We start from the raw sequence: 144,179 nt of genomic DNA on the forward strand, positions 1-144,179 counted from the left end.
CAAAAGCACTATTCCTACTAGAACTACGTTCACTTAACCTACTATTACTATTTTCTCTTGGATGGAAAATTTTGAAATATCAAATTAAACACTTTAATTAAAAAGAAAAATGTACCTAATCCTATTATTCACACAAAAATTACGTGATTTAATTTTTATGTAACGAATAAATCTACCTAATCATATAATTAACACAAAAATTAAACGATTTAATGTCTGTAAAAAGAGTAAATCTACCTAATTCTAAAATTCACACAAAAATTATGCAATATAATTTTTATGGTATAAGGAATACTTATATTTAATAGGAAACTTATGGATAGGTTTGGTAAGGAACTTGAAAGATTCAAGGTACTTACATTTGCATTTTTCTCAGCCGAATCGATGTCTGGATTGCCCGTAGGCTGCAACCGTAGGTTCTTCTACCACACGGGTGGTACGCGTCGCGATGATGATTATCCCGAATTTCGCGAACCGGCCCGCGAATAGATCCACAAGACTGCGCCAGTAACGATAGCTGCAGCCGTGGGTGCCAAAAAAAAGCAAATTTTAAATAATAGTTTATTAATTATAACTTTTTCATTAATTAAAATGAAAATTACTAATTACGAGTTACAAATTAAGAGTGATTCCCTACTGAAGTGAAGTAAAAGAATGAGGTCCTCTGCTGGTCTCACGATGGTGGTGGCCGCTTCTGCTGAGTTGAGTATTCCCTCGAATTGATGTCGAAATCTTGCACCGTGTGCGGTACAGCGCGGTAAAGCTGTGTGCACACTTGGGTTTCTGAATATTAAAATAAAGGTGCGGATACACTTATGTTGAGGTGTATCGTAGTTAGGATGGTGTAACATAGGTAATCCTTATGTTTACGTAAACAATGAACTGTCAAAGAAATCTATCATATTATAACGCGCCTAACAATGATTGATACTTTGACTTAGGTGCTTTGCGTAATTATGTATCTTAGATGTATATAAAATTCTCGTGTCACAGTGTATGTGCTTAACTCCTTTAACACTTTTATGCAGCGTTATATAATATTATAATTATTACGTTTTATGTTTACAGGTAGCAGAAAAAGCGTTAAACGAAATAACCGAAATGACTGGGAGAATTTATGCTATAATTTTGAAAGAAAACACTGAAAATAAATACAAGGAGTGGGAATTAACCCTTTATTAGGATATTGAAGAGCTGATTATTGAAGATGAAAGTGCCTCTTCACTGTGACACCACTGCTGTAACTACATGGACCTTGAAAGTGGCGATGATTCTGTTTCCGGCTGCATTGTAGAATATTATTTGGATGATCATATTTTATAAAAATAACAAAACCCTGTTTTTCATTTATTCATTTTTTTGTATTTTCTTAAATAAGTAGTTCCTTAATAAGAAAGGAGTGAGCTTCTCTCAGCTCTCACTGGTCATCAAAGTAGCTCTGCAGCTCTCAGGGAGAGGGTACTTAAATAACAGGTGTTATAAATTCATAATATGTCTCACTAGTGACTAGATGTCCCGGTGAACTTCGTGTCACTTGTAAACCTTCCCTGGACTTCCAGGAACATTTAAAGACTAAAATTAGCCACATCGGTTCAACCGTTTAATCGAGTTATTACATTTTATATAGTCCATCAAGAAAGTGAAGAAATTAAAAAGTGGCAACATCGTAGTGTCATCCCTTTTTAGGGTTCCGTAGCCAAATGGCAAAAAACGGAACCCTTATAGATTCGTCATGTCTGTCTGTCTGTCTGTCCGTCCGTAAGTCACAGCCACTTTTCTCCGAAACTATAAGAGCTATACTATTGAAACTCGGTAAGTAGATATAGTCTGTGAACCGCTTTAAGATTTTGATACAAAAATTGAAAAATTATGAAAAATTTTAGGGGTCCCTATAGATACAACTGTTAGAGAATAGTAAAAGTCTTGAATAATTATACATTGAGCGGTATTTATTCGAGCAGAGTTTCACCTTACATGTCTCAAAGTTAATTACAGAATGAATCAATCAATGCAATATGGCTGGCTTTTATATCATTTTACACAAAAGAAACGAACTTCCGTTGACAATTCAAATATAGTAAAATAATTAAAAGTGGCTAAGAATTAGTTATAACGGAAGTAAATAATCCTCCCGCCATTTATAACTAATTATTTGTCAAAATCAAGTACCTTACTTATTACTATTTAAAATATGATAATTACTTATTAAAATTATATATAGCGACTAACATATTATACCGATTTAAATAAATAAATATAATATCATATAGCTTGTCCATTGACATCCGCTAACACAACTGAAACAAAAAAAAAATTTCATCTAACCTATGCGTGTTGGGTATCTATGAATAGGTCTTTAAAAATCATATTGAGGTTTCTAATATTATTTTTTTCTAACCTGAACAGTTTGCGAGAGAAACTCTTCCAAAGTGGTAAAATGTGTGTCCCCCTCTAACTTCTAAAGTAGGGGCATGATAAGTCTAAAAAAGTATATGATGTACATTACTACAAAATTTATTTAAACTTTTGCTGAATGTTCGATGAAACAGATTGCAGAAACACATATTGAAAAAAAAAAAAAAACATTACTACAAAAACTACCAACGAAAATTGGTTCGAACGAGATCTAGCCAGTAGTTTTTTTATACGTCATAAATGGTAAACCTTAATTTAACTTTCATTAAATCAACTGAAATATGAAAATAAATCAAAAACCTATTAATTTCATAGAAATATACCTTATTGCTGCTGCGGAACCCTTCATGGGCGAGTCCAACTCGCACTTGGTCGGTTTTTCTTAGATTGATTTGAAAGGGATGATACCACTTTTTTATTTCTTCACTTTCTTGACAGAGACAGACTATGACATATACAAAGATTATAATACTTTACATAGAATTGTTTCTTGTAATGTCGTAAATTAAACACACACTACAACTACATCATAATTATTTCAAATTTTTTTAACTACATAATATATTATATAAATCATATTTGCAACGTGTTTTTTAAACTGTATTTAATATAAAGTATTAACATTTTTTACAATGACTGGATACAGTGTGGCCATAAGAGGCCACACCGGAAACAAGTGGCGACTCTATTAATGTCGTGACTTTTTTATATATGTGTGATATTGATCACATACACATCTCTGAAGTCTGAATATATGACGTTTCGTCCGGTATCAAACCTATTGAGGTTTAATACCGGAAGTGATCACGGACTGGTAAGAGGCAGCCTGAGTATAAACGTCAGTTTAGAGCGAGCACATTTAGTGAGGTCAACTCTAAGACCTGCACGGCCCCAGGTCAAAGCTGGTTGCGAGAGCTTCCAGCTAGAACTGCAAAATCGATTCGCCATGTTGGAAACCACAAAGGACATAGACACAGTATAGCAATATGACATATCCCTAGCCGCCAACAGTCTGACTCGTGTCATCTGCGAGGTGGGTCGTAAATACTTTCCCCCGAAGACCCATAAACGTAAGTCTATGTTCACCAGCGAGACTCTGGAACTAATGAGGAAAAGACGAGAAAACACCATAGCCACACAATCTGAGTGTCATCAGGTTCTCAACCGGGAGATTAAAAAAAGTATTAGGCGTGACATCCGTCGCCTCCGTCGGGCGAATACCCAAGCCACCGAGCAAGCTATTGCGCGTAATAAAAGCTATGAGAAAACATTTGATAGCGTCGAGACCTGGGCTGTACTGGAATCCATGCAGAGATGCCTAGTAGACCTACTGCTATGTCGAGGTATTAAAATATCTGTACAAGGCCGCAACAATGACCATCCAAGTGCAAGTAAAGAGCACAAGTCCTATCCAATTACGCCGAGGAGTAAGACAGGGAGATGTTATTTCTCCGAAACTGTTTAATAACGTGTTGGAGGACGTTTTTAAGAAGCTTGATTAGCACGGACGGGGTCTAAACATTAACGGCCAGCATATCTCACTTTTGCGGTTTGCAGACGACATAGTCATTATTTCAGAATCTCTGCAAGACCTGGAAGAGATGCTGAAAAGCCTAAGCAATTTTTCCGGATGGGTGGGACTCGGGATGAACCTAAAGAAAATCAAAGTCATGTTTAATAAACATGTTCTCCCGAGACCTGTCGTCGTTAATGGCGCTAGTCTCGAAGTTCTGCAATAATACGTATATCTTGGCCATACAATTCAACTAGGGCGGCACAACTTTGAGAAGCAGGCGAATAGAAGAATACGCTTAGGCTGGGCTGCATTTGGGAAGCTCCGAGATATCTTTGAATCGTCGATCCCACTATGGGTTTTTAATCAATGCGTTCTACGGGCAATGACATTCGGAGCTGAAATGTGGACACTCACCGTAAGACTAGTTCACAAGTTTAAGGTTGCTCAGCGTAAAGAGCTATGTTGGGAGTATTTCAGGTAGACAAAAATCCTAATATAGTCATTCGCCAGAGAACTAAAGTCACCGACATCGCTTATAGAATTAGCACGCTGGAGTGGAAGTGGGCTGGTCATGTCTGCAGACGAGAAGACGGTAGATGGAGCAGACAAGTTTTAGAGTGGAGACCACGCTTAGGCAAACGTAGTGTAGGACGTCCCGCAGCACGGTGGACCGACGATTTGAAGAAAGTGGCTAGCTGCGATTGGATGAGGGCTGCCCAAGATCGGGATGGTTGGCGCTCATTGGGGGAGGCCTACGTTCAGCAGTGGACGGCAATAGGCTGATGATGATGATGATGATGATGAATGTCTACTTTAAGATTACCTTGGTTTGCGGGCTCACAAATGGCCGGAAATGTTCGTGTATACTCGTATATGTAACTTTAAAGTTTATTGACTCTGAACTCGTTTTCAATAAAGTTTAGTCAATAAATATAATCTAGATTCTAGAATAATAATTTATGTTTTTGTAAAATTACTATTGTTTCATGATGATTTAAACTTTACATTCAACTTCAATCAATACTTTTTTTTAGATAAAATAACTTTTTTTTTAAATACGCAAACCAATTTTTTTCCTGAAAGGTAAAGAAATTTTCTATTAAATACACTTTAGGCAAACCAGTGCACATGGTGACGGTAAAACATTTTTTGGCAAAGGTCTCCCCCAGGGTCTTCCATTTTTCTCGCTCCTGCGCCACCGTTGGCTAGCCGGGCTGGTATTATGCCTCCAGCTCATCGCGCCATCTCTTTCTTGGCCGGCCACGGTTGCGTCGTCCGTCTTCGGGTACCCATTCAGTTGTTAACTTTGCCCAGCGCAGCGGTCGGGGTGCATTAGGCTAACATGGCCAGCCTAATCCCATTTTAGTTTTGCCGTCTTGGCTCCTACATCCTTGATACCTGTTTGGGAGCGCAGTGTGATGTTTCTTATTTTGTCGACTAGTTTTATTAACGATCAAACGAACTTACCTGTACGTGAAGTTCGATCGTAATTATATGAGTGTTTCGTCCGAAGAGATTAGTATAATTAGAATATGAACACACAGTAGTAGTAGCTAGTGTCTCCGCTTCAATCACTATGTTTAGAGGTTATAACTCTAAAAAAAAAATATTTAAAAAAAACTTACAGTTGGTCTCTGGTATATACTCTATGGTTTGCTCGCTTTTCCTGTTCCGGTGGACTCCATTTTCCTCCTTCGGCCAACGGCGTTGATTCGACTTCATTTCTTGAGAGAGATTTGTGATATTTTATCTATGGGTACCTACACCTGTTAGGGAGGGTGGGATATACTAATCTCTTCGGACGAAACACTCATATAATTACGATCGAACTTCACGTACAGGTAAGTTCGTTTGATCGTTAATTATACTCGTGTTTCGTCCTCGAGATTAGTATAATTAGAATATGAACACACAGTAGATGTTTAGAGTAATAAATATCACAAATCATGTACAATACTTTATATTTGAAATATATATAAAACCATAAAACAACACTGTAATACATAATATGTAATAAATGAACATAAACAAATAGATAATTTAGTACTATTATTTATATAACCTTATAAGGAACACAGCGTATTTGCCAAAGCCAGGTTGTCTTTGTCAATAATAGGTCTATCATAGAACCTAGCAAAGGTAGAGGAATTGCCGCTCCATCCAGCAGCTTGTCTGATATTATCTATATTAATGCCCATTTTCTTGGCCATAGAAGTTGCTGCATGTCTTGTACTGTGAGACTTAAATATGGAAACGTCAATCCCACTATCCTGTAATGTAATTTTAATCCAACGAGAGAGCGTCTGAGGAGATACATTTTTATATGGTTTTCTAAAGCTGACAAAAAGATAATTTTCTGGTCTTATAATATCTTTAGACCTGTCTATGTAAGCTCTTAATGTACTAGCAGGACAAATCTCAGGACGTTCACAATAATAAGGTAGGTATAATAATGGTTGTTTCATACCTGGTCTTGAAGTTTTGATTAAATCACAGATTTTAATCATTATTTTATCATTACAATAGACTATTTCATTTAATTTAATTTTCGACAATGTTTGCACTCTGTGTGCAGTGACTAGGGCCAACAGAGTAACACACTTCTTAGTTAACTGTTCAAGTGTCAAATTTTCATTTGGAAATAATGTTGCTAAATAGTTAATTGTGACACCTGCATCCCAAGTAAAGGTATAACGTGGTAATGACGGTCTTAATTTAAACACACCCTTACAAAACCTGGAAATCCTATCATCATCAGGTAATTTTTTAATGATAAAAGAAAGAGCAGATCTATATGAATTGATAGTCCCATATTGGGCACCATCTACAAAAATCTTGGTAAGAAATTGTATAATCATAGGAACTGAAGGTTCAAACATATTTATCATATTAGTAACACAAAAATCATACCATTTTTTGTAGCATACATCATATTGTTTTAAGGTACTTTCTGATATAGAAGCTAAAATTATATCAGCTGAAGCACTTGGGATTTCTCGTTGTAACAACGCTGTCCTGACAAAATCCCTGCAACCAGGGTAATGTTTCTGTGGATGTTCCGATGGCTGGAATCAGGAATATAGAAGTTATTACAATCAATATATACTAATTTAGAAGCTAGCAAGCGTAAGAACATAGGGTACCAGGGTTGTGTAGGCCACAGTGGAACAACCACAATACCCTCAGCCTTGTCTACAATAATTTTTCTTAATACTTTAGGAATAATTGCTACTGGAGGAAACGCATAAAAAATACCAATTTTGGACCAATCTAATGTAAAAGCATCTATTGTAAAAGCATCTGGATCATTAAACCAAGAAACAAATTTTACACACTTTTTGTTTACTCGTGTAGCAAATAAATCTATGACTGGTATTACTGAAAGATTTTTTAGTAATATTTCATAGCCTTGTAAAGACAACTCCCATTCTACATCTGGATGGGTCCTTCTTGACTCTTGATCTGCAATAATATTATCAGAGGACTTAATATATGAAGCAAAAACAAATAATTTACGTACTTCACACCACTGCCAAATGTCCCTTGCTACCTTTGAAAGATGAGGATATTGTATACCTCCCATACGATTGATGTAGCTAATAGCTGTTGTATTATCAACCCTCATTAAAATATTACAGTTACTGTAATTTTTTGAGAATATCTTTAGGGCAAAATATGCTGCAAGAAGTTCCAATTGATTTATATGAAAGTGAATTTCCTCTTGTGACCATCTGCCGCTATCCCTTTGGTCTCCACAGCTGGCACCCCACCCCGTAGTTGAGGCGTCAGAGAATATTTCTAGACAATAGTTATTGTCATCTTTGATACTGTTATTTGAATACATTATGGAGCTAAGCCACCAATTCAAATCCGGCAAAAGTGAACTAGGTAATGTCATGTACTCATTATAATCATTATTTTCCATTAAATTAAGATATTTACACCTCTCTAACTGTTTTAAATATAACCAACCATATTCTATGGCTGGACATGCTGAAACTAATAACCCAATTAACCTTGCAAATTTTCTTATTCTACATCTTTTTAATTGCATAATGTATAAAAGTTCATTTTTAATTTTAATTCTTTTTTCACACGGTAAACTTAAAGTCCAATTGTGTGTGTCAATAACATAGCCTAAATATCTTACTGTCTTTGATGGATACATAACACTTTTTTCTTGGTTTATAATAAACCCTAGGTTCACTAGTAACCTTTTCGTAATATCTATGTTTCTTGCACATTCATCATAACTAGCCCCAATCAGTAATAAGTCATCGAGATAAATTGAAGACAGTAACCCATTAGATCTTAAGATATTCACAATTGGCTTCATTATTTTTGTGAAAATATAAGGGGCTGTACATAATCCAAATGGTAAAACATTGAACTCATACAGTTGGTGACCAATATAGAAACGAAGATATTTCCTAGAAGAAGGATGAACATTAATTAAAAAATAAGCATCCTTCAAGTCGAGTGTTGCCAGATAAGAATCTTTGGTAATGAGATTTAACACCGTTCGAATATCCTCCAATTTAAAATGTTGCTTATTAACATATTTATTAAATTCTTTTAGGTTCAAAATAAATCTTTTTTTACCATTTGGTTTAGGAACTAGAAAAACCCGGGATACAAATTGATCGACACAAGGAGTACATGGTGATACAGCACCAATTGATATTAGACTGTTAACATGTTCTTCTAATTCCTTTACATCTAACATAGATAAATTGGAGGAACTTTGAGGAAAATTTTGTTGTATAGACTTATTTAATTTAATTTTGTAGCCTTTTATCCAAGATAAAATAGTACTGCTAGAAGTGATTAAACTCCACTGTTTATAAAAGTAAGAAAGTCTACCTGCATAACACACCTCGTCTACTGACGGCGGTTTTGTTTGGATGACCTCGAGTAAGGTTGACCGTTCCTTCTCTGTGTCACAGGTCTGGTCCGTGCCGCAGCAGGCTGTTGTTGGCGTGGCGTTTGGCCCGTCTGCTGCCTGCGAGTAGTGGGCCTCGCCTTGGAGTTTAAATTACCTCTTGAGGAGCTTGCTGAAAAAAATTGCCTACGTGCTTCTGGTTTAAGATCAGAGCTTGATTTAGAAACTGCCTTTGCAGTTTTTATAGTTTCAATAAAATTTTGTCCAAAGAGGTTTTCCTCTATATTAGTTGAAGAAAGATGGTCTCTTAATTCCTTCCTTACATGACCTAAAATAAGGCTTCTTCTGCATAAGGACTGGTTATATTGAATATCACATAGTAGTCGACCCATGTCCATCAGACTTTGTATAAGCTCTTTATCCGAGCCCGACTTGATTTCATTAGAGATAATAGTCCCCAGCGAAGAGATAGCTGCTGCTATCTCGCATTGTTTGATTTCAATAGACTTGTCACGTTTTACAGCCGTGTCGATTATGGCAGCTTTTAGTTCAGCATTAAGCTTTGGTGCAGCTATGAATTTAGAATTATTGGGTATTTGAAACTTTTCTACTAGATTTTTTCGTGCTTCTTTATCTAGCCCTTTAGTGGCTATGTAGGTGAATCTAGAAGCTACTTCTTTGTGGATATCTGGGCCATATGCAACAGAAGTAGACGGATCTTCGCCCAAGATTTCTGAAAAATCATCATTTGTGCCCTGGTTTTCACCAGTTTCATTAATATTGCTTGTACTTGGAAGCAAATTTACATCAGAATTGATTTGAACCTCTAATTGAGGCTCTACAGCAGCGTAACACGTCTGGGGAAGCACATTTTGGCTAGGCTCATTAGCCATATTACCTGAAATAAGATACAAACCGTCGTAAATCACCACGTCTATCCAAGCTAATGCAGCTGTTGTGACGTGAGAAAACGGTTATAGCCATATTATATTCTGAAAACCGTCGTGAACGGAAGATCACCGCGTCTTTACAAGCAAAGATTGTTGAGACGCGAGAAACCGGTTAAAGGCATGTTATTATCTGAAAACCGTCGTTAACGGACACACCGCGCCTACAGCTCAAGCGATAGCTGTTGTGACGCGAGAAACCGGTTAAAGGCTATAGCGTATGCATGCCTTTGCCGTCGGGTAGACCGACCACGTGCTCCATTGTATTTCATGCCATTTAAAAAGCGCTGCATAGCAAGACTCCGTTATAAATCACTGTCTCGCGTCTGTGACGCGAGAAGGCGGATCTTTCATAATTATGCCCAATATATTGTTATATTTATGCATGCTGAAAAACTTTCCACGTGTCGAGGCAACACGTGGGTGCTGGAAAAAATTTGAAGTCCCGAGGGACGTTATTAATATTATGAGTTATCTGCATACCATATGATGGTCCTGGTGTTTCTTCCATCGGAGAATCTGATTTAGATGAAGAGCTGGAACTAGAGCTAGAACACTGACTAGAAGAATCTTCCTGTTCAACATGGCGATCGCGCTTAAAATGTTTTTCCAACTTACGTAATTTTTTAAAAACTAGATCCAATTTATCTTGGTTACGCCTTTTTGGCATTTTTTTAACAGATTTTAGCACGAACGCGGAATTTAGTGTAGCGGACGAGCACTAAATACTTTATGGAGTCGAATCAACGCCGTTGGCCGAAGGAGGAAAATGGAGTCCACCGGAACAGGAAAAGCGAGCAAACCATAGAGTATATACCAGAGACCAACTGTAAGTTTTTTTTTAAATATTTTTTTTTTAGAGTTATAACCTCTAAACATAGTGATTGAAGCGGAGACACTAGCTACTACTACTGTGTGTTCATATTCTAATTATACTAATCTCGAGGACGAAACACGAGTATAACTCCCAACATACTGCGCTCCATCGCTCTTTGACATACCCCGAGTTGGGACTTTTGCGAATCGGTCAATGACCATGTTTATGTACCGTAGGTTAGGACGGGCAGAAGACACATGTCGACGAGTCTGCGTTTCAGGGAGATTGGTAAATCTCCCTTCATCAGCGTCTTCATGGACCAGTAGCTCTTCTAGGAGTTTTCGATTCGTCGATCGACTTCCTTCCCTTGTCTGTTATGAAAAGAAACTAACTGGCCCAAGTAGACTCGTCGACATAGTGTATGTCTTGCTCGTCTACCTCAACCCTACGTCTCATGCTGTTGGTCATTAATTGAGTTTTGGACCTGTTCATTGTAAGTAAAACATTTATTCACTATTTTTTTCTTACATTTTTTAAGTTTGCAAATCAATCTAAACTATATATTTTCATCAAAAAAATCCATGCACGCTATGAGGGCACTTTTAAGATTGACAGCTCCCAGACCATGACTTGCACACTATCCTGTTTAGTAATCCAGTCTTATAACTACCAAATCTATTAATTTTTTTTAACAACCTCACCATAAAAAAGATTTACCTATTCTTATATCAATACACTTTCTTACCTCTATTTTTATTCATATTCATTTCGAAATCTTTCTATATTTCGATGGAGTGGCGACACTATAATATTCTTGGGTATCGTTTGAAAATTAACATCCTGCTTGACTTTAAGGCCCTTCCCCTACGGAGATTCCATAATTTACCGTATTTAGAGCCTTATAAACTCATAAATTGAAAGCTACAAAGCTATAATAAAAATACAGCAATAATCTTCAGTATATCAACATTCCTTTCCACGTTTTAAATTTTCTATTTTTGTTTATTATACTTATGATATGATTCGCTTGCTTCCAAAGTAAAACCAATTTATTGAAATTCAAGCATAAAACATTCAGCATCTCCGTAGTTTTTACAAATGACTTTTATTTGAAACACACGCCAATAGATCGACAATAATAAATAGGAAGTCGGGACGGTTGTGAGGTCACGGAATGGGTCAAGCGGAAGACCGGCGTTGGATACCTGCTAGGTGTGCCAACACTGCCGAGCTTGGTCCAATTTGCGGCTGATTTGTTTAGGAATTTTATTGACATTATTTTGTTTTAATATTATCATAATTTAAGTTATTTTTTATTGTATCTTAGTGTAATAGTAAGTAATAGCTGCAAATAAATCATTATTCATTCATTCATTCATTCATTCATTCATTCATACAATATCATAAACTACATATTTCACGTTTTAATTTTTTTAGGTCAATTTTGAACTAAGATAAGTAAAAAATAGGGTTTTTTGGGCGACCTCGGCAACGCGGCAAATGTATGGTCAAGGTCGTTTGCTCGGGGGACGGCTGTAATCTTAGGAAATAATAAATTCAACTAAAAAGCTAGTTTTTAAAAGGAATGGGTGAGGATTGTGGTGTGTGTGAGTGGGCGGGGCGAGCGATATCGCGAACGGTTCTAACCGGTATTTTGAGCAGTGAGCGATTTTATTTTGCTCTTAGAACAAAACCAGAAATAATTTCGGTCCGTTCAGAGCAGAATCGAAATGAAAACGCTCTTTTGAAAATGTATGGCGCTTCTCACGAACAGGATCGCGACAATTAACTAGGTTTCCGAACCCTGCCAATCCGGCTGTAGCATAACAATAATTGAAAATCTATTGTGTCTGCGATTCCCACGATCGACGTAATAAGGTATTTAATTTTACAAACGTTGCCGTGCTTTGGGTCAGGTTTGACCCAAGTAGTATAATTATAGTGAAAAATTTGCCAAAAATAAAAATTTATTAGTTAATTATTAGGATTTCTTTCACATGTAATATATTTATTTTTATAAAAATACTTATAATTAAAAAAATATATAATTTATTATACATAATAATATATACTTTGTTTTATAAATCTGAAGAGTTTGTTTGTTTGAACACGCTTATCTCACGAAACACTAGTCCGATTTTTATGTAATTTAGCTTCAATATAGAGTAGACCATGGGGAATGACATAAACTATTTTTTTGTGGGAAAATGTACGGTTCTCGTTTTCCAGTTCCTATGAAATTGCGGATGATTAATGCCGACGGAGCCGAGCGAAATATATAATATTATAATTTAAAAGGCAATTTCATTATATTAGATATTTTTATAAAATGGAACAAAGCAGTAATTGAAAAGAAAAGCAAAATAAAATTATATCTTATTGGGTACATTACAATTACTGTATACAACTGTATTAGATGAACAACTGTATCTTTACATACGAATTTCTCAGTACTGAGTACAATCTATACAGCAAATGACGTGTTTTATTTACAGTTTTAGCACTGTATACTTGACAACTAATTATTTGGGAGCCTTCTAAGCTATGTCGTTTATCTCTTGTTAGGAGTAAGTTGATGGAATTTTCAAAGTAGTGTCGCTGTTTTGATAGGCACTGTTTCCTTCTAGCTGCTGTTGATAGCTGTGAACAGTATGAAAGCATTGTAAGCTAAAGCCAAAGTATTGTTTTTCTTTTGCATCTTTATCCAGTGTATCTACGCCACCTTTATATTTGTTGTAGTCTAATATAGATATTTATATTAGATTATATCTAATTTATCAGGTTTTCTGCCAGATCTATAAATTACTTCTAGGTTGTGAATTGATATGAATCGTAATGAATAAAATTATTCACCGACTTATTTTTTTGGTAATGTTGTGTGAAGAATAAAACATTTTTTTATTTTTTTTATTTATTTATTTGGGTATGCAAGAGACAAGTGTAGTATCTTTGGTAAAACATGATGAATATAAAGGTCGTTTATTAGTTTTTACTATTTTTGGAGGTAATCCAGGTCTATTCTAACGTATAGAGTTCCAACTACAGTGGTCTGTTTTTTATTCAAGTAGATGTGATTCAAAAAATTATCCACCGTAAGATCAGGTGGATTTATTTGCCTATGTAGGGTTGAATATTCCAAACTTCAAACATAGGTGGCAGAATCACATAGACCACAAAATTTGATTTGATATTGTCGAAACAGAAATATTTTTTTGAACGCAACTAGCTGCACATGTATTGTAATGTATTTTATTTTTATTAGTCCTGTCATAAATTATGATTCTAAGACTTGTATGGGTAGAACAAAAGAACGTCTCACACAAAATGTTATACGATACATAAACTATAAGGACGATAACAGATGCGCTGTGCTTTTATTATTAGCTGCGGATAATTCTGACCCGAGGACCGTTAGAGTAAAAAAGCCATACGTGGAATGTTTTAATTATTTTTAACAAAATACGCGAGTAATAAGTAATCTGGAGCAAATAATTAAAAGTCATAAAATATCAAACTTCTTGAGCGCTTACTTTCTGAGAAAATTCCATTTTTATCTCAAGATGGGTCAAAATTGACCCGAAGACCGTATGAAGGTTAACTACGAGTAGAGACAAAAATTTGCAGTCAGCATGATGATAACAATAATTCGAAAGTATTTTGTCACTGTAATACATAATATATTTAAATATCGAGCTAGCTGAACTTTTCAGGTCAAACAGTTGAGTATGTATGAGAATTTTTGATGACGTTGGTAACTTAACATTTATTATTTTTAAGTCATATAAAGAAAACAACGTAATGTTTGTTGTGATAGATTAACTTACTTCGGTACATGAAAAGAACAAGGGGTGCTATTATCGAGCCCTGCTTGATCCTCAAGTTTACGATTTTTCATAGTTACTGGTATGTATGACTACTTAATAATAAGGGAAAAGTAAAAGTATTGCTTATATCAAACTGTCTTTTAAAATATAAATGAATTATCTAAACATTGTAAAGTAGTTACGTGATGTAATACATTTATTATGTCAATAATCAAAAGGGATTCAAGTTTTAGGAAATATTAAAATATGATGGTCAACAACTTGAATGTCAATTTTAAACATATTTTTATTGTTATTTTTGTTATTTTTGTTTTTGTTAGTTTTGTTTAGTTATTTTTGTTATTTTTGTTGTAATATTAAAAAGAAGCTTCAGGATGCTCAGGAATATATTAAGTCCCTAGAGTGTGAACTTAATTCAAAAAAATTTGAAAAAACACAAAGTTTATATGATGAACTTCTGGGAAGTGTAAAGGACCTTTCAAAAAATAACTTAACTACCATTGACTTGACTGGTGATGACACAATAACGACTTGTCACACCATGAACAGTAAAAGGAAGATAAAAAAATATGTTAAAGTTAAAAAATGTATTAGAAAAACTGAAGAATTGCTACAAAAAAACCGAAAAATTATGAAGCAGCTTAAAAATTTATCAAAAAATAAACAAATAGTTAAAGATCAATTATTAAGCTGCTGTGAAGAGTTGGAACATACTAGGCTTAGCTACGAGGCTGATGTATGTAGCCTTCAGTCTGAAATTACAGAACTACATACTTCCCTAACACAAATAAAAATTAAATATGAATTAGCGCAAAAAGAAATTGTCTGTCATATATCGGCTATGGATGGTTTAATAGAAATGGGACGCTACAATGAGGAACGAGTAAACTCTTTGCTCAATAACTGTCAGTGTCTCAGAAATGTAAATCATTCACAGCATGATCTTGACATTTCAGTTACCTGTTCAGAGGTAAAGGCTCATACTGAACCCTCAAAAAATAATTATAATAGGACCAATGCCCCAGTTAATATATACTGTGATGAAATAGGACATAGCGTTAGTGTACTTATTAATAAATTAAGTGTGGGTCAGCAAGTAATTAGCACTTGTTTGCCCGGGGCATCATTTGAACAAGTAATTAGCAGGGCAATAAATTCTGCTTGCTGTCCCAACACAACCATAGTTATCTTAGTCGGGAGAAGGGGAAAGATAAACAAAAAACAAATGACAGATTATATTAATACATTAAGTAGAAAAGAAAACGTTAGTCGACTTATTTTGTTTACCTTTCCTTATATAAAGAAATTGCCACACGAGAGTAAGGAAAATTATATTAGGTTTAAGCTGAACAGCCTACTATGTAGTGCAACAAATCAAAATTGTTTGGTATTAAGTAATACCTTACCACAAATAGATGTGGTGGACATTAATAATATTTTCAATTCTAGATTAGGTAATTTGACATATGATAAGTATTTCTTATCTAATTTTTTAACTCGACATTTAGCTAAATGGCTATACAATTTTATAGTTTTAAGACAAGCCAAAAAATTGGCTAAGCCGACCACTGCTTTTATTGAGCAGTGTTCTTATTCTAATCAATATATAACTGAGAGCTTGGAATATGTTCCAAATAATTTAAATTAGATTCTAGGACAACAGAGGCACACTCTAGCAGTATATTATTAAACAAAAATAATAATACTAATGCCTACCACCAACAACCTAGTAAGATTTCTAGACAAAATTGTAATTTTAATATAAACTTGGTGCATCAGAACTTACAGGGAAAAATAGGAAAAGAATTAGAAATTGAGTTATTTTTAAATGAATGTAACATTGACATTTTGTGTGTATCAGAACATTGGTTAAAAAATTATGAATTGTCATTTAATTATTCTGATCATCAGCTAGCAAGTTCGTTCAGTCGAGAGAATGCTATTAGGGGTGGCTCCTTAATATTGATTAAGAAAAAACTTAAATTTAAAGAACGTAAGGATATTGTTAGACTGTCAACTGAACGAATTGCTGAGTTAGCCTGTATCGAGCTGAGCCACCTTATTATTGTAAGCGTATACAGACCTCCATCCGGCTTATATGATTCTTTTGAACAAATAATGGAGCAAGTGTTAACAAAAGTGTGTGCATCTAACAAAAAGATTATAGTATGTGGTGATTTCAATATTAATTTACTAGACCTTAACTCCACCACTGTTAGATTCACATCATTGTTCAAATCGTATAACCTTATTAATTTATTCAACGAGCCGACAAGAATTTGTGATACAACTGCGACTTGCATAGATAATATTTTCACCAACATAACTCCCTATAGGAAGGAAATAAATAATGTATTAAGCTCTGATCACTGTGGACAGCTAGCTTCATTTAATATAAATTGTGATACTAATTTAAAAGAAAAAATTGAATATATACCTATAAATACAAAACGTATTGAGAAATTTAGAAGTAAATTATCATCAAGTTTTGAGAAGTTGAATGTATCAAATGATCCAGATAAAGCGTTTAACAATTTATTCAATAGAGTAATTCAGCAATATAACGCTGTATTTACTTCTAAAACGGTCAGTTTGAATAATAAAAGAAATAATTTCAAAAAATGGGCAACTGCAGGTATTATTGTAAGTAGACAAAAATTATATGATTTGTATAACGAGAAAACTATAAACCGGAGTGAAGTTTTTAAATTGTACGTCAAGAAATACTCAAAAACTTTTAAAAAGGCCTGTCAAGCAGCGAAGGCACTTCAAATTAAAGAGAAAATTAGAGACTCTAAAAATAAAGTGAAAACCACCTGGAAAATAATTGCGGATGAGACTGGAAAAGTCGCTGTCGTAACTCTAAATTTGAACTTTTAATTAATAATAAAAAAATCAATTCTGATCTTGAGGTTGCGACAGTCTTTGAGAAGTTTTTTGCAGACATTCCAATTTCAACTACAAAGAACTTAAATTCATCACCTACAGTTGCAGAAAAAATACTTAGAGAACATGTCAAGGAATGTGATGTCAATTTTATTTTTAGAGATATTGACTCCAGAGATATTATCAAGACTTTCAAATCAATCAATATTAAAAGTACCACTGATCTCTGGGGTATGTCCACAAAAATTATAAAATCAGTAATTGACATCATTGCCCCTTACCTAGCTTTAGTTTTTAATAATTGTATCGAAAGTGGTGTGTTCCCAGACTTAATGAAGCACAGCAAGGTGATGCCTCTATTTAAAGCTGGGAAGAAATCAGACCCAGCCAACTATAGACCAATATCCATATTGCCGACTTTAAGTAAAGTCTTTGAAAAAATAATTCTAAATCAATTACTTGCTCATTTTAACTCAAATAATTAATTACATAATAATCAATTTGGTTTTACTAAAGGTCGGTCTACAACAGATGCAGGCATTAGTCTTCTGTGTAGTATTTTTGAAGCTTGGGAGGAGTCGCAGGATGCACTTGGTATTTTCTGCGATCTCTCTAAAGCATTTGACTGTGTGGAGTATGATACTCTAATAAGAAAACTACACCATTATGGTGTAAGGGGCACGGCACTTAAACTTCTAAAATCTTACCTTACAAATAGAACGCAGAGGGTGGAAGTTAACTCCATAAGGTCTAATGGAACCAAAATAAAACTAGGTGTGCCACAAGGGTCCATTTTAGGGCCTTTTCTTTTTCTCATCTATATAAATGATTTACCTTATCTTGTTAAAGATAAGCATGAGATAGTACTTTTTGCTGATGACACTTCACTAATTTTTAATGTGAAGAGGCGACAATTTAATTATGACGAGGTAAATAGTGCTCTCTCAAAAATAGTACATTGGTTTAATGCTAATAATTTACTTTTGAACTCTAATAAAACAAAATGTTTAAAATTTATCTTGCCAAATGTTAGGCAAGTACAAACCAATGTACTATTAAATGATGAGAAAATGAATTTAGTAGACACCACCGTATTCCTAGGCATAACGCTGGATTGTAAGTTACAATGGGGTCCACATATTGCGAAACTGGCAGATAAGCTTAGTTCTGCAGCATATGCTGTTAAAAAAATTCGTGAAATCACTGATGTAGAGACCGCGCGATTAGTTTACTTTAGCTACTTTCATAGCATAATGTCTTACGGCATCCTCTTGCGGGGAAACGCGGCGGACATTAATACAATATTTGTGCTGCAGAAGCGAGCTATTCGTTCTATTTATAAGATGTCGTCTTTGGAATCTCTAAGAGAAAAATTTAAAGAAATAAGAATTCTGACCGTCACATCTCAATACATTTTGGAAAATCTCTTATATGTTAGAAAGAACATAAATATTTTCAAAAAGAAAAGTGATAATCATAATGTAAATACTAGAAATAAGAACAAGTTAGCATACCAATGTTCAGACTAGCCAAAATAAGCAAATCCTTTAAAGGCCAATGTATACGCCTATACAATAAAATCCCAGAAAATGTTCAAAATCTACCTTTAAACAAATTTAAAAAAGCAGTTAAAGAACGTTTGTGTGCTAAAGCGTATTATAAAGTCAATGATTTCTTCGAGGACAGCACACCTTGGGAATAGGGTGGCTCCATGCAGGTTACTTTTCTTTTAATTTTGTTACATAGCTGTAAGCCATAACATTGTAATTTTCCATTTTTTTTTTGCAAAAGATGGCCCCGTGCGAGTTTCTTACGCCGGTTCTTCTCGGCGGGGTAGTTCCCGAACCGGTGGTAGGCAACGTAGTTTCTTCGTTCAACTTTCAAAAAGTGTATCATGATACCCATTTTGAATAAAAAGATATTTTATTTATTTATATTTATTTTATTTATTATCTTATACCGGTATAAATATAACACAGTTACTCAGCTAACATACATAGTTCTCTTACATAATAAAATAAATAATTAAAAACAGTTTTCTTAGATACCTTGATTGAAAAAAAAAAATGTTGTAGTATGAATGAAAAAAGTAACATAATTTATTATAAATTCATGGTGCATTAAGTTTCTTGTTAACATTTGATTTCTTTGTTCTCAATAAACAAAATTTTCTTATCACAGAGATTAATTTAATTTAAATCTCTCATTCTTCATTTCTTCTTTGCATTTGGTGATGTTTTGTAGGTTTTCCTGTAGAAGTCGGCGAATAGGATGAACACGAGGGATACGTTAGCCAGCATGTGGATGAACAGCGTGCTCGGCAACTTGCATGGGGTCATCGTATTCTCGTATATGACGTACACTATTATCATAGCGAATTGGATCTGAGAAAAAATATTATATTGATGAATGGAACATTAAAGAGAGATTTATGTAGTAACTCAATTTTAATTTCTAAATTATTAATTAACTGTTAATAAATAATTTAGAAATTAAAATTTAGATGTCTATTGACGTAAATACTAAATGCGCAATAATTGTGAATGTGTTCAAACTTCAAACAATTAAATAGGTACACGGTTAATTGTTGTAAGTTTATAATTATAGAATTAATTTGATTTTTTTTTTAAACAAATATCATTTTTCCTTTATTCTTATAATATTTGCATAAAAACTAACAATTTTTCCAAACTTCAAGGACTTAAAAGGCTTTACGGACTTTAATAAATATGTCAAAATACACAATGAGTGGTTACTATTTAATTGGATTAAATAAATGAAAACGAAAACGAAAGATCAGAAGACTTACCATCTGCATTTTCGTGATATACTTCTTCCACCACAGGAATTTTTCTAAGCTCGGAAATACTGAAAGTGCGTAGTACGAGTACATGACCAGATGGACGAAGGAGTTTAGGAAGCCAACGACCGTAACGGACAAGAAAGCCTGCCTGTTGTAGGACATAAGAGCCCAGGAGTAGAAGAAGACGGCGGAGTGGTGGTAGACATGGAGGAAGGAGACCTGGCGATCCTTCTTACGGAGCACGAAGAAGATGGTATCCAGAAGCTCGGATAGCTTAGCGAGCGTATACACGTGTAGGGCGTAGAAATACTGAAAATAACAAAGATGTTAATATTTCATGATTCTAAGATATGATTTAGATACTAAAAATGTAATTATTCTGAGGTTATATCAATGATTTTAAAGTTATATTAAATAACAGATTTTCCCTGATTGTTGCTTAGACTTATATAATATCATTAGTGGTTTTTATTAGTTTAAATTCCTTTAGCGTTAGCTCCTAATACTAATTGTACTAACCTTGTACTGCAGCTTATCGGATTCGTAGATGCATTTCTCTTCAGTTATCGTGTTATATATTATACCAAAGGCCTATAAAACAAATAGTCAATTAATGTTACTTCATTTTTGAGTATAAATCTCATTTTATTATATTTTTTAGTGTTGGTATTTGATAATTGATTTGCTCTACTATACGACTGGTGCAAAGTAATTTACGGATGTATATAAGAAGTGCATAAGTTATATTATAGTAGTTTAAGTATACCATAATATAAATTAATTTGCCACTGATTCTGAAGTGATAAACTTTATATAATATTTTTATGATAAACTAAATCGTATGATATTATTATTGTTGATGCTAATAAATGGAAATAGACCAATGAAATGCCTAATGAAAAATTTACACACAAATCGTAGAGTGTAGACAAAGGTTAAGTACTTACCAATTTGAAAATGTATGCTGAAACCGCCACCTGCACTATGTTGTACGCCAGTAAAATGTTTGTTAATTTAAAGGGTGCTCTATCTTTCATTAAAGAGGGTCCGACTTTCAACACAAACACCAGGTAGGCAGAGAGAATGAGGAAGAATTGCGAGTTTGATCCAACGAGGAACCATTCATCTGCGTAAGAATCTGCAATAGAAAACAAATATTATAAATAAAGATAAAGAGAGAGAACAAAGTTTGTTAACAAATTAATAGAAGCGTTTTATGTTATAGACTACGAATAATAAATAGTTTTTATTATTCGTAGGCTATAGACGATTTAAAAAAAAATTAGTTGATATAGCTCTATTTAAAGTTAAATTTATTAATAGTTTGTAAGTTTAGAAATTCTAACAGCTGTCACATTTATTATCACATTTTTAACCGACTTCCGAAAAGGAGGAGGTTATATGTTGGGCTGTGGATATATTTTTTTATTTTTATTTGTGTATGTTCAACGATTACTCCGCCGTTTGTGAACCGATTTTCGAAATTTTTGTTTTGTTGTATAAGGTTTCACTCCAATTTGGTCCCATTTTCACAAAAGTGGTGACTTGATGATGGGAACCATGAGTAATCGAGGGAACTCCTCGAAATTTATATGGAAACATATTATGGTGATTTTGGTTTTGATCAGAAGCATCCTAAGTATATGCTACCAAAACGCAAGATTTTGCACCGAGGTATACTATGGTTCCGAAGATACTAAGTGAACTCCGGATTCCTTATAGATACAAGTTTGGGGGCTTAGGCGCTGTTTTAAGAACTGAAAGCATATGCTACTATGCAAATTACTTTCATCATCATCATCATCATCATTACCACGACAGGGTCACCAATGTGTTAACTTTGATTTTTTTTAATGTAAGTATTGTTTAAAATGATCTGCAGCTGATATTATATATATATATATATATATATATATATATATATATATATATATATATATATATATATATATATATATATATATATATATATATATATATTATATATTATAAAAAAAAATATATATATAAATAAATTTAAAGTTAAAAGTGACATTCACTGTAGAAATACTAGAAATAAGCACAAGCTGGACATGCCAGTGATCAGACTTAGTAAAGTCAGTAAATCTTTTAAAGGTCAATGTATACGCCTTTACAATAAAATCCCAGAAAACGTTCAAAATCTTTCCATTAATAAATTTAAAAAAGTAGTCAAAGAGCGTTTGTGTGCCAAAGCTTATTATAAGGTCAATGATTTCATAGAAGATGGCACATCTTGGGAGTAGGATGGCTTCTTGCAAGGCTACTTCTACATTATTATATTATGACTTACAATTATGTATGTTGACATTGTATATAATATTAAGTTACAAAATTGTAAACTTTATTTAAAAAAAAAAAAAATTTCTCTCACTTTTTTGGTAAAAAGTGGAACCCGTGCGAGTTTCTTACGCCGGTTCTTCTCGCCGGGGTAGTTCCCGAACCGGTGGTAGGCATCAGGTAGACATTCTGAAAAAATTTGATTCAAATTTACTCAGAAATAAAACATTTTTTATTTTATTTTTATTTTATTTTATCGCTGGCCCCGGGCATTAAAGGCGTAATATCAAAACTCGTTTTGTTCAGGAGAGACAATATAATCTATTTTGTTTATAGTGCAGCGTACAGTGGTCCAAAACAAATGTGTGATGTCTCATATGAAAGTTAATTTTTTTACCTATTTAACCATATCAAAATAATTGTAATAGTATAAAAAATTATTGAAATAATTGAAAAAAGTATAATACAACTAATAAACGATATTGTTTCAATTGTAACATTGTTTATTGACTTTATAAAAACACCAAACCGCTTGAGATTTACGGCTGTAAGAACATAGTACGACGTATTTTTCGCTTTAGATTTCGAGCGTACCAGCCGATTACTCCGTTCTTCTGGGGTATCTTACAGCGAAAGCTTAGTTGTATCGTATCTTCACCGGTTTTTTTAGTTATGTTTCATAGAGTAATGCAAGAATACAGTTTAAGTCGTAAGAGAATTTTCGATTCAATAAAGCTTTTGTCATTTATTATACCCAAAATATTATTTTAAAAATATGAAATAAATAGGGGTGATAGACTAATACTCAGAGAAGCCAAAAATCAAATAACATTAAAAAGTTTACCGCTTTGTTGCCCGGGGCCAGCGATATATTGAAACTTTTGGAACTGGTACCGACTTCAAAATGATGAAGATTGAGTACAGAAATAGTTGATTTTTAGCCGAATTCGGAAAAAGGCACTATTAGATAGGAAAAATTATTTAATACTTTTTAGTTCATATAATATGGATGCTATTATTGTTTTTACCTTGGAAGTCGGTTTTGATTTTTTGTTAAAAATAATAATTTTAAAGAACTTACAGTTTTTGTGTTCCCAAAAGGGTTTTTCACTGATCGTCGATACGTTCTCCATCCTGCTGTATTCTCCTGTTCCACTCAAACTATGACCCTGCGCATCTTCTGTCCGCCGAAATCGTACTAAACCTAATCACGACGCTACACCTAAATTTATATTCCACTTGCCAACTTTTTCATTTACATTCATTATTCCACGATTTTCATTGCTGATTTTTATAGAAACGAATTAATTAATATCTTTACGTCAATCGAAGGTGGTGTTTATTGGAAACTTATAATTTCTAATAAATAAACAAATAGTACAAACCTAACTTAAAGCGGGACCGAATAACGTGCGAATAACTAATGAGACGTAAATCTTTAAACTTAATTCTTTAAAATCGACCTTAACAAAATTTTTAATGTTAAATAGGTTAAGAAAGGTTGGTTGGTAGTGGTGGTTCCATTAAACATAAACTAAATGTAAACTATTAGATGTCCTATTTTACTTAAACTCTCGAATGATTTTTGTGTGTATCAGAATTAAGAATAAATATGCCATTTGCTTGCTGGAGTATTCCGAGACTAAAAATAATTATTTTCAATACCTGGGTTGAGAATGAATTTATTTGTGAAATTAATAAAAAAATTCTGACTATTGAAATTCCTGTAATTGTTTATACGTCTAGGCAAATGAGAAACAGTAAATTACAAAAGTGACTCATTAATAATCCTCAAAGATATTATATCTGTCAAAGAAATATTTGATCGAAGGTAAAATCTTATCTTTTGGCAAATCTTAGATTTTCTCTATCCCTGTATTTGGCCAATCTTGAATTGATCAAATCAAATCATTTTTATTTCGGGCATCAGAGGCCCATATAGCCATTTGAAATCTAACATACATATTAATAATATAATAAATACCTTCAAACTGATAATAATTATAATATAATAAAAAAACCGCCAAGACGAGCCAAGCGAAGCGCAAGGCCGGTGCAATACCTACCTTTTCTCGAAACGTTTCGTCGTATTTTTGAACCCTCGTAACTTTGGTCACAGAATATATATTAGTTGCTTTGGTTTTGATAACGCCAGATTGTTCAAATTTTAAGGTATACTGATATGAGTAAAATTATTAAATGCGCAAAGTTTGAATATCAAAAAGAAAAGTGATAATCATAATGTAAATACTAGAAATAAGAACAAGTTAGCAATACCAATGTTCAGACTAGCCAAAATAAGCAAATCCTTTAAAGGCCAATGTATACGCCTATACAATAAAATCCCAGAAAATGTTCAAAATCTACCTTTAAACAAATTTAAAAAAGCAGTTAAAGAACGTTTGTGTGCTAAAGCGTATTATAAAGTCAATGATTTCTTCGAGGACAGCACACCTTGGGAATAGGGTGGCTCCATGCAGGTTACTTTTCTTTTAATTTTGTTACATAGCTGTAAGCCATAACATTGTAATTTTCCATTTTTTTTTTTGCAAAAGATGGCCCCGTGCGAGTTTCTTACGCCGGTTCTTCTCGGCGGGGTAGTTCCCGAACCGGTGGTAGGCAACGTAGTTTCTTCGTTCGACTTTCAAAAAGTGTATCATGATACCCATTTTGAATAAAAAGATATTTTATTTATTTATATTTATTTTATTTATTATCTTATACCGGTATAAATATAACACAGTTACTCAGCTAACATACATAGTTCTCTTACATAATAAAATAAATAATTAAAAACAGTTTTCTTAGATACCTTGATTGAAAAAAAAATCTGTTGTAGTATGAATGAAAAAAGTAACATAATTTATTATAAATTCATGGTGCATTAAGTTTCTTGTTAACATTTGATTTCTTTGTTCTCAATAAACAAAATTTTCTTATCACAGAGATTAATTTAATTTAAATCTCTCATTCTTCATTTCTTCTTTGCATTTGGTGATGTTTTGTAGGTTTTCCTGTAGAAGTCGGCGAATAGGATGAACACGAGGGATACGTTAGCCAGCATGTGGATGAACAGCGTGCTTGGCAACTTGCATGGGGTCATCGTATTCTCGTATATGACGTACACTATTATCATAGCGAATTGGATCTGAGAAAAAATATTATATTGATGAATGGAACATTAAAGAGAGATTTATGTAGTAACTCAATTTTAATTTCTAAATTATTAATTAACTGTTAATAAATAATTTAGAAATTAAAATTTAGATGTCTATTGACGTAAATACTAAATGCGCAATAATTGTGAATGTGTTCAAACTTCAAACAATTAAATAGGTACACGGTTAATTGTTGTAAGTTTATAATTATAGAATTAATTTGATTTTTTTTTTAAAACAAATGTCATTTTTCCTTTATTCTTATAATATTTGCATAAAAACTAACAATTTTTCCAAACTTCAAGGACTTAAAAGGCTTTACGGACTTTAATAAATATGTCAAAATACACAATGAGTGGTTACTATTTAATTGGATTAAATAAATGAAAACGAAAACGAAAGATCAGAAGACTTACCATCTGCATTTTCGTGATATACTTCTTCCACCACAGGAATTTTTCTAAGCTCGGAAATACTGAAAGTGCGTAGTACGAGTACATGACCAGATGGACGAAGGAGTTTAGGAAGCCAACGACCGTAACGGACAAGAAAGCCTGCCTGTTGTAGGACATAAGAGCCCAGGAGTAGAAGAAGACGGCGGAGTGGTGGTAGACATGGAGGAAGGAGACCTGGCGATCCTTCTTACGGAGCACGAAGAAGATGGTATCCAGAAGCTCGGATAGCTTAGCGAGCGTATACACGTGTAGGGCGTAGAAATACTGAAAATAACAAAGATGTTAATATTTCATGATTCTAAGATATGATTTAGATACTAAAAATGTAATTATTCTGAGGTTATATCAATGATTTTAAAGTTGTATTAAATAACAGATTTTCCCTGATTGTTGCTTAGACTTATATAATATCATTAGTGGTTTTTATAAGTTTAAATTCCTTTAGCGTTAGCTCCTAATACTAATTGTACTAACCTTGTACTGCAGCTTATCGGATTCGTAGATGCATTTCTCTTCAGTTATCGTGTTATATATTATACCAAAGGCCTATAAAACAAATAGTCAATTAATGTTACTTCATTTTTGAGTATAAATCTCATTTTATTATATTTTTTAGTGTTGGTATTTGATAATTGATTTGCTCTACTATACGACTGGTGCAAAGTAATTTACGGATGTATATAAGAAGTGCATAAGTTATATTATAGTAGTTTAAGTATACCATAATATAAATTAATTTGCCACTGATTCTGAAGTGATAAACTTTATATAATATTTTTATGATAAACTTAATCGTATGATATTATTATTGTTGATGCTAATAAATGGAAATAGACCAATGAAATGCCTAATGAAAAATTTACACACAAATCGTAGAGTGTAGACAAAGGTTAAGTACTTACCAATTTAAAAATGTATGCTGAAACCGCCACCTGCACTATGTTGTACGCCAGTAAAATGTTTGTTAATTTAAAGGGTGCTCTATCTTTCATTAAAGAGGGTCCGACTTTCAATACAAACACCAGGTAGGCAGAGAGAATGAGGAAGAATTGCGAGTTTGATCCAACGAGGAACCATTCATCTGCGTAAGAATCTGCAATAGAAAACAAATATTATAAATAAAGATAAAGAGAGAGAACAAAGTTTGTTAACAAATTAATAGAAGCGTTTTATGTTATAGACTACGAATAATAAATAGTTTTTATTATTCGTAGGCTATAGACGATTTAAAAAAAAAATTAGTTGATATAGCTCTATTTAAAGTTAAATTTATTAATAGTTTGTAAGTTTAGAAATTCTAACAGCTGTCACGTTTATTATCACATTTTTAACCGACTTCCGAAAAGGAGGAGGTTATATGTTGGGCTGTGGATATATTTTTTTATTTTTATTTGTGTATGTTCAACGATTACTCCGCCGTTTGTGAACCGATTTTCGAAATTTTTGTTTTGTTGTATAAGGTTTCACTCCAATTTGGTCCCATTTTCACAAAAGTGGTGACTTGATGATGGGAACCATGAGTAATCGAGGGAACTCCTCGAAATTTATATGGAAACATATTATGGTGATTTTGGTTTTGATCAGAAGCATCCTAAGTATATGCTACCAAAACGCAAGATTTTGCACCGAGGTATACTATGGTTCCGAAGATACTAAGTGAACTCCGGATTCCTTATAGATACAAGTTTGGGGGCTTAGGCGCTGTTTTAAGAACTGAAAGCATATGCTACTATGCAAATTACTTTCATCATCATCATCATCATCATTACCACGACAGGGTCACCAATGTGTTAACTTTGATTTTTTTAAATGTAAGTATTGTTTAAAATGATCTGCAGCTGATATTATATATATATATATATATATTATATATTATAAAAAAAAATTTGCGGCATAAACGGCTGTATCTTTTGATTGCGTTGGCTTAGAAGTTTGATTTTTTCACAGCTTCAAGGGACAGTAGACCTGAGTAATTGATATAAATTTCAGCTTCATACCTCCACGCGTTCCTGAGAAAAAGGGTCTTGACAGACGGACGGACGGACAGACGGACAACAAAGTGATCCTATAAGGGTTCCGTTTTTTCCTTTTGAGGTACGGAACCCTAAAAATATATATATATATAAATAAATTTAAAGTTAAAAGTGACATTCACTGTAGAAATACTAGAAATAAGCACAAGCTGGACATGCCAGTGATCAGACTTAGTAAAGTCAGTAAATCTTTTAAAGGTCAATGTATACGCCTTTACAATAAAATCCCAGAAAACGTTCAAAATCTTTCCATTAATAAATTTAAAAAAGTAGTCAAAGAGCGTTTGTGTGCCAAAGCTTATTATAAGGTCAATGATTTCATAGAAGATGGCACATCTTGGGAGTAGGATGGCTTCTTGCAAGGCTACTTCTACATTATTATATTATGACTTACAATTATGTATGTTGACATTGTATATAATATTAAGTTACAAAATTGTAAACTTTATTTTAAAAAAAATAATTTTTCTCTCACTTTTTTGGTAAAAAGTGGAACCCGTGCGAGTTTCTTACGCCGGTTCTTCTCGCCGGGGTAGTTCCCGAACCGGTGGTAGGCATCAGGTAGACATTCTGAAAAAATTTGATTCAAATTTACTCAGAAATAAAACATTTTTTATTTTATTTTTATTTTATTTTATCGCTGGCCCCGGGCAATAAAGGCGTAATATCAAAACTCGTTTTGTTCAGGAGAGACAATATAATCTATTTTGTTTATAGTGCAGCGTACAGTGGTCCAAAACAAATGTGTGATGTCTCATATGAAAGTTAATTTTTTTACCTATTTAATCATATCAAAATAATTGTAATAGTATAAAAAATTATTGAAATAATTGAAAAAAGTATAATACAACTAATAAACGATATTGTTTCAATTGTAACATTGTTTATTGACTTTATAAAAACACCAAACCGCTTGAGATTTACGGCTGTAAGAACATAGTACGACGTATTTTTCGCTTTAGATTTCGAGCGTACCAGCCGATTACTCCGTTCTTCTGGGGTATCTTACAGCGAAAGCTTAGTTGTATCGTATCTTCACCGGTTTTTTTAGTTATGTTTCATAGAGTAATGCAAGAATACAGTTTAAGTCGTAAGAGAATTTTCGATTCAATAAAGCTTTTGTCATTTATTATACCCAAAATATTATTTTAAAAATATGAAATAAATAGGGGTGATAGACTAATACTCAGAGAAGCCAAAAATCAAATAACATTAAAAAGTTTACCGCTTTGTTGCCCGGGGCCAGCGATATATTGAAACTTTTGGAACTGGTACCGACTTCAAAATGATGAAGATTGAGTACAGAAATAGTTGATTTTTAGCCGAATTCGGAAAAAGGCACTATTAGATAGGAAAAATTATTTAATACTTTTTAGTTCATATAATATGGATGCTATTATTGTTTTTACCTTGGAAGTCGGTTTTGATTTTTTGTTAAAAATAATAATTTTAAAGAACTTACAGTTTTTGTGTTCCCAAAAGGGTTTTTCACTGATCGTCGATACGTTCTCCATCCTGCTGTATTCTCCTGTTCCACTCAAACTATGACCCTGCGCATCTTCTGTCCGCCGAAATCGTACTAAACCTAATCACGACGCTACACCTAAATTTATATTCCACTTGCCAACTTTTTCATTTACATTCATTATTCCACGATTTTCATTGCTGATTTTTATAGAAACGAATTAATTAATATCTTTACGTCAATCGAAGGTGGTGTTTATTGGAAACTTATAATTTCTAATAAATAAACAAATAGTACAAACCTAACTTAAAGCGGGACCGAATAACGTGCGAATAACTAATGAGACGTAAATCTTTAAACTTAATTCTTTAAAATCGACCTTAACAAAATTTTTAATGTTAAATAGGTTAAGAAAGGTTGGTTGGTAGTGGTGGTTCCATTAAACATAAACTAAATGTAAACTATTAGATGTCCTATTTTACTTAAACTCTCGAATGATTTTTGTGTGTATCAGAATTAAGAATAAATATGCCATTTGCTTGCTGGAGTATTCCGAGACTAAAAATAATTATTTTCAATACCTGGGTTGAGAATGAATTTATTTGTGAAATTAATAAAAAAATTCTGACTATTGAAATTCCTGTAATTGTTTATACGTCTAGGCAAATGAGAAACAGTAAATTACAAAATTGACTCATTAATAATCCTCAAAGATATTATATCTGTCAAAGAAATATTTGATCGAAGGTAAAATCTTATCTTTTGGCAAATTTTAGATTTTCACTATCCCTGTATTTGGCCAATCTTGAATTGATCAAATCAAATCATTTTTATTTCGGGCATCAGAGGCCCATATAGCCATTTGAAATCTAACATACATATTAATAATATAATAAATACCTTCAAACTAATAATAATTATAATATAATAAAAAAACCGCCAAGACAAGCCAAGCGAAGCGCAAGGCCGGTGCAATACCTACCTTTTCTCGAAACGTTTCGTCGTATTTTTGAACCCTCGTAACTTTGGTCACAGAATATATATTAGTTGCTTTGGTTTGGATAACGCCAGATTGTTCAAATTTTTAAGGTATACTGATATGAGTAAAATTATTAAATGCGCAAAGTTTGAATATCGTAGCTATTATACTTTAGATTTTATAGGTGTCCAAAAACCCACAATTTTGTCACTGACTCACCGATCACCAAAACTGTTAGGGTACTTCCTGAAGTCTTAGAAAGCTGAAATTTGGTATGTAACATAATATTAGAACCACAGAAATAAAATATCAGGATAGAACGGCGACGCGCGTGCGTTGCTAAGGAATAGGGAATATATTTGCATGCATGATTTTTTTTACGACTTTAATTAGTCCTTTATATCTTTATAAATGAGAATAAAACATAAATAGGCTTCAAAATATTCAAATTATTCTTTAAATTGAAATTTAAAACACTAACTAGCTGTTGCCCGCGACTTCGTCCGCGTGGACTTTATAGCGCGCGGTGTCAACAAAATTTGTGTCAAATTTAAAAACTTTTTAAAACCCTGGTAACTGGTACCCCTCTTAGGGCCGCGCTACACTGGAATGGCAGCGCTGAAAGTGCTCGCCTCGCCGCTGCCATTCCGGTGTAGCGCGGCCCTTAATTAATCAAAATACCCAAAAACAGCTGTGCAGTGTGCACATAATCTATACTAATATTATAAATGCGAAAGTATCTCTGTCTGTCTGTCTGTCTGTCAGTCTCGCTTTCACGCCAAACGCCAAAACTACCGAACCGATTGTAATGAAATTTTGTATACAGATAGTCTAAAGCCTGAGAAAGGACATAGGCTACTTTTTTATTGAAAAAAAGGGGTGTAAGGGGGTGAAAATGCTTAAATTTGTTCAAATTAAGTTAGTTCAAAAATTCATAATAGATGGCGCCGTGCGTCTTCTACATCGCGCTGACGCTTGCTCAATAGTCTTTCTATAAGAGGTGGTATCATCTTCCATCTAAGTTTCGATTTTTTTCGATTGTTGATCTATTCTACGGTAGGTATTAAATAACTCAGTACTTTATCTGTGCAGTGACGTAACCTTAAACCTATCAATGATAAATAGTTTATGGGTAAAGTTGTGTAATTGGGGGCTAAATAAGCTTTAAAATTTGGCATAAAATATAAAGTTTAATATAAAAAAATGAAATACTTATTATGTGCACACTGGACAGCTGTATTGATTTAAGGGGTACCAGGATTTTTTTATAAAAGCATTTGACACCAATTTTGTTGACATCGCGCGCTATAAACTGAAGTCCACGCGGACGAAGTCGCGGGCAACAGCTAGTAACTAATTATAAGTATGATTAGTTCTATGTTACAATGAAGTAAAAAATAAAACGCCATCTGTTGAATCGTATTAGAAATAAAATGTTCATTGCATCGATATATTTCTGGATTTTTTATAATATTATACATAAAATATATTTAAGATTTTTGAAATATTATTTTAATACACATCCAAGACCCAGGAACATTGAAAACTTTTTGTTCCGCCTGCGGGACTCGAACCCAGGACCCCCGGGATGAGCGCTGGCCACGCGCAATGCGAATTAATTTTCATCGATATTTTCATGGAAATAAGATATTTTCCCACATCAAAATGTAGCCTATGTCCTTTCTCAGACTCTAGAATAACTGTGTACAAAATTTCATTGCAATCGGTTCAGTAGTTTTGGCGTGAAAGCGAGACAGACAGACAGACAGACAGACAGAGATACTTTCGCATTTATAATATTAGTATGGATTAAATTAGTACCGTTCAAACGCCGGCATTTAGCGCGCCATGTTGATGACGTCAGATGTTATGTCCCGTGTTTGTTTCCTTTAGTGATTAAGATACTTCGTACTTATTTTCGGGTTTATTTGCAATTGAGATCATGGAAGAGGCTAAAAAACCTTCTTACAAGTATTGTGTGATACTGAAGTGCAAAAGCATTACTAGAAACACACCAGCTGACAAAGTATTTTTCGTATTCCAAACGATGTAAAAATACGAGAACCATGGTGTAAGATGATGAAAAGGGATAATGTATCTCCATTATCGTGTTTATTACTATTGTGATTATCATTTCAACGTAAGTATGCTGAGTATATAGCATACTTATATGTTACTTTTATACATCTTCATGCAATTTAGTCAAAAGTAAATTAATTTTGCAATAGAAGATCTGAAACAAACAAGTAGCTACTTACGTAGGTACTCAACGTAAATTGTTCATAATGATTGGAATATCTAATATATATAAAAATATAAAAATTCTCGTGTCACTGTTTGTGCGCGAACTCCTCCAAAACGGCTAAGCCGATTTTGTTGAAATTTTGTATACTTATTGTTAGGTCTGAGAATAGGTTTTTATTCACTTTTTAAATTTATACTAGAAATAATTTATAAGGCAAAACAACGTTTGCCGGGTCAGCTAGTCTAATTAAATAAAATCGTAAAATCAAGGTTTGATGCAAAATATTCTAACATCATAAATGCATTTATTCTCGGTAGATAGTCCGATTGTGCTTTGATAAAACCTAATATACTCATTTATAAAACCTAATATTATACTCATATAGATGCACTGTAAATATAGATTCACTAGAAATCACCAGTTTTAAACTATTTTCTAACAAATACTATAACCACAGTAAAAATATTGACGCCGATATGTAACATCTGACGTCACATTTCGTTTCGACCAATAGTGGCGCGTTTAGTAAGTTTGAATTTCCCTCCGTTAATTTTCATTTTTTAAACAACATTTCATGGGTTTAAATGATAACTAATTAAAAAAAATACCTTTTGATTATAATGTGAGGATGATAAAGATTACAGAAAAATATATTTGAGATGGAATTATTTTTTTTGCATATTCCCTATTGATCGCGTCAATTTTTGCTTTGCTTTTAGTTAAAATAAATAACTTACCCGTGGCAAGAAATACCACCTTTTGACCGATTCACTTTCGTACTTCTGTTTTTAAAATTAGACACTACACAATGAGGCATTTTTGCACAACCGCTCCGGTGTGATCAAGTCTTGCACGACAGAGCAAGATTGAAACACGCGTACTCCACCCGCTTAGCCGTTCTATCTTGATTTATTTCTGTGATTAGAACAGTCACAACATAAAAATTATCAATCTCAACCTTACCTCTGTACCATTACAGAGCCGAATTAGGCCAAAAATTGTGTTTTTTGTATGGGAGCCCCTCTTAATTTTCTATTTTAAAGTATTAAAATATATTAAAGTAGACATAACATAACTAAGGACTTTGAGAAAAAATCAAGTACCTACCTATTGCCATTATTGATATAGAGCAAAAAAGGCAAAAAAATCACGTTTGTTGAATGGGGTTAAATATTAATTTTATTTTGTTTTTAGTACTTATTTGTTATTATAGCGGCAAGAGATAATATATTATATATACATTATCATTATTATTATTTCAATTCTCTAGTTATTAAAGTTCTTGAGTTACAGCCTGGAGACAGACAGACAGACGGACAGACGGAAAGACAACGAAGTCTTATAATAAATTGGGTCCCGTATTTAGGTTTCCGTACCCAAAGCGAATAGAATGTGTATCGGACAATCTTTTTCTAATTTTTGTATGCCCGGAGCTTCTTACACTGAAATTTTAAAAAGGGCTTTAACTATGACGTATTGTCCGAATACTACATTAATACTTTTAGTTGGGAGGAGAGGAAAATTAAACAAAAAACAGATGACTGAATATTTGGACAAATTATTTAATATAAAAAATGTTACAAAAGTCATCTTGTTTACTTTTCCCTACATTCAAATGTTGCCAAAGAGATATAATAAAGAAAACATTTCCAGGTATCAGCTGAATAGCCTAATGTATACAGCTGTAAATAATAATTGTATTATTTTAAATGACTCGCATACACAATGTCAGGTTGTAGATATTAATAATTTAGATTTGAAATTATCTACTATGAAAAGAGATAAGTACTTCTTATCTCATTTTTATAAAAGACGTATAGCCAAGTTGCTATTTAACTTTTTGTTTATAAAATCAGCCAAGTATTTGGCTTCCTCGACTACTGCTTTTATTGAGCAGAATATTAGTCATATTTTGAACGAATTGGAATATGTTCCAAATATTTCTTTAAATTAGATAATAAGACAATGGAAAAAAACTCTTGCAGAAATAAATTACCTTTAAATAGTCAAAATCCTACCAATTTAATAGATTCAAATATAGTAAGTGAAAATAATTGTAATTTAATTAATCTGGTGCATCAGAATTTACAAGGTATGGTAGGTAAAGAACTTGAAATTGAGTAATTTTTGAAGGAATTTAACATTGATATTATGTGTATATCTGAACATTGGTTTAGATCACATGAACTCATTTTCAACTTCAATGATCACCAGATAGTAAGTTCGTTCAGTAGAGAAAATGCCATTAGAGGTGGCTCTTTAATTTTAATCAGAAACAATTTTAAATTTAAGGAACGTAAGGATATTGTGAATCTCTCTACTGAACGAATAATAGAAGTGGCCTGCATAGAGCTGAGCCATCTAATAATTGTAGGCGTATACAGGCCTCCATCAGGGTTATACGAATCTTTTGAAGTAACTATGGAACACATTTTGTCAAAAATATGTGCATCTAAGAAAAATGTTATTATATGTGGCGATTTTAACATTAATTTATTAGATTTAACCTCAACTACTGTTAGATTCACATCTTTATTTCAATCGTATAACCTTTACAGTTTGTTTCAGGAACCTACAAGGGTCTGTGAGACTACAGCCACTTGTATTGACAATATATTTACTAATCTTATTCCAGACAAAAAAGAAATAATTAATAAGCTAAGTTCTGATCACTGTGGACAAATAGCCTCTTTTAATATCAAATGTGACAATGATGCGAAGAAAAATCTTGTGTTTATTCCTGTGACCACAAAACGTATTGAGCAATTTAGAAGTAAATTAAATTCAAATATCCATTTATTGGACAGCTCACATAGCTCTGATGAAGCTTTTAATAAATTATTTAGGGTGATAAGAACTCAATTTAATTCAATATTTACTTCTAAAACGGTTAGAAACAGTAATAAAAAAACTAAATTTATTAATTGGGCAACAAAAGGAATAAAAATAAGTAGGAAAAGATTATATGACTTATATGATGAAAGGTGTATTAACAATAGTGAAGTATTTAAAGCATATGTTAAAAACTACTCAAAAACCTTCAGAAAAGTTTGTAAAGCTGCTAAAGCCCTATATATAAAAAATAAAATTAAAAACTCTAAAAATAAAATCAAAACAACATGGCAGGTAATAGCGGGTGAGACTGGAAATGTCACCTGTCGTAGCTCTGATTTTGAACTATACTTTGAAAATAAAAAGATTACTAATGATCAAGAAGTTGCGACGGTCTTTGAAAAGTTTTTTTAGCAATGATTTTTAATGACTGTATAAAAAATGGTGTTTTTCCTGACTTAATGAAGCATAGCAAGATTGTTCCTTTATTCAAAGCCGGAACTAAATCGGATCCCACGAATTTCAGGCCTATATAAATTCTACCGACCTTTAGTAAAATATTTGAAAAAAATATTTTAAAACAATTACTAGTACATTTTAATTCTTATAATTTATTACATGATAATCAATACGGATTTACTAAGGGTCGATCCACAATGGATGCTGGTATAGAACTTCTTTGCAGTATTTTTGAGTCTTGGGAGGAGTCGCAGGATGCCTTAGGTGTGTTTTGCGATCTCTCCAAAGCCTTCGATTGTGTTGAGCATGCTACATTGATCAGGAAATTGCGCCACTACGGAATTAAAGACTCTGCTCTCAGCCTTTTGACTTCTTACCTTAAAAATAGGACTCAAAGGGTTGAGGTAAATAGTAAAAGGTCCAAAGGAACCAAAATAGAATTAGGTGTCCCACAGGGATCTATATTAGGCCCATTTCTTTTTCTCATCTATATAAATGACTTACCTTATCTAGTTAAGGATAATAATAATGAGATAGGTAGTGCTTTTTGCTGATGACACTTCACTTATTTTTAAAGTGAAGCGACAACAGTCGAACTACGACGAGGTAAACAGTGCTCTCTCAAAAATAGTACATTGGTTTAATGTTAATAACTTACTTTTAAATTCTAGTTCTAAAACAATGGTTCCTTATGACACTATTTCTATCTTATGCCTTATTGAAAACTCAACATAAAAAAAAATGATTTTGCTTGGTTTTCATCGGAAAACTGATATTATAAACGGATTTTCTTTTTAATACTGGTTTCGCATAACAAGAAAGGGTAGGACTTACAAGAGACATTACAATTATTGTCCGGGACAAGACGGCAATATGTAAGAGCGGCTCAGCATTATAACATGTACCGCTTCGAAATGATTGTCGCGGTGGTCTGAATTTTTAGGGGTATTTTCCTGAGGATCTTTTGACTCTTTAATTTTTTAAATTTATTGTCCGATTTACATTAAATCGAAATGATGGATCTTGTGTAACATTTAGTCCATCCAATAAAATGTTAAATTCAATGTCAACATGTACCTATAATTAAAAAAATCTGAATCTTTAGATGAAGACGAAATAATTTTATATTTTAATTTATATTTATATATATTTTTAGGGAGAAAATATATAAGTAAATATAAATTCACGCCTCAAGACGGCTCACATGTCGTGGCATGTCAAACGTACTGCTACGATTCAAACGCCTCGCCTCTTTTGAAGTGGTACACTGTACCGGCTCAGTGCGAAAAAGTGGCACCTCTTACATCCTCGTATAAAATTCATGTCCTACCCGGGCCTATCTTATTCATATTTATGTACGTAATATTTTGCTTTTGGTTTTTATTTTTTTTTAAGCTATTGCATAGCTTTTCCCAAACTTATAAGTTATATATCGTGGGAGAGCCATGCTTCGGCACGAATAGGCCGGCTCTTTTTTTTTTTTTTTTTTTATTGAAATACGGGGGGCAAACGAGCAAACGGGTCACCTGATGGAAAGCAACTTCCATCGCCCATTGACACTCGCAGCATCAGAAGAGCTGCAAGTGCGTTGCCGGCCTTTTAAGAGGGAATAGGGGAGGGTGGGGAAGGGAATAGGGGAAGGTAGGGAAGGGAATAGGGGAGTGTAGGGAAGGGAAGAGGGTAGGGGATTGGGCCTCCGGTAAACTCACTCACTCGGCGAAACACAGCCTAAGCGCTGTTTCACGCCGGTTTTCTGTGAGAACGTGGTATTTCTCCGGTCGAGCCGGCCCATTCGTGCCAAAGCATGGCTCCCCCACGTATACACTGTCTGTTTTTTACCTTCCTTCACGTCTCAACCACTGAAGGAATGCGAAAAAATGCCTTGAATGTTTTTATATTGCTCATTCATAATAATCAAGTTTTGAATAAAAACGAAGTATTTTATTTTTATCGATGTACCACTTAGCCATCACTAGATTTATCATTAGTTAACCTTCACTTACGTGCGTTATGAGGTTTTTCAACCCCACAAATATTTTCTGCATTTTCACAGCTATCTGTTATCAGATCCTGGGGCGAACTTAAATTTAATTTAAGTCATTCTTTAGAATTAAGGTCCATTGGGGTAATTCCGATATAAATTTTGACGAGTTACAATTGTGGTGACCTTTGAATGAAATATTTCAATTATTATTACATTTACTCTTAATGTTATTTTTTAAATAATTGTCATTATTTTTGTCTGTAAAATACATATGCAGAGTAGACAGAATGATAGAGTATGCCGACTTAGAACTGATGTTGAAATTTTTAAATTTGACGTATTATGACTAAAATCGTCGCTAGGGTTGTTAACTTGTTACCTACGAATTTAAAACTATGACATATTCGCTGGACGTGTTCCTCTTTGGTCGTATTGTTGTTTGTGTTTTGGCACATGCGATTAAAATTGTCAGAATCCAATTTTGAAATCTTTATTTTAAATATTTAAAAATAAATTATATCAGCCAGCGCGAGGCATATTCCGTTTACAATCCTAGTGAAACCCGACGAATTTGACAGATATTGAAACCTGTCCGTCTCTTTGCAGTCGAACTACTGGTCCTTATGTCTATTGTGACATATGCATCTGATTGAAAGATATACGATTATATTAATTAATTCTCTATGTCAAATTTTACGTTTGTAATTTTTTTGAGTTTGGCGCAATCACGAAATATACTGGGGTAATTTCGAAGTTGTTCAAATTTCAACTCTTTCGCATATTATAGATTGAAGGTATATTTTTCATTTTCATTCGTATTTACCCCTCATTAGTTATTTTGCCATTTTTGCTACTAGTTTCTGTTGTACATGTTTTTTTTTTACTTTTAATTCGTAATTACCCCAACTTAAAGTAAGCGGTTCTCAATATTTTGTTTCTTCTACTAGTAGAAGGGATCGGAATTTAAACTATTGCAACTTAAACTGTGGTAAGGTGCATTGGGGTAACTTCGGAAGAAAAAAAAAATGGGGATATTCCGAAAATGGCAAATAATTACCAAACAGAAAGTAATTTTGAGCTCTGGCTACATTAACCGAGACGCCAATTTAATCACCTCCCCCACTTCCTTTCCCTCGAGCCGTCAGCCGGCAGTGTATGTGCGCTAAGTTCATTTTTTCGCGCCAAGTGCAATTTTATGATTTTTTTGGGATTATCAAAATTATCGAAATTACCCCGTATTTTTTTACACAGAAATTAGGTAAGTTACGTAATATTTTGTTTGTTTTAAAGAAGCTTTGACGTTTTTTGCTTTCCTAAGAATAGGTTATGTTGCTCTAGCTATGATTTTTAATAAACATTCGAAATAACCCCAGTGGGGTAAATTTGTTAACGAAATTTCCCCAAAAATTTTTTCATAGTCTTTTGCAGGGGTGTGCAACATAATAATATTCCGATTTGATGGTCCTAAAATATGGATTGTTCTATTTGTAGGACAAGGTTACTCTTGAATTATATAACTATAATAACCTATCATTATACAAAAAAACAGCTTATTAGGGTACCGTTTTAGTCGTTTTAGTTCACTAATCAACAAAACTTAGTTGACTACGGAACCCTAAAACGCACCCCTAACCAGCAGATTTTCTGTATATTGATAGGTTAATAGTTCTATCTCTGTTAGCTACCACTTTCGTTGGCTTTTTTATTGTTCTTATTCTATTTATTTCTTTGCTCCAAATGTTGAGGACATCTGCATCCCCGATGGGGTAATTTCGAAAATTTTTCGGTACAAAACTTAGTTTGGTGTCTTCTATGGCTTGTATGCACAATGTTTTTGTATGGGGTAAAATAGAATAAAAATAAATATGTGCCTTAAATGTATTTTTACATTAGGTCGTGTTTCGGCTGTTATTCGAAATTACACCTTGAGTATTCGAAATTACCCATGAAAAGTAGAAATAGGGTTATATTTTAAAGGGGTAGTTATATCAGAATCCGTAAATACTTTTGAACTAAAAAATATACAATTCACATGGAAATATGTTTATTATAACTAAAATGTTACAGTTATAGGTAACAATATATACAAATTCGTCTTCTAAACTTGAAACAATGACACAATATACTCACTCTTCCAAAAACTTTACGATATTGCCCCAATGCACCTTATATGTATCTAATGTAGTTGTAGGGTTTTGTAAAAATAAATAAATTAAATAAAATAGTAACATTTTTATTTTATTTAAATACTTAAATTAAGTAGGTTTCATACATCAATATTACTCCAAAGGTGTAAAACCGAAATAAAATTAAACATGCTAAAATTGAATAATATTCGATACAGATAGTTGTAAATAACGTTAATCTATCGAAAATACTACGAAATTCTAGCATAACTTAACAGAATCCCGAGAAAACGTCCTTGGGGTAGTTACGAAGAGGACTTGAGGACAAAATGGCACGAAAATGACAAGTTTTGTGATGTTGCACACAGCACACGTTTTATCGACATTAGTGACTTGGGGCGACTGATGCAACGAGGTAAGTTAACGTAGCGTCTAGGCCACCGTTGCTATTATGAAAATATCAATGCATTTGATTTATTTGTGGAAGTTTCGGAATTACACTATTTTCGAAATTACTCCAAACGACCTTATTATGATGATAATCATGATATATATAAATTTTAACCGATAATGTATATTTGGCTTTAGTATTAGTTAGCTTCTAAAGATGAACACATACCATGAGGTTGATACGCCTTATATCGCACCACTGAAACTATACACTCTGAAATGTTTATGCCTCATAACGCACATTTCGTTAGGTATGCCATATTTACTTAAGCAGCGAACGTGTTAAGAAGTTCTGTAGGAGTAGTGACCTCAGAATTCTGAAGATTTAGAATTATGAAGGTGTATCCTGGATGCAGAGTCACTAAGCACACGTTAGTCTTTAAGCCTTATCGATATCTAAAAAGAGTGAAATAATAATAAAATGTTATTTTAGGTAAGTAGCCAGAATTTCTAAACCTTAAGCCAAAACTTTGTCCTAATTACTTATATTACTATGAGAGTTTTTGTTCAACAGAGTTTTTGATTGGCGTCAGTCCACGAATAATAAAAACTAGAGATCGCCCAGTGATCGAAATTCGACCTTAGTTTCAACCACATTAGGAATACTACCTATATTTTGTAAAAAATATTGACTTTATCAATTTTTTTTCAACTCTTGCATCTGGGACTTAGCTGATCTCAGACTGGCCGTGTAATCATTGTCTAATAGTATCTAAGATTCAATAAAAAAAACTATAATCCATTTTCAATTTGTCAACTTGTTGTCAAGTGTCAACAGACTTCAACAATAAATAAAATAGTATAATTCGTATGTATAGGAAAAATCTGTAATTTCTCATGTGTGTGTGTCGTAGTGTGTGTAATGTTTTATTTGTTAAAAAAATGTATGTTAGAAGCATAATTTCAAAATAATATTAGCTCGATGCACTCCTTCACCATATGAACTATAACTGTGCAAAATTTCATGCACCTACGTTTCCCCATTTTTCGTAAAAAGGGTTACAAAGTTTTTCGTTCACGTATTAATATTATGATGATGTCAGTAGTCAGTACGGATATTGAAAGCGGCAATGAGTAGATAATATTAATTAGTATAAGCTTCGGTAGAAATTTTTCAGATACCGGTCTTTTCAATGAGTACCCAATCAAAACCAGAAGTAATAAATATTATGTATTACGGAAAATCCAAACTAATATTATAAACTAGACGTTCCGCGCGGTTTCGCCCGCGTAAATTAGGAATTTCACGGAAACCGTAAATTTTTTCGCAAATCATAGTCTATGTCCATCCAAGTGGTCTACTCCATATCTGTACTAAATAACATAAAAATTGCTCCAGTAGTTCGTGAGATAAGCCCTTTCAAATATTTTTTCCCGTTTTTTCCACATTTTCCTCTGTTTCTTCGCTCCTATTAGTCTTAGCGTGATAATATAATATATCCTCTAGCCTTTCTCGATAAATGAGCTATCTAACACTGAAATAATTTTTCATATCGGACCAGTAGTTCCTGAGATTAACTCGTTCAAACAAACAAACTCTTCAGCTTTATAATATTAAGTTTAGATGCAAAAGTGTGTCTGTATGTCTATCTGTCACCTCTTCACGTCCATACCACTGAACTTTTGCTGAAATTTGGTTCGGTCTTAAGTTTCACTAATATAATAATATATGAGTTACCTTTGTTCAGACAATAAGTGCACAGTAAAAAACAATTTTCATACGTATTATTTATTATGATTTCTTTAAATTTTGTGACGATTTGTATGTCTGTATGTAGAAATTAACGAATAAGGCGAGCACTAGCGAGATGTTGAATAACAAATGTATTGCCACTGACTTAGGCACCTTGCAGGGCGATGTCATATACTCATAAAGTATGTACGCTATCAGCAGAGAAAACTGGATCTGTAAATAAAGAATTAGCATTATCACTCCCTTTTTCTTCATTTAATTTATCCAAATCATTAATAATAGCCTCACCATCTGAATTTTCGTGATATACTTCTTCCACCACAGGTATTTTGATATGCTTGGGAACACTGACAGGGCGTAGTACGAGTACATGATCAGATGTACGAAGGAGTTCATGAATCCGATCACTGGGACGGAAACGAAAGCGTCCTTGTAGGACATCAGAGCCCAAGAGTAGAAGAAGACAAGGGAGTGGTGGTAGACGTGGAGGAAGGAGACCTGGCGATCCTTCTTACGGAGCACGAAGAAGATGGTATCCAGAAGTTCGGATAGCTTAGCGAGCATATACACGTGCAGGCCGTAGTAATACTAAAAATAACAAAGACGTTAATATTTTTAGATTCTATGATATGATTTAGACTTAAAAATAATATTATTATTTAGCGTGTGACTTCATTCCGAAGATGGCAAGTGACCTTGAGTCACGGATGTCACGTGGAAGGTCATTCCACAAGTGCGTAGCTCTTACAGCAAAGGAGTCGGCAATGTATCTAGACTTAGCAATTGGCACAACAAGCTTATTAGCGTAGGTACGCTGATCTCAACGCACAGCTTTGTTCAGTACTACAAAGACACTCCTTAAGGTAAGAGGGGGTACGTGGGTCAAACAGGATATTTTATAGGAACACAAGGACATGTTTTTCCCTACGGAGCCTGATGGGCAGCCTACCAAGCCGCTGACGATACTCAGAGACATTATCAAACTTGCGCAGCCCATAAACGAACCTAATGCCGACGTTTTGCAACCTTTCAAGTTTATTTAGGTACTAGGTGTCCCGCGCGACTTCGCCCGAGATAATTAGGAATTTTACGGAAACCGTATATTTTCCCATAAAAATAGCTACACTCCCTTCACGTGATCTACTCTATATCTGTGCCCAATATTGCCATAAAAATTGCTCCAGTAGTTCGTTAGATAAACCCTTTCTAATATTTCCCCGGTTTTTCCCACATTTTCCTGATTTTCTTCGGTCGTATAAATCGTATTAGTCTTAGCGTAATAAAATATAGCCTATAGCCTTACTCGATAAATGGGCTATCTAACACTGAAATAAGTTTTTAAATCGGACCTGTAGTTCCTGAGATTAGCGCGTTCAAGCAAGGTTTAGGTTTATAATATTAAGTATAGATTTTTTAAAATTATCGCTTGAAACTCGAGTCTCGATCTAAAAGACTATGAAAAGTACCAATAACAGGGTCATAATAGGCTCATAATCATGGGACGATGCATAGTATAATATGGTAGTGATGATGATGATGATGGTGAATGTAATTTGCATAGTAGCAAGTATAATATGCTTACCGTTCTTAAAACAACGCCGAAACTCCCAAACTTGTATCTATAAAGAATCAGGAGTTCTCTCAGCACCTTCCGAACCACGGTATACCAGGTATACCTCGGTGCAAAATCTTACTTGTTGGTAGCATATGCTTAGAATACTTCTCACGAAACCGAAGTCACCACATGTTTTCCTATAAATTTTGAGGAGTTCCCTCGATTACTTATGCATCCTTCATCAGATCTCCACTTTTGTGAATATACTTAATACCAAATTGAGATGATACCCTAATCCCTATATACCAAAAGAAAAATTTTGAAAATCGGTTAACAAACGGCGGAGTAATCGTTGAACATAAAAAACGAACATAACACCTCCCCCATTTTGAAAGTCGGTTAAAATTGTAGCGTGTGTGTTATTCTGATGTATAAGCTATATTATCGTAAAGTTTCATTAAAATCAGTTCAGTACTTTTGGCGTTAAAGAGTAACAAACATCCATACATCCAAACAAACTTTCGCCTTTATTAAAATATATATATATATATATATATATATATATATATATATATATATATATATATATATATATATATATATATATATATATATATATATATATATATATATATAAGTAGGATTTCTCATTAAGATCTATATAGAACAAACGTCTGCATAGTCTAAAATTGGTAGAAGTAAAGACTGAGCAAGCTCGACCTTAGTCTTAACGGGCAGTAAATTCATCCACCACCGTAGCAAAGAGCTTACGACTAACCTGTAAAATTTGGTGAGACCACTTAAGGGCCGTGTCGAAATAAATAACCAAGTTCTTAACAACCCCACTGCAAGGCAATCTTTTGACACATTGTCAAAAAATATGGTAGGCAAAGAATTGTAATCTGGCCGGATAATTTGGTTTTGTGATAGATGCTGGGCCATGAGAATGACTCCAATGTAGGATTGTTGTAAGGTCCTTATTAATTGCTTCAATGGCAGACTTAAGATCATTGGTTCCTGCCAATGATCTTAAGTCTGCCATTGAATTTACTATTTATTATAAGTCTGCCATTACGCTCCTGCGTAGGTGTAAATTTGGAGATCACCCGCATAAACATGGAAGAAGCAGGATAGGAGGGGAGTGATTAAATTAATAAATATGGAAAAGGGAGAGGACAAGATAGCACCTTGAGGCACGCTTGCAGATATACTGCAGAAACTAGACATCCGATCATTGATCCTTATACATTGAGTCCTACCAAAAAGAGAGCTGCGGAACCATTTAAGAACAGATCATTAAAGTGAAGCGCGCCTAGCATTGCTATTAATATGTCAAGGTCTACGGTATTAAAAGCATTGGTAAAGTCCAGTAGACCTAGCATTATATGTTACTGATTTGACATGGCCAGGCGCACGTCCTCGGAGACTTTAGTTAAAGCAGTACTGTGCCCGGGTCTAAAACCGGATTGGAGAGGACTGAGCAGACCATTGTTATTAAGGAGCTAAGTTGTTGATAAACAAGGGGCTCAAGGACTTTGGATAAGAAAGGAAGAATGGATATGGGCCGGAAGTCAGAAGGAGACGTAGCTGACTGAACTTTGGGTATAGGGATGACTGCAGCTTTTCGCCAACAGCTTGAAAATGTGCTAGAACTAAAGGAAAAATTAAAAATGTGACCGAGGACAGGAAGTGTAACGGGGAGGGTAAGGGTAATAATTTGCCGGCTTATACTATGAACACCCTGAGCGTTAGACAATGATTTTAAAGTTGCATTAAATAACTCCTAATAGTAATTGTACTGACCTTGTACTGCAGCTTATCGGATTCGTAGATGCATTTCTCTTCAGCTATCGTGTTACATATGCAATCAAAGGTCTATAAAATAAATAGTCAATTAATGTTACTTCATTTTTGTGTATAAATCTCATTTTATTATATTTTTTTGTGTTGGTATTTGGTAATTTATTTGCTCTACTATAAGTGCAAAGTAATTTATGGATATAATATAATAAGTGTAGTTGTTATACATTTGGCGTAAAACCCTATACAACAAAAGAAAAAATTTCAAAATCGGTTCACAAACGGCGGAGTAATCGTTAAAGGGTGCAATTAAACCTAGCAGGCAATTTTTTTTTAGGGCTTAGGTATCATTAGGAGAGTCCATTTAACAAAAAAATAGGGTGTTAATTTCTTTACAACAACATATTTTATCCCACTTAAAACCGTTGCAGAACGGTCACTTCGCGGCGGTGGGTAGAGCGGGGGTGACGCGGGAGGTAACACCAGGGGGGCTGGTGACGCGTAGTGTCCATTAATTGTAGTGTTTTTTAGAAAAACTTTCGGAAGCTATCCTCAACATTTTAGTGCTGAGTGATTAAAAAAGAAGAAATACGTCTATTTTTATTTTTAACGAGGATCAATATAACGAAATTTGGCCGGAAGGTTTAATTGCACCCTGTATAGTTTAAGTAAAGCATAACAATTTAATTTGCCACTGATTCTGGAATGATAAACATTACGTATTTTTAATCTTAATTTTTTTGTGAAAAGAATGAGAAAGTATACCCAGTCGTATAATTATTATTGTTGACTAGCTGTTGCCCGCGACTTCGTCCGCGTTAGCATAGATCACGTCCCAAGTATTATTTATTGTATGTAAGTACAAAAATATTCAATGTACAGAATTGACTTTCCTACGATTTTATCTATAATATAAAAATGAGTCGCTGAATGTGTTGCTAAGCGCAAAACTCGAGAACGGTTGGACCGATTTCGCTAATTCTTTTTTTAAATATTCCTTGAAGTACGAGGATGGTTCTTACGGAGAGAAAAATTCTAAAAAAAAAAAACAATAAGTCGGGTTTTCCTTCCTGACGCTATAACTCCAGAACGCACGAACCGATTTCCATGGGTTTGCAAGGTCTCGGGCTCCGTGAGGTTTATAGAAAAAAAAATTCAGAAAAAACTTCAAGAGAAAGGTAGGAAAACTGGGAAAACAGGCAAAACAACGTTTGCCGGGACAGCTAGTTATATATAGATAGACGTTCCGCGGGGCTTCGCCCGCGTTAATTAGGTATTTCACAGAAAAATTAGTCCATAAAAAAAAGCCTATGATCCTTTACGTAGTATACTTCCTATCTGATCCAAATAACAGAAAAAATGCTCTAGTAGTTCGTGAGATAAGCTCTTTCATATAATTTCCCCCGTTTTTTCCACATTTTCCTTTATTTCTTTGCTCCCATTAGTTTTAGCGTAAAAAATATAACCTTTGCCGACAACTGGGCTGTCTAATACTAAAAGAATTTTTCAAATCGGACCAGTAGTTCCTGAGATTAACGCGTTCAAATAAGCCCTTTCAAATAATTTCCCCCCGTTTTTTCCACATTTTCCTCTATTTCTTCGCTTCTATCAGTTTAGTTTAGTATAGCCTATAGCCTTCCTCGATAAATGGACTATCAAACAGTGAAAGAATTTTTCAAATCGGACCAGTAGTTCCTGAGATTAGCGCGTTCAAACAAACAAGCAAACTAACAAACTCTTCCGCTTTATAATATTAGTATAGATGCTATTAAATGGAAATAGACCAATGAAATGCCGAATGAAAAACTTACATACAAATCGTAGAGTGTAGACAAAGGTTAAGTAGGTACTTACTAATTTGCAAATGTATGCTGAAACCGCCACCTGCGCTATGTTGTACGCCAGTAAAATGTTTGTTAATTTAAAGGGTGCTCTATATTTCATTAAAGAGGGTCCGACTTTCAACACAAACGCCAGGTAGGCGGAGAGAATGAAGAAGAATTGCGAGTTTGATCCTACGAGGAACCATCCATCTGCGTAAGAAGCTGCAATAGAAAACAAATATTATAAAATAATATAAAGATAAAGAGAGAGAATAAAGTTTTTTAACAAATTAATAGAAGCGTTTTATGTTATAGACTACGAATAATAAATAGTTTTTATTATTCGTAGTCTAGTGAAGCTGCAAGAGAAACCAAAGATTATAAAAGACTCCACCAAAAACATGAAATGTAAAAAGGAGCCAAGCAAAATATTGCTTAGTAATGCAATATTTCTATCGTAAAAAGTTTTCAGATCACATTCGAGCCAAGCCTTCAACTTATTTTTATCAATAGTTTTCTTTTATAATTATTATAGCGACTCGGCAATGAGCACAAGTATTCTGAAATCCTGCTTCTAAGTAAAATATTATAATGATCGTCGATTAATCGTCACTGTTATATTTTTATTACCCGTTTTTATTACCCATTATTTAGCGTACGAAATTATAAATAATTACACCCTCGATGAATCTACATCGCCAAAGTGCTAGACAAAATGTGTAACATTTTATATAATGTTTACAAATGCGAGCTCGCTAAACAATAGGTTAGGTATTATTTTTAACAAAAAATTAAAACCGACTTCCAAGGTAAAAACAATAATAGTATCCTTATAATATGAACTACTAAAAAGTATTAAATAATTTTTCCTTAGATCTCATAGTGCCTTTTTCCGAATTCGGCTAAACCTCAACTAATTCTGCAAGTACTCAATCTTCATCATTTTGAAGTCGGTTTTAATTTTTTGTTAAAAATAATAATTTCACTCTTTTTAGTTACCTAGTAAACTCTCGCGTATATTCTACGTATCTTATTACAATTTGATAAGAGTCATACCATACTAATATATATTCTGTGGTCATACTCCAAATATCAGGTAGGTACGTAATTTTAAACCATACATTAAAAAAATCAAAGTGAAACTTGGAAAGTCTCGCGGCCGCCCGTAAGCGATACTATGTATTAAAATAATAAAGATAAAGTTTAAAATCATAATATGACACTCGAAATGCTCGCAGCGCCCTAAAATTCCGGTGTGATTCAGCCCTTGGACACTTGTCCCACCAATGCAACGGCGAGAAAACGACTAATTATCGGCTATTTTCTCGCTCAAGAAACGTACAATAGATTATATATAATATTATGTATATTCCGTGTAAACAAAAGAGATGCACATATACAATCAGTTGGTCGCTGACTGTTCACACTGCCGGCGAGCACTCGCTTCACTAGTTTGTCGCTGAGCGACAAGAGCTACGTGTTATGGCAAAGCTCCAGGGGCGCTGGTGGTCTCCGCCAGAAATAAAAGACGTCTTCGATGAGAATAGACTGTATTGTGTATACTGGTTCGAGGTCTAGCCGCGGTGCGTGCGTCGCGTAGGCCGGTGGTCAAGCGAAGTGAAAGGGACTCGCGGCCGCGACGCGCTCCTCGCTGGCAACTACGAAACATTAGCTCAGCGATACTCGCCAAGCGATTAGAACTTACGCCGAGAGATCAACCAGTCACGTTTGTAATGTGTAATGTGTGCCTTACGATCTGGAGTTAAGGTTAAATTTGTTATGTTCAAGTTTGTGGTACATAAGTCGCTTAGAACTTGAATCAATTGAAAAGTACCAATATAATAAGGACATAACGTGATGATATAATTGTGGTGTTGTGGAGGCATAATTTTAATAAATATTTAAAACGTCTCGGTCTCGCTCTCGCGTCGCGTCTCGATCCGAATGCTAACTTCTAACTTCTTTAGGAATGTATCTTGTAAATAAATAATGGTTTAAATTATTATACTAGCGTAATATCGAAGCAACTTAATATTTCTTTCAAATCTCAGAAGTATTGGAAAATGTGCGCCTTATGCTCTGAAGTAAATGTTGAATTTGTTTTGTTCAATTTTGTGGTATGTACCTAAGTCGCTTAGAACTTGAATACGATATATTTTACGCACGCGGCACGCGCCGCGTGGCGCACGGCGGCGACGCCGTCGCCTCTGTGGCGCCGACCGCCGTGTATAAACAGCCTATTGATGTTGTTATGTTATATGTACATAATTATTATTATTGTATCCATACCTATGCCTTGTACTGTTATCTATTCTGTGAGACATTGGTGACCTTAACACGACGTGGTAATGATGATGATGACGATGATGATGATGAATATGAATTGCATAGTAGCATATTATGCTTTCTGTTCTTAAAACAACGCTGAAACTCCCAAACGTGTATCTATAAGGAGTCAGGAGTTCTCTGAGCATCTTCGAAACTATGGTATACCTTGACCCAATATTTGACTTTTTGGTAGCATATTCTTAGTACACATCACACAAAATATTTTTTAATGCAAGTTTTTTGAGCATCTTTTTTACCGACTTCCAAACTTTTTTACCGGCTTTTCTTGTTCGGCTGTGGATATATTTTTTTTGTATGTTCAACGATTACTCCGCCGTTTGTGAACCGATTTTCGAAATTTTTGTTTTGTTGTATTAGGTTTCACTCCAATTTGGTATCATGTTCACAAAAGTGACCTGATGATGGGATCCATGAGTAATCGAGGGAAGTCCTCGAAATTTATATGGAAACATATGGTGATTTTGGTTTTATGTGATGTGTACTAAGAATATGCTACCAAAAAGTCAAATATTGGGTCAAGGTATACCATAGTTTCGAAGATGCTCAGAGAACTCCTGACTCCTTATAGATACACGTTTGGGAGTTTCAGCGTTGTTTTAAGAACAGAAAGCATAATAGGCTGGGTGCCATCGAAATTCTCATACATACGTAATACCAAAATCATTTTCTCATACGAAAATGTTTAACATGTTTGAGTTATTTTTCAGCTTAAAATTGTAATTACACAGGTTCCTGCACAAAAATTTACTACAAAATATTTAAACACTAAAAAATATAGCAAAACATTAAAAAATATACTTATAAATAAATAGTAAATTTACTACAAAATATTTAAAAACAAAAAATATATTTTTTAGAGTTTAAATATTTCGTAGTAAATTTACTATTTATTTATATATTTTTTTGTGTTTTACTAAATTTTTAGTGTTTAAATATTTAGTAGGTAGTAAATTTACTAAAAAAAATTTAACCACTAAAAAATATTTTTTAGTGTTTAAATATTTTGTAGTAAATTTTTGTGCAGAAACCTAGGTTTTATTAACTAATTACTATTTTAAGCTGACAAATAACTCACTAATGAAAATGATTTTGGTATTACGTATGTATGAGAATTTCGATGGCACCCGGCCCCTTAAGCTTTTATACTGTAAGGGCTGCACTGATGTAAGTGTTTTCACGTTCCTTGCAGGAGTAAAATTCTATTCACCCCAATTCACGACTACCTAAAATTGACTAGAGCGGTGCTATTCTCTAAGAGCATATATCAAAACAGCCGTAATCCCATCTAGTCCATTGAAATGTTACAATTTTAGGACCGAATATTACATTTATTAGAGGACGCAATTTTATTTTTGGTTATGTTAGGGGGGGGGGGTCAATAGAAGCTTAATCTCAAGATTGTGGGGTCGCTACCCTTGTCCCTCGGCCGCCATCTGGAAAAAAAGGGTGACAACACTATTTTCGCGATATCTCGGAAACTATTATACGTCTTACAAAAAAAAATTGAAATATGTTCCACGAAATATTAAGTACACTACTCTTATCGAGTAATAGAAATTCTTTAATTTAAAACTAAACTTTTATTTAAATCCATCCCATGTCCTTTGCTTTGTAATTTTTGTTTACATTCTTTATATTTTGTTTACATACGTAAGTATAGAACTTAGATTAAGGCCAAGCAAGTTTTTTTTTTATTTGACTAGATACGAGGTTCATGCTATACCGAAAACAAAATAATTTGTGTTTTTGGTATAGCTTATAGAATCGCGGTATAAGTCTATTGCCGCGATTCTACATCGCGGTATATACGAGATACTTAGTTTAGACTCTGTATCTGTTTAACGTACAATGCCTTTTGTACGTTAAACACAGTATAAACTAAGTATCTCGATAACCGCTATAGCTATTATATGAATTTTAAAAAAATAATCTATTTCTGTTGCCGCTATAAAAACAAATAGCAAACTTTAAACAAAATTAATTATTAATCTCATAAAACAAATACGTTTTTTTGCCCTTTTTTGCTCTATCTCCATAACGGCATATTCCATAACTCCATAAGGCCCTTGAAGTTTTGAGAATATACTTAATTGTATTTTAACTTTCATAATAAATAATAAAAACGAAATTAACTATTTATTTAAGGGGGGCTCCCATACAAATTTACGGTACGGCACTTGGCCGGTTTCATAATTTTTCCTTTATTGTGGCTAACGACCTATCTTAGTGCCGAATCTCAAGGTTTTATATCTGCTAAATTCTAAAAGTACCTTAGAATTTTTATGATCTGTCAGTCAGTGAGTGACAACATGTAGTAACTTTGACCATCCGTAACTAGTAAACTATTTATCAGAATGTCATGTAATTTGTAGGCTTAGCTAGTTTCAATACTTGCTCCTAGTCCTCTCCGTCCTCTGAATCCCTAGTTTTGTTAACTTTAAAGATAAAGGGGGTGTGAAATAGCCGCGAACCGCTTCGAGAAAAGTATGGTACGGCCGTGCCTTTGCCTTAAAGCTTGGCTGGGGCACTGCCGTGCCCCCAGATAAATAGAGAGAACAAAGTTTTTGATTAAATTAATAGAAGTGCTTTATGATATAGATGATTTAGTTAATATAGCTCTATTGAAAGTTATATATTTTAAGAGTTAATAAGGTGCAATTCTAACAGCTGTCACATTATTTTCACATTCCTTTAAATAACTTACTGTCTTTGTATTCCCAAAAGGGCCTTTCACTGATCGTCGTTACGTTCTCCATCCTGCTGTATTCTCCTGTTCCACTCAAACTAAGACCCTGCGCATCTTCTGCCCACCGAAATCGTACTAAACCTAATCACGAGTCACGACGCTACACCTAAATATATTCCACTTGTCCACTTTTTCATTTACATTAATTATTCCACGATTTTCGTTGCTGATTTTATAAGAAACGATAAATAAATAGTACAAAGCCCGACTTAAAACGGGACCGAATAACTAATGAGACGTAAATCTTTAAACTTAATTCTTTAAAATCGACCTTACCAAAATTTTAATTACTCTTATGTTAAGTAGGTTAAGAAAGGTTAGTGGTTCCATCTATACTAATATTATAAATGCGAAAGTATCTCTGTCTGTCTGTCTGTCTGTCTGTCTCGCTTTCACGCCAAAACTACTGAACCGATTGTAATGAAATTTTGTACACAGATAGTCTAAAGCCTGAGAAAGGACATAGGCTACTTTTTAACTGGAAAAAGGGGTTGTAAGGGGGTGAAAATGCGTAAATTTGGTCAAATTAAGTAAGTTCCGAAAACTCAAAATAGATGGCGCCAAGAGTCCCCTAGATCGCGCTATCGCTTGCTCATGAGTATTTCTTTAAGAGGTGGTACCCTGTAGAGATACGTTTTTCGATTCTTTCGATTGTTATAAGTACACGTTATTAACTAATAAGTAATAACTCACCTACCAACTTAGATATCAAATTCAAAAACAATAGCGCCAAAACTACTGAACCGATTGTAATGAAATTTTGTACACAGATAGTTTAAAGCCTGAGAAAGGACATAGGCTACTTCTTACTGGAAAAAGGGGTTGCAAGGGGGTGTTTATGCGTAAATTTGTTCAAATTAAGTTAGTTCCAAAAACTGGAACAGATGGCGCCAAGAGTCGCCTAGATCGCGCTATCGCTTGCTCATATTATGTATTTCTATAAGAGGTGGTACCATCTTGAGTTAATATTTGCGATTCTTTCGATTGTTATACATGTTATTAAATAACTCACCTACCAACATAGATATCAGAAACAGTCTGTCTACCAATAATAAATAGTTTATGGGCATTGGACAAAGCTAAGGTTGTGTAACGCTAAATAAGCTTTAAAATTTGGTATAAAAAAGTTTAATTAAGTAAAAAAAAAAACATATTATGTGCACACTACACGGCTGTTTTGGGTATTTTGATTTAAGAGGTACCAGGGTTTTAAAAAGCTTTTGACACCAATTTTGTTGACACCGCGCGCTATAAACTGAAGTCCACGCGGACGAAGTCGCGGGCAACAGCTAGTTAAAAATAAAGTAAACGTAAATCAGATGTCCTATTTTACTTAAACTCTCGAATGATTTTTGTGTGTAGCAGAATTAAGAATAAATATGCCATTTGCTTGCTAGGCATTCCAAAATCTAAAATATTTTAATGCCTGGGTTGAGAACGAATTTATTTGTGAAATAAATTAATTTTGTCTGACTGTTATGTCTGAGATATTGAAATTCTTGTAAAATATTTTTTATACTAGTCAAATGAAAATAATAATTAATAACAAAGTAATAACATTAATTAAAAAGTGACACATTAATAATACTCAGAGATCAGTGAAAATATTTGAAAAATTAAATTTTTATCCAATTTTAAATTTTCTATATCCCTTTATTCGGGCAATCTTGAATTTACCGACCTTATCTAGTAATTACTAGTCCCTTTATTCGGCCAATCTTGAATTTAATGACCTAATCTAGTAATTACTAGTCCCTTTATTCGGGCAATCTTGAATTTACCGACCTTATTTAGTAATTACTAGTCCCTTTATTCGGCCAATCTTGAATTTAATGACCTAATCTAGTAATTACTAGTCCCTTAATTCGGCCAATCTTGAATTTACCGACCTAATCTGGCTGCTGTTCAGCATTAGTGTTTCATTCCACATAAAATCGGATTTTGAGTTAATAATGCAGTTTTGTTCTTTATAACAAAAGGTTTACGACAGTGAAATCCATTTTTTTGAAAACCAACTGTAGCATATTCTAGAGTACAAAAATGGTTAATGTTTATTCCTGTAAGTGAGGTTTCTATATAGCATTTATGTACTATGTTTCTAAAATGATTTGCGCTTAAACCGCTGAACCGATTTTGATAAAATTTTGTATGCAGATACTTTGAATCAATTAAAATGACATTAGATACTTTTTGTCCCGGAAAATGTACGGTTCCCGCGCAGTCAACAAAAATTAATTTGGCTTATGATATCGATATTGAGTACATGTAGATATTACGTAAGGTTTGGAGAAGGATATCCATACTTCCATACTAATATTATAAATGCGAAAGTGTGTCTGTCTGTCTATCTGTCCGTCTGTCTGTCTGTCTGTCTGTTTGTCATTTACCTCTTCACGCTCAAACCGCTGAACCGATTTGGCTGAAATTTGGCATTGGGATACTTTGAGTCCCGGGAAAGGACATAGAATACTTTTCATCCCAGAAAAATGCACGGTAGCCGCGCGATAAACGAGTTTTGGCGCAACGGAGTTGCGGGCGTCATCTAGTAGGATAATATTTTTTATCATGGAAAATGTTCGGTTTTCACGCAATAAGCTTTATTAATTTGCGTTTAAGCTGCTGAACCGATTTTGATTAAATTTAGTTAATGTAGAAATAATTAGTTTATCACGTGCAGAGTTGGGCAAAAAGTAATTAGTAATTTTAATCAGATTACAAATTAATCAGATTGATGAAGTACCGTAATTATTGTGCATCTGAAATTACCCGTAAGTTGATTAATTAATAATATGTATAAAATGTATTCTAATTTTAGTTTGCAATTAGATTAATAATTTAATTAGACTAACAAGTATTTCAATAATTATGCCCAATGTCCAATGCTGGTAATTATAATACTTAAATAAAAAACTCCCACACCGATTTCGGTGGCGGTGGCCGGTTTCAATAAAACCAGGCCAGTTACGCTGCAGTAATATCATAGTGCCCAAGTGTGTGCGCAATACACAAGAGCACTCTGGGTTCAATGAAACCAGGCCAGCTAAGCAGGAGTAATTTTATAGTGCCCAAGTGTGTGTGAAATACACAAGAGCACTCTGGTTTCAATTAAAACAGGCCAGTTAAGAAGGAGTAATTTTATAGTGCCCAAGTGTGTGTGCAATACACAAGAGCACTCTGGTTTCAATGAAAACAGGCCAGTTAAGAAGGAGTAATTTTATAGTGCCCAAGTTTGTGTGCAATACACAAGAGCACTCTGGGTTCAATGAAACCAGGCCAGCTAAGCAGTAGTAATTTTATAGTGCCCAAGTGTGTGTGCAATACACAAGAGCACTCTGGTTTCAATGAAAGCAGGCCAGTTAAGAAGGAGTATTTTTATAGTGCCCAAGTATGTGCGCAATATACAAGAGCACTCTGGTTTCAATGAAAACAGGCCAGTTATGTAGGAGTAATTTCATAGTGCCCAAGTGTGTGCGCAATACACAAGAGTACTCTGCGGGAAGTGCGGGAAGGGAAGAAGAAGCGGGAACTCTCTGTCCTTTCCCGAGACATAACGTATCTGCATACCAAATATCATCAAAATCCATTGTAGCGGTATAAGCAGAAATCATTTTATTTAACGCCTGGGAACCGTACATTTTTCTGAGATAAAAAGGATCCTATGGCCTTTTCCGGGACTCAAAGTATCTCTATACCTACCAAGTTTCATCAAAATCTGTTCAGCAGTTTAGGCGCTAAACAGGAAACTTTATAACGCGGTAACCGTACATTTTTCAAGACAATAATTATCTTATGTCCTTTCACGAGAGTCAAAGTATGTGCACACCAATTTTCATCAAAATCGGTTCAGCGGTTTAGGCGCAAATCATTTTTGGTTATCATACGGGTACCGTACCTTTTTCCCGGATGTTAAGTATCCTATGTCCTTTCCCGACACATAACGTACCTACATACCAAATATCATTGAAATCCATGTAGCGGTATAAGCAGAAATCATTTTTATTGAATGCCTGGGAACCGTACATTTTTTCGGAATAAAAAGGATCCTATGTCCTTTTCAGGGACTCAAGTATCTATAGCAAATTTCGGAAAAATCGGTTCAGCGGTGTGGGCGTGACGAGGTAATTTTATATAATAGGACATTAATATTATATGTAAAAAGCCCTATAGCAATAAAGCATTAACCATTTTTATACTTTTTATCTTAAAACCGAATGTAAAATTAATTTATTTTTTCATAATCATAATCTACGCATTTCAACAAAAAAAAATGATACTGCACAATAAATTTTTTTTGCTTAAAATAAGCAGAGAATAAAGATTATCCAAAAAAAACTTAAAACGCCGATTACTCAAAACTAGTCCGATGTGGGATGACACACCAATGCTTAACAGCATCCAATTTATTCTAGTAATTACTTGTCCCTTTATTCGGCCAATCTTGAATTTACCGACCTAACCTAATAATTACTAGTTGGTTACTGTATGGATAAATATACAAGGACTGATATTGATTAAAGTTTCTATACTTACGAGGTTATTTTATATGAGGCATTTCAGCTATTTAAAGTAATTTCTCAATGTTATTTTAGGTACCTATGTATTTGTATACCTTAAGCTAAAATTTTGTTCCCAAATCCTAATTATATTATTACTATGAGAGTTTTTGTTCAACAGAGTTGTTCAATGACGTCAGTATATTAAAAGCGCCAATGAATAGCTGATATAATCTTCTGTCAAACAATTTCAGAAACCACTGAGACCGGTCTTTTAATGAGTACCTAATCAAAACCATCAGTAAAGATGTATTATGGGAAATCCATACTAATATTATAAATATGCCAAAGTGCGACCTTCTGTCTGTCTGGCATCTCTTCACAGTTCACGCCCAAAACGCTGAACCGATTTTGCTGGGTAGGTCTTAAATTTCACTAGTAAATTTTATGATTTACCTTGGTTCACATTTTTGCAGTAACAAAATATTATTATACACTAGATCAAAGACAATAAGTGTACCATAACAAACAATTTACATAAGTATTATTTATTATGATTTCTTTGAATTTTGTGACGATTTGTATGTCTGTATGTAGAAATTGACGAACAAGGCGAACACTAGCGAGATGTTGAATAACAAATGTGTTGCCACTGACTTAGGCAGCTTGCAGGGCGACGTCGTATATTCGAACAGTATGTAGGCTATCATCAGAGAAAACTGGATCTGCAAATAAAGAATTAGTATTATCACTCACTTCTTCTTCATTTAATATATCCAAATCATCAATAATAGTCTCACCATCTGAATTTTTGTGATATACTTCTTCCACCACAGGTATTTTGATATGCTTGGTAACACTGACAGGGCGTAGTACGAGTACATGATCAGATGTACGAAAGAGTTCATGAATCCGATCACTGTGACGAAAACGAAAGCCTCCTTGTAGGACAACAGAGCCCAGGAGTAGAAGAATACAACGGAGTGGTGGTAGACGTGCAAGAAGGAGACTTGACGATCCTTCTTACGGAGCACGAAGAATATAGTGTCTAGAAGTTCCGTCAATTTTGCGAGGAAATAAATGTGTAACGCGCTGAAATACTGAAACAAGATCGATGATTAGTTGATTCTCAAAGCTGTTGCTTAATATGTCTGATGCCGTAATATGTTTAAGGTCTTCCCGAATTTACATACCATGTACTGTAGTTCCTTTGAATCATTTACACATTGCTCCTTCCTTGTCACTATGTTGTACAAGAGCCCAACTCCCTGAAAGATTAAGAATATTATATAATAAAGTCCTTACCTTTGTCCAGTGGCAAAAATGTTAGTTATTTTAACATTAGATCATTGTGATGTTGTGGTGTAATTTGAGAAACCATTCAGATTCAAAAAATTGTTAAGAAGTATTCAGGAAGCATTTATGTAATTACTTTATTACTTATTACTTAATGAACAGTTTTATGTTTTGGTGTAAATCATATACAATATTTTTAAGCAGCAGAGTTTCAAATAGCCGACCATATTAAGCAGACCTAACATTAAACCGTAGCGTATTACAATCATAAATTATTTTTTTCTTAACTAACCATAACAACAGATAACAATATTAATGTAGGTATTATCTTGTACTATTATCTATTCTGTGGTATTATATCAAATTAAGTTCATACTCAAAGTATTTAAATAAACGCATTTGGCCGTAATTGTCGTAATTATCCACTTTTGTTTACTTACTGTCAAGTTCAAAGTCCAATTTATTTCATTTAACTTTTTAATATTGACAATTACCATTTATGGAAATATTTACTACACATACATCACAATCAATACAAAAAGATTTCAATATTTTTACCAATACACCTGGGCAAGTTTTTCTTTTATAGTTTTATATTTAAAGTTTGTATATATATCTGTATATTTTAGATTGTATTGTGTTTAGATTTCAACTTAAGTACATAATCTTAAAAACAAAAATACAATTGATGTTATGGTAAGTCAGGATTGATCCATTCTTTGTGTTTGTGTTATAATAAAAATCGTAGCCTCTCTGAGGCTAACTAGGTTATCTAAAATCACAATAGGTCGATTATAAAATTGGTATTATAAAATCGGCCAAGTGTGAGTTGGACTCACGCACGGAGTGTTCCGTACCATTATTGAGCAATAATATTTATTATTAAGTTATAAGCACAAGTAATTATTTTGTTTCAAGTATTTGTTGTTATAACGGCAACAGAAATACATAATCTGTGAAAATTTCAACTTTCTGGCTATTTACCGATCTTGGATTACAGCCTCCAGATAGACATACAGAACAAAAAATCTAAGAAGGTCTATTATTAAAACTTAAAGTGTTAGTCTTTTTTAAAATCGTCAGTACTTTAAGTTCGACTTAACTTTTTTTAAACATTTTCATGAAGTAATCTATTAGCTGAGTACTATTTACATCTAAACAGTTTGCAGGCGCCTGGATTCCCTCGTTAGATTAGCACCAAACCAATGTTATAATGTCTAATGAATATTGCTTTAGATATTTCACGTACTGTATCAATACATAAAATGATAATTAAAACGTCTTGGCTAAAGGGCCAGCGTTTAACCCTAGATCACTAACCTTATTTTCCGACGGTTGTTACTAACCTTCATCGTTTCGACTACGGCAAAAGGTGTTAATGAAAATATGAAATGTTTACAGTTTTGTTTTTCGTTTATTGGAAATGTTGTATTTAAATTATTTATACTAGTTTAATGAAGTGATATGGCATATTTATTACCTAAACAGCCTTATAATTTAAATCATACTTTGAATGACAAGTATAACAATAAATTGAAATCCTCACTACTAATTTCAAACGATATTGTGGAAAAAAAAACTTTAAATTTAACAAAATAATGAAAGTGAAAGGCTAAAAAATTTAAATGAATTAAAAAAAACTTTTTTTATATGGGCCGTGTTCGTCGGCGTAATTTTTAGCGCATTCGCTGCAAAACCTAGTTATTGCGCATGTCCAAATCATGTCATGCCATGGCAACGACAACTGTTTACGACTTGACATTTAACCCAATTGCAATTTGTTGGTGGCGTTGCAATTAGGGAATGTTATTATTCGACAAATTTACTATTCGAATAATTCGAATATTATACAAAAGTTTTCGAATAATTCGAATATTATTCGAATAATTCAAAAATTTTGAAAAATTCTGAAAATTCTGAATAAAAGTAACAAAAAGCTTCGAACAACGATGTACAACCTATTTTGTTAATACTATGAAGTAAGCAATCCTTATTTTTACTTTAATCAACATCAATCTTTGTAAATGACATAGTTAATTTTTGTTGTTAAACATTTTAAAAATGTATATTTTAAGGTTACAGCTAGGCAATAAAAGGAAAGGCTGTAAAGTGTAAACCGTTTTCGATCGTAGCACCTTTTACTTTTCTCATGCTTAGTTTTGCTAGGCAGCAGTTGAAATTTAATAATAATATGAATTATGATATTCGATGTAATAATATCTGTTCATCAATACTAAGTATTACTAAGCCAGCTCACCCGTCTTTTTGATATTTTTGATCCATGTTTACCTGGTTCACCTAGTCGGCTTCATCTGTGTCAACGTGGCTCGAAATTATAAAAAAGGGCCACTAGAAAACAAACACCACAAAAAAGAAAAAAATTGCAATAAAGCCCAGGGGGAGGGTGAAACAATCCTAGAGCTGGTGACTTTAGTAACTTGAAGTTTGATAACGCCAATAACATGATATTAAGGAGCCATCGACATTTTTTGATACTGTACTAAATGTTTCAATTATTAGTCGAGGACTGCCGCGGTAAAGCTATTGAATAGCAAATTTTTATCAACTTGTCGAATCATAGATCACATATCGCGAGCTTCAAGCGAGAAGGGCGTATAAAAAATGATCTTTTGTATTTTAACTACATATTTTAAAACTCTCAATATTGCACTTACATCTATTCCCTTCTTAAAAATGGAGTTTGTTCCATATACACCCTTCTGGCGTAATACCTCGATCGTGGGAATCGCAGTTCAATCATTATGCGACAGCCGGGTGCCGCTAAGGGATTGATGGGTTAAAGCCCGCGATATACAGGGTGTAACAAAAATAAGTGATAATACTTTAGGGTGTATACGTGTTCCTTGTAGAGAGTTCACCGTGAAAGTAGCAGCGCTGGAAGACCAAAATTTGTTTTTCACTTTTGTATGGGGAAACTCGTGACGCTCGGGCCCTTGCCCATAGAAAAATGACAAAAAAAATTTCGTCTTTCAGAGCTGCTACTTTCACAGTCAACTCTCTACAAGGAACACGTACACACCTTAAAGTATTATTACTTATTTTGGTTACACACTGTATAGTTATCACGGTAGACAAAAAATTTGAGAAAGTTTGAAAGAAGTCAATGGATACAGATCGTGGGCGATCATTACTGACGATACCTACTGAAATCTATGACTGAAAGGAGTTTATATCTTCATGTCTTTAGGCAAAATAACGTCTGAAACATAGTCAACGGCGACGATGAATGGTCGTATACTCATTAGTTAGACTACACAGACAGATTTATATATGTCGTAGGATGATTTGATAAATCCGTGTTTTCGCGAAATCCCTAGAATTTTCGCGAAAATTCGATTTATCAAATCATCCTACGATGTCGTATATTATTATATCATTAAAGATGTAGAATATTCATAAATAATATTATTTTTCTGAAATAAACTTAAATATGTTCTTATTCCATGTTAATTTTATGTTTGATAGCATTTTAAACTAAAATAAAAAATATTTTTACTATTCGAATTATTCGAAAAATAATTTGCCGAATATTCGAATAATAAAATCGTCGAATATTCGAATAAAAAGAGTATTCGAATATTCGAATAACATACCCTAGTTGCAATGAACAAACCAGTGGGAGAGCCATGCTTCGGCACGAATGGGCCGGCTCGACCGGAGAAATACCACGCTCTCACAGAAAACCGGCGTGAAACGGCGCTTGCGCTGTGTTTCACCGAGTGAGTGAGTTTACCAGAGGCCAATCCCCTACCCTATTCCCTTCCCTACCTTCCCCTATTCCCTTCCCTTCCCATCCCTACCCTCCCCTGTTACCCTATTCCCTCTTAAAAGGTCGGCAACGCACCTGCATCTCTTCTGATGCTACGAGTGTCCATGGGTGACGGAAGTTGCTGTCCATCAGGTCACCCGTTTGCTCGTTTGCCCTCTTATTTCATAAAAAAAAACAATTAAATTTTAAAAAATTTCCAAGTGATCCATACCCATATTTTCCAAAATAAAATAATCAAACACTATCATAGTGTTAAATAAATTATTTTTGCGGCTTCTAGACAATTTATGCTTATGTATTTATGTTTAGCTTTTATTATTTTAATCATGTATAAAAAATTAGGACGTTGTTTACGACTTGACCAGCAACTTGTTATGGCGTTGCCATGACATCTTTTGGACATGCGCAATAAAAGGTTTGTCCAAAAATACGCCGTCGAACACGGCCATGTTTGTGGCATATTATGTCAAATTTGTGCTCTCCGCAAACCGATTATTGCACTTGTTGCACGTACTTTTTGGACATAAGGCACATGTTTTCCTTCTTTTTGTGCAAGAGGTACATGAGCTGTACTATTTTGTCCAGTTTCTATCCTGGAAATCGAAGTTCTACTTCTTTGCAAACATTTTTATGACCATCCGTTACGTAAGCTGGATCAATTTCAATATGGTCTTCTTTCTCATTCCTTGATGAATTTTGATAAGCGCTTTCGTCTTATAATATCATTCAAAGTATTGTAGTTATAATAATAATAATAAACAATATCAATAAAATTAATACACAAAAGAAGAAAAATGTACAAACTTAATGACACAAAATGTCGCGTTACTACTAACCCTCGTCGTTTCGACGAGACATGGTTACTGGTATGGCGCTTACAGCCCCCCAACGTACAAAATACGACTGTCCGTCGCGAGGGCAACGGGTCGATAGAGATTAGCTAGAATATGGAAGAAGTGCGATCGCGCGCGCAAAAGATAGAACGATTTTTTTCAAACCACGTCGTCGAATCGACGAAGGTTAGTAATCTAGGGTTAAAAGTGAGAATACTTACCACGTGCAACATAAACACGGACCCTAGCACTTGAAGTATATTGTACACTAGTATTATGCCAGTCAGCTGGAACGGTGGTCTGTTCTTCATCAGCCGTGGTCCGATAAGCAGAACGAATGCCAAGTACGAAGCAACGATGAGGGGAACCTGTGTGGTAGAACCCACCAGGAACCAATCCCTCGTGTCTACTGCAAATGGCAGAAGAATGGGTTGTAGCATTATTACATTTTCAATCCCTTTTTTCGATTGAATGTCGGTTAATAATTTCAATTTTACGGGTTGAACATTGAATAAATTGGTTAGCTATAAAAATCTTCTTTTTAGGGTTCCGTAGCCAAATGGCAAAAAACGGAACCCTTATAGATTCGTCATGTCTGTCTGTGTGTCTGTCTGTCTGTCTGTCTGTCTGTCTGTCCGTATATCACAGCCACTTTTCTCCGAAACTATAAAAGCTATACTATTGAAACTTGGTAAGCAGATGTATTCTGTGAACCGCATTAAGATTTTGATACAAAAATTGAAAAATTATTAAAAATTTTAGGGGTCCCCATAGGTACAACTGAAACAAAAAACTACCAACGAAAATTGGTTTGAACGAGATACAGTCAGTAGTTATTTTTATACGTCATAAATGGTAAACCTTAAACCAACAAAAATTTTTTTTTTTCATCTAACCTATGCGTGTGCGGTATCTATGGATAGGTCTTCAAAAATCATATTGAAGTTTCTAGTATAGTTTTTTTCTAACCTGAATAGTTTGTGAGCGAGACTCTTCCAAAGTGAAAAAAATTGTGTCCCCCCCTCTAACTTCTAAAGTAGGGGCATGATAAGTCTAAAAAAAATATATGATGTACATTACTATAAAAACTACCAACAAAACTTGGTTTGAACGAGATCTAGCAAGTAGTTTTTTTTATACGTCATAAATGGTAAACCTTAAATTAACTTTCATTAAATCAACTGAAATATATAAATAATTCAAAAACCTTTTAATTTCATAAAAATAAACCTTATTGCTGCTGCAGAACCCTTCATGGGCGAGTCCAACTCGCACTTGGCCGGTTTTTTTGTGTAGGAATTCGTTTATTGTACCGTACATTTTTCTGCTATAAAATGCATTTTATATTCTTGGAAGTCAAAGTCTCCACGCTAAATTACACTAAAGTTAGTTTAGCGGAGAGAAGAACACGCTCTTGCATTCACATTTACAATTTTAATTTGGTTATTACTTAATTTGTCACTGAGAACGTATGCCTTTTCTGGAGGGATAAATTATTGTCCAATTACAGAGTTTTGACTCGATAACTGGATATTTTAACAGATACGCTTTTCAATCACTACCTATTTGACCGAGCATTGCTCGGTATTCAATAAAAAAACGAATAAAATGACATTTCAATTAATTTCAAAAAACGAAGAAAATGACATTATAAAATGAAATGATTCCTAGCTAGATCCCGAAATCCCCTATATACTAAATTTCATGAAAATCGTTGGAGTCGATTCCGAGATTCCAATTTTAATAGGCATGATGCCTATTTTTTTTCTTATTGGTAATTGAAAGACCCTTAAAAAATAGAAACATCGCTGAAAGAATGACTCTAATAGCTTAAAAATTCACCAAGATATGACAATTCAAACATCTCATAAAATATACCTGCCCGAAACGCTCCATACAAAGTGCTACGAAATTATGACGTCACTCTTTCGTAGTTTGTACGCATCGAGAGAGAACTTTGTTCGATAGGTATATTAAATATTGCGTTTATGAAAGTGGTTTCATAACAAAAGTTGCTTATAATTGCATAAGGTATCGAATGGTATACAAATATTGAGAAATTAATGGAAAATAATTGACTTGAATATCCAACTTTGAAGGCGCATAACAAAAAAAATACAAATGCTATCAAGCTGAAATTTTGGGAACACTTACTATTTAGCGTGATTTCTTTTTTTTATTAACAAAATTCGCTAATCTCTGACCTTGTCATCATCCCTATTATATGGCTCGTTTAAAGATATAAGATATAGATTCGATTATGTAACGACAATGATTTGGACTCAAATTACTAATTTCTCATTGAACACCATGAACATTTACCAAAATTCATAATCTATCCAAGCAAAATATTCAGGATAAAAACTTACCATCTTTCTGTTCCCAGGGCAGTTTAGAACTATCTGCAGTTAAAATTTCCATTTTTCCTTAACTCTCTAATTAACTTTAACTAAATAATTACGAATCGTGGGGCCTACTTCATGGTTGCGACGCAAAACTAGTACTAAGGGTTTTAAAATACTCGCATTTAAAATTTTCAACTTAATTACTTTTAATTTCATGACTTATTCAACGAGCGAAGTTACAGGTGGCAAAATATTCTACATGCCTCATGCATAACGTGACCATTTTTATTTCCTATCTAAACGGGACATCGTCAAAATTATAGTGAGAGTGATTTTTGGTCAGTATTTTGATGTTTTACGATTTCAAATGCTGTCCTTTAGGGTGAAGGCAAACGAGCGTAATTTGTGAGTTGTGAGTCGCAGAGTTTCGGCTGGCAGAAATTCTGCTGCATTCGGTTTCATATAAAAGTCCTGTTTAGGGAATGCAATCCCGCAAGATAATTTCAATCCCGGTATTTGCGGGACTGAACCATCACAATCCCGCTGGATCCAGGTATTTGCGGGATCCCGCAGGGTGGATTTAAGAGCGCATATGACCCTAACTTGACTACATACTTTAACCTAGATCTCAAAATCTGTAAAGTCTAGAAAACTGATTTTTTGACACAAATAACTTCAGTTCATAAAGATTAAATAATGCTCAAGACGAAAACACGATTACTCAAAAAATGCTCGATAGTTTCTTTTTTACAAAAAACCTTGTTTTAGACACATTTTTGCTTGGATCTTCGAAGTTTGCTGTATTTTCTTTAATATTTTTTAATATCTAAAAAGGTATTGATAAAACCTAAATTTGCTCAAAACACTTTTTTCATAATCATTATAGTTCGTCTTTTATTCGAGTAAAACTGACTCGGCGATGATTCCGCGCCGTCCTTTTTCACCTGGCATATGAAAGACGGGCGTGAGTGTGAAGAGAGAAGGACGATGTTTGATTTTTAGAGTCAGGTGAGCTCTTAAAATTTTAAAATAAATCGTTATAATGACTTTACTTGATACACCCCGTTTTATTCTTATAAACTCAAATAAAACAAACTTTGTCGGACACTTTTTTTTACAATGAGTTTATTAATACTCTAGAGTTCAGACTTTAGATATACTTAAAAATAAAAGAAAAACTGGACATTTTGTTTGGAAATGGCTACGTAATAATAATAGTTTAAAAAATAAAAACACGCTCCTAATTATTTTTATCTTTTATTAGAATTATTATTTTCTTTTCAAAATACTTATAGGGAAAATCGTCCTACAAGATTCCGTTACATACATACAGCCCAAGCTTATAAAAGTATGCTAAAAAGTCTGGTCGTCTGCCAAACGGCTCCTGATATTCGACACAAGGTAGCCAGCAGCTAAAAAAGTTCGCTCAGCTTCCACGCTGGTTGGTAAAATTGACATTTAAAGTGAATTATAGGTGAATTAAAGGTAAATTGTTTATAGTGGGCTGCCTGTAGCCAGTTCACGCACCCCCGCGCGCAGAGTTACACATATGAATCACGCTTCTTTGTAATCCAGCTAGTCCCGCGGGATCCCGCTAAATTTTCGACCGGGATTAGTCCCGCAAAATGCATGCGGGATCCCGGTATTTCGGGATCCCGGTATCCCGGTATTGCATTCCCTAGTCCTGTTTGATTCACACGAGCGTAATTTTGTAAGTCATGATTTGTATGAAAATTTCTGAAAGGATATCTTAGTTTCTACGCGAAAACGGGACAATTTTGTGTCTCGACGTTATACGGGACACCGGGATGGAGTACCGTATAAAGGGACAGTCCCGTTCAAAACGGGACGTATGGTCACGATACTCATGCATGCAAATAAGTAGAAAAAAGTTTTATATTCGCTATGGAAATTTCGGGAATTGTTAGTGCAAAAAACAGTTTATGCATATTTTTTATTCTAGAATACCTTGCTCTATTATTCTAGACTAACGATTTGTGACCTGGCCATTTAGCCGAAACTTTTTCGTTATCGCTTCGTTATAGAATCGCCGTTAAAAATGTATGGAATTGACATTAGACGACTCGAATGTCAACGTCATATTAACGAACGCTAATATGTCAATTCCATACATTTTCACCGGCGATTCTATAACGAAGCGAAATCGAAAAGATTTTGGCTCACCCCCCTGAAGTATAGGAAACGAAAGTAGCATACCAGATACTTAATAGGTATTATTCCGGATTTGATATAATTATATCTCATCAAAGAAACCAGACACCCAAATTTTTCACAACGAGCGTTGTTGTTTATGTAAAGACGGCGGATCGCTACCAAGCCATAGACTTCAGATTGCTAGCAACGCGCATGCCATCACCCTCGACCAGACCTTGAAAATAAATTTCGATTTTCGATTTTGATAAAAATAAAGTACTGACAGATCGCACGAACAAAATCAAATATTTCGTTGAATTGATCCAGCTAATATTAATTCACTTTGTCCATACATCCTCAGAATCGTACTATGGTCTTAAACTAACGCCTGCAGAAAACAAACGCGATCTCGAAGTTTACGTGTTTTTGGCTAAAAGCAACGCAAGATTTTTGGTGGGTCCGATCCAGCTGGAACCTCCGACGTAAAGCGTGACTGTGTGATGCTCATAAAGTTAATATACCTAACGATAGGTATATTAACTTTATGGTGATGCTTGATTTGGTTGAAGGTATAATGAGATTCCTAGTGAATTAATTTAGCAATACGAGATTATACTATTGCCCGCAACTACATAGTTACATAGCCCTCGAAGCCTGCGTACATACGTTACGCAGGGCTCGGGAGTCGGGACCGGTATTTTTAACCAGGTTAAAACGATCTTTAACCAGGTTCTTAACCGACTTCAAAAAAAGGAGGTTATCAATTCGACGCGTATGTATGTAATATTTGCAGAACTGTACAGTTTTTGTATTATGTTGATCTATAGCAGCTTCTGAACAAATGTGCCAAACAAAAAATAAACATACATACATACATACGTACGTATGTATGTATGTATATTTTTATGTTTGTGCACGTGTGAGATATTATGAGTTTTTGAACATATTTATGAATATAAATAGCTATTATTTCAATAATAGTCTTAAAAGAAATAATTGTTTATGGTAACAATGCTCCTTATTTAATAAATTAATGATATATGGACGACAAAATATATTTATTTTATTTTATTTTATGAAATTCGGAACTTACGGCTAAACGTAAAACTAAATACAAATGATACAAACAAGAAGGCCAATTACAAGTTTTCACATATAAACAAGAGAAGAACAAACTTAGACACAAACATATAATATTATAACATTTTACCTTTAAACAGACAATATTATTAATTAAGGTTTCCGGTTATGATACTTTTGTTACAAAAAAAAAGTTGTTGATTGCTTATGAAAGTGTTTGTATTGTATTTACTAATGTAATATAAGTAGTATTTTTAAGAGGTTAAGAAATTTACTACAATTTGTTGATGCCATCATCATCATCATCATAATATTATTTTTAATTACCTACCACTGTTTGATACTAGGACAAACTATGCTTAGGACTTAGGCTTCTCAGCAGGGGCGTCTTTCCCTTAGGTGCAGGGTGTGCGTTGCACACGGGCGCCGCGGTCTTATGGGCGCCGGGCGCCGCGGTCCTATGGGCGCCGAGCGCCGCGGTCCTAGGGGCGCCGAGCGCCGCTCGCAAGGGAGGCGGAAGCCCACACGGCGCGCGCGCTTTAATGACCAACGTAAAAAGAAACTCCAGTTTGCATACATTTTGTGAAGCATCTGGAGCTATTCTTATATTTGTCGTATAACAGCAAAGCAAATCGCGCCACGAGCCGATATAAATTATATAAACTTTATTTTTCAACGTGAAATGAACCTTAAAACACATTAATGAAGATTATATTTTTCGTCTTATGTTAGACTGGATTTATATGCGTCCGCACTCCGCGCGCAAGCGCGGTTTCGCCGCTAAACAACTAGATCACAAGCAAATGAACTCTGGACGGCGCCCTTGCGGTCGCGTCGCACCGGGCGCCGTGCAGCCTACGCCCTCCGTGCCTCTTTCTTATGGGATCTGCGAATTAATTTGCTTCCCGCTCTCTTTATACAGCCTCCGTTTGCGATTTAACAGTTTCGCAGAGGGTATAAGCTACTGCCTCGCAATAAGTAATAAGGTCCAATCTAAAGACGGCGCAAAACTCAGCTCAAGCAGAGCGTTCAATGAGCGTATGCTGCGCCGCATCGTCTTTCTCAGGCAGTGGTGACACTTATGCCCGGTTTCTGAGGAACTTTTAACGGTAGTTTATCTATTCATCAGCTCTATTGGTTCGATAAACTAAGAAAGTGCGTTTCTGAACATCGCAATGTAAGATAAACTCCGTTTAACCGCAGGTTAACCTAACTGGCCAATGTGTGCCGTTTATCGATTTCATAACTTTATTTGACGTTTTGCTTCAAGCAAATTACATAAACTTTTAGGTTTTAGCTTGTTATTATTAAATTGTCAGTGAGAATATTAAAATTAACGTGATAAATACGAGCAGCTCATCAGAGTCTGATTTGTAAGTATTGGAGTTTATTTCTAATATTTGAGTACATACTTACCTAGAACCTTACGGCCGTTTTCAATAACGTATCTACAGTTAAATAATAAAAATTATAAAGTTATAACCGTAAAAAAATAGTTCAAAAGTACTTAAACATATCCATACTAATATTATAAATGCGAAAGTGTGTCTGTCTGTCTGTCTGTCTGTCTGTCTGTCTGTCTGCCTGTCTGCCTGTCTGTCTGTCTGTCTGTTACCTCTTCACGCCCAAACCGCTGAACCGATTACGCTGAAATTTGGTGTGGAGATACTTTGAGTCCCGAGAAAGGACATAGGATACTTTTTGTCCCGGAAAAATGTACGGTTTCCGCACAATAAACTTTTATGATTTGCGCGTAAACTATTCAATTGATTTTGATGAAATTTGGTATGGAGATACTTTAAGACATAAGAAACACAAGGGATACTTTTTGTCCCGGAAAAATGTACGGTTTCCGCACAATAAACTTTTATGATTTGCTCGTAAACTGTTCAATCGATTTGATGAAATTTGGTTTAAAGATACTTTGAGTCCCAAGAAAGGACATAAAATACTTTTTGTCCCAGAAAAATGTACGGTTTCCGCACAATAAACTTTTATGATTTGCGCGTAAACTATTCAATCGATATTGATAAAATTTGGTATGGAGACACTTTGAGTACCTTAAATTGTATTCGATTGTAAGATTTTATATTGCAATCGATTGTATAGTTTTCGCGCAAACCATAAGTCTTAAGGTACTCAAAGTATCTCCATACCAAATTTCATCTATACGTGACATAATTATAGTCAATTCTGTACATAGAATATAAAAAAAAATAATACTTGGGACCTGATCTACAATCGATATTATAATGGAAGCCAAAATGTAGTTTTCATAATTTTTGTCTGTATGTATGTCCGAGATAAACTCAAAAAGATTTACTTACTTCAAATTTTGAATATTACTAAGGGGTCAGGTCTGATAATAGACTCCATATTATTAAAACGCTATCACCCAGGGCAGGGGCTCAAGTTCAATTTTTTAAAATTTTTTGCTCATATCGTATCGAAAAAGTGTCTTCAACATAAGGAAAGCCCATAAAATTTACTGCCAAATTGTATTTCACACTTTGTATCAATCTTCAATCGTTGCCTTTTGCTATAAGCTTCTATCTTAAACGCGCGCCCGGGTTACTTTGCACATCAGAATGGAGTCGCGTGATTAGTGTTACTTTTCATTTTCCCTTTTAAGAACAAAGTTATTAATACAACCAAAACTAAACATACACTTTTCGGCTGTCATTTGAATAATATGCGGGGGACTTTGCCCTTGGCCCGTACTTGGGGGGACTGCGCCCCCCCCAGCGCCCCCCCCCCATCCTGGGATATCTGCTTACATCAAAATGATGTCGCGTCGTTAGTTTTGAGTTTAAATTCTCCTTTTTAGGATCAAAGTTCTTAATTAAAACTCAATTTATTCCAACCTACACTACACATACAGTTTTCGAGTGTCATTTCATTAATATGCGGGGGACTTTGCCTTCAGCCCGTACTTGGGGGGGCAGAGCCGCCCCCCCAAACCCCCCCCCCCACCTCCTGGGAATGTTGCTTGCATCAAAATGGTGTCGTGTCGTTAGTGTTGACTTTTAATTTTCCCTTTTAAAAACAAAGTTATTAATGCAACCAAAACTAAACATACAGTTTTCGAGTGTCATTTCATTAATATGCGGAGAATTTTAGCCTCAGTCCGTACTTGGGGGGGCGCAGCCCCCCTCCTCCTGGGATATCTACTTACATCAAAATGATGTCGCGTCGTTAGTTTTGAGTTTAAATTCTCCTTTTTAGGATCAAAGTTCTTAATTAAAACTCAATTTATTCCAACCTACACTACACATACAGTTTTCGAGTGTCATTTCATTAATATGCGGGGGACTTTGCCTTCAGCCCGTACTTGGGGGGGCAGAGCCGCCCCCCCAAACCCCCCCCCCCACCTCCTGGGAATGTTGCTTGCATCAAAATGGTGTCGTGTCGTTAGTGTTGACTTTTAATTTTCCCTTTTAAAAACAAAGTTATTAATGCAACCAAAACTAAACATACAGTTTTCGAGTGTCATTTCATTAATATGCGGAGAATTTTAGCCTCAGTCCGTACTTGGGGGGGCGCAGCCCCCCTCCTCCTGGGATATCTACTTACATCAAAATGATGTCGTTTACGCGCAAATCATAAAAGTTTATTATGCGGAAACCGTACATTTTTCCGGGTCAAAAAGTATCCTATGTCCTTTCTCGGGACTCAAAGTATCTCCACACCAAATTTCAGCGAAATCGGTTCAGCGGTTTGGGCGTGAAGAGGTAACAGACAGACAGACAGACAGACAAACACACTTTCGCATTTATAATATTAGTATGGATATGTTTAAGTACTTTTGAACTATTTTTTTACGGTTATAACTTTATAATTTTTATTATTTAACTGTAGATACGTTATTGAAAACGGCCGTAAGGTTCTAGGTAAGTATGTACTCAAATATTAGAAATAAACTCCAATACTTACAAATCAGACTCTGATGAGCTGCTCGTATTTATCACGTTAATTTTAATATTCTCACTGACAATTTAATAATAACAAGCTAAAACCTAAAAGTTTATGTAATTTGCTTGAAGCAAAACGTCAAATAAAGTTATGAAATCGATAAACGGCACACATTGGCCAGTTAGGTTAACCTGCGGTTAAACGGAGTTTATCTTACATTGCGATGTTCAGAAACGCGACGGACGGACGGACGGACGGACGGACGGACGGACGGACGGACGGACGGACGGACGGACGGACAGACAGACAGACAGACAGACAGACAGACAGACAGACAGACAGACAGGCAGACAGGCAGACAGACAGACAGACAGACAGACAGACAGACAGACAGACAGACAGACAGACAGACGGACAGACGGACAGACGGACAGACGGACAGACGGACAGACTGACAGACGGACAGACGGACAGACGGACAGACGGACAGACGGACAGACGGACAGACGGACAGACGGACGGACGGACGGACGGACGGACGGACGGACGGACGGACGGACGGACGGACGGACGGACGGACGGACGGACGGACGGACGGACGGACGGACGGACGGACGGACGGACGGACGGACGGACGGACGGACGGACGGACGGACGGACGGACGGACGGACGGACGGACGGACGGACGGACGGACGGACGGACGGACGGACGGACAGACAGACAGACAGACAGACAGAAATTTTGGCTGACGCGATTCGCAAGCCGCAAGACCCAAAAAAGTGCATTGTTTGGTCTAAACAAAGCAACCAATGTTACAACAAAATGAAAGAGCAGGCAGTCTTGTCTTTACAAACAGATGTTGATTTGGTTCTCCGTTAGAAATATTGTGTTCTGTGATGTGGACTGTGGTTGTATTAAAACTACATACTAGGTAAAATAATGATTTGCAACTTTTGCAAACTTCAGCATTTTTATTCATTGTGCATCTCATGAAAATTGAATATCGAATTTAAATAGCGAATTTTAATAATTTATAACTAAAACAATGCTTATTTACTTATTTACCACTGAATAAAATATTCGTAGTATTCGCTTATTCCTAAATATTCGTATTCGTAAATAAAACTAGTAATAATCATGAATTAAAAATAGCGAATTTTAAAAGACCCATCTAACGGCGAATTATGGAACTGCTTATCTGTTTGATAGTTATTGAACGGTTCATTGCGTATTCAGAAACGCAGTGACAGATAACCGATGTTTATCCTATACATAACTTTATTGTATCAATAGCTAATGAAAGTTTAACTGGGAACTTCAGAAACCGGGCATTAGACGATGGTTTCCTCCTATCCGTCCTCCTGTCGGTCCCTAATGATCGGTAAGGGCGCCCCTTGAATGTGCCAACCACTGTTGCAGTTTTGACCGGATTGCTTTCACAGTTCTGTGGCAGGCATCAGTTGGGGTTCTATCCTGGTTTTTGGTTGGTTGGTATTTTATACGTGGGAGAGCCATGCTTCGGCACGACTGGGCCGGCTCGACCGGATAAATACCACGTTCTCACAGAAAACCGGCGTGAAACAGCGCTTGCGCTGTGTTTCGCCGAGTGAGTGAGTTTACCGGAGGCCCAATCCCCTAACCCCTACCCTATTCCCTTCCCTACCCTCAACTATTCCCTTCCCTTCCCTTCCCTACCCTCCGCTATTACCCTATTCCCTCTTAAAAGGCCGGCAACGCACTTGCAGCTCTTCTGATGCTGCGAGTGTTCATGGGCGACGGAAGTTGCTTTCCATCAGGTGACCCGTTTGCTCGTTTGCCCCCTTATTTCATTAAAAAAAAAAAAAAAAAAAACCATCCCAGATGGATGGATGGCACTTGATGGTCTTGCCAGATGCATATTGTAATGACATTCGCCTGGTGGCGCCATCAGGTTACCAGGTCTGGTAGCACCCGCTCTCCTGGCTTTTTAAATTCGGCTGTGTGTTGATACACCCTCCGAAAACACGCGAGCCTTCACATCCCACGGAGGGGACCCTGTCAGCGCAACACCGCTTCGCCAGCTAACGATTCGATCAGCGTAGTGTCCGCACCGCTACAGCATGCTGCAGACTTCTGAGCAGCTGTCTATTCCGGGCGCGTATGTGTTCCGCCCAAACAGGACTGCAGATTTTGGTAGATGGCGATTCAGGGCCATGGCCATCTTCTTCAGTTTTAGTGCCGATCGACGAAAATGAGGAGTAAAGATCCATTCAGTATCCAGGACCAAACCCAAGTACTGCATTTCAGCGCCGATTGGCACACTCTCCTCCACAGCTCTGCGATGCGCAGTGATGCTTCCACGGGGGCCGGGCGGTGCTTCCGTGGCCCACAGAAAAACATAGCCTACGTCTTTTTAACTGCGACTCACAGCCCCAACGCTTCTATAAGCGCCACAACCTAAGACTCACCGACTCTCGACAGGAATATTGTCTTCTCAAACATGTCTCCGTTGGCCAGCATGTATGTGTCGTCTGGATAGCAAACCAAACGTAGCCTACGGAGATGGGCCGCTCGCAGGATGCATCATGCAATGGTAGGCGATGTTCCACAGAACAAGGCCAAGAACAGACTCCTACCAGATCAGACCTGAGACCACCTCAAAGTCATTAGACTTTGAAGTGGTCTGGTCTTAAAAAAAAGTATTAACTTTTAGGCAGTTTAAGGGTCTCACCTCTTTAAGGATTTTAAGGATACACTCCCATACAACAAAAATGTGATTTTATTGACCATTAACTATATCAATAACGGATACACGTAGGCACTTGAAATATTCACAAAATAATTAATTGTTTTTGTTCTTAAATGAACATTTAAGGGGCTCCCATAAAAACATTATTTTTTGCCTATCTTTGCTTTATTTAAATCCTTCGTGCGCGAGTCCGACTCGCACTTGGCTGACTTTTTTATTTAGAAGGGTGCCACTTTTGGTTTTCGTACCACCTGAAAATTTGACTAGGACCGGCACTGGTCCTCACCCTTAAGCGGCCGGAATAACTGTACTTGTACTCTGTACCTATTTCATTTTGACCGCGCGCTTGATAGGGGGCGCTAGGGTAATATTTGCACACGGGCGCCACATGAACTAGAGACGGCCCTGCTTCTCAGTAAGAATTTTCAGTGACTTACACTTAGCACACTGAAAATAATGATATAGGTATGATCGCTGCAATAAAATCTATAGAATACATTTGACTTTGTGTGCTTTCTTTAGGTAGGCAGGAGTTTAGCTGAGTTTTAATTTGAAAATTCCCATAATATTATAATAATATTATACAAAGGCTAAAGAATTAACCCATCAAGCTCGAGCACCGGTGATCGCGATAACAATATAATACAATAGCATTACCGAGAATCCCCGATCAAAGGATTAAGTTAGATTTCCTTTTTAAGAATTTATTCCAGTATTTCCATCCTTTGGAGCTCCGAGCACATTCAAATCTGCTTAGACCTAGTGTTTTAAAAACGGACTATCCATTGTCTAACTAGACGATAAGGTAATTTTTAAGATCTACTATTATTTATTACTAGTTATCCACAAAATAAATAAAAAAATATTGCTAATAAAATTATCAAGGAGAAAAAAAAACTGCACTGAATCCTTATCATTTATAAGAGCAATATAAACTAAAACTATGTTGCTAATGTTTTGACAAAATTAGTTTTTTTTCTTGTGAAATCTCGGGAAAAAAATAGAAACATTGTGATAGTGTGTATACTTTTACTACTCGTGTAGCTATCACCATACATTTTATTACTAGCCCTACATTTTACTTAACCTACCTACCGTGATGACAAGCAGTATATTTTTTTCTTTCTGATGGTCTATGTCTTTTTATCCTACTAATACCATTTTGTACTGAATTTTTTTCTAAATAACTGTTCAACAGGTGTTTAAAACTTTTGTAGTAAGACCGACAGATTTCGAGTGTCATTTGATTAATTATTATATTAATCCTAAAAATCACTTCTGAACATAAAATAAATTATATATTTTATCTCAGCTTCCTTTTGGAAGTCGGTTAAAAACAATAGCATAAGACAGCATAATCAACTTCCATCTCTCAGTCATCAAAATTGATGTTTCCGATGATCCGATTCCGATGATTACCAAAAACTATTTACTTAATAAAACACAATAATTTAGTATACCTAATAAATCGCGGGTAACACTGCGGGGCACAGCTAGTGCTTAATCAAAGTAAACCCATTCCAGTAGTTTCGGACTTAGGAGTCAACTCAATCCATACAATATAATATTATTATTTTTTTTTTAATGAAATAAGGGGGCAAACGAGCAAACGGGTCACCTGATGGAAAGCAACTTCCGTCGCCCATGGACACTCGCAGCATCAGAAGAGCTGCAAGTGCGTTGCCGACCTTTTAAGAGGGAATAGGGTAATAGTGGAGGGTAGGGAAGGGAAGGGAAGGGAATAGTTGAGGGTAGGGAAGGGAATAGGGTAGGGGTTAAGGGATTGGGCCTCCGGTAAACTCACTCACTCGGCGAAACACAGCGCAAGCGCTGTTTCACGCCGGTTTTCTGTGAGAACGTGGTATTTATCCGGTCGAGCCGGCCCATTCGTGCCGAAGCATGGCTCTCCCACGTATAAAATTATAAATGCGAACATGAAAAGTATTTCATCCCGGAAAATTTTACGGTCCCAGACCCCAGTGCGATCAATGATTTTGGCGCAACGGACTTCATCTAACGGTCAATCGTCATCTAAATAGTACAAACTAACGGAAATAAAAATATATTTTTCTTAAAAATTTACATTTCAATGACACATGAGATATCATTGAAATGTAATTTTTTAAGATACGTCTTTTAAGACATGTTTTCTTTGGAACCATTCGTAATCAGCTACTAGCTGGCAGTTTAGCAGTTGCAAACTACTTCTTAGTGACCTTGTGTCAAGCGCCACTAATCCAAGTCATGTCCTAATTACCTACGTTATGATATTATAATAATTACTGGCTTCAGCACACGAAGATTTATGTAATCCTTTTTTAGTACAATAAACGCCTGGACCTTATAATACTATACTAGTTTTTATGTTGATGACTTTTTCTAGTGTATTGTGTTTATTATCTAATATCTAGCATACAATACTAAAGTATTGAAAAGTTGTAAATATTGTTACGAATAATGAATATTCATTAAGGTACGAGATATTATTAAATAATAATTATTGTGTTTATGATTTTTGTTTAAATCCTTTCAGTCGTTAGTCAGTGTGCTGAAGTAGCTGAAACTAGTAACTGCTAATTGTTACCCATTAGTTACTTTGGGATAAAAATAAAAATTGTAGTAAGCTAACTTTGTTTCAGTACGATAAAAACCTTCTACAGCTCATTTCTTTATATTATTTGCACGAACTAATGTGCAAATGTCGGGAAAGGTTTAGAATAATAATCGGCCAAGTGCAAGTCGGACTCGCGCACGAAGGGTTCCGTACCATTATATCATAGCAAAATTAGACCAAAATTTGTGTTTTTTGTAAGGGAGCCCCTCTTAATTTTCTATTTAATTTTAATATTACAAACATCAAAGTACTCATAAAACTAAGAATTGTATGAAAAATTCAAGTATCTACCTGTTGCTATTATTGTATTATTGATATAGAGCAAAAAAGGCAATAAATCACGTTTGTTGTAGGAGAGCCACCCCTAAATATTTATTTTATTTTATTTTTATTATTTTTTGTTATAGCAGCAACAGATATACACAATCTGTGAAAATTTTAACACTCTAGCTATTACCGTTCTTGAGTTACAGCCTGGAGACATACAGACAGACGGACAGATGGACAGACATCGAAGTCTTAGTAATAGGGTCCCGTTTTTACCCTTTGGGTACGGAACCCTAAAAATTACATTTTTATTAAATTCTGTACATAATATTATTCAAAATAATATTTAATTCATAGCACCATGTAGTAACCTCTGCACATCAGACTCCTCCAAATTCACCAGTCGCACCGTGTCCTTCCAAAGTTTGACTCGTACATCATCATCATAAGCGATTTCCTTTGCTCTTCTAACTGAACAATTTTTAAAATACTCTCCAGTGGTCTTGCTCGCCTCCTTATCTAATGCAGCATGAAGCGCAGTTTGGGCGCCCTGCCAGGATGTCTTGGCGAGGTAATTAGCCACCAACGTGGCAACTATACCCAACTTACCACAATACGTATTGAATATAGGAGTTCCAACTACACCCGGGTCTACTGTGTTGACGATCACGTTCTGTCCCTTCAATCTCTTTGCCAGTTCCACTGTAAACATCGACAGACAGAGCTTACTGTTGCAGTATAGTCTGAGAGCTGACCAGTAGTTCAATTTGTTCATATTATCAAAGTCTAGGATACCGACGTAGTGTAATATCGATGCGGTGTTAAGAATCTTAGCGGGCTCCTCTGGAGTACCACTTTTTCTTAATAGAGGTAGCAGGAGCATCGTCAGGAGGAACGCGCCGTAGTAGTTCACAGCCATCGTGAAATTGTACCCGTCCTTCGTCAGCAGCTGATCCCCGAACCCCGTGCCGGCGTTGTTCATCAGAATGTCCAGCCTCTCCTCGCTCTCCAGAATGTCTTTCGCGAATATTCGCACTGATTCCATCGATTGTAAATCTAGGAACTTAAAGACGACGTTTTCGTTGTCACTTTTCTTAACGATGATCTTCAGAGCTCTTTCCCCCTCTTCTACGAAAGGACAGGCGACTATGACTCGAGCTCCTCTATCAGCTAAATCCGTCGCTATCTCCAAGCCCATGCCGGAAGTTCCTCCGGTCACCAGCGTAGTCCTCCCCTCCAGCCTCCTGTTCGAGCGACAGTACTCATTGTTCCTCTTCTCCCGGTAACCTAGGAATAGCACCACTATTACGAGCAACAGAAAGTACACTATCATGGTCCCCGTTTGACAGTTAACTGACAAAGTTTTTAATAAATTATGCTAATATAGATTTAAACGTGTTTCAGACGGAGTATGCATAATAAATGTGTTGCGATATCGAATTCAATTGTTGATATATAGGGACCTCTACGTGAGGTACAGTCGCGACCATATTTTGTACTCATCAAGGGTTAAAACCATTGATCGTTAGTAAATTAAACGTTTTCTGTGCGCATTGTCAATCACATCATTGGCCATTGAAGCCTAATTTTGCACTTCGTACATGTGAAAAGGTCAGCACGAATGTAAAATATTTAATATGTAGTGTGTGTTATAATTCTCTGTAATTGCATATTGTAAATTCAGCGATATTTGTAACGCGGCGAGTTAACTCCTGCGAGAGTCAGTCGTCTGCCCATCGCCTACCTAACTTGTTGTGCGAATAAAGTAATTCAGCTCATCCAGTATTTAATTTGAAGACCCCAGCCTTTGTACACTAAATTGGTGACCCCAACGAAGAACTACCGAAGAAAGTTTGTAGTAAAGGGAATCAGTGTAAATAGTGACATTGGCTGTGGGATAATTTTTTTTTTTTTTTTGGAGATCGAATTCCACGCGGCGACAGGAAGTTAGCGTGACGCAATAGAAGAACGCGCGTGGCACGTGGCGAGTACAACGGCAGGCGGCTCATCAGCTCATTGGCCGGTCGACTCATCGGCTTAATCAAAGAAGAAAAATGAGTAAAGCCTCAGCATCAGACATGGAGTTTAAGGAAGAGGCGTCAACCGCGGCGTTGGCATCGATAAGCGTGTCCACCAAGCTACCAGAATTTTGGACAGACTTGCCAAGGCTATGGTTCGCACAATTCGAGTCTGTAATGGCCCCACAGAAGCAGGGTGAAGAGACCAAATTCAACTTGGTCATATCAAAGCTGGGAAAAGAGGCCATTCAGCAGGTCAGCGACCTCGTTATGTCACCACCCGCCCAGGACAAGTATACGGCGCTTAAGGAGAGACTGCTGCAGGTTTATGAAGAGAGTGCTGAAAGACAAATGCAGAAGTTGGTGTCGGAGCTGGAGTTGGGTTCGCAAAGACCCTCCCAGTTTTTAAGGCGCATGAAGGATCTGGGTCGCAGCGCACAAATTTCGGACAACACACTTAAGAGCCTGTGGTTGTCGAAGATGCCGTCATCAGTTCGAGCAGTCATGGCGGTTTGTGAAGATCAGTCTCTGGACAAGCTGGCGGCCATGGCAGATAAGATTACTGAATACACCAACGTCGGAGATGTGGCAGCCGTGTCATGCAAGAAGGCAGCAGATGGACAGCCGGACGAGCAGATGAGCAGATTGGAGCTGGAGGTTGCAGCGCTCCGCGCCGAACTGAGGAGTCGCGGGTGCTCTAGGAGGAACGACAGACCGACTGACTTCAGGAGAAGATCGACATCGCGGCCGCGAAGAGTACCTGGGGACCCGGACTGGCTGTGCCGTTTTCACTTTCGGTACAGATCGAGGGCCAGCCGCTGCGAGCAACCCTGCGCGTGGCGAGCTAAGCAGTCGGGAAACTAGACGGAGTACATGCGGGCTCGGTGGACGGATGTACTCAAGGTCAGGTAACCAAAAGCCATCGTTTATTGATTAAAGATAATGTAACGAAATATAGTTTTTTGATCGACACAGGCGCTAACATTTCCGTAATTCCAAAGTGGTGGCCTATCGAAAAAGTCGATCTAAAGTTGTATGCTGCTAATGACAGCGAAATTAAATGTTATGGAATATGTAATTTAGAGTTATCGTTAGGCCTAAGACGGTCATTTAAATGGCCTTTTGTTGTATGTGATGTAAAACAGCCGATAATAGGTGCCGATTTTTTGAAGAATTTTAAATTAAATGTAGATTTGTGTAATAATAAGTTAATTGATACAGTTACCAGCATAAATGTCTGTGGAATTAAAAGTATAAATTTTGTCGGCACTATTAAAAGCATAAATAGCACCCATCCTTACGCGGATTTACTGGAACAATTTCAGGACATCACGCGACCGCCAGCCTTCAAGGATGTCCCAGAGCGTTCCGTGTATCATCACATCGAGACTAGTGGACCACCTGTCCACGCGCGTGCCAGGAGGTTACCGGCCGACAGGTACGATAGGGTTAAAAAAGAATTCCAGTTGATGCAAGAACTAGGCATATGTAGACCTTCAAATAGTGAGTGGGCCAGTCCTTTACATATTGTACCTAAGAAGGATGGTGGTATCCGACCCTGCGGAGACTATAGGATGTTAAACGCAATCACAAAGCCAGATCGTTATCCGATACCTAGAGTACAAGATTTTACTTATGGGTTACATAATAAGAATTTTTTTTCAAAATTAGATATTTGTAGAGCTTATCATTTTATAGGAATTAATCCAGATGACATTAAAAAAACAGCCATTATTACGCCATTTGGCCTTTTTGAATTTCCAAGAATGACGTTTGGCCTGCGTAACGCGGCACAAACATTTCAAAGATTTATCAATAATACAGTTTTATCTGGCATAGAACAATTGAATTAATGACTGTACATGGTGCAAAGGTCAGTCAGTCGTGTTCGGGTACATAGATGACGTCATAGTAGGATCGGATAACCCCGATATACATAGAGAACATTTGCGTTTAATATTTGAAAGGTTGAGTAAATATAAAATGTCTATTAATTTAAGTAAATGTGTTTTTGGACAGTCCTCTATAGAATTTTTAGGCTATTTAGTTTCAGAAAAAGGTATAAGTCCGATGCCGGAAAAAGTTAAAGCTATCGAGTCATACCCGAAACCGGAGACAATAGAACAATTACGTAGATTTTTGGGCATGTTAAATCTTTACAGAAATCACGTAGTGGCAGAAAAATTAAAAGACCTGTAAGATTCTTGGATGGTAACTAGGTTAATGGTGCATTGGCATTTTTGTTAGCAAGTAAGTACGCGAAGGTTGCGTAATGTCATCTCAGCACGTATTAATTATTATAAGACGTTAAGTTAGGAATATTTGCATTCACTTTATTTCAAATCTCAGCTCAACAAGTTAGTTATATATAATAAATATATAAATTTGATTATCAGCTCAGTGCACAAAGTTTTAAGTTATCAGTTTAAGAGCCCATATGACCCTAACTTGACTACATACATTAACCTAGATCTCAAAATCTGTAAGGTCTAAAAAACTGATTTTTTGACACAAGTAACTTCAGTTCATAAAGATTAAATGCTCAAGACGAAAACACGATTACTCAAAAAATGCTCGATAGTTTCTTTTTTACAAAAAACCTTGTTTTAGACACATTTTTGCTTGGATCTTCGAAGTTTGCTGTCTTTTCTTTAATATTTTTTAATATCTAAAAAGGTATTGATAAAACCTAAATTTGCTCAAAACACTTTTTTCATAATCATTATAGTTCGTCTTTTATTCAAGTAAAACTAACTCGGCGATGATTCCGCGCCGTCCTTCTTCACCTGGCATATGAAAGACGGGCGTGAGTGTGAAGAGAGAAGGACGATGTTTGATTTTTAGAGTCAGGTGAGCTCTTAACTCAGTTTTACAGCATCAAACGTCAAATTTTGTAATTTAGCAAAATGGGAAAAACATATTCGGTTGAAAAGAAAGATGAAGAAATTGTTATCGCTCAAAACGGAGCGAATCACGCAACAGCATCTAATACTAATTTTAAATTGGAAGTGTTGAGACTTGAGCATCACGGTGACTGTTATGGCAGTCATCCTTTTTGTGTTTTGTGCTATTTTAATATACAAAGTTTGTGTTACACGTGCAAGGAAGATGTTAAGGAAGGAATTAAATTGTAATCAGGGTACAGATTTAAGTGTATTTTCACTACATAAGCTCCCAAATGTTAATGTTTGCTAAATTCAAAATTTTTTTCTTTGTTATTTGTCAATTATGTAAATAATTTTTTTTTAGAAGGGGGTGTATGTAGTGTGTGTTATAATTCTCGGTAATTGCATATTGTAAATTCAGCGATATTTGTAACGCGGCGAGTTAACTCCTGCGAGAGTCAGTCGTCTGCCCATCGCCTACCTAACATTGTTATACATGTCATTTACTAAGAACTCACCTACCAACTTAGATTAGATATCAAATTCAAAAACAACAGCGCCAAAACTACTGAACCGATTGTAATGAAATTTTGTACACAGATAGTCTAAAGCCTGAGAAAGGACATAGGCTACTTCTTACTGGAAAAAGGGGTTGTAAGGGGGTGTTTATGCATAAATTTGTTCAAATTAAGTTAGTTCCAAAAACTGGAACAGATGGCGCCAATAGTCGCCTAGATCGCGCTATCGCTTGCTCATATGTATTTCTATAAGAGGTGGTACCATATATAGATAATATTTTGATTCTTTCGATTGTTATACATGTGATTAAATAACTCACGTACCAACATAGAGATCAGAAACAACAGTCTACCAATAATAAATTACTAAATAGTTTATGGCATATTTGTATTGGCTATTGGGCAAAGCTAAAGTTGTGTAATGCATTATGCAGCTAAGTTGTGTAACGCTAAATAAGCTTTAAAAGGTATAAAAAAGTTTAATTAAAAAAAAATCATATTATGTGCACACTACACGGCTGTTTTGGGTATTTTGATTTAAGGGGTACCAGGGTTTTAAAAAGCTTTTGACACCAATTTTATTAACACCGCGCGCTATAAACTGAAGTCCACGCGGACGAAGTCGCGGGCAACAGCTAGTCTGTAATATCTTCGAAAATATTTATTTAAATCATATTATGCTGTAACAGGCCATGATATAGATCTTAATGTATTTAATTGAAAAAGGATTATTGCCGTATTGGTTAAAATCGCTTCGAAAATTAGCCATTATTTGAAGTTAAAAGTAAATGACAAAAAAAATTTATTGTGGGATATCCATAAGAGATATACCACAGCGGAGTTTTCTGTAGACCTTTTATAAGTTTTAAAGATTAAAGGGAACAAAGGGACATGAGGGAAAAAAGGCGACTTTGTTTTATAATATTTAGTGATGATGTTTTGTTGACATATTTTGATAATTAAAAATACAATTATTATCACATAATATGTATTAGCAGAAGCAAGTAATTTTGAATGCACTTCCGAAAATGAGGAGGTATTAATTATGATTACGGTATGTAAAAAAAATAATATTTACTTTAAAATTAACTTTATTTGTATGAAAATACAATTATACAAATTAGCTTAGGGAATAACAGGACGTTACAACAGTTTGTAAAACAATTACAACAGTTTATAAAACATATTTTATTTAATTTTATTTAGAATTTTTTTTTCATGTTGATTAAATTTTTGGTAAACGAATATTCGGTGGATCACATAAATCTTTATACAATAACAGTGTGAAAACACCTCGTTTATCTTAAGACATGGAAAACAATGACGAACTTAATGAACTTGAACAAAATACAAAACATTCGAAAATTGATAATATCATTTTAACGCATAACAATAATTTAAATAGTAGAGTTCGGTCTAAAAATCCGAAATCCGTGACCCAAATAATTTTTCGCTTGTATTTATAGTAAATATTTAAATAACATTAACTAGACTAATAAATTAATAAATAATAAGTAACATTTTACAACTAGTATTATCATAGAGAAGTTTTAATAATATCATCTAGAATCTATTGTCTGTTCGTTACAGAATTTATGGCGAATTTTCATGATATTTATTAACTAACGATGGATAACATAAAATTAACCGACTCTGTCCTCAAAAAGTCTTTAAATCATATTTAAGGAACTTTAGCATCATAGTTAGCATTAACTAACGGAATAAAAAAAGTTCCCACAAACTATCTTAGTAAAAAACATTTATAAATACTTTTTTTTTAATTTTATCCGTCACTACTACCTACTAAACACAGACTTAATTGCTTATTAAAAATTAAAAAATATGAATATGTATTTGAATTTAATTACCACTATAAAGAATATTTAAAATATTATGATAATGAATGCGCTGTAACTTGGTGAAAATTCCTGTTTTACAGTAATAATATTATATACACTTTTCATGCACTTATTACACTTTTATCAATTTATTTTATTACAATTACGTCTCACACGACCGGTTTCGATACTTGATGATCATTTTATCGAAACCGGTCGTGTGAAACATAATTATTGTAATAAAATAAATTAATAAAAGTGGAATAAATACATAAAATGTGTACCTAAGTATATTATTACTGTGAGAATATATAAATAGCCTAAATATATTATGAGTAATAAATATTATCATAAGAAAAAACAAGCATGTACACCGTAATAACTTGTACACGAAAAAATAAATAATAAAAAAATAAATAAAGGCCTAGAAAATGCCTATCTACTTTTAGCCAAAGATGTTGCAAGAGCAGAAACTAATCTGCCTTCGCAACGCCGATTGCCTTGGAACTAGGTAATTGCTGCCAGCAAAGCTTATTCTACAGATCCTACAGAATAAATAATAGGCAATGATCAGTTTAATCTAGATATTAATAAATAACATTAACTTACTATTTTGGATCAACAACAACATCCCTCAGGCAAATCACGGAAGCTAGGTTTAGTTTCAAAGAACTCTGATGCTATGGCACCCGAAAACAACAGAAAATATTTTTACAAACACATTTTAGTTGCCAATCGCTCTTTACCTTTACAAGATCTCTGTAGGATACAATCCCTACGTTTTCAGAAATGCTCAACTAAACATTTTGATCTTTCATGTTCATAACCTACAGTTTCAACCTCTGTTCGAAATAAAAATTTAGTAAAAATTAAAAACCTAGGATATAAAACCAGGCGATTTTCTGTCCCACTTTTAACATTGTAAAAATCACTGTTTCTTTACTTTTAAAATTCAGCAAGTGAGCGAGAGGTGCACGTTTCCTGTCCCGCTCTACTTTTTAGGGGAGTCCGAGGGTGTGAGCGAGAGGCGGCGAATGTTCGGCTTGTCGTACTCCTCCATGGACATGCCCCGGGACATGCGGCGCTCGACCCCGGGGGGCGGCAGTGACGTCAGCAGACCCTGGCCCTGGCAGAACAGCAGCAGCGCCTGCGCCACCTTTGCTGGCTGCAGAGGAAAAAAATTAGTCGCAATTTATGGTTAAGGTAACTCGTACACCATATCTATACTTATACTTATCTATACTTTATCTATACTCTATACTAATATTATAAAGCGGAAGAGTTTGTTAGTTTGTTTGTTTGTTTGAACGCGCTAATCTCAGGAACTACTGGTCCGATTTGAAAAATTCTTTCAGTGTTAGATAGTCCATTTATCGAGGAAGGCTATAGGCTATATTTTAGATAGTCCATTTATCGAGGAAGGCTATAGGCTATATTCCTATTTTATATTAATGACATTCCCATTATGACTAATTATAAATTAACATTATTTGCTGACGATATAACATTGCTATTTACATTCAATAATAAAACAGACGTGAACAAAATCGAAAATGACATTAATTTAGTACTTCATCTTATAATTCAATGGCTTACATCAAATAATTTAAAAATTAATATTAACAAAACAAAATATATACAATTTACAAACTATAGTAAAAAACCATTACAATTAAAATTACAATATAAAAATGAAATTATAGAACGAGTAGATGAAAACATATTTTTGGGTATACAAATGGATAAATATTGCAACTGGCATGCACACGTAAACAAAGTCTGTTCTAAACTAAACAGATTTGTATAATATGTTTTGAGAAGACTTGCGTGGACAGTAAGTGCTCAGACTGCAATTATGGCCTATCACGGATACGTCTCGTCAATCCTTCGCTATGGACTAGTAATTTGGGGAAATTCAAACCAAATAAATAAAGCATTTATAGTCCAAAAAAAATGTCTCCGAGGCATAGCAAGGGTTCCACCATATGAATCGTGTAGGAATTTATTCAAACAATATAATATAATGACCTTACCGAGCATGTATATTTTAGAAATATTCAAATTTGTAAGTAACAACAAGCATATCTTTACTCAATTAGTAGATCAGGTACCGGCGAAATTTTTTAGAAACTCGAATAGGTTAATCATAAACAAAAAACCAAAGACGAGTGTTTTCTTAAATAATGCTTATGCAATATGTGTAAAGATTTATAACAAGGTACCTGCACACATAAAATCAATGACAACAACTAGCTCATTAAGGGAATTAAAAAATATATTAATACAGAAAGCATATTACGACATCAAAGAATTTCTTAATAATAAGTACTAATTAAATTTTATTTATGACATTTAAAGCCCTATTTTAACTTCTTTGACATTATATTTTGCTTAATTGTATTTATATTTTGACATGATATATTGACTATTATTGAAATTGATATTACTTTGTAATGAAACTGACATAATATAAAATTATTTAGATTATGCTGTATAATATTATGTTTTCTAATGTATAAGTAGTTAGATAAGTAGTTGGTTTAGTTTTAAGGTTATATTGGCATGCGCTAACTTTGACATTATTTTAGATTATTTGACTTTCTTAACTTAATTTTGACATTTGTAATAATGAGAAATTACTTAGAATATCTTACTTACTAATGAATGATAATAATTACTTATAAATTGTCTGTCGTAAAAATGTATGAAAAACTTAATAATTTCATTGCACGCCATTGTTATGGCAGAATGTTAGAACCATAAGAATTATTAAGACCTTTATATCAACAACATTCTGGCAATAAAGACATTTGATTTGATTTGATTTGATTTGATTTAATTTAACACACTACGACTAATAGGAGCAAGGAAATAGAGGAAAATGTGGAAAAAACGGGGGGAAATTATTTGAAAGGGCTTATTTGAACGCGCTAATCTCAGGAACTACTGGTCCGATTTGAAAAATTCTTTCAGTGTTAAATAGCCCAGTTATCGAGAAAGGCTATAGATTACATTTATTACGCTAAGACTAATAGGTACGAAGAAATAGAGGAAAATGTGAAAAAAACGGGAGAAATTATTTGAAAGGGCTTATTTGAACGCGCTAATCTCAGGAACTACTGGTCCGATTTAAAAAATTCTTTCAGTGTTAGATAGCCCAGTTATCGAGAAAGGTTATAGGTTATATTTTATTACGCTGAGTCTAATAGGAGCCAAGAAATAGAGGAAAATGTGGAAAAAAACGGGGGAAATTATTTGAAAGGGCTTATTTGAACATGCTAATCTCAGGAACTACTGGTTTGATTTGGAAAATTATTTCAGTGTTAGATAGCCCAGTTATCGAGAAAGGCTATAGATTACATTTATTACGCTAAGACTAATAGGTGCGAAGAAATAGAGGAAAATGTGAAAAAAACGGGAGAAATTATTTGAAAGGGCTTATTTGAACGCGCTAATCTCAGGAACTACTGGTCCGATTTAAAAAATTCTTTCAGTGTTAGATAGCCCAGTTATCGAGAAAGGTTATAGGTTATATTTTATTACGCTGAGTCTAATAGGAGCCAAGAAATAGAGGAAAATGTGGAAAAAAACGGGGGAAATTATTTAATAGTGCTTATCTCACAAATTACTAGAGCATTTTTTCTGTTATTTGGATCATATAAGAAGAAGACCACGTGAAGGATCATAGGCTTTTTTTGTGGACTTATTTTTCTGTGAAATATCTTATTTACGCGGGCGAAGCCGCGCGGAACGTCTATCTATACTATAATATTATAAAGCGGAAGAGTTTGTTAGTTTGTTTGTTTGTTTGTTTGTTTTTTGTTTGTTTGTTTGTTTGAACGCGCTAATCTCAGGAACTACTGGTCCGATTTGAAAAATTCTTTCAGTGTTAGATAGTCCATTTATCGAGGAAGGCTATAGACTATATTTTATCATACTACGACTAATAGGAGCAAGGAAATAGAGGAAAATGTGGAAAAAACGGGGGGAAATTATTTGAAAGGGCTTATTTGAACGCGCTAATCTCAGGAACTACTGGTCCGATTTGAAAAATTCTTTCAGTGTTAAATAGGCCAGTTATTGAGGAAGGCTATAGGCTACATTTTATTACGCTAAGACTAATAGGTGCGAAGAAATAGAGGAAAATGTGAAAAAAACGGGAGAAATTATTTGAAAGGGCTTATTTGAACGCGCTAATCTCAGGAACTACTGGTCCGATTTAAAAAAATATTTCAGTGTTAGATAGCACAGTTATCGAGAAAGGCTATAAACTATATTTTATTACGCTAAGACTAATAGGAGCCAAGAAATAGAGGAACATGTGGAAAAAACGGGGGAAATTATTTAAAAGGGCTTATCTCACGAACTACTAGAGCATTTTTTCTGTTATTTGGATCAGATAAGAAGTAGACCACGTGAAGGATCATAGGCTTTTTTTGTGGACTAATTTTTCTGTGAAATATCTAATTTACGCGGGCGAAGCCGCGCGGAACGTCTATCTATACTAATATTATAATTCTGCAGAGTTTGTTAGTTTGTTTGTTTGAACGCGCTAATCTCAGAAACTACTGGTCCGATTTGAAAAATTCTTTCAGTGTTAGATAGCCCATTTATCGAGGAAGGCTATAGGCTATATTTTATCACGCTAAGACTAATAGAAGCGAAGAAATAGAGGAAAATGTGGAAAAAACGGGGGAAATTATTTGAAAGGGCTTATTTGAACGCGCTAATCTCAGGAACTACTGGTCCGATTTGAAAAATTATTTCAGTGTTAGATAGCCCATTGATTAAGGAAGGCTATAGGCTATATTTTATCACGCCAAGACTAAAAGGAGCGAAGAAATAGAGGAAAATGTGGAAAAAACGGGGGAAATTAAATGAAGGGGCTTATTTGAACGCGCTAATCTCAGGAACTACTGGTCCGATTTGAAAAATTCTTTCAGTGCTAGATAGCCCATTTGTTGGAAAAGTTTATAGGTTATATTTTATCACACTAAGACTAATAGGAGCGAAGAAATAGAGGAAAATGTGGAAAAAACGGGGGGAAATTATTTGAGAGGGCTTATTTGAACGCGCTAATATCAGGAAGTACTGGTCCGATTTGAAAAATTCTTTCAGTGTTAGATAGCCTATTTATTGAGGAAGGCCATAAGCTATTTTTTATCATTCTAAGACTAAAAGGAGCGAAGAAATAGAGGAAAATGTGGAAAAAACGGGGGAAATTATATGAAATTGCTTATTATCTTAATGGAGCATTTTTTATGTTATTTGGCAAAATATGAAGAATAGACCACGTTAAGGGACATAGGCTATTTTTTTGTGGAAAAATGTACGGTCGCATGAAATTCCTAAATTACGCAAGCGAAGCCGCGCGGAACATCTATATATAATAAAATTGTTGGAAAGTCAATTCTGTACATTGAATATTTTTGTACAATAAATAATACTTTGGACGTGATCTCCTATGCAAACGCGGACGAAGTCGCGGGCAACAGCTAGTAGATAATAAAATCGTAGGAAAATCAATTCTGGACATTGAATATTTTTGTACAATAAATAATACTTGGAACGTGATCTACAATGCTAACGCGGACGAAGTCGCGGGCAACAGCTAGTAGATAATAAAATCGTAGGAAAATCAATTCTGGACATTGAATATTTTTGTACAATAAATAATACTTGGAACGTGACCTACAATGCGAACGCGTACGAAGTCGCGGGCAACAGCTAGTAGATAATAAAATCGTAGGAAAATCAATTCTGGACATTGAATATTTTTGTACAATAAATAATACTTGGAACGAGATCTACAATGCTAACGCGGACGAAGTCGCGGGCAACAGCTAGTTATTAATATTATAAAGCGGTTCAAGAGTTTGTTTGTTTGTTTAAACTCGCTAATCTCAGGAACTACAGGTCCGATTTGAAAAATTCTTTCAGTGTTAGATAGCCCATTTATCGAGAAAGGCTATAGGCTATAAATTATCACTTTTTTTTTCTTGAATAGCAAAACTTCATACTTGTAAGCTGTTTAGAACCAAAGGAACAATCAAAACAATTATAACTTATTAAAACATTTTATTATCGACGCCTAATTTTTCTAATACTTGAATGCACATGCATCTATTTCGTCTGCCATAATCCTAGTAAGACGCACGGACTCCTGCCACAACTGTCCACCGATGTCGTCACTATATGCCACCTTCTTCGCTCTCGACACTCTGCAATTCTCAAAATATTCCCCATTGGTTACTCCCGCGATCTTATCCAGAGCCACATGAAGAGCAGTCTGTGCCCCCTCCCACGGAGTCTTGAAGAGGGAGGAAAATAAGAAGGAGATAATTGAAGCGAACATCTTATTCGTGCAAGTGAAGAATATACCGGTCCCAACTGCCCCCGGGTTGACGCAGTTGCAGACGATGTTGGTGCCTCGCAGACGCTTCGACAACTCGCAAGTGAAGAGCATAACACACAACTTGCTATTGGAGTACACTTGGATAGGATAGTAGTGAGTTACACTATTCAGCTTGTCAAAATTGACGACTCCGAGTATATGCATGACTGAGGACGTATTAATGATCCTTGCCGGCTCATCTTTTGTTCCACTTTTGTGCATGAGGGGTATGAGCAGTAACGTTAGGAGGAATTGTCCAAAATAATTGACTTCCATTATAAAACTCATTCCATCTTTAGTGAGCCTGTTCTTGACGGTACCGACACCAGCGTTGTTGATTAAAATGTCTAAACGTTCCTCGCTTCTGTTAATTTCAGATACAAAATCTCTAATGGATTTTAAAGAGGACAGATCCAAAATTTTAAATATGACATTTTCGTTGCCAGTCTTGCCCACAATGAAGTCTCTGCCTCGTGTCCCTTCGTCTACAAACGGACAAGCCACGATGACCCTCGCTCCTCGGTCAGCCAAGTCCGTAGCGATTTTCAGTCCCATTCCCAGAGTTCCCCCGGTCACAATCACAGTCCTCCCGTCTAACCTCTTCCTGGATTTGCATATCGCGTTAGTATTCTTCTGATATAGTCCCAATATCAAAGCAACTACCAGTATCACCAGAATTGTTATCATTATGACGTACCCGGCGAATGCGCACGCGCACGATTCTCGGACTACACTGGCTTGCAGTAACTATCTTAGCCACTTTCGACACATCGAGTATACGCGTGAATTATACTTCAATATCGCTACTGTTGTGCAATTTTTATTGCAAATACAGATTTAGGGTTACCTTTAGTTTTATAGTTGGATGACACTTAAGTTAAATAACTATATTATAATTGGACATACATTGACCTCTAAGGAGGTAACTAAGGTGCATTGTGGTGTCACGATTAAGAACCGGAGTGCCGAGTGTGAGTTTTTTGTTTCACAGTCGATCGTGAACCCGTTTGGCGTTTACTAAGATTTTGTATGGGATTACTCACTGGGCTGGGCTCACTCCCGTGAGTATCGCTAGGTATCGCCAAACGCGTTCACGATCGAATGTGAAACAAAAATTCACACTCGACACACGGATTTAAATTGTACTAAAGTTGTTATCTAATAATACGCGATATAATAAAATTATAAACCATTCATATATTTTAGACGACCTCTGTGGCTCAGTTGGTGGGCTCAAGCCGGGGGTCGCGGGTTCGAATCCCGCCGACGGAACAAAAAGTTTTCTAAGTTCCTGGGTCATGGATGTGTAATAAATATGTGTATCATATAATAAAAATCTTAAATATGTGTATAGTATAAAAGTATTAAATATATTTCCGTTGTCTGGTACTGGGCCAGACTGACGTGGTGTGAAGCGTCCATAGATATTATTATTATTATTATTCAGGCGCTTAGCAGAGGATATTGCACAGACATAATAATATATCTATTTCTGTGGGATATTGCATCTCGACTGTAGTTTGGTAATAAGTAATTAAAATAAAACGCGTCTTATCACTTAAAAAAAACTATTAAACTAGTTATGGTAACTTTACGAATGTAAATAAGACGATAAATTAATGTACTAAGCTGTATGTAATAAAGAACTGTTACCAACGATATAATTGAAATAATGGCAGAACTCGAGATAAATCATTTAGCTGCGGTTTCTCGTCCTTCACCTAAGATACTGACATACTGATATGTGATAATGACCTAGACATTACTGCAGATTAAGTTGTTAACGACAAAGTACATATTATAAACAAATGCTATATCATATCTAAAACGCCCAAAGAGCCTGTAATTTGGTCGATTAGTCGGGTAATGTCGGCTATTGGTAATGAGTCGGCCGACCGTGACGCTCTTGCACTTCCTTTCGTGAACACACTATATTTTGCTTGCACTGATTATTCGTAGATACTACAATAATTATTTGGACTGAAAATTTTTAGTCGTTTAGGGCCTTTGATTACAACAACAGCATATTTTTCGCACAATTTTTTACTACATTAGCATCTTAATTAATTGGCATAGTGTGTTTAAGCACACTATGCCGAATTTCCGCGTTTGACATTGCTAACGTAATCATGCGAAAATTCCGCCGCGGAACTTCGGCATAGTGTGTTTAGGCACTAAGTTTATGATATACCTATTTTATAAAACATATTTTCGGCGTGGAATAAACGAAGATTTGTATGTATTTATATTATACTCACTGCCTCAGCCAGCACATCTCCCACTTTGTCTATCTTGAGCAGCGTGACCCTGTCCCGCTCCAGCTCCCTATGCATCTTCTCCACCACGCTGGCGTACGGGCTGCGCATGCCCGTCAGCAGCAGGATGTCTGGTCTGCAGCCCCGGAGCACCAGGTCTTTGCGACTGGAATATGCGTTTAAATTAATCATATCATAATCATAGATTACCATCTTCTTGGCTTCACATAAAGCTTAAATATTGGACAAGAAATATGAATTAGACAGAACAAAACATGATTCATTTCAATTAAAAGTATTATGACGTCATGTACATTGCAGAGACAACATATAATATGCGGTAATATATTATATTATGCGGTATCCGCTTTGCATGATCGTTACGGCAAAAACATACAAATAAAATCTCAACAACTTTCATGACCTTGAACAATTTCATATGTTCTGGATGTGTCTGAAACAGGTGTTATTTTATTTTTATCTCAGCCAAACAATCAGTAGATTTTTTATAAAACTAAACCTAACAAAAGATACTTTTGTATAGCCAACCACATTTGTCACAAGTTCAATGATAAACCTTCAATATACTCACTTGATGAAGGCCCGCACGTACTGCTTGATGTTGTGCGTGTTGAGGTTCCCGCGCAGCCGCGACCGGTACTCGCCCAGCATGCGCTCGCGTTCGCTAGCCTCACACGCGTCCGATGATATTTGCTGTGGATGAGCATACGACACTAGTAAGTAACGGTGACGGTGGCTGGTTTAGTGCCCAAGTGTGTGCGCACTGCGCAGTACACAGGAGCACTCTCTATTCCTTTTACTCTCATAACCCAGTGGGACGGACGCAGGACGACCGACACGACTGGCTGGATCGGTCATGGGTTACTAGTAGTACATTACACACAGTCCACAACTCTCATTACTATTATATACAAGGCTCGTCATATTCATAGTTCATTTATAGTTCATTTGCTGTCATGAATCATCTTAACGATGACGTCAAGCTATTGATTGTAGGCAGTAGGTACTAAGTACTTTCATCATTACCAATACGCTCTTTATATAATAATATTATACTTCTTTCGCTTCATCAACATATTCTATTAGCTTTTGTTTGCTGTTGTTAACGGTAAGTATTTATTGTCAAGGTGGTGTCAAGGTAACTTTTATTATGTATGTGTGCATTTTGCATTGAATTCAATTGTGTAATTTACAAATCATTGTCCGTGTATGCACTTCCATCTACTTAACATACATTGTTTACACAAACATCAAGTATTAAGAAATATTATCCGTACAATACTAAAGAAAACAAAGCACAGAAAGATCATGTAAAAGCACATTAAAAGGTAGTTAGTGACATGAAATATTATGCACTAATGATCTTGGTAACAATTAAAAACATACGATGAAATAAATGCTATATACAAGGCGAGAGATTCTACTTTAAATGTATGATTCTGATGTCTGAGATAGACTACAAAGTACAAACTACTTATGGCTAGGTAACGGGTCACCTATAAAATATAGATAGGTTGTATGAGGATAACTTTAAATAGACTGAGTTTATTTTTGTTTTTTTTTTTCAGCTTTTACAGACAGTAACTTACTAGGCGTTGTTCAGGAGATTTTACTAGCTCTTTTAATAATATTATAATTAAAGTAATGCTTAGGTTACTATCGAATATCTTCAAGAATTCAACTAACTTAGTTATCCTCACATCAGGAAAAGAAAGAAGAATACCTGATAGCGGAACTCGGGATCTGGCATGAGACTCACGTGGCCGAACTTGTGGTATATCAGGAAGTCTTCCTCCGAATGCGAGATGTCCGTGCCGCGCCATCTTGAGAACCTGGTCCTGAATGCGTCAGCGACCGAGGAGGTGGAGTGGGTGCAGTTGACGAGGACGAGGCCGATCAGCCGGCGGGGGTGGGCGAGGCCGCAGCGAGCCAGGACGTTGGCCCCCGCACCCTCACCCAGGCCGACCGCATATTGTACGCGGAGGAAGTCGAGCACCGTGACGAGGTCCTCGCCGAGCGTTTGCAGAGATGGGAACGGGTATCTGCAGATGAAACGTTTGAAATTACGAAATTATTCTTTATTGGAAGGTTTTGCGTTTTTGAAGGGCCTTGATGAATAAGGACTTTGAAAGTTCATTTTGGTATCGATAATACTATAATGGATATACAAACTGTAAGACAGTTCCTGTCCACTAAAGTACCTGAGGATCGCTTAGTATTTGAAGACTTTTTGCCAGTGCGCGTGGGCAGCTGATCAAGTGATACGGCTTAGTTTGCAATTAGAGCATCTTACGCATTAGACTGTTAATTGGAGTGATTAAAGTACTCACGACTCCGGCAGGTCAGGCGAGTTCTCCTCATGTCCGGGCACGTCGACGTGTATGAAGCAGGAGCGCTCCCGGATCTCAGACATCGCGGGGCTGTTTACGAAGTCCACCATCGATGAGTCTGGATAACACCGAGTCTTTATGAGATATCTTTCTTAAAATTGAGTGAACGGACACGAATTTCCCCGGAACATCTTTTTGTCATCATCAGATTTCAACTAGATTGGCGTTGTTGTAAAAGTTAATTGAGGAATAATACTTACGGTTCGTGCCCAGGTCGTGGACTGTGAGAAAGACACATCTCTTGTCTTGCAGGCTCAAGTCACCCTGAAAATTTTTAGGAAAATGCGTTTATAAAACGTACTTAAATAATTGCCATAAAAATGTTTCTAGACTTTTACCTACATATTTCTTAGTAGTAAAACTATCTGATTTTTATTAAGTATTTTATATTTGTTAAGTAAAATTACCTCGAAGCTAGACGGAGGGATCTCCTGCAGCATGAAAATAGCAAAAAGATTTGTGATATTGCTATGACTATTGGTTAGAAATGCTTATACACATACTTAACATTAACACTCTTTAAAAGACAGTTAGCAACAGTAAACTCCTGTCTTTAAAATTGTATTTGCACTAAAAACTTTCGAATATAACAACTTACCATAATTGATTGTTATTGTTGTCAAATCGGTGTTATTTAAACTTAATATGAGTATTTAGTAATATTTACGAAAAACATATTATATTAAAATAAAATTTTATTTAAAATAATTATTTTAACTACTTAAAAGCGTATTTCTCAAACCTCAAATATTTACAAAACTATACTTGTTGTTCTATAATCCTCTTCCAGCAAGAGTATTGAGAGATTCAATGCTTCTGGTATTTTTTGCTAAACTTCTGGTCCTAGTTACCTTTTACCTACTTCGTAGACCTTAGGCTTCTCTAGGCATTCTAGAACTAAGTACTAACCTGCACATGAACATGTATGTCTCCGCTGCGGTCTGTGCTGACCACATATTTCTGTAACAATAGATAGTCACTGTCAGTAACTTTGTAATAAACGAACAATCAGGCGCCTGATGGAAAGAGATTTCTGCCGCTATGGACGATTGCTATGCCAGAAGCATTACAAATGTATTGATAAAATATATTGTTTGTTTTGAAGAAAATATAATATATTATATTGTATTGCTGGTCTTATTGGGCCCCTTTTTGAGATATGAGCCTGCGGTCCTCACACTATTGGTCATATGCGTCATCTCATGGCGGTTTTCTGTAAATCTTTATAGCTGGCCCATTCGTGCCAATAACTGCCATGTCCAATTACAGCTCAATCACAGTAGTAAAGGTAGTTAACTGCGCTCGTGACGATCCGTAAATAGATTTAGTGCCAGAGTACATAATTATAACCTAGGTCCTAGGACTTATATTATGTAGTATTTACAATAGGTAACGAATAACATTCATAGATTTTTTTCGTGCTATTAGAAGAGATAGCCAGACTTGACAATGGATAATAAGTATTATAATTTTCATTTGCCTATAATATTATTGTTGTTGTGAGTACGAGTATCGTTGACATTATAGGCGTATTTACCAGAGCTGGGAACTTATCCCAAATAATTTGAACCCACTCTAGAGTGATTATGGGGGCTGAGCTATTGAAGCTTAATAACCCCAGAATTGTCTAGTTATACCCCGGAATTATTTGGCTATTTGGCTTTAAAAACACGGCTTCACTGGCTATTGCATATTTAGGGGCCAGGCCCATTTAAAAATAGACCTAGCTAAACAACAATCATTCGCTGGTAACAAGTAGAAGATTGTCAAAGTAATGTCGAATTTCATCACAAACTTTTCGAATAATACTCTCGCTTCAGAAACCGAAAACACCGCTTCTTCAGCATGGCGAGTTTATTTCGTACACTATAAATAATATTATAAAAACTATGAGATTTATATTGTTGTTATGGCCGCCCACGCCCACCGGACCGTCTGTGCTCCTGACCTTGGGGCTACATAATATTATGTGATATTATATTATGAGAGCGTTTAGGTACTACCAGATAAATTCACTCATAATAAGCAGATGGACCTAGATACTTTAGTTAGGCATTTAAGCGACAAATTACCGATTAACACTAATGATATGACTTGAATACCAATATAGTGTGATGGTATAATATGAACAGAAAAGATCTGCAGTCCGTTCAACATTATTGCCAGGTTAAATTCTAATCTATTATCTTGGTGTTTGTTGTTAAAGGACTAAGGAGGTTCGCACTCGAGAGAGTGCAGGTTCGATCCCGGCTGGAGGCGTGTACCAGTGAGACATTTTCAGATCTCAAATATGGACGCTCGTACGGTAATGATAATTATGATATTGTATCTAAGGTATGTGGACATTTAAAATCTTGTCCTGGGTACTACTGCAGTATTTGAAGACTGGTTATCTTTGCTCTGGAAAAGACTGTATAAATCACTCACCAGTCACCACGGATGCAATCCCCTACCCTATTCCCTTCTCTACCCTCTCCTATTACCCTATTCCCTCTTAAAAGGCCGGCAACTCACCTGCAGCTCTTCTGGTGCTGCGAGTGTCCATGGGCGACTAAAGTTGCTTTCCATCAGGTGACCTGTTTGCTCGTTTGCCCCCTCATTTCATAAAAAAAAATTCAAAAGGCCTTTGCAAAAGGTTTAATTTGCCAAAGTCTTGCGAAACGTTTGAACCGATTGTCATAAAATTTGTGAAAATCGGTCAAAAACAATTTGCCGAGTCAGCTAGTGATTACATAAACGTCTAAACCAGTCTTTCCCAAAGTGGGCGCTGGAGGTCTAAAGGGTGTGAACCAGAAAAAAATGGGGGCTTGTGAGTGATTTATTTCATCTGAATTCATCTTAAATTGAAACAAGGGGGGCGCTAATACATAATTTGTTCTCAAAGTGGGCAGTAGACAAAATAAGTTTGGAAACCCCTGGTTTTTGGACTTTGCCCGGAAATAAATACCGCGTATTCCACAGAAACACAGTAAAAGTCGCAATTTTTTTTGTTAGCACTGTTACACAATTAGTCAATGTAGGTATTGTGTTGAGTATTTAGTTAAGTAATTTTTAGTTTATAATATGTAAAAACTTATTAATGGCTCGTAGTTAATATTATTAGTTTTTATTTGTTTTTATTACATAGCTGTAAGTTTTTCGGGAGAAATAAAAAAATTAAATTGAATTAAAAGTAGCCTACTTATATGCTAATCCAGATTCTGTCATCAACATTAAAAAGTATGTTTTTGATAATATTATAAGGTTTAGGGCCTGTTTCACCACTTCCTGATAAGGCTATCCACCAATTAACTTGACAGATCAAATATGGAGAATCTGTCAAAAAAGTTGTGAATAGCCTATTAGGCACTTTATCAGAAAGTGGTGAAACAGGCCCTTAAAGTTTAAACACTTACGGATTTTGTCGAGGGGCACTTTTGTTGTAAGTTATAAAAGTATGTATGTTATTGCTTTTTTGTTTACAAAGAGATTAAATTGGATAACGCGTAATTTTTTATGTAATAACTTTAATAAACAGAGGACAGTAAACTGATGAATTAATTGTTTAACTAATTAGGAGTGTTATCATTGTTTAATTACTGTTTTGGTTACTAATGACATTAATTATTTAAAAACAAAATATGATTTAATATGACCAGTGACCCTAAGGTCATTTCTGACACAACAATACATATTTTGATACAGCACATACCTACAGTAAATAATCTGTCCAAAATCAGACATGTTGCACACGTCGTTTAATATTAATAGCTCCCACACCGGTTTCGGTGACGGTGGCCGATTTCATTGAAACCAGGCCAGTTACGCAGGAGTAATTTCATGCACTATAAAATTTAAAAAAAAAGAACCAAGTGTGTGCGCAGTACACAAGAGCACTCTCTATTCCTTTACTCTCATAACCCAGTGGGACGGAAGACCGACATGACTGACGAGAGATCAGGCGCAGGACCGACTTTTTACATGCCTGTCCGACGCACGGTTCATCTTATCAGACAATCAGGTGATCAGCCTGCATTGTCCTAACCCAACTTGGAAATAACATGTTTCCAACGCGGGAATCGAACCCACGACCTCCGAGTCAAGAGCCGCGCTTTATACCACTAGACCCCGGAGGCATACCAGAATATCGACAGAAGCATACAGAAGCGTTGTCAAACGTCGAACAAAAGTGTTTGCTGTCTGTGCTGGTGCTGCCGTCTAGCGTATAAACATGGCAGTTCTCCTCCTCTTTCTAGTTTCAGGCCTCGTCTTTCTAGTTTCAAGAGGTAAAGACTTTTTAATGATTGTATATCTGCCTTTTTGTACTCTGTTTATGCAGATTGTATTTTAGAGAACAAGATGGATATCCATGATTTTCAGAGTATATCCTTTGTCCATAGACCATACGAGAACAATTATAATTGCAAGTATCGTTGGCTATAAGTTATGCCCATGTGCGGTGTAATTACAAGTGATCATAGGAACCGCCCTGCCAATTGACCCCGCCCGCGCCGCCCACCCATCTCTACGTCATTGTGACGCTTCTGACCATGTATGTTATAATGGTTGAGAGAAAAAAACAATTGATGAAAAGTATATTCTGTAACAAGCATACCGGATACAGATAGTAATTTCATCAATTGATCGTTGCGTCACCACACTAGTCAGATCACGTTTGTTATGTTATGGTTGAAAAAAAAAGATGTAAAGTATATTCGTTAGGAGCATTGCGGAGTGAGTACTTATAACCCTATAATATAACCTAACTGATTCTATTTAATTATGCAACCATAATGCAGCGTTGTTTTCTATTCAATCCAGTCTGTTTCAAATTAAAATTATATTCTCATAGAACGTCATTGAACTAAAAGAAAACGGAATAAATAGAATTTACTGTCTGTCTTCAATTTTACTGCTTTATGTTTTTTTACATTAAAGAACAGCAAACAAAAAGCGTTTATTTCATAAGGATGAGGTTTAGGTTAGTGTGCTATAGTTTAGACTTCTCTTATCTACACTTCTTGATCTCGTCCTAATCAATTCAAAACACTGATAGCAAGTGAACCTTCTATTTCGAGCTATTTAGAAATAAAATCTATATTTCGTTCTATATTAAGTGTCGGGAAATACCTTACACAGGTTTACTAAAAACTTGAAATAATGGACGACTTGTTTTTAATAAATTGCATAGTGACTTTAGGACGGTAACTTACAGAAAATAAAAATTATAGTTATATGTTATTGATCTACCTACAAACTATATCTTACCTTAGCATCGTCACTCATAGTTTAAAGTTCGCAAAAGTAGAACAAAAATCGCGAAGTGTTCCGAACCGCGCTCCGAGCGAGTCTGAGTTAGTGGAAGGAGCTAAAATAGTTCGTTTAGGTAACCGCCAGTAGGTTAGCTATAGCCTATATCGGTGGCCTTGTTACAAGTACTTATTATCAGCAAGAAAAATTCGCGCTAGCCCGTGGTTAAACTTCATTGGGATATAACTACCGTTTTGGTTAACACAAACTGTCTTTTTCTTGAGTTAGCTCAAAGAAAATGTTACTTAAAATCCGTTGTCATGTTCATCTACAGTATAACTAAGTTCCTAATATCATTCAGGAACTGAACTTGTTCATAACAAGTATGTAGTCACAATTCACATACTAAAACAATAAAGTGCTGAAGGACACGTCTTGTCGAAATCAGTTGTACACGATTTATGACAAACATTGTGATAATAAAGGCTTAAATATAGGGTACCTAATATTACGATTTTACGATGAACAATAAAACGTTGAAGATATTAATATTATGATGAGGCCATAAAATGAGTCTAGGCCGCGCGGCCTCTGTTTGCCGCGCAACGTAACTGAAGTCTGGAAACGTAGAACGTAGGCCGCACTACGTTATTTTTGTAATGAAAATTCTCGATAGATGGCGCGAACGTTTCTATATTAATTTTCCTGAATATTTTGCAAAAACAAGGGTAGATCCCTTGTTTTTGCAAAATATTCAGGAAAATTAATATAGAAACGGCCTAGACTCATTTTATGGCCTCATCATAATATTAATATCTTCAACGTTTTATTGTTAATATTAATAATTATTATAAAGAGGAAAATAATGTTTGTTTGCTTGTTTGCATCGAATAGGCTCAAAAACTACCAGTGTGAAGCTACCAGCTCAAAAATTACCAGCACATTGCCATGGTAGACCACGGGAGGGACACTTTTATCTCTGGAAAAATAACGATTGCGTGGGGAGAGCCTCGAGCAAAATCTAGTATAATATAACTTTTAACCGACAACATAATATTATGAGCTCCCTTATAATAATATTATGATCACATAGATCATAGATTCTTGTACCTCTAATTTGGACTTAATTTGGACTTTGGAGCTATGCCGCCTACCTTACCGATAAGCTATAGCTATTGCTTAACAACAAGCTTCTTACGTATGTAGTACGTAGGTACGTACGTACGTAAGCTGATATACCTACATAATATATCAGCCTGTTAACTAACAAATCAGCACTCCCATCCATCACATTTAGAATAACATCATAAACTGGACGTTGGAACACACATTTTTACAACCTCGCGGCTCTGAACCACCATTATCGTAAATTTAACGTTATTTTAACGTTCCATAGACAAATTACGAAAACTATAACTAAGTGATGACTTTCACCTAGATTGTGACGTCATACCTTTGATATTGGGAATCGAGCATAAAATATTAATTTTATGTTCGATTCGCATATAGTATACGAGTGGTACACGTACAACAGCTGCGCGGATGTCTAATTAGGATGATTCTAACATATTGTAATTGACAAAAAGATTAAAGAAAAAATGATGAACTACTAACTAACTAGGCAAAAACATAGTGTTAAAATAACAAATAAAAAATCAAACGGATAGTATCAATTCAATGCAATGAGTTATGGGACATGTCTATTCTCTGCGGATCAAGGTGATAATAATTTCAGGTATGGGTGAGAGGAATATTTTTGAAATGTTTTAGAACAGGAAAACAAAATAATTAGGTGCTACGGGCTACGGTCACATGCTACGGTTGCCTCGCGTGTCGCGTGTCGCGTAGTACACGCGTAGAGGGTCTATTGAGTTTATTGAAAAAAAAAACATTTTCAGTAAATTATTATAATAATAAGTAATGTTACTTAGTTGACTATAATAAATGTAGGGACGCCTTTTTATTAGGGTTCCGTAGCCAAATGGCAAAAAAACGGAACCCTTATAGATTCGTCATGTCTGTCTGTCTGTCTGTCTGTCTGTCTGTCTGTCTGTCTGTCTGTCTGTCTGTCTGTCTGTCTGTCTGTCTGTCTGTCCGTCTGTCTGTCCGCCCGTATGTCACAGCCACTTTTCTCCGAAACTATAAGAGCTATACTATTAAAATTAGATGTAGTCTGTGAACCGCATTAAGATTTTGATATAAAAATGGAAAATATATTAAAAATCTTAGGGGTCCTCATAGGTACAACTGAAACAAAAAAAAAAAAAACATTTGAACTATGCGTGTGGGGTATCTATGGATAGATCTTCAAAAATTATATTGAGGTTTCTTGTATCATTTTTTTCTAACCTGAATAGTTTGCGAGAGAGACTCTTCCAAAGTGGTAAAATGTGTGTCCCCCTAACTTCTAAAGTAGGGGCATGATAAGTCTAAAAAAATATAAGTATGATGTACATTACTATAAAAACTACAAACGAAAATTGGTTTGAACGAGATCTAACAAGTAGTTTTTTTTTTTTACACGTCTTAAATGGTAAACCCTAAATTAACTTTCATTAAATCAACTGAGACATAAAAATAAATCAAAAACCTTTTAATTTAATAAAAACATACCTTATTTCTGCTGCGGAACCACTGCGGAACCCTTCATGGGCGAGTCCAATAGCTACGGCACTATAACTGGTGGATAGAATATGCCTTTTACAGTCGCGCAGCCTCTGGTGCGTACAGTTTGTTATTTATCGGATTTATAGTCCTAGCTAGCTGTCCCGGTAAACGTTGTTTTGCTATTCAAATTTCGCCCATAATATTATTTTATTGAAGTGACTAAATAAGTACGGCACAATGGCAACGTCCATCGCTATCCCGTCGCACAAACAATGGTCGCCGTCGCAGTCTCGAGTTGTAATAATTTACTATTATTTATTCAACAAATGCACTTATCAATATAAAAAGTAGCCAGTAGCCTATTCTCAGACCTACTGAATATGCATATAAAATTTAGTAAAAATCATTAAAGCCGGTTCGGAAAAGTACGGTGACTAACATTGTGACACGAGAATTTTATATATAAGAAGAAGATAACTGAAATATTTCGTACAATAAATACTAATTACAGCTTAAATTACACCTCTATTATGGTTACATGCTCGATAGAAAACCAACGACGGGAAAACGTAAAAGAAAATTTATGTTAACATTTTAACATTGCGGTATGAATGTTTCCACAAGCGCGTCTCGTCACGTCAGTCTGTAAATCATGTTTACACGCAGTTCGCGGAGACGAGCCAATTGTTCGTAAACACAGACATTCTGTAAACAATAACTAATAATTTTAGACCTAAAGGGAGACTTGGAAAGGGACAGGATTATGCTCCCTGGTCAAAATGTATTTTCCAGTTTCGATAGCGAAATTAGATGTCAAATCCCATACATTTTTGACACCTAACTTCTGGCGAATACATAGTATGAGTTGGCATTTGAATCACGCATTATAGGTAGAGAGGGGGGAACGGTGGCATTTAAATAGGGGCTAGTTTCAAATGCCCTTTCAAATGACATCTGATTTGTATCTAGGAGATGCATAGTTTTTTTTTTTAATACATGTTTGAAGTTACGTGTGACGGAACTTTATTTTTCGTTAACATGTCTATTTCACTATAGTTACGTTTTGTTTTACGCGTAATTTGTTGTAAAACGTATTTAAGTGTCATAAATATAAGTAGAGAATACAATTCTTAGGTAATTAATTATAGCAATGTATCACTCCGTGCTGGCCCAATACGACTTGGTTGGGTTAGGATAGATGGCTACGCCTTAGCCATCGTGGTTATATTTTGTGAACCACCCAGAAATAGAAGCCCCGCGTAGCGGGGCTCCGTGGACTAATAATTATAATATTATATCTATAAAAAATATAGGGGGTGCAATTAAACCTTTAGTTAGTTTGCCAGGGTGCAAATAAGTGCAGGTATAATTTGTTACGCAAGGGCATTGAATTCCCGCAGATTCCCACAGCATCGGAGCTGTTTATTTACAATATAAGATATACTTTGAACCGAGTTTGCCCACACCCCAAAAAATACTAATTTTGTCGTAAGTCCACTAATTTGGTTGTTTTATTGAACATAACCTAAAAAACTAAAAAAAAATTTTTCGTGGTAACTACTGATTTCCTAACTTTAGGGAGGGGTTAGGGGGGTCCCCCCTCGCCTCCCTCCCGTCCCCCTCCTCTCCCGCACCCTCCCAATAATGCGTAATTCAAATGCAACCCCCATAGTATTTTCGGCGGTTTTCTGGACTAGTCATTAAACCCATCAATCCCCAACATAACAATTGAAAATCTACTGTGTCTGTGATACCCACGATGGAGGTACTACTAAAGCCTCAAAACCTGACTAAACTTCAAGAAAGTAGCCAACTCCCACTCAAAGGCTGGCTTCGCTTTGGCTTCTTTAGTATTGAGTTTTGTGCCAGCGTAGAACAGAGTGCGAAAGAAAATCACCAATATTTTTCCTGATCTACGTGTGAGTAACGACTGTTTGTACATGGTATTTATTTACAGAGCCGTTATTCTCAGCTTGTTTGACTGATCGCCCCGCCGACTAGCGCCAACTTCGTAACGAGTTGAAAGACTAACTACACGGAATAGAAAATTTGGCAATAAAGTATAATATAAAGTTATAGTATTCATATTAATTTAATGATTGACTTTTATGACTTTACAGTTATAAAAGAGCTATTAGTAATAGGGTCCCGTTTTTACCCTCTGGGTACGGAACCCTAAAAACACTACACTTTATAACAACAATCTATTGATACTTGATAGGTTTCAAATTCAAAAGTAACAAGCCTCATTTGATACAATATTTCATATTAAAAAAAAAAACCTCGCGGCGTCAAGTAAAAATAGAATATCCTTTATAGGCCATCGGGACCTTTAAAGCTCTCTAAGCGGTCAGTGTAGTCATAGTCTAAATACAAGCAGATAGGCTAGACTTTGTATGACCTTTAACTTAATGGATAACCTCAGTAATGATAAGATATTTGATGTTTATAGATTTATAGGTATAAAGGAATAGGAGACATACCTAAAGATAGTGTCTATTCTGAATTCAATAAGCGCGAAGTCCGCCGACAAACTGCTGTGCAGTTTGGCGGTCTAGAATAGAATATAGAAAAAGAATTTTGTCTTCAATAAAGATTTTTATTTTAAAAATATGTTAAAAATGTGTCACATACTTCTAAGTAAAGCATAGTGGTTCATAACCTAAAAAAGTAAGTGACAACTTTTTTTAATTTTTTAATCTATAGTTCTCCTTCTATCTTCCTTTCTTGCATTCTGATTATAATATTATTGTAGACAGAAGTATATTGGTATATAATATGCTGAGACCACCCACTTCGTTAAGGATATCTTTACTGTGGAGACAAGAAGAAGATTTAGCATGTTAAAACCCTAAGCTCTGCCACTCCCTCAATGACCCACAGGCCGCAACGTAGTAGTATGAACTCCCTCCTTATGTCCGTATCAATTCATATCGGTCATTTAGTTGGAGTATGTCCCCTAAGTAAAGTTCAAAACTAACGTTACTATGTTACATCAATTAGATTACACTATGTGCTGGAGGTCAAAAGATACCTATCAGTTATCACCTCCAGTAATCTGAGTACTGAGAATACATATAATCTATATTCTATAGGAAGCCGTACGTACATTTGGTAGCATCCTATTACTGTAAGGTTTCGGGCATTAGTAGATTACCCTACTTACCGCGGCCAAGAACAAACTGACATTCCAAGGCTGATTCTTGATAAGTACATAAACAAAAATAGCTAATTATTATCTAATATTCTGTATACAGATTCGATTCATATTGCAAATATGTAACGTGTTTCAGTAGGTATACCTTGCTATCATCTACGAGTATATTCATGCTAGTATTGAAGGAGGAAATACTATGATGTCCATTACCATACAGTCTAAAGTCTATGTAGACAAAACGCATTCCTTATATGGTCATACTATGATCAAGCCGTACCGTACATAGCGAACTACGGTGGTAACTATGTCTACTTAAAAATACCTTGCTTAAAAACTGGCATAAAAGAGTGTTTTTTAATAAAACCATTCGCTATAGATACATAAAAACACAGACGAACACAAAACCACACAAACACAGTGTTAGGTCGCGAGGAGCAGGACAATGTGTCATGATAGTGATACACGATCAGGGCCGGCGAAAACAGAAGACTGAAAAGACCAAAATAGGGACATACATACAGTAGAATAAAGAATTTAGCTGAAGGAAATTGCCGTACGGGATGGCATGACAAGGGGGGATTAAGGATATGAGAAGGAGGATGTTCAATAATTGTTTTATAATGGAATCTGAAAATTTGAAGCAATTATCCACTTCTTTAAAACTAATTAAAGCAGCACCAGAGAGCTTCAATCGATTTTCAAAGTTAAGAAAGCAAAGCCTCGTTTCAGAGAGTTTCTTTAAATATTTTCTAATTTCGGCTACTCTTAGCTGTAAAATATTGTACACAGCACATCATAGCAAAAACAACACCATTGCAGGGTGATCATAAATGATCACGATTCACGTAGGATAGAACCTATTCGAAAGGATAATAAATAAAAAGAAAACCCAACAATTTTACAAATCATTTCCCAGAATTACTAAAAGTATTCGAGAGTGTCAAAGCCATTGTGCCGAAGAAAACTGTAGTAGGTATACTCCCAATAATTTACTTCTGTGAGTATAGTATGCTACCAATAATTAATCGACTTCTTTGCAAAGCGATACCCAGCAAGTCGGGTAAAAACTCGTGTGAAAAAGCTGTGCCGGCCCCGACTGTTAGCATAGCACGCGCCACACATATGTACCTGATGACAACAGTTTCTCGGGCAGGGGACCAAATGGTAAATGTGGCTCACCGGCGTCAGCGGCTGCGGGATGCTGGCCGAGCGGATCATGCTCAGCCGCCGCCGCTGCTCCGCGCTCAGCGACGCGCGCCGGCTCCTGTCGAGTTCCATCGGTTCTGAGTCCACGCTGCGCCCGCGCAGCAGGCTCGGGCGGAACATTCTCGCTCTTAGCACACGCGTTAGTTAGACAGATCGCCGAGGCGGTGATGGCACAGAATTGGTGACGTCACAGATGGTAACGTCACAGGTGGTGATAGTGTCACAGATGGTGATGACGTCACGAACGGTGATGGCGTCACAGATGGTGATTGCGACACAATTGGCGACGGTAATACAAATGGTAATAACGTCACAATTGATGGTGGTGGTACGGATGGTGATGGCGTCGCAGATGGCGATTACAGATAATTTAGGTGATAATAACCCTAAAATAATAATTACTTGTAAATGTGATCAAACAGCCACAACCAATGAATTAATTAGCTGGTGGTGATTTCAGCATTATACACCGTAGTGACATAAATGGTGGGAAGCATTGTTAATGTTGGCTGTGATGTCACAAACGGTGGTGGTATGATTTGTGACGTCACACAATACAACCTCACGACTGGCCGTATGGCCGAATGGATAAAACCAATGTTGCTTTGTTGTTTCATTAAAATATATTTTGGAACATGATAAAAATTATGAACTCAGCTTAAAGATTTTTTTGGTGATCAAAAGAGCTTTAGTCAAATTTTAGTGCCACTTTGGTTTGGACTTTGCTCAGAACACTTTAGAGTGTTTATACTATAACTGTGTAATTTTATGTACTATTGATGTTTTTGATATTTAATTGTATCTACATACCATTTTCTATTTTTCAGGTTTTAATTATGAGAGCAGCTACATCGGAAAAGCTTTAACTAAAGTTACGGTATTGTTACATTTATACATTATACAATTCTGGAAAATAATTTGGAAATGTGTACTTAATATTAAATACAGTTTGTTTTTAATATTAAGTACACATTTCCTGACAGGCCTGTCTGAGGGCGGACGGGATTAAAGCTTTCAAGAAAAGCTTCTTAACATTTTCTTATTACCTACCTAAATCAGTTTATATTATTATTACAATTTTGATTTGTTAGGTATTACTGGTATTTATATACCTAATTGGTATAATTTAACATTTTTTTTCATAGTTTTTCTTAAATAACGCTAAAAAAATCCTATCTTGTTTTTTTTTATTTTTTCTATTTCAATACCTAGCTTGGAACATTATTTCAAATCACCACACGTAATTTTTAGCGCCAGTAATATCATGACAATAATTCGTCCTAATATTAGGGTATCAACAAGAATATTGTTAACACACAACATAGAACAATGAAGACAGATGGACCGTGTTGTCACCTTTTCCTTTCCATTTTAACCGACTTCAAAGAGACTTCACACACACATCGTCCGTAAGTCCCGCGGAATCAGTGAACAATACTGAACTATAGAAACACGCGACTCCGTCTGCACTCGCCGTGTGACTGGGCCCGACGGCACGTATTTAACTGACATTTAAAACTGGACCATCCGACGCGACGCGCCGTTTAATTTATTTATCTATTAATACAACACTTTCATTGTCGCGATGCTTTCGGTGTATTTTTATGCGACAGCTGTGTTTTTACGGGTTTTTAATGCAGTTTATACTACCTGAGCCTCGAGGATTATTATCGTGAAGATCGCATGTCGCACTGTTTGTTTTTATGGGGATTTTTGGGATGAGCTCAAAAGCAATTAAAAAACGATTTTGGTTTCAGAATCAAACGACCATACGCCTCAGTTTATTTTATTTGAAAATTTAAGAAAGTAGTTCGTTTAAATCGTTCGGTACCATCGTACATATCATATCATATCATATGTCCCTTACCCATACACTTAAAACGCGCGACGGGGTCTCAGGTCTTGATAAGACGGTAAGGTTTTCTAGGCTAAGCTACGTGTTGACTCTTGGCAGTAAGCATAATCTTATCTCCCCATACCGATCTCTCTAACGAGCTGATTGTGATCAACTTGACAAGATTCCAACGGCATTAATATTTAAAAATAAAAGTGTTTTCAGAAAACATTGCGAAGTGGTTGAACCCTGCCAAACGCTGTCCGCCTCGTGCCAATAACCGACAATTATGCCATTATCTGGCTGAGTGGTGCTGGGTCTACCTGTCGCTAAATAAACAAACAAACAAACCTTTTAATACATTGGATGAAGGGTCATGAATTAATAAATCATGATGGTTTTTCCCTGTGGGCTTGTTACACTCACTCGCGCCTCGCGTCTTGCTGTATACCTGGGTTACATGACGGTGCTACCTGACATGCGAGCTGGCCTCAGCTGGTCTGGAGCTGGTCAGCTCTGGCTGGTCAGAGTCAGTTACTGAGGTGCTACGTGCACGAATTCACCGGGTCAGTAAATGTCCACTGCGACGTAAGCAGCTTGCATGGTGTAACCCAGGAAGGCGAGTCGAGCTGCTCTCATGCGAGTACACAGGCACAGTAGCTGCCTATTGTCACGTCAGCTGCTTACACTGTGTATCCTATTCTTGCATGATAATGTAACTTAACAAGTTGCTGGAGGCAGAGTGCCTCTGCCTTATGGCACCAAGAATCTAGCATGGTAAATTATGACGAAGGCCTATTTTTATAATCTAAAATAAGCCATCGCTAGACGGTAGGTACACTTGGTGATAGCCGACAAACATTTTTCTGTCGGTATGCCCATAGCATTAACATTATTTTGTATGAGTAACAACACCTTACACCATGCAGACGGATTGACGCCGCGTTTCTATTATTAAGTCTTTTCGTATTCCCTACTTCATTATTAATTAAAACTAGCTGTCCCGGTGAACTTCGTGTCACTTTAAAACCTTTCCTGGACTTCTACGAATATTTCAAGACTAAAATCAGCCCAATCCGTCCAGGCGTTTTCGAGTTTTAGCGCGACTAACACATTTGAAAATCCATTTATATATATATAGATAATGTATGTATGAAATACGTTACTAATCTATAGACATATGATGGTTATATACACACATACACATTTAATTTTCAAATAGCTGTTTGACCGAGCTTTGCTCCGTATTCGATAAAACACGAATAAAATGACATTTTCTAAATATGATTCCAAGTTAGATCGATTTATCGCCCCCGAAACCCCCTATATACTAAATTTCATGAAAATCGTTGGAGCCGATTCCGAGATTCCAATTAAGTATATATTTATATACAAGAATTGCTTGTTTAAAGGTATAAGATAAGTACTTACTACACATCTCTAACTATTTTAGCAAAATTTATTCAACTTCCTATTTAGTTTTGCACGAATATACCAACATTTAGAGCGCCAACAGAGTTTCCCGTTGATTTGTGGTTTTGTTTTGACCAATATATTATACGACTACCAAACTAAACAACGTCACAGAAACGTCCCGACTACAATCGAACAAAAATAAACTTTTGTTATTTTTGAACGTGAAAATTCATTTGTAAAAGCGGCACGTTTAACCTACATTACATTAAAGTTTTAATACACCCACCACAAACATTATTTAAATATGACACATTCAAAAAAATATACTACAACTATAATATCTTTGGGCACATTTCATTTGAAGTTTCGTCCCAGGAAATAGAATACTTTATGAGAATAGCCTAACTGCCGCATTCAGAGACGAACATTAATAATTAAATGTAATTAAAATATGAAGACTTTGACCAATACATTATCTGTCAAATTCTTCATTAAATTGAAGTTAAATCATCATTAAATATCACTGAATGCACTCGAATCGAGATTTGAATTCGAGTCAAATCTCATCTAATCTTACATTGGAGAGAGGGGGGGGGTCTCGTCAAATCTCACGTAATTTTTTTCTCATTGTTACAAAAAAATTGTACGTATACTTAAGATTTAATCTAATAATAAGCATAATCGTAATACGATTAAGATCATACATTAATTCATTCGAAATAAAATAACTTCATTCAATACGTTGACGTTATACAATATACAATTATACATCTACTGACTGTCAAACAATCCAATGCGTTCACAAATCCCACATTTTGAAAATGCTAAACGGTTGCTTCTGGAAATGTGAAAAAATTCATGGGAGTAGGAAATATGCTTTTAACAGGAAAACTATCACGGCTAAGAAGACTTCATAAGTTATTGAGTAATAGTCGATCAACTAAAAAAATGTATTCGGCGAAGTACTTATAAAGGAACTTTTCGTTCAAATTTCTTTAAAAGTAACTGAAATGATGTTGTTAGTAGTGAAACACGTTATAAATGTACCATCGAGGAAGTTGATTCCTATGCAATTGACAGACTAACGTTATTTGGACGAATATGTCAATTCAATGTTAATTGTGATCTGTCAGCTGGGTTTGACGTAACGCAACCAAACTACTTAGGTCCCCGATTTGCATAGGAATCAACTTCTCTGATAGTACATTCATTGACCATACAAAAATTTAAAAAAACTAGCGGTACTACGGAACCCTATATTGCGCGTGGCTCGACACGCACTTGGCCGGTTTTAATAATTTTAATTGTAGGGTTAGGTTATTTATCTTAAAGCCTACGATCAAACCATTGTTTCGGTTTGTGGATGCAACATAACTACAAAATGCAATACAATAATAATATTATGATCGGCTAATTATTTCTATGACTATCTTTTGCCAAGTCCTATTAAATCCACGTCCATCGTTTGGTCCATTAATCCAGTGTTGTAGCTTCATAGCCATTATATCAAGTTATATAAAATATAATCTACACAAGACAATACATTAAAAACTATAATCTTAATTACTCACCAATACAAAGATTCGTAAAAACAAAAAAAAAATTGAAAATTGAAGACTACCCACCTTTTCGACTATGGGCCTGGTACGATGGAAGAAGTCAGCCATTCCACATAAATACGGCATTCTGTCACAATTATAACACTTTTAAAATGAAATAAAATCAAAATATATAAATAAATAAAAATATGAAATAAATAACAAGAGGTTGAGTCCGCGGGAGCCGTGACAACAGTATGGGCGATGTTTTGATACGAGCTAGTTAACTTCATCTGTCTACAGGCTGATCCTGTTTCGCATGTCACCTAAAAATTAATTGTTTTTTTAAAGGTAGAAAAATTGATTTTTCAAAGTTTTTGTTGGAGTTGCAACTTTGCATTTTGTAAATGGTTATTTATACCCAGTGCCTAAACTTTAAAGGCTGGTTTAGGTAATATCTAATGTGATCTCTAAGGACAAAGCATAAATTAGGTAAAATTGTAAATCTTAAATTATATACAAGGATATAATTATATTATATAATACCAGCCAAGTGCGTGTCGGACCACGCGCAATATAGGGTTCCGTAGTACCGCTAGTTTTTGAAAAATTTTGTATGGCAATGAATGTACATTCGGAACTGAGACGATGTTGTTAGTAGTGTAAAACACGTTATCGTGTTTTATCGTATTTTACTAAAAACATCATCTCAGTTCCGTTGAAAGGAATTTGGACGAAAAATTCCTTTATAATTCGCCGAACTAAAAAATGTTTAGTTCATCGAGTATTACCCAATAACTTCTAGCCGTGATAGTTTTCCTTCTAAATTCAGGAAATTAAAAAATCATCCCCGCTTGATGTGCAGGGGAGGTACCATTTTTCAATTTTTTTAAGATTCCTAAGAATCCTCAATTTTTTAAGAATCCTACATTTTTTAAGATTTTATATCCCATTTTGTCGGCATAATATAATATTATGTGCATTCAAACTACAGCTTTGTAGGTCTATGAGCCATACCGCGGACGGACAGACAGACAGACGGACAGACAGACGGAAACTATAAGGGTTTCTTGTTGACGTATCACTCTTCAAGATGTTTTTAGCCTAGGAAATTGTTAGATAGGTTCATAATTCTTAATTCACTGAGTGGGTTTTTATCTTATCTTATATCTTTAAACGAGCAATTCTTGTATATTATATATGTCGCAGGGAAAAGAGGTTATCAGGAATTTCACGATATCCCTAGGGATATCACGACATTCCGGCAGATGCCTAATATTCTTGTTTATTACGTCTTCTTACTAAAAATATCTAGTGATATGTCTTTTCACTAAACTAAATCTAGTGAAATGTCAGAAAAGCGGAGACCGCCGAAAAAAAATCAAGCCACGCATTTCTCTCGCTCGCTCTAGTACCCACACGGGTACTTTGATAGGATCATCTAACATCTTACTCTAACAAGTATGATGTTAGATGATCCATGCGTCGGATGGGCATGTAAAAAGTCGGTCCTGCGCCTGATCTCTCGCCAGTCGTGTCGGTCTTCCGTCCCACTGGGTTATGCAAGTATAGGAAGATATACTTGCTCTTGTGTACTGCGCACACACTTGGGCACTATAAAATTTCTCCTGCGTAACTGGCGTGGTTTCAATGAAACCAGCCACCGTCGCTGAAACCGGTGTGGAAGTTATTATTATTATTATCACGTCATGTGTAATGCAAACATAGCAGATCTGAGGGGACATCACCATATCTCTGAAAACCAGCTGAGGGTTCTTCATCAGATGCTTCAGACCTTTTATTTTTGACGTCGAATGAAGCGGCCCACCAAGTTGAATATTTTTTGTAAAGGCATGTCGATCTCTAATAGTTTGGTTAGGCTCTTGTGTTTTCTAATCAGGGTGACGCTGATTAGAAAACACAGGTACTCCAGGTACTCCAGATCTTCGATTAGTTTTTACGGTTCCGTACCCAAAGGGTAAAACTGTCGCTCCGTCTGTCTGTCTGGCTCCAAGCTGTATCTCAAGAACCGCTATAGCTAGACGAGCCGCGCCAGCACTCCCACTAGTGCCCGTGTGGGTACTAGAGCGAGCGAGAAAAATGTGTGGCTCGATTTTTATTCGGCGGTATCCGCTTTTCTGACATTTCACTAGATTTAGTTATGTGAAATGACATATCACTAGATATTTTTACTAAGAAGACGTAATAAAGAAGAATATTCGGCATCTGCCGGGATGTCGTGATATCCCTAGGGATATCGTGAAATTCCTGATATCCTCTTTTCCCTGCGACATATATATATAATTGGAATGTCGGAATCGGCTCCAACGATTTTCATGAAATTTAGTATATAGGGGGTTTCGGGGGCCATAAATCGATCTAGCTAGGAATCATTTTCATCATTCCAGCAGATGGCGTTATTAAGTAACACGAATTCAATGAGTGTTTGCTATACCGAGCAAAGCTTGATCACCAGTAGTGCTAGCACGGCGACCAGCGGAAATGCGAAAGTATGGACAAACTGTGGAAATAAACCTAAGGTGCCGTTCCGATCTTTTTTCGTTCCGAAAAATTCAATTAAAATGCCACTTTATGACAGACTATAGTCACAAACTGTGGAGATAAACTTAAGGTGCCGTTCCGATCTTTTTTAGTTCCGAATAATTCAATTAAAAAGCCACTTTATGACAGACTATAGTTCTAAAAATTCAAATAATATCCTACATTATGACGTATACTATAGTGTGTCATAAAGTGGCATTTTAATTGAATGTTTCGGAACGAAAAAAGATCGGAACGGCACCTTAAGTTTATTTCCACAGTTTGTCCATACTTTCGCATTTCCGCTGGTCGCCGTGCTAGCACTACAGGTACTGTTATACTAATTGAGTAGATTACCTACCTGTAGCTTATGAGTTATGACATAATGAGTCATAAGATATGGATTAGTCTTGTTTGCTAGCTGAACCTTGGCAGGCGCTCTTCATAACATCTCACATCTGCCTCGTATCAGACTTGAAGTGGATACGGGGCAGTCATGACTTTGAACATTTTGAAGATACGAGTGTGATACGAGTATGTTTACATTGATCCAACCTAAAGCTATTAGTAAATATTGAAAAAAAAAAATGCCCAGTTGTCTCGCTCAACTGTTTCTTAAAGTGATTCTTAACACCTCCATCTTGGGTATCGTAGACACAAATAAATATATTATTATGCTTCATTTGTGTAGATAGTAAAAATGTATTTATTGTCATACTGTACGTTTTGTTTAGATGTCCAATCGCTGTCGATAAGGGCTCACGAGCACAAGGGTCAAAGCGCACACATTCATACATCGATCTATTGAGAAGGTAATAAATGCATACAGCATAGCCCATTACAGGTTATCACGTCTTATCTCCATAGCACCCACAGACTGCTAAGGGGATAATAATATAACTACATTTTGTACACTTTGGTCAACCTGGATTATAGCAAATTGTTGGTCCGAATATTTACCATTCATGCATTCTTTTTTAGGGTTCCATACCTACCCAAAGGGTAAAAACGGGACCCTATTACTAAGACTTCGTTGTCTGTCCGTCTGTCCGTCTGTATGTCGCCAGGCTGTAACTCAAGAACGGTAATAGCTAGAGAGTTAAAAAAATTATCAGATTGTGTATATCTGTTGCCGCTTTATAGCGGCAACAGATATACACAACAAATACTAAAAACAAAATAAAATTAATATTTAAGGGGAGCACCCATACAACAAAAGTGCGAGTTGGACTCGCCAACTCGCACTTCGCCGATTTTATTAACTTATCTCAACTTGAACATGAGAACGATTTATGAATTTAATAAATTAGTGTTAAATTCAAATTAACATACTTAAATCGTTCTTTACTTTTTTAACTCAGGCGAAGATAAACGATCGTAATTTGTGAGGTGTGAGTCGCAGAATTTCGGTTCGGCAGAATTCTGCTGCATTCAGTTTCATACAAAAGTCCGGTTTGATTCACACTGTGTAATTTTGTGTTGTGAGTCATGATTTGTATGAAAAGATATTTCCGCGGCAGAAATTCTGCAACGCACGACTCACAAAAGTCACAAAAGTCACAAATTGCCGCTCGTTTGGCTTCACCCAGAGTTATTAAATAATTATTAAACGAATTAATTATTTGAATAATTAATAAGTACAACATAAGTGGTAGGTAGGTACATAGGGGTTTTGTAAGTTCAATCATTTTATCTATACTAATATTATAATTCTGCAGAGTTTGTTAGTTTGTTTGAACGCGCTAATTTCAGGAACTACTGGTCCGATTTGAAAAATTCTTTCAGTGTTAGCCCATTTATCGTGGAAGGCTATAGATAGACTATATTTTATCACGCTAAGATTAATAGAAACGAAGAAATAGAGGAAAATGTGGAAAAAACGGGGGAAAATTATTTGAAAGGGCTTATTTGAACGCGCTAATCTCAAGAACTACTGGTCCGATTTGAAAAATTCTTTCAGTGTTAGATAGCCCATTGATTGAGGAAAGCTATAGGCTATATTTTATCACGCTAAGACTAATAAAAGCGAAGAAATATTGGAAAATGTGGAAAAAACGGGGGAAATTATTTGAAAGGGCTTATTTGAAAGCGCTAATCTCAGGAACTACTGGTCCGATTTAAAAAAATCTTTCAGTGTTAGATAGCCCATTTGTTGAGGAAGGTTATAAGCTATATTTTATCACGCTTAGACTAATGAGAGCAAAGAAATAGAGGAAAGTGTGGAAAAAACGGGGGGAAATTATTTGAAAGGGCTTATTTGAACGCGCTAATCTCTGAAACTACTGGTCCGATTTGAAAAATTCTTTCAGTTTTAGATAGCCTATTTATCGAGGAAGGCCATAGGCTATATTTTATTATTCTGCGACTAATAGAAGCGAAGAAATAGAGGAGAATGCGGAAAAAACGGCGGAAATTATATGAAATTGCTTATTATCTTAAGATTCTTAAGAACTACTGGAGCAATTTTTATGTTATTTGGCAAACATGAAGAATAGACCATGTTAAGGGACATAGGCTATTTTTTGCGGAAAAATGTACGGTCGCGTGAAATTCCTAAATTACGCAAGCGAAGCCGCGCGGAACATCTATCTACTTATATATAATAAAATCGTAGGAAAGTCAATGCTGTACATTGAATATTTTTGTACAATAAATAATACTTGGGACGTGATCTACTATACTAACGCGCACGAAGTCGCGGGCAACACCTAGTAAAATATATTATATCTTCCCAATTCACACATTTTTAAATAAGAAGTTTTTTTTCCCCGCAATCATCGTTTTGGCACGGAACAATATATTTTACGTCGCCAAGACTTTTTGTGAACAGCCTGTAGCCGGCTGGAATGAGTTACAACCGGCTGAAACCCGAGGGAACCGCCATCTTAATTGCTTCTAATTCTTGAGCGCTGTAGACGTAGATGTATAGGGCGCATTCATTAAAATGCAATTCCCCTTCATAAAAAAAGGTTAATTATTATAGCACGAGATAAATATTAACTTTTTAATGAAATGCGACACATCAAAATATTAGGTACTTACTTATAACTATTAAACTAGCTAAGATAGACCGCAAGATTTGGTCTGAGATATTTTGTGTAATGTCGAGCTAGCGGACGGTCGTGCTCCACGTTACCCACGCCGCAAATATTATTTAATTAATATTTTCGCGAATCGCGCGGCACATTGCCGCTGCACGTGACCATGGCGCTTCTGGCCAACGAATTGCTGGCGTTTATCCAGCACGCCATCGACACCATGGACGAGGTCAGTATCATGCAGATGCAAGTCCTCCTTCACCAGTGAGGAGATTTGCAAGAGGAAGCAGCTGCTGTATGAGACGTTCGGCCAGAGCGCGAACATGCCGTCGCGACGAAGAGACGGAACCGAAAGGAGCGTGCAGGACATCATCTCCCTGCTGAAGCAGACTGATCCAGATGAGGTACTGGCTTTTGTGGCTAAAGAGCTGACAACAAAATAAACAAGCTGCCGCCCGTCACGTTGGACCACGTCGACGTCGTCAGCCTACTGAAGGACATCAGGTTCCTGAAGGAGGAGCTGACCGGAGTTCGGGGTAGATTGCAGGCGTCAGAAGCTATCATTAGTGATCTACGTAATTAATTATCACAACTAATAAGTAATAATTCATTATGTAGGTCACCTGACGCCGCTTTCGTCACTCATCGCCGAGGCACACAAGCGATCACGTTTAGCCCGTCAGCATTATCGGACGGGTCAACGGACACCGCCGCTGCCGCCCCCGCCGGCGCTCCCCTAACGGTTGCGCTGACGCCGAGTCCACAGGCGACTCAGCAAAACTACGTGACTGTTGCTGGTCGCCCCGCGCCTTCCCCGCGGGCGCATAAAATGGTGAAAATGAGAGCCGTAAGGCTTCGGAGAGTCGCAAGACTACGGAGAGCCGCAAGGCTACGAAGAGCCGCAAGGCTAAGTCTTCTCGACCTGGCAAGGACGAGAGCAGGAGGTGCGATGAGGAGGGCTTCATACTGGTGGAGAGAAGGAAGAAGAAGCCCGCCGCCCGCAACCATCGCGGCACTGCGCCATATGTACCTGAGCTGCGTCTGCGGAGCGAGGTCCCCGCGACGCCCCTGTACATATCCCGCCTGCACTGGTCCATGGAGGTCGAAGACGTCGTGGACTACATCAGTAAGAAGACATCCACTTGAGGGTCGAGCGTCTGCAGTCTCGCCACAAGGTCAACTTCAGTTCCTTTGTGGTGAGAGTACCGACGCATCTTCTCCCGACCTTTGAAGCAAAGGAATTCTGGCCGACTGATGTGGTTTACCGAAGGTTCCGGGGGAGACCCCGGAATGAAGCGCGCGTCACGTCGCCGTTAATTCGTGATAATGTGTAGTTGTTAAGTTTATATAATTTTTATGTATGTTAGTCATTAAGGTATATATTGTATGGGCCTACGTAGCCTGATTTAAATAAATAAATATAAATAAATAAAAAAAAAATATTATCAGCGCGTGAATTGTGCATTTTCTGCATGTCCTTGGTCCGGGATTTAAAGTTTTTGGACCAAGAGCCTGCGATGGCCAGACTTTAAGGGTGTCTAGCAGTGGGAAGCAACTGTCATAAATGTCCGGCACTGGAAGACAATATTCCTCCACTTACCGCGAGGAATATAAGCTATAAAATTGAGCTTTACTCTTTCTGGAAGGTCAGGTAGACCTTCAGAACTGGTTACCTCCTCAAGTAACCGCGACCGAAACTCTTAAGTTGCTGGTCGTTCTTACCTCTGTAAAGGCCACAAACAGGTAAACTTTCAAGTTTCAGCTTTACGAAACAATTAACTAAGGAAGGTCTGCGGGGCTAAAATGGTCACATTTAGCAATTCCTCTCAATCAATTCAGCAAATGAATTGTCAAAACTGTCAAACTGACAAAATATGTCAAATCAGTACAAAAATACAGAAATGAATTGCGAGCAGAGTTGCATTTTGCGATTTTAGAAAAATGAATCATATTATGATTCTTCAAAGCTCCGCGGGCCATTGCAGGCTCTTACTCTATTTTATTAAGTTGTAGGGATTTTCTGTTTTGTTTACATTTGTAATGTTTTATTATAAGCATTTTTATCGAAAGTTGACCTTCAGACGCCGGGCGCGGCGTGCTAATGACTGTGTAATCGGCTAATCTTTTATTTAGAAGTTTAAGGTTATTCATGCGTTGAGAGTTGGTAACATAAACTGCAATAAACAGCAGCAATCAGATACAATATAATATTAATTAAAATAACTGACAGATCGCCAGCTAAACAGTAAAATATTATATTATAATACATAAGTAGCATAATTAAGTACTGTGTTAGTAATAATAATTAGTACCTACCGATGACCGAGCTTTGCTCGGTATAGCAAACACTCATTGACTTCGTGTTACTTAATAACGCCATCTGCTGGTCGTTAAAACAATTAGTTGCTTACAAAATAGTATTATTATTCGCCAATAGATGTCAGGAAGAGTCATATTTTTCTGTTTATAGTTTTATGAATGATTATTGAGGTCATGCTTAACCAAAAATGCACCGTCAGCCGTATAGCAGATGGGGGATTCAACGTCAGTCGCGTTACTGAACTATGTTAAAAAAGTTAAAATATAAAGTCATTTCGTACCGTACAAAATTTAAACAGGTGAATATTGATACCTTTTTAAAGAATACTTAAATAGTGTTTGCACTGATGAGGTACTTACACTAATTAAAAATAGTGACAGACAAAAGTCGTAAAGATGGTATCGAGCGAATCGCAGAAGGAAATAAAAGCATTTATTTTAGTGAACTTGTTTTATTTTATTAATCCACAAGCATTTTCAGTAATTATTATAAGTATTTTTGCAGCTTCATTATTTTATTGCAATATTTATCAAGTTTTTACTTTCTACGCTGATGGATGCTACTAATTACTTTTTCAGATATTTTCTTAGATAACTAGATAAGCTTTAAACATTTTTATTCACGCTTTCGTTCTTTGTTTACCTACGATTAAAAACTCATCCATACTCAATACCTATTATAAATGCGAAAGTGTAGACGTCTGTTAGCACTTCACGCCCAAACCGCTGAACCAATTTTGCTGAAATTTGGTATGGATTTACTTTAAGCCCCGGGAAAGGACATAGGATACTTTTTATTCCGGGAAAATGTACGGTTCTCGCGCAATAAATGATTTTTGGCGCAACGGAGTTGCGGGCGTCATCTAGTCTTTTACTTTAAATCATTTTATAGTCTAAAACATATAAAAAACACTTATAAACTAGCCGGGGTCAAAGAGAATGCGAAGCCAAAGTCACTCACAAGTTACTTTTTTACTCGCATCGTGTTGCTGCTGTCGAATTACGACGCCTTCTATAGTTTCTGCACGGTCCCTATACACGTTTAGGTTCGGTAGGTGTTATTTTAGTTTTAGTATATAACAACAGATGGCGCTTTTAAAGTAAAATGTATATAATTCTTGTTCACAAATATTATTGACTATCGAATTAATTACATAAAATTGCTATGTGAGACATTTTAATGATTAATTGAAACGAAAATCTGTCGTCAGCTGAATATTTGCAGGTGGAAATGTCGTCTACGCGACGCCCCAGGATACATTGAGCGCGAAGTAGGGCTATATTGGTTATATCTTATATCGCTGGCTGACGGGCTTTCCACCGCATATTAACGACTGACGGTGGTCTTTATTATTAAATAACATACAAAGACTGCACTATCTCGGGGCACGGGAGTGCCCCCGGCCCCGTCAAGATGAGCCAAGCGAAGCGCGCAAGGGCACTACCTACCTTTTCTCAAAACGTTTTGTCGTATTTTTGAACCCTCGTAACTTTGGTTTGAATAATGCCAGATAGTTAAAATTTTAAAGATATAGTGACATGGGTATAGTTATTAAATGCGCAAAGTTTGAATATCGTAGCTATTATACTTTAGATTTTATAGGTGTCCAAAAACCCACAATTTGGTCACTGACTCACCGATCATCAAAACTGTTAGGGTACTTCCTATAATCTTACTTTATACTTTATTACTTTATACTTTATATACTTTATTACTTTATTTAGGTACTTTATAATATTATAAAGGTGAAAGTTTGTTTGGATGTATGGATGTTTGTTACTCTTTCACGCAAAAACTACTGAATGTATCTTAATGAAACTTTACAATAATATAGCTTATACATCAGAATAACACATAGGCTACAATTTTAACTGACTTTCAAAATGGGGGAGGTGTTATATTCGTTTTTTTATATTCAACGATTACTCCGCCGTTTGTGAACCGATTTTCAAAATTTTTCTTTTGGTGTACAGAGTGTCATCCCAATTTGGTACTATACTCACAAAAGTGGTGATCTGATGCTGGGAGCCATGACTAATCGAGGGAACTCCTTAAAATTTATATGGAAACATGTGGTGACTTCGGTTTCGTGGGAAGTAGTCTAAGAATATGTAATCAACAAGTAAGATTTTGCACCAAGGTATACCATGATTAGATTGGGAAGGTGCTGAGAGAACTCCTTTGCATTGCTTTAAGAACGGAAAGCATATGCTACCATGCAAATTACATTCATCATCACTACCATATTATACCTTATAAAGTTATATACACCCCATGATTATGAGCCTATTATGACCCATTGGTACTTTTCATAGTCATTTAGATCAAGATTCGATTTTGTCAAGCGATTTAAAAAATATTTATTTGTTTGATTGAACACGTTAATCACAGGAACTATTGGTCCGATAAAAAAATGTTTTAGTGTTAGATAGCTCATTTATCAAAGAAGGCTATAGGCTATTTTATCACGCAAACTAATAGGACCGAAGAAACAGAGGAAATGTGGTTAAAACGGAAAATTCTTAGCAAGGGTTTATCTCACGAACTACTAAAGCAATTTTGTATGTTATTTGGCACAGCACAGATATAGAGTAGACTACGTGAAGAGGGATAAGCTATTTTGTTGCGAAAAAATTTACGATTTCCGTAAAATTCCTAATAATTTACGCGAGCGAAGCCGCGCGGGACATCTAGTTTATAATATAAAGTAAGATAAATACGGCTCAAGAGCGCAAACTAAAGTGCGTCAAGAATGTGAAGAAATTAAAAAGTGACAACATTGCGAACATGTCGCGAACTTTGCGAGTGTGGATCAGTAAATTTGGCAGAATGCGCGATCCGCGCCGCGGTCCGTGGCGCGCTGTCGCGCGCGAGTGTGGATCGGCAGTAAAACTCCATCGAAAGTTTCAGAAAAGCGTCCTACTACTTTATTGAATCGACCGACTTGACTTCTTGACTGTATTGACTTTGACTAGACTTTAGACCTGACAACTGATAATATAGAAAAACGATGCTGAAAATTGTATTATAGAATACTATAATTGTTTTCCCGCCATAATAATATAATATACTCGACACTGGCCATGGTTAAATAGCCAAACTCCAAAGTGCCATATTAAGAAAAATATAATTTAAATGTCAATGTCACTGTATGTCAGTGATGTCTGATGTCAGTGTCAAAATTCGGCTACATTGGCTAAAATTGCTAATCGAAACAAAAAATATTTTATTTTATAAATTTATTAATTAAACATGCATTAGATCAAGACCTGTTCAAAGGGCGGATTAATTATTTAATACTATAACCACTAACAATACATCATGGAAGGTACGTACGTGATATACTTTGTTTTATCGACACATTGCCATAAAATTTTAATGACTCATGATTTTCTTCAGGATCGGCTCCAAAGAAATCAACTTCCTTCGAAACATTAGTAATCCAGAATATATCTAACGTCTCCGACTTAAAAGCTAAACTAAATGAGATCATAGATTCCGGGAAAAGCTACGAATACGACGTCTCCTCGTGCTTGAAGACGTTGATCAGAAATGACGACCAAACCATCGTGCTACTGTGCGTTCAGGCTCTAGCGGAGATCGTCAAGTGTGAATCTAAGCGGGAAACCTACGCGACACCTGATATCATTGAGCCCATACTGACGTTACTAAAGAAAGCGAGTACCAGCACAAACTGTGAACTGCTGAAACACTGCGTGAGAGCCCTGGGCAACTTGTGCTGCGACTGCGACAGTTCCCGGGACATTCTGCTCGAGAATAATGGTATCACAATACTCATTGACATACTAAAATCCTCTGTAGACAATTCAAAGTTCAGCGATATAAAACTATTCACGTGCAAAACATTGCTGAACTTCTGTATTGGTGGCAAGAAATACTCTGAGCACCTAGTCAAAGATGATATTATTGAGTTGCTGAGGAAAATACTAATGGTGGAATGTTACAAGGATTGTATGGATGAGGCGGAAGTGACAACGGTGTTGCAGCTCTTGAGTGTCATCAATGACAATGACCCGGAAGTGATGTATCCCGAAGAAGTCAACAAAACTGTACTAAATGTACTGGAGGAGTCAACCAGCATCGATGTCTCAGACTTATGTCTAGAGCTGCTCAATTCACAAGCAGAAAATGGTAAAATCTGTTATTTCTAAGTCTTTTAGATAACCATGTAAATGTAAAAATTAAACATTACAAAAAAAACATCTTAATAATTTTTGGTAAATAATAATTTGAAAAACATGCAAGCCATACTTTTGTGGTAAAACATATTTAATATTTCACAACTGCATTTTTATTAAACCAAGACACAATACATTATTGAATTTTTCAGACTCAGTCAAAACACTGATAGCCAAGCAGGGCGGAGTGCAGCTGGTGAGCGTGCGACTCGAGCAGCTGATACAGCGGCTGGAGAATGGCGGCCTGGACGTAGACACATCAGAGATTGATGACGTTATGAAGCAGGCTTGTGACTTGATCATTGTTGTGTTAACTGGAGGTAAGGTATAAGCTAATAAAAAAAAGAGGAGACACTGTTTGCAAGGCATTAACTACAGAATAACTGATCTGTTATTGGTAAAATTGGGCAAGTTATAGATTAGATAAAATATATGGCCTTTATCATACTATAAAAATCTTAATGAAAATAATGAATACAAAGTCTGTACTTATGCAAAGAGTTTAACATTACTATACAAGGGTTTAACGAATATTCTTTAACATTACAGATGAGGCAATGGAACACCTCTACCGTAAAGGCACTGGGGAGGTATACCGGACCATGGTGCGCTGGCTGGACTCCGACAATCATCAGCTCCTCACCACAGGAACACTGGCAATTGGTAACTTTGCTAGGAAGGACGAATACTGCCTCCAGTTAATGGAAAACAAGATTTTTGATAAACTTTTATGTAAGTGTAATGTCATGACTCATGTGTTGTATTGTGTTATGTATTGAAGTTTATTGTAAGTTATTTTTATTATTATTAGTTATGCAGTACTTATATTGACATAATAATGTTATGTCCTTTTCACCACCTTCCTACTGCAAAGATACAAAAAGGGTACAGAAAGATTAAAATTAAAAACTGATTTTCAGTTACTACTATTGTGAAATCTTTAAAAATTGAGTAATAAAATGTTTAACATACTTTTCCTGGTTATAGATTTCTTATTGATGGTAAGTATACATTTAAGGCTTATGATGATTATGATTAAGCATAAAATATAGAAAATACCTATACAAACTAAAAATGTTTTTCTTTATTCCCAGATATATTTGAAAGCTACCGCAACAACAGCAATATCGACGCTCGCACAGCGACGAAGGCGCAGCACGCGGCGCTCGGCGCGCTGCGGAACCTCAGCGTGCCCGCCGCCAACAAGCGCAGCGCCGCGCGCGCCGCCCCCGCGCTGCTCGCCGCGCTGCCGAGCGTCACCGACCCCCGCCTCGCCGACCAGCTGCTCGCGGCGCTGCGGCTGCTGCTCGACGGTCAGTGCTACTAGTTGTACTGGGGTGAATCTACTCAAAATGTTAGTTTTGGCCAAAAATAGTGTTTTTTAAAAAACCCTTAAATATTGCTCTGAATGTTTCTGGTGTTAAAAGGCACCGAAATAGAATTCCCTTTCTGTAAGAGTCACGAAAAAAAATTAAATAATTTAAGAGATATTTAATATTAAGTAAAAACTGTTGTTCATGACAATGACAAAATTTGTGGAAAATGACGTGTTTACTTAGAATAATGACAATTTGTTGAGAATAATGATTATTTTAAAAATCTTATCCATATTCGTGCTGATTATATTATTATTATTATAAACGCCTCTGTGGTCCAGTGGTTCAGATCGTGACTCTTGACTCAGAGGTTCGATTCCCGCGTTGGAAACATATTGTTAATTGTTATTTCCAAGTTTAATAAGGACTTAGGACATTGCAAGCTGATCACCTGATTGTCTGACACTCACAACAGGAAAATAAGGTCTGACAAGTAAGATGATCCATGTGTTGGATCACGGATGGGCATGTAAAAGTCGGTAATGCGCATCTCTCGCCAGTCGTGTCGGTCGTCCGTCCCACTGGGTTATGAGAGTTAAAAGGAATAGAGAGTGCTCATGTGAACTGCGCACACACTTGGGCACTATAAAATTACTCCTGCGTAACTGGCCTGGTTTCAATGAAACCAGCCACCGTCACCGAAACCGGTGTGGGGGGTTATTATTATTATAAGTAAAAAATAGGATTTTCAATAAAACTTGTATGTAAGTAAAAGTGTTGACTTATTATAAAAAATGTATTCCCTAAAAAATAGCTAATACCAAAATCTGCCTTTAAAAAAATATATTCTACCTTTTCGAGTCACCTGCAATAAAAAATGTACACCTGTTAAATAATAATAATTCTGATATTTATTATTTCTCAAATAATATTTTATTACCAAACGTTCCATGCAGCTTCGCTCGCGTAAATTAGATATTTCACAGACAAATTAGGGCACAAAAAGAGCCTATGATCCTTCACGTGGTCAATTTCTTAATTTTTATCAGTTATCTGTACCAAATAACAGAAAAATTGCTCCAGTAGCTCGTGAGATAAGCCCCTTCAAATAATTTCCCCCTTTTTTCAATTTTTTCCTCTATTTCTTAGCTCCTATTAGTGTTAGCGTGAAAAAATATAGCCTTATAGCCTTCCTCGATAAATGGGCTATCTAACACTGAAAGAAACTTTCAAATCGGACCAGTAGTTCCTGAGATTAGTGTGTTCAAATAAGCCCTCTTTCAAATAATTTCCCCTCGTTTTTTCCACATTTTCCTCTATTTCTTCGCTCCTATTATTCTTGGCGTGATAAAATATTCTTTATAGCCTTCCTCGATAAATGGGCTATCTAACACTGAAAGAATTTTTCAAATCGGACCAGTAGTTCCTGAGATAAGCGCGTTCAAATAAGCCCTTTCAAATAATTTCCCTCCGTTTTTTCCACATTTTCCTCTATTTCTTCGCTCTTATTATTCTTAGCGTGATAAAATATAGCCTATAGCCTTCCTCGATAAATGGGCTATCTAACACTGAAAGAATTTTTCAAATCGGACTAGTAGTTCCTGTGTTTAACGCGTTCAAACAAACAAGCAACCTCTCCTGCTAAAGCAGGAGAGGTTGTTTGTTTGTTTGTTTGTTAGATACACTTCAATATTATAAATAATATTGAAGTGTATCTAACATTTTTACTACTTTTCTTACTATTCTACTACTATTTTTCGAAAACGTCAAATAACTACCTAATTGCAATATCGACTTTGCATCGATTCGATATATTTGTCCCTGTTTTCCAGAAATACAGTTACAGATTTGGTCATTATTCTGAATGATCGTCATTATGTTTTTAGGGCTATTCAGGAAAAAGACGTTCAGAAAAATGAGGAATTCACTAAATTCGTTTATAATTAAGTATTGATATAAAGAAAACTAAGAAAATTATTAAGAACTTAGAAATGTTGCGGGCCTTTATAACTTGGTATAAAAAAAGTAGTGAAAAACAGACAAATGTTGGCACACATCGAGAAAGGTAAATGCCGTCTTATTTAGAAATTTTCGTAGAACGTATTTCAAAGACTCACCTGCATAAAACGAAGACCTCTATCCACATCAAAGCACTGCGATCAAATAAAGTGAACCAGCAGATTTTATCGCAAAATAGGTTTCAACCCGTCACGTTGAGTATATCGGCAAGGCATTCAAAACAAACAATGCGCAGGACAATGACGCGAATTTTATGAACATTTTAAAAATATAATTTTTAGTTATTTAATGTAAGTTAATTTGTTATTTGTTGGTATCGGATAGTTTATTAGTTCTTTATCTTCAAATTAACATTAAATTTTTAATCCTTTCTATTCTAGCTCATTTTTTTTTTTATAAATATAAATAATAAATTGTAAGCGGCAGTATCGAAACGACACGCAAAAATTTCATAATTTGGTACTTTTTTTTATAATACTTTTTGGAATATTAACTCTACTGTCAAATAGTTTTAGCAGCATTTTCGTAAGTTAATTAGACATTGAAATGTGTAGTGTTATATCAAATTTACGAAGGCGTTTTGAACCCAACTCACTACTAGAACTAGTCTCTCTCAAATATTCGCCCACCGCCACAACAGCAGCACGCGGCGCTCGGCGCGCTGGGGAACCTCAGCGTGCCCGCCGCCAACGACGATAGCTCAAGGATATAATAATTACTCTTGAATGTATCTTATGCCACGAAATGGTAGCGCGTCGAACTCGATACGTTCGACAGAGTTGTCTAAAACATCACGGGATCGTCAATTACTGTAGAAGGAACGAGCGGAGGCCTTTGCCCAGCAGGAGGACACTATGGGCTGATAATATTAATGTATCTTCTACATATTATAGACTTAAGATTCTCGCATCACGGTATTTGTTACCAAATCTTCTGTACCGTCATAATATGGAAGATACTATATTTTTGTTTATGTGTTTATTTAAAAGAACTCCATACAGTAGAATAGACCACAAGTATATTAAAAATTAAAACACTGTAATTTATTGCAAAAAATGCGGTTTAAAAACGGATGTATAGTCGGTATGACGCGGACGTCACTACTGTTTGACAATTATTGACAATGGCCCCACCGGATCGTACAAAAAGTTGTCATGTCACGATCCATTTACCTTTAAAAACTATCAAAACACCAATCAAGTTACTTTTAATTCGTAATTTTTGTAAAAAAAAAAAACAATATTTTATAAAATATTAACCTTGCAGTGGCCCTTCTATAATATTTTTTTAACGTTTTAATAGCAAAATTTTCATAAATATTATATTTGCATGTTCCCTATTGTATTTCCCATATTACAGAGTCATCAGCCGTGTCGCTGTGTGCGCACGGGGGCGCGGCTGCGGCGTGGGGTGCGGGCGAGCACCCGCGCGCCGCCGCGGAGGCGGGCCGCCTGCTCGCGCGCGCCGCTAGGCTCATGCCCCCTGACTGTAGACCTACACTCGCCAGGGTAATTAATACACATTTACACCCTTTATAGTAAAAATAATATGCGAATATAGCCATCCTCCTCGATAACACAGGCATAGTCACTTCAAGATAGTGCTGATGGACACAATCTTTATTTTGCTCTACTTAGCATTTAGTTAATGTAAAAAAACTTATTAGTCTTTGCTGACTAATAAGTTTCTGGTGTGCTGAAAATAAAAACTAAAGTTTAACATTCAAATCAAGTACCTAGTACTTCAAACAATTAAAGATTACAGATAATTCTAAGGGTTACCTGTATTGTCTGCAACACATGCAAAGTCACTCAAAAGGTTTTTTGATGAGCTCGACATGGCTCTCCTATGGTTTGGGTGCTAAAAATATTATAGACTATAGTAAATGATGAACACCAAGGACCATAAAAATAAACTTATTAAAAAATATGTAGTACCTTACCTATCACGCGCACCTCTAAGTCGAGCTATAAACGAATCATTGTATGGGATGGAATAGCTCAATGATTTTATATTAATTATCGTTTTCATGCCCAAAAATATGTTCAAATTTGGTTTATTATGATTTCATGAACATTATTTACGCATCCACATCCGTTGACATTATTTTTCTTTTTTCTTCTTCTTTTCCTTTGTCATGTCGTTTGTTCTTTATATTTATAATTTTGACATATTATTAAGTAAGATGGAAATTATTAGGCATGCATTTATTAATAATAATTATTATGACAAATTATATTTAAGAATGTATCCTAAATTAACATTTGCACGTCGAGAAAATTGACAAAATATGTGAAGCACTGTTAGAATTATAGTAACACCTTATGTACCATATTTATGCAAATAAATAATATTATTATTATTATTATTAAGCTGGATTGTAATATTTATGAAATACTTATTACAGGTAAATGGTAAGTCATGACGTAATAAAAAGAATTAGGTCCACCCTGCTGATTTCAAAACGATTTTTACTTAGAACTTTTGTTTCATTAGAAACTTCTTCTTAATACAATTCTCATATTATCTTTAATAATGTTTAAAGTTCACAAAACAATTTTCAGGAGCCCGGTTGTATATCATGTCTCGTCAATATGATGGTGTCGCCGCACTCTATCATGCAGAGTGAAGCTATTGTGGCATTGACGTTGCTAGCAGCGGCTGGCAATGAACCCTCAACCCCCGAGCAAGCTAAAACACCATCGGAGCAAGGAGCAAAAACCTCACAAGAGCAGCCAGATACAAACCAAACAAACTCAGAGGCGGATTCAAGTCCGGATATAATGGGTGCCTTACTACAAGCAGAGCTGCCGTCACACGCAGTTCTATTACTAGACACCAACTGTGGGAAAATGCCCGCAGAGGTTGCCCACAATTTGGTGGCATTGCTCGAGTTGACTGGCGCCCTAAGGCCCCAGTATAAGGCGGCAACTTTGCCCCGCGCCCTTTCAGCTCTGCTACAAGCGCGCCCCGATCTGAATACGGACCTGAGAGATCGGATACAGCGCCTAGTTGATACTATTGAAGAATCCAACTAACACTAATCGAAATGGTGAAATTGAATTGAAAAAATATTCAAATTGACAATATTTAAACGATTCATTAGCTGAATCAAACATTGAAAGTATAACGTCAGTCAATTCTACAAGGATGCAAAATAAAAAGTAACGCTGCCATTTTGTAAAGTGTCAATAGACTCAATAGTCAATATAGTTGGGGAGGGGAAGAGGGGATTTCGGGACAAGTCACAAGCTCGAGCGTATCAGATTAAGCTTGTATAGGCTTCCGACATGACGTGTCGAGTTATCATGGTATAGAAATCAGATTTCTCATGTGGTGGGTTAATTTTTTAAAATATTGAAATGTCGTCGGATCTGTCAGATTAAGATAGGGAATGTTTAGTATACTCCAAAGAAGCTTCCATATAAAGCACTGACAATTCAAAGGTTAGGTAAGCCTGTAGGGACATTTTAAAATATAAAAAAATAAAGCATCATATTTTCCTAACAAAGGTTTGCAGATATTTTATTTTGCACTAAACTAAATGATTTAGTCCTTGTTGTCTAAAATATATTTATAATTTACCTAAATAAGCAATTTTCTGAATATATTTTCTTTTTAAAAACTTTAAAATGGTTGCAGTTTCTGTTCCCACCGCTAAAATAAAAAACGCTCTTATTGTTTTTTTATCAGCTTTACCTAATGTAAAAAACCTACTAGGTCTCCATGACGCTCGAGTGACTACACAAATAGCACCCTCCCCTCCCCAACTAATACACAGACAGGTTTTTCAGATTTCTGTTAAATTAATTTATAATCACATCCAGGTGTTGAAAGAGTAAATGATTAGTTAATAAATCGATTAAATATTCGTAATTATTGCATACATCGGTTCACGCTTGCCCGTGACGAAAAGCTGGCGTATGCAAAATTTTAAATACGGCGATTCAAACTTGAACTTTATTTATTACACAAGAAGGTACACGTCTAGTTCAAGAATATCAGATTTCGCCTTTGCATCTCGGTGTGACCCGACCTTAAAGGTGAAATATGATTATCAGTTATCACCTTAAAGGTGAAATATGATTATCAGTTATCACCTTAAAGGTGAAATATGATCATCGTCTGCTGCAGTATTTAAACGCATTATGGGATGGCGGGCTAAGATACCTTAAGTTCAGAGCAAATACCTCTTGTAGACTGTTTTCATTAGTAATGGCACCTTCCCCTACTAGTAACAATATACATTATACATGGTATGCTTATCTTTGACTGGCACAGGCCCGGATTTATAAATAGGCGTATAGGCCGCGGCCTATTTATGCCTAGGGGCGAAAGCGTCCCAGGGGCGTGGCAGATTTCGAACAGGGGCGGCAGAAATAAAGTGACCTGCACTTATAAAAAATATAAAGACCGGCACTGATCTGGCATTAGAAAAGTCATTGGACAGACAATTAGACAGCGGACCTTAAATTATTATAAGTAAAATTTTGTTACAGCTTTGTAAAAATAACTTTATTAGTAAAATACGTCTAGATTAATTGCGCTTCAGAGCTTAGGTATTTTAGCCCCCCATGCCCTATAGCTTTTGTTATTTTTTTTAATATATATACTAAGAAATTGCACTAGATTATTCACATATATAATATAGCACATTATAAGGAATTGATTCTTAATATAAAACGTTACAACTTTGCATTTGATGTTCAAGATAATATTATAAACTTTAAAGTTTTTAATATAATAATTACGTAGTCAAAGTGTGTTTAAGAATACTTTTCTTTTGAGCCACACATGTTTGATGTTCCATAAAAATTGTTGATTAATACATAATAAGATCTTTGTCGAATGTAGAATAAATTCACTTTAAAATTTAATAGAAACTGCTTTAAAGTGTAAAATTCATATTATGAAATAACTTTGTATACAGATTGAAAACTTCTGTCTTCAAACCCATTACTAATAGAAAAATACATACGTTATAATCAGCGTTGCCAGACGTCCCGATTTTGGCGGGACGTCCCGATTTTTACATCAAAATTAAATGTCCCGCGCGGGACACGCTAAGTCCCGCTTTTTGGGGGTAACTCGAACGTACGTTAAGCGTATTGAGAAAGATAGGTGCGTAGTGAAGATAAGAGTGTGGGAGATAATGGGGTGGATTTGCTATGTCTGCTTTTGCTAGGTATTTATTGTCACGTAATCGTTATTTTAAGTCAAATAAAAAGATAAATATTCGACAAATTCTAATTTTATCCCGCTTTTTTCACTCAAAAAGTTCCAAAGTCCCGACATGGCACAAAAAAAATCTGGCAACGCTGGTTATAATATACATAGGTACATTTTTATACATACGTTATAGTCACACATCTTTTTAACTTGGCTGTAAATATACCTTTCATTTCTCCAATATATAAGACATAGGCAAAAATTTTGCCTATGTCTTAAAGTATATTGGAGAATATGGTATAAAATGTTCATACCATATTTGCCGCAAAATATGGTATAAACATTTTATAACCATAACGTTAAGTAGTACATACTTAACGTAATTTATATAAAGCAGTAGTCGTTTGTTTTGATTATAAAACACCAATACACCTTTGCCTTAATGTGGTTTCTAATTAGGGGCCATATATTACTACTAGGGTACTCGGTGTTTTGCCTTGGATATGTTTTACATTGTTGTAAGTACTTTACTTTCATGTCAAATAGTTAGGTTTGGCCTACCTGCTTAGTAATTGTTAGGCAAGGCTATTTTGAATATTTCACAAAATGTTAAAATTGTTGACAATGTAAAAGTCCTAACATTGATCAATAGCTACTTGTCTCTTCCGGCACGGAAAACACTTTACTGTACAAATTTATGAGTGCTTTATGAGTTATAACTGTACTTTAGGTTTGTAACCACTTTTAAACACTTAAACTTCTAAACACGACCAATTTCTTCCAAGGCAAAACGTCATAAGTACCTCACTCATTAGAAACGCTAGTAGAACGTAGAAATAACTATTAAACAGTCCGTATGCGTTAAGTTTGTCATGAGACATCTGTGCAAACGTCGAAATTAAGCTGATCGCACATTGTCAGCGTCGAACGCACCGCATAGTACACGAAATGCGGCGCGTACGGTGCGGACGAATGTGCGAGGTTTCACATCATTTCATACAACGGATTCTAAAATGCGGCGCGTGTGTACCTACTGATAAAATATTATGTTAGATCACCTTTAGAAATGGCTAATTCGCTGTTTAAACGTTGAATTCGTCGTGTGTACTGATGTTTCTCGGCAAACTTATGGACTGTAGTAACGTGTTCTAGTCATAAGAATTTGGCATAGTCCATAATGTTTTTATTATAATAGTATGTAGCTGAGCAAATGTCGCATACACATATTTTTTGAAATTGCGAAGGGCTCTTTTCCAATTTTAAAATAATATTGGCCTAGTTATTCTACTTATCTATTATGCTGAACTAAACTCTTATTTATTGCACTAAAAAAATATATCTATATCTGTCGCTATTCCTCCAAACGAATAAAGCAATGTTTATAAAAGATTTGTTATATCAAAATACACAGTTAAAATTGTTATGAATTTGTAGGGTAATATGGGTTATGTAAGTCTCAGAGACTTATTTGAATTTGATCATTTTTCCATCCATCTTACCCCACCGTCTCATAATTGTTGAATTTTGTATGTTTTTATTTTTGGAAGAAAATTTTTAATAATAGTGTTCTACTTTTTCATATTGTTAGGTAAGTACGCAATTCGCGTACGTGCACGCATTTGGAACGCACTCGGTACGCACATTTTAGTATTGTGGGAAAACATTAAGCCTCTTATTAATAAAAATACTTGGACTACATTACCTTTACAATTTTTTGTTCTTGTCTGTTATGGCGGCTCTCGACATAGGCGAACGCGTTGGCCAATGTGTAGAACGGGCGTTCGCGCGTTGGCCGTAGGTATTTAGACGTTGGCCGACGCGTCTGCGAGCTTGCCGCGCGGGTCGGAAATGTCGGCAAAAGATCAAAGGACATTTGTCGCAAGCTTCGCGCTCCATCCACACATAGGCCGCGCGATCAGTTTGCCCGGAGTTATAATTATGATAATTATTATAATATGTAATAATTTTTGTATGTAATCATTTAATAAATAATAAGTAGGTAATAAAATAATTACTTATATTATTTTAATATTATAAAATATTATGTAAAAGTGAGTTTATTTCTTTGTTTGTTACGTTTTCTCGCCTTTTATTTATTTATTTCGAGAATACCCTTTAAAACTTTTTCTTGTCCACATTTACAAAGTAATTATAAGCTGTGAATAAATATACAGCTGCAGCTGTTAGCGACACAACATCCATTTTGAATCCGTCCGCACATTGGCGCGATCCAAAGCATACTGAACGACCTTCCTATGTGTGGATTACTCACAAACGCCGTTGCAAGCGCACTGCCAACGCGTCTGCAAACGCGTTCGCCTATGTCGAGAGCCGCCATTACATTGAAAAAGGCGCTTGATAGAAAATGACAAAATATTGTATAACGTTTTTATTGTGTACATCCTATTATTTTTGTTAGTAAGAGGGTAGGTAAGAGGGGATGATTTGAATTATAGCAGTTATATTGTACGTTTAGAAAATCATAATATTTATCCCATAATAATATAGATACCCCGTGTATGAGTATACTACATTCCACCTGGTTTCTAAATGCAATTTTTCTTCAAGTGTGTTGTTCTAAAACTAGTTAATCGGCTTTATTATGTATATTTTTGCTGTAGTGGTTTTAAGCTTTTTATACTTCTACGCTATATAATTATTGTAACATATAATAAAAATCCTATGAAGTTCAAACATGTAAAGTAGGATAAGATAACATTGAATGTTGTGTATATTGCATTTATTATTATATTTTTGTAATTACTTATAGAGTACCCAATGTTTAGAATGATATTAATATTTTAAACGATTTGTATTATTAGATGTAGTTTCTTGAATATAAAATTTTCAAAACTTATAGCATGTTCGCTTTTACAATGAATATAATAATTAATAATAATTTTATGAAACTATCTTTGAGTCTTGCACAAAATAGTTTGATTAAATTAAAGGTTATATTGATAGCTTTAAGTCTGTAGGTCTGGTATATGTATACTTAATATAAAATCGTACTAATCTTCAAAATTGCATACATTTTCAAAGTAATATGACAGCTAAGATAATATGATTATAAAAAATATTATACTAGCTTGAATTTTGCTATCTGCCTATTTTATGCAAAAAATATCCAATAAGTTTCGCTTGGTTTAAAATTTTGATCTAGTATTTACTAGTTGGCATGCTACTTCTATTCCTAATTATATAAAACCATCTAAGCCTTTCACAATAGATTTTCTTTTTCAGATTATTATGTAGTTTATAATGGACCAAGAATTGTCAAACCTGTAGTAAAAATTGGGATAGAAACAAGGAATGAGTAGATTTTAATCCAAATTCAGCCTTAACTGTGTTTTAACCGACTTCCAAAAAGGTGGTTGTCAATTTTGGGCAAGTAGCAATCTTTAACTATAGAAACAACGTGTCGTTTTAGGGTCTAAGTACAGTACGAACGAGGCCTTATGTTAGGCGACGAACACACTGTTGAAGTTCAATGATTGTGTAGATTTTATAAGAAATATTTTCGATGTTACGGTAACAAGTATTTAAGAATTGTAATTTTTGCATATGAGAGTTAATGCACTGTTAGATGTACCCCCGCCTAATAAATTAAATGCAAAAAATGTTATTTTTATTTTCCTATTATACTTTCAAGAGTCCGGGTGCCATCGCAATCTATACTAATATTATAAATGCGAAAGTATCTCTGTCTGTCTGTCTGTCTGTCTGTCTGTCTTGCTTTCACGCCAAAACTACCGAACCGATTGTGATGAAATTTTATATACAGATAGTCTAAAGCCTGAGAAAGGACATAGGCTACTTTTTTACTGGAAAAAAGGGTTGTAAGGGGGTTAAAATACTCAAATTTGTTCAAATTAAGTTAGTTCCAAAAATTCATACTAGATGGCGCCGTGCGTCTCTTACATCGCGCTAACGCTTGCCCAACATCTTTCTATAAGAGGTGGTATCATCATACAATCGAGTTCCGATTTTTTTCGATTGTTATTTCTTTTTTACGTTATTTAATAAGTAAGTACTTTATATCTTATACAGTGACGTAACCTTAAACCTGTCAATGATAAATAGTTTATGGGTAAATTAAAATTGGGGGGCTAAATAAGCTTTAAAATTTGGCATAAAATATAAAGTTTAATTTTAATAAAAAATGAAATATTATGTGCACACTGCACAGCTGTTTTGATTTAAAAATTTTTTATAAAAGCTTTTGACACCAATTTTGTTGACATCGCACGCTATAAACTGAAGTCCACGCGGACGAAGTCGCGGGCAACAGCTAGTTCTCATATAAACGTAATACCAAGATCATTTCCCATACGAGAATATTTTATTATTGAATATTTATACGTGGGAGAGCCATGCTTCGGCACGAATGGGCCGGCTCGACCGGAGAAATACCACGTTCTCACAGAAAACCGGCGTGAAACAGCGCTTGCGCTGTGTTTCGCCAAGTGAGTGAGTTTACCGGAGGCCCAATCCCCTACCCTATTCCCTTCCCTACCCTCCCCTATTCCCTTCCCTTCCCCTATTCCCTCTTAAAAGGCCGGCAACGCACTTACAGCTCTTCTGATGCTGCGAGTGTCCATGGGCGACGGAAGTTGCTTTCCATCAGGTGACCCGTTTGCTCGTTTGCCCCCTAATTTCATTAAAAAAAACCATATTTGAGTTATTATTCAGCTTAAGATAGTAATTACTAATTACCTAGGTTCATACAAAAATTCACCTCAAAATATTTACATACTTACCAAAAAATATGAACGATTACAATTTAGTATGTAAATATTGTAATCGTTCATATTTTTGGTATGTAACTATTTTGTAGTGAATCATTGTACAGGAACTTAGGTAATTACTATCTCAAGCTGAATAATAACTCAAATATTATGGTAAATATTCTCGTATGAAAATGATCTTTGCGATGGCACCCGGACTCTTAATTAATTTTGTCGATCGCTGTTGCTAAAACTCTAAAAAAAGAGGAGTGAAAGAAAATAATAAATATTTTTTGTACATTTATTAAAAATATAGCATTCTCTTTAGCAGTAATTCAACCGTCTTTCAAAAGTTACTTATGGCAACTGGCTCATGTTTTGGTAATAAAATGCATGGACTGGGCCCCATTCTAGTACCTATTTCTTCATTTAAATAGTTTGGGACAAGTCTTCATTTTTTATCACACCAAACCTCACTACTTAAGGTACTAATACTAATACACGGGACAATTATCGTAACGATTTATATCCTCGATGTTAAAATCGAACGACAAATTGTACGTGTGTAGCAATATCGCAAACGATTTTACGTTCAAAAGGTCGATTGGACGATTTTCTTGACGATCGATCGAAACGACAAATTGTCCCGTGTATGGGCACCTTAACGAAAATATTTACACAGCAACAGCTATTCACGGTTCGTTGTCTTTGTCGGTCCAGACACTTGAATAGTTATTCTATATTTTTATAAGTAAGCGGGCAAATGTTTCATCATCATCCAGTCCTTACTATTCTGCGAAATCACTAAAAATTTACAAATCGTGATGGAGTCTCTTCCGCGTTTTAGTAGTTTCCGATAGATGGCGCTGCTCGAAGTGAATTAAAAAAAACTCACAGAAAATATAATTTAACTCGAAAACATACTTTGAAGCTTAATTTCAATCAAATTCAAAAATATTTTTTACATTTTTCATAAAAACTGTTTACATTGCTAGATTAAAAAAAAAAAAAACTACTTTAGTCTTATTTGGAAACGTCTCATTGACCAAGAGATCGTGCCTTTGGGACTCTGCATACTCTGCAGCTTGGTTTATTTGGACGTCTTGTAAAAATGCCGAAAAAACCGGGCATAGGACAAACAGCGAATTTATCAGCCAGAGGAATTCTCTGCGCTGAACATCAGCAAGGGATTGTCCGATTAATCACGTGAGGCTTGAAACAAAACTCTCCCGATTTGACAAAAATCGCGATAGTCTTCAAACTCAGTGTGTAAGTGCGTACACAAAGAAGATCACGTGATTAACGGGCTGCTTCTAAGCCGTATTATCGAGGTCCATAGTGGACCGTTCGGCGACGGCGGTGGAGTGCAGCGTCAGCGCGACACGGAACCGCAGCTCCTCATCGCACAGCAGATGGTGCGGCTGCAGCGGCTCGCGGTGGCCGCAACCAGCGACTGCAACGAAGTGTACAAAAGTTAAAGTTAAAAATTGCTCACAATCACGACACAATGGTTTAACTAGCTAAAAGCCGAGCTTTGTGAGAACTAGCGTCGTCACACCTTGACTGACTAATGATAACACATCTGCATCATATTATAAAATATAAAAATTACCTACTATGTTAAAGCACAAATCAATAGGCGTGATAGTTTTTCGTAAAATGTATTTAGTAAAGTGTACCACAAAATGTTCAGGTTGTGGGATATACTAGGGCTCGCTTCGCTCGCCCCGATAAAACTAAAAAACACGCTTCATATTTTATTTTCTTCTTTTATTTTAATAATTTTTATTATTTATTTTTTTCAGAAAAATTTATTCAAATTATTGCATTGGCATTGGCTCTTAATTATACGTATGCAAAGTTTTGAAGTAATCAGACTAATGGGAGATAGGTAAAAACTAAAAATCATGCTCAACGATTCCTCTACATACATACAGCCCAAGTTTTAATATGTGTCTTTGAGTAAATTTAATAATAATAGCTCCCACACCGGTTTCGGTGACGGTGGCCAGTTTTATTGAAACCAGGCCAGCTACGCAAGAGTAATTTTATAGTGCCCAAGTGTGTGCGCAGTACACAAGAGCACTCTCTATTCCTTTACTCTCATAGTCACAACCCAGTGGGACGGAAGACCGACACGACCGGCGAGAGATCAGGCGCAGGACCGACTTTTTACATGCCCATCCGACGCATGGATCATCTTACTTGTCAGACAATCAGGTGATCAGCCTGCATTGTCCCAACCAAACTTGGAAATAACATTTTTCCAACGCGGGAATCGAACCCACGACCTCCGAGTCAAGAGCCGCGCTCTATACCACTAGACCACGGAGGCGTTACAAGGCATTCTTTTTTTGAGTAATTTTAGTGTACAAAAAAAGAATTATTGCTCAGAGAAGAATTAAAATATCGCACAAAAATTGTAAATTTTACCAGGGTATAAAGTATCCTCTGTCCATAACTGGAACTCAAATATTACTAGGCACTAGGTCATTTTACCTATACTTACTTATAATGTTTTGCCTGAATATTGCAAAAAGGTAATATATTATGTATTTCAGGAAGTGTACATATATATACTTAGGTTGGGTTGCACCAGAGACGTGGTTATAGTTAAAGTTAAATATGGCGTCCAAACACCCCATATTCTCATACGACATCTGTCAATTTTTCCGAGTCAAAGTTAGTTGGTGCAACCCAGTCTTAATATTATAAAGCGGAAGAGTTTGTTTGTTTGAACGCGCTAATCTCAGGAACTACTGGTCCGATTTGAAAAATTATTTCAGTGTTAGGTAGCCCATTTATCGAAGAAGGCTATAGAGCATAGGCTACATTTTATCACGCTAAGACAGAAGCGAAGAAATAGCGGAAAACGTGGAAAAAACGGGGGGGAAATTATTTGAAAGGGCTAACTTGAACGCGCTAATCTCAGGAACCACTGGTCCGATTTGAAAAATTATTTCAGTGTTAGAGTATGTCCAGATGAGGCGTTTCGCGCGTGTTATACGCGCGTAAAACGCCGGGAGGGATTCAGCAGCCAGTTACAAACATGGACTCGGAAAGAGCAGTTGCGTTGTGGCTTTACTACACACAAATTTTTACTACCTAAAGTTTTTTTCTTTTCTTCGGAATCACCTGCTCCCCAAAAAATCTCGACGCTTTCTTCCCAGTTCCTGCGTTTTATGACTTTATTGGAATAATCTGAACATTCCATATTCCATATGGCCTCTCTTTTTTCAATTTCGTCAATAAAAAGTTCCGTATCGAAGTTATCACGCTCCATCATTTTCATGAAATACGTCCACTCGCAACTGACGCGACTCGCGCGTCGCGCGCGCCTTTTACGGGCGAGTCGAGAGTTTCGCTCATTGCAAGCGTATTACGCGCGATTTTAAAAGCGCGCGTAGATATCTGGACGCGATATATGTAGCTCTAGTATCTCGGGAACGCGCGTAAAACGCACGATCGCTAGCGCGCGCGTAAAACGCCTCATTTGGACAGGCTCTTAGATAGCCCATATATCGAGAAAGACTATATTATTTTATCACGCTAAGACTAATAGGAAGAGAAAAACGTAGAAAAACGGTGGAAATTATTTGAAAGGGCTTATCTTCTGTGGATCATAGGCTATTTTTTGTGGACTAAATTCTCTGTGAAATATATAATTTACGCGGGCAAAGCCGGCGGGCAAAATGACACCCGCAACTCCGTTGCGCCAAAACACGTTTAACGTGCGGGAACCGTACATTTTTCCGAGATAAAAACTATCTTATGTCCTTTCTCGGGACTCAAAATATCTCCATGCCATGCCAAATTTCAGCAAAATCGGTTCAGCGGTTTAATCGTGAAGTGGTAACAGACAGACAGACACACTTTCGCATTTATAATATTATAGTATAAGTATGGAAGTATGGATGTATGGATATAAACATATGGATAAAGTAATAAATTTTTTACTTATAATAACCCTTTACCTTTCCTATTTAAACCCTCGTGCCTTGCAGGGTTGCCCGGAGATGTTGCTTTTAGCGATAAGGCCACCCTTGCCCACATTTATGTCTTAATTAGTGTTTTACACCTATCTATTATGTACTTACCGGGGCATCTGACTCTGTTCTTCTTGTTAATCAGCTCCATTATAGTTTGCCTCTCATAGATGTGTCCACACAAGGAGTTCCTCACCGGGTCTTCTATTGGCTTCTTTGTTATTGGGTCCACCTGGAAATTGACAAAATATGATAATATGAAATAAAAATTTACAATAAAAAATGGAATACAATAGTTTATAACAGCTTTATTTATTAGCGTTGCAGGTTCGAGCACAAGTGTAAAGCTTTAACAATAATTAGGATAAGCCAAACATTGAAAATAATTTAAAGATTTTTACTTCTCAAGTTCTCATGGCAATTTTTCTACAAATAAGAATACTTACATATCTTTCCTGGGACTCCGTTATTGCAAGATCTGACTCGTCTAGATTTGCTGTAAATCAAAAATAGAGCTTTATGGATGTAAAAATTAAATACATAGTGAAATATTATTCTGTGAAAGTGGGTAAGGATTAATGACTGGTTTGTTAATATAAACCCCTATTATAAACTGCCCTTAGCAAGCACTCGCTATTCAAATTATTGGCAAAGTAGTAATTGAAGCATAAATAAAACATAAATGACTTCCCAAAAGTACCATTTTCTGTGATGATACTGTATTTATAAACTAGTCAAGACTCAAAAGCTCAAGTAATAAAAGTGAAGGTACAGAAATAAAAACTTCATATTCTGAGTTATTTGCACATGCCTAGGTCTAGTGCAGCTTTGGCTATTTGCAATTTATTACTGGAAGTTGATGAGTGAATTTCATTAAGGGCGGATATGATGGGGTTTACATGTCTTATTGACAAAAACCACAAAAAATAGATATATAAAAAAACTTCATAGTTTATACTTACGTCTAGCATTCTGCAGGCCCTTCTTTATCCTCTTGTCTAGCTCCAGCATGTAAGGATGATTTCTCACGTTCAGTCTTCTGCTGGCCATCCCACTGAGATGCTCCGAGAACCTCGCATCCAGTGACTCAACATTAGAGGCATCTGTTTCATTCTGAAATATAATGTAACCCATCAATCCCCAAGCGGCAGTCGGCTGCCGCACAACAAATGAAAATCTATTGTGTCTGCAATACCCACGATGGAGGTGCTACACAATAATTATTATTGAACATACAGAAGTTTTTTAGTGTTATGGACATTTTTGGCCTGATTATAATTCAGATTGTAGCCCCATACTAATATTACTAATGCGAAAGTTTGTCTGTCGGTTACTCTGCACACCCAAACTCAGGCGCGGTCGCTGCCTGAAATTTTGGGGGGGGTCATATATTTCTTTTATCTGCGCCCTAGAACGGTTCTGGGTTGACAGCTGTCTAAGGTCGGACGCAGTAGCGGTTAGGGGATAGCTAGAAATTTCCTTTTATTATGAGGCAAGATTTTGA

General features: G+C 35.7%; 10 protein-coding genes and 1 long non-coding RNA gene across 21 annotated transcripts in view; 2 read left to right on the forward strand and 9 right to left on the reverse strand.

Moving 5' to 3' along the window:
* LOC121731329 overlaps positions 1-2,051 on the reverse strand; it is a 7,141-nt gene extending 5,090 nt beyond the window's left edge. Inside the window, exons 1-2 of the long non-coding RNA XR_006036214.1 lie at positions 1,900-2,051; positions 496-499 (exon numbers count right to left, since the gene is read on the reverse strand). This is a non-coding gene — a long non-coding RNA (uncharacterized LOC121731329). The remainder of the gene's footprint in view (positions 1-495; positions 500-1,899) is intronic.
* A 3,943-nt stretch (positions 2,052-5,994) lies between these two features.
* On the reverse strand, positions 5,995-10,271 carry LOC121731243. The gene is made up of 5 exons (XM_042120599.1): positions 10,244-10,271; positions 9,004-9,711; positions 8,795-8,953; positions 7,452-7,729; positions 5,995-6,996 (listed from the first exon to the last, which is right to left on the reverse strand). The coding sequence occupies exons 1-5, from the start codon at positions 10,269-10,271 to the stop codon at positions 5,995-5,997; spliced, it is 2,175 nt and encodes a 724-aa protein (XP_041976533.1).
* A 9,090-nt stretch (positions 10,272-19,361) lies between these two features.
* LOC121730957 (elongation of very long chain fatty acids protein 2-like) lies at positions 19,362-23,593 on the reverse strand. Its single transcript, XM_042120201.1, has 5 exons — positions 23,470-23,593; positions 21,038-21,228; positions 20,610-20,681; positions 20,097-20,399; positions 19,362-19,671 (listed from the first exon to the last, which is right to left on the reverse strand). Exons 1-5 carry the CDS (start codon positions 23,519-23,521, stop codon positions 19,498-19,500), a joined length of 792 nt encoding a protein of 263 aa, XP_041976135.1. The 5' UTR covers positions 23,522-23,593; the 3' UTR covers positions 19,362-19,497.
* Positions 23,594-25,226: 1,633 nt separating this feature from the next.
* Positions 25,227-52,622, reverse strand: LOC121731094 (elongation of very long chain fatty acids protein 2-like). The gene is made up of 5 exons (XM_042120429.1): positions 52,499-52,622; positions 47,477-47,667; positions 26,476-26,547; positions 25,963-26,265; positions 25,227-25,536 (listed from the first exon to the last, which is right to left on the reverse strand). Exons 1-5 carry the CDS (start codon positions 52,548-52,550, stop codon positions 25,363-25,365), a joined length of 792 nt encoding a protein of 263 aa, XP_041976363.1. The 5' UTR covers positions 52,551-52,622; the 3' UTR covers positions 25,227-25,362.
* Positions 52,623-57,565: 4,943 nt separating this feature from the next.
* On the reverse strand, positions 57,566-65,458 carry LOC121731095 (elongation of very long chain fatty acids protein 2-like). Its single transcript, XM_042120430.1, has 5 exons — positions 65,322-65,458; positions 63,174-63,361; positions 58,227-58,301; positions 57,834-58,133; positions 57,566-57,758 (listed from the first exon to the last, which is right to left on the reverse strand). The coding sequence occupies exons 1-5, from the start codon at positions 65,371-65,373 to the stop codon at positions 57,585-57,587; spliced, it is 789 nt and encodes a 262-aa protein (XP_041976364.1). The 5' UTR covers positions 65,374-65,458; the 3' UTR covers positions 57,566-57,584.
* Positions 65,459-69,884: 4,426 nt separating this feature from the next.
* On the reverse strand, positions 69,885-113,595 carry LOC121730839 (uncharacterized protein ZK1073.1). 11 transcript variants are annotated; one of them, XR_006036153.1, is made up of 11 exons: positions 109,929-110,096; positions 108,495-108,699; positions 97,283-97,333; positions 96,781-96,804; positions 96,574-96,637; positions 96,314-96,431; positions 95,743-96,025; positions 94,555-94,676; positions 93,966-94,128; positions 85,854-86,478; positions 69,885-69,897 (listed from the first exon to the last, which is right to left on the reverse strand). XR_006036153.1 is itself a non-coding variant. In XM_042120021.1 (10 exons), exons 1-10 carry the CDS (start codon positions 109,940-109,942, stop codon positions 86,305-86,307), a joined length of 1,218 nt encoding a protein of 405 aa, XP_041975955.1. In that variant the 5' UTR covers positions 109,943-110,101; the 3' UTR covers positions 85,725-86,304. The 11 variants fall into 11 exon arrangements, 10 of the variants coding, with proteins under 10 accessions (XP_041975955.1, XP_041975959.1, XP_041975958.1 ...); XM_042120021.1 differs by lacking the exon at positions 69,885-69,897 and having other exon boundaries at positions 85,725-86,478; positions 109,929-110,101; XM_042120025.1 differs by lacking the exon at positions 69,885-69,897 and having other exon boundaries at positions 85,725-86,478; positions 108,495-108,630.
* On the reverse strand, positions 78,381-79,537 carry LOC121730840 (retinol dehydrogenase 12-like). Its single transcript, XM_042120031.1, has one exon. The coding sequence runs from the start codon at positions 79,385-79,387 to the stop codon at positions 78,401-78,403; it is 987 nt and encodes a 328-aa protein (XP_041975965.1). The 5' UTR covers positions 79,388-79,537; the 3' UTR covers positions 78,381-78,400.
* LOC121730842 lies at positions 80,079-81,543 on the forward strand. Its single transcript, XM_042120033.1, has 2 exons — positions 80,079-80,980; positions 81,398-81,543. The coding sequence occupies exon 1, from the start codon at positions 80,109-80,111 to the stop codon at positions 80,934-80,936; it is 828 nt and encodes a 275-aa protein (XP_041975967.1). The 5' UTR covers positions 80,079-80,108; the 3' UTR covers positions 80,937-80,980; positions 81,398-81,543.
* On the reverse strand, positions 91,371-92,657 carry LOC121730841 (retinol dehydrogenase 11-like). Its single transcript, XM_042120032.1, has one exon. The coding sequence runs from the start codon at positions 92,392-92,394 to the stop codon at positions 91,414-91,416; it is 981 nt and encodes a 326-aa protein (XP_041975966.1). The 5' UTR covers positions 92,395-92,657; the 3' UTR covers positions 91,371-91,413.
* Positions 113,596-124,450: 10,855 nt separating the features above from the next.
* On the forward strand, positions 124,451-132,051 carry LOC121730844 (rap1 GTPase-GDP dissociation stimulator 1). The gene is made up of 8 exons (XM_042120034.1): positions 124,451-124,587; positions 124,659-125,411; positions 125,611-125,778; positions 126,008-126,190; positions 126,553-126,775; positions 129,395-129,462; positions 130,204-130,270; positions 131,339-132,051. Exons 1-8 carry the CDS (start codon positions 124,581-124,583, stop codon positions 131,829-131,831), a joined length of 1,962 nt encoding a protein of 653 aa, XP_041975968.1. The 5' UTR covers positions 124,451-124,580; the 3' UTR covers positions 131,832-132,051.
* Positions 132,052-139,669: 7,618 nt separating this feature from the next.
* LOC121731145 (E3 SUMO-protein ligase NSE2-like) overlaps positions 139,670-144,179 on the reverse strand; it is a 5,017-nt gene continuing 507 nt past the window's right edge. The window contains exons 2-5 of the mRNA XM_042120501.1: positions 143,638-143,788; positions 143,122-143,171; positions 142,787-142,907; positions 139,670-140,142 (exon numbers count right to left, since the gene is read on the reverse strand). Coding sequence (XP_041976435.1) covers positions 140,003-140,142; positions 142,787-142,907; positions 143,122-143,171; positions 143,638-143,788 — 462 coding nt within the window. The 3' untranslated portion in view covers positions 139,670-140,002. The remainder of the gene's footprint in view (positions 140,143-142,786; positions 142,908-143,121; positions 143,172-143,637; positions 143,789-144,179) is intronic.

Source organism: Aricia agestis, chromosome 10 (genome assembly GCF_905147365.1).
Source record: "Aricia agestis chromosome 10, ilAriAges1.1, whole genome shotgun sequence".
Classification (NCBI taxonomy): Eukaryota; Metazoa; Arthropoda; class Insecta; order Lepidoptera; family Lycaenidae; genus Aricia; species Aricia agestis.

What these genes read in the sequence shown, in the direction of transcription:
- LOC121731095 (XM_042120430.1), bottom strand. Translation starts at nt 65,373, where the DNA reads ATGGAAATTTTAACTGCAGATAGTTCTAAACTGCCCTGGGAACAGAAA. An exon ending in CCGTGTTTATGTTGCACGTG is followed by an intron (nt 58,302 to 63,173) that starts GTAAGTATTCTC and finishes TTAATCTTTCAG; the next exon opens with GGAGTTGGGCTCTTGTACAA. An exon ending in ATATCACAAAAATTCAGATG is followed by an intron (nt 57,759 to 57,833) that starts GTGAGACTATTA and finishes CTTTATTTGCAG; the next exon opens with ATCCAGTTTTCTCTGATGAT.
- LOC121730841 (XM_042120032.1), bottom strand. Translation starts at nt 92,394, where the DNA reads ATGATAACAATTCTGGTGATACTGGTAGTTGCTTTGATATTGGGACTA.
- LOC121730957 (XM_042120201.1), bottom strand. Translation starts at nt 23,521, where the DNA reads ATGGAGAACGTATCGACGATCAGTGAAAAACCCTTTTGGGAACACAAA. An exon ending in CCGATAAGCTGCAGTACAAG is followed by an intron (nt 20,400 to 20,609) that starts GTTAGTACAATT and finishes TGTTATTTTCAG; the next exon opens with TATTTCTACGCCCTACACGT. An exon ending in ATATCACGAAAATGCAGATG is followed by an intron (nt 19,672 to 20,096) that starts GTAAGTCTTCTG and finishes ATTTTTTCTCAG; the next exon opens with ATCCAATTCGCTATGATAAT.
- LOC121731094 (XM_042120429.1), bottom strand. Translation starts at nt 52,550, where the DNA reads ATGGAGAACGTAACGACGATCAGTGAAAGGCCCTTTTGGGAATACAAA. An exon ending in CTTTTGGGAATACAAAGACA is followed by an intron (nt 47,668 to 52,498) that starts GTAAGTTATTTA and finishes TTTCTATTGCAG; the next exon opens with CTTCTTACGCAGATGGATGG. An exon ending in CCGATAAGCTGCAGTACAAG is followed by an intron (nt 26,266 to 26,475) that starts GTTAGTACAATT and finishes TGTTATTTTCAG; the next exon opens with TATTTCTACGCCCTACACGT.
- LOC121730840 (XM_042120031.1), bottom strand. Translation starts at nt 79,387, where the DNA reads ATGATAGTGTACTTTCTGTTGCTCGTAATAGTGGTGCTATTCCTAGGT.
- LOC121730842 (XM_042120033.1), top strand. Translation starts at nt 80,109, where the DNA reads ATGAGTAAAGCCTCAGCATCAGACATGGAGTTTAAGGAAGAGGCGTCA.
- LOC121730844 (XM_042120034.1), top strand. An exon ending in GATTTTTGATAAACTTTTAT is followed by an intron (nt 126,191 to 126,552) that starts GTAAGTGTAATG and finishes CTTTATTCCCAG; the next exon opens with ATATATTTGAAAGCTACCGC. An exon ending in GCGCTCGGCGCGCTGGGGAA is followed by an intron (nt 129,463 to 130,203) that starts CCTCAGCGTGCC and finishes CTGCGGCGTGGG; the next exon opens with GTGCGGGCGAGCACCCGCGC.
- LOC121731243 (XM_042120599.1), bottom strand. Translation starts at nt 10,271, where the DNA reads ATGGAAGAAACACCAGGACCATCATATG. An exon ending in AGACGAGGTGTGTTATGCAG is followed by an intron (nt 7,730 to 8,794) that starts GTAGACTTTCTT and finishes ACTATTGTCTAG; the next exon opens with AAATATTCTCTGACGCCTCA. An exon ending in ACATTTGGCAGTGGTGTGAA is followed by an intron (nt 6,997 to 7,451) that starts GTACGTAAATTA and finishes TCCTGATTCCAG; the next exon opens with CCATCGGAACATCCACAGAA.
- LOC121730839 (XM_042120021.1), bottom strand. An exon ending in TATACCACAAGTTCGGCCAC is followed by an intron (nt 94,677 to 95,742) that starts GTGAGTCTCATG and finishes GCTCATCCACAG; the next exon opens with CAAATATCATCGGACGCGTG. An exon ending in TACGTGCGGGCCTTCATCAA is followed by an intron (nt 94,129 to 94,554) that starts GTGAGTATATTG and finishes CGCATATTCCAG; the next exon opens with TCGCAAAGACCTGGTGCTCC.